At 48.2% G+C, this 133602-nt stretch overlaps 2 protein-coding genes across 3 annotated transcripts; one reads left to right on the top strand and one right to left on the bottom strand.

The window, feature by feature from the left end:
- Positions 1-15959: 15959 nt before the first annotated feature.
- On the bottom strand, positions 15960-67654 carry UBXN8 (UBX domain protein 8). 2 transcript variants are annotated; one of them, XM_002709537.5, is made up of 9 exons: positions 67485-67654; positions 49201-49537; positions 44266-44388; positions 42988-43058; positions 36041-36163; positions 31392-31520; positions 28258-28299; positions 18900-18974; positions 15960-16659 (listed from the first exon to the last, which is right to left on the bottom strand). In XM_002709537.5, the coding sequence occupies exons 2-9, from the start codon at positions 49286-49288 to the stop codon at positions 16450-16452; spliced, it is 861 nt and encodes a 286-aa protein (XP_002709583.2). In that variant the 5' UTR covers positions 49289-49537; positions 67485-67654; the 3' UTR covers positions 15960-16449. The 2 variants fall into 2 exon arrangements, with proteins under 2 accessions (XP_002709583.2, XP_051698585.2); XM_051842625.2 differs by lacking the exons at positions 44266-44388; positions 67485-67654 and having other exon boundaries at positions 49201-49430.
- An 87-nt stretch (positions 67655-67741) lies between these two features.
- Positions 67742-113380, top strand: GSR (glutathione-disulfide reductase). The gene is made up of 13 exons (XM_008252335.4): positions 67742-68110; positions 83768-83794; positions 87832-87920; positions 88557-88626; positions 93138-93285; positions 97491-97545; positions 98928-99027; positions 101698-101784; positions 103972-104130; positions 107483-107594; positions 109156-109287; positions 110131-110264; positions 112405-113380. The coding sequence occupies exons 1-13, from the start codon at positions 67820-67822 to the stop codon at positions 112552-112554; spliced, it is 1554 nt and encodes a 517-aa protein (XP_008250557.3). The 5' UTR covers positions 67742-67819; the 3' UTR covers positions 112555-113380.
- The last annotated feature ends 20222 nt before the right edge of the window (positions 113381-133602 follow it).

The raw sequence follows: 133602 nt of genomic DNA, 5'->3' as shown, positions 1-133602 counted from the left end.
ATTAGCAGGAGGCTAGACGCTAGGAGTCCAACACAAGCACTGTGATGTCAGACACAGGGATCCTAATCTGTAGGCCTAACACCCAACCCTATTGTCATTTAAATTAGTGTAGGACTTCAGAAGAAGAAATGCAAATATTAGCTGATAATTTGTAGTCTGAAAAACCACTTTGGGGGCAGGCATCTAGCATAGCAGTTAAGGGCACGGCTCGGGATGTCTGCATCCCAAACTGGAGTGCCTCATTGAGTCCTGGCTGCTCTGCTTTCAGTCTAGATTCCTGCCAGGGCACCCTGGGAGGCAGCAGATGATGGCTTCAGTGCTCGCGGCTCTGCCACCCACATGGGAGACCCAGATTGAGTTCTACGGTCCTGGCTATTGTGAGCATTTGGGGAGTGAACCAACAGATGTAAGATGTTTCAAATAAAAATGAAAATAAATTTTTAAATATTTTAATCCATTTTTATTTCTAAATATTAGATATTTATGGTTTTTAATTACAAACTCTGGCTTGAGTGCTAAAAATGTAAAATAAATGGGAAGAAAAAATTTTAAATACATGATTTTATTGCTACCTTTTAATCTAGAAGCAGGAGTCAGCTGATCTGCAGAATAGAGTTTAACAGAGGTATTAATGATGCTACTATACAGATGTATAATATAAATTCCAAATAATGGAAAAAATACTAAGAGTAAGGGTAAGTCTTTTTTTTTTTTTTTTTTTTGACAGAGTGGACAGAGAGAAAGGTCTTCCTTTGCCGTTGGTTCACCCTCCAATGGCCACCATTTCCGGCACGCTGCGGCCGGGGCACCACGCTGATCCAATGGCAGGAGCCAGGTACTTATCCTGGTCTCCCATGGGGTGCAGGGCCCAAGCACTTGGGCCATCCTCCATTGCACTCCCTGGCCACAGCAGAGAGCTGGCCTGGAAGAGGGGCAACTGGGACAGAATCCAGAGCCCCGACCGGGACTAGAACCCGGTGTGCCGGCGCCACAAGGCGGAGGATTAGCTTAGTGAGCTGCGGCACCGGCCAGGGGTAAGTCATTTTAAAAAGAAAATGAGATGGTAGGGGCGAGTGTTGTGGCAAAGTGGGTTAGGCTGCCTCCCATATTGGAACACCAGTTTAGAGCCTGCTACTTCCACTTTTGATCCATCTCCCCACTCTCCTGGGAAAGCAACAGGAAATGGCCACCCATGTGGGAGACCCAGAAGGGATTCCAGACTCTTAGCTTTGGTGTGGCCCAGCCTTGGCCACTGTGGGAGTGATCCAGTGTCTGTCTCTCGCTCTCTAACTCTGCCTTTCAGATAAAAAAAAAAAAAAAAACACAAAAAAAAACTTAAGAGTATACTTAACTTCTGTCCTCTCAAATACTGTCTCCTAAATCACAGTCAATAGAGATAGACTGAATTCTCTAGCTAAAGACTTAGATTGGGGTACTTTTGTAATAAGTGACTTGTGTGAATTAGAACTTCACAGTGTAAAAGAACGAGAAAATACTCAGCAAAAGCAGGCTGCATTTGCTATTTTAGTATTGGAACATCTGAAACAATTTTAAATCCATATGCGCCTACAAAAATCACCTCAGTGTGCTTGCTGTGGCTTCAGTATCTCCCCAGTTCAGCCTGTTGGTCGTGAGAGCTGCTTAGTCATGAATCAGGGACTGGCATTACCAAAAACCTGGCTCATGGTGAGCGAGTTTGTTACAGAACTGTCTGTGCTCCCTTACTCGGCCTTCCACATTGAGGTGACAGTAAAAAGGCCCTTACCAGAAGCCCCTACCACAAGCCTCAGACCGATAAAGGAATCTCTGTTCTTGGGGCTGGCACTGTGGTGTAGTAGGTTAGGCCTCCACCTGCTGCGCCAGCATCCCCTTTTGAGTCCCAGCTGCTCCAACGGACTGAAAACGAGCTAAGCATTTACTACGCAATAGTTAAGAATTTAAAGAAGGGGTGGGCATTTGGTAAGCAGTTAAGACATAGCTTGGGATGCCCACATTCCACCTGGAGCTCCTAGCTCCTAGCTTCAGGCTGGCCCAGCCCTGGCTCTCAAAGGCATTTGGAGAGTGAACCAAAGGATAGAAGATCGTGGTCTCTCCCCATTTCTCTAATAAAATGAAAATATTTTTAAGAGAAAATATCAAAAGAAAGGATCAACGGAACCAAGATTTGTATTTGAAAAGACTACTAAAGTTTAAAATTGCAAAATAATAATCATAAAGCATGAATTTGCAAACTCAAATGATCAAAAAGTTGAGGGTACTATGAATATTTGCCTATAAATTGGAAAAGAAAAATTACAGAAGTAAATTACTATTTAACTTACTAAACTGGTTCATGAAGAAATACTCTAACTTTTCTTGCTATTAAATAAATGGAATTGGGGGTCGGCGTTGTGGCGCAACGGGTTAACACCCTGGCCTGAAGTGCTGGCATCCCATATGGGTGCCGGTTTGAGACCCGGCTGCTCCACTTCCGATCCAGCTCTCTGCTATGGCCTAGGAGCAGTAGAAGATGGCCCAGGTCCTTCAGCCCCTGCACCCATGTGGGAGACCCAGAGGAGGCTCCTGGCTTCGGATCTGCGCAGCTGCGGCTGTTGTGGCCAGTTACAGAGTGAACCATCGGAATTAGCTGAACTAAATGTAGTATATACATACATGGATTATTAGTCACAAAGAGTAAAGAAATTCTGTTACATGCTACCACATGGGTGAACCTTGAAAACATGCCAGATAAAGCAAGCCGAGACACAAAAATAAAATGCTTGTGTGATTCCATGGATATGAGGTACCTAGAAAAGGAAAATCCATAGGCCCAGAAAGTAGAGCAGAGGTTACTAGAGGCAGAGGGAAACAAGATCAGGGACTTTTATTTAATGAGTGTAAAGTGTCTATCTGGGATGATGAAAAAGTTCTGGAAGTGGATAGAGGTGGTAATGCAAATCCTGTGAATGCATTTAGTCCTACTTAATTATATGCTTTAAAATCATTTAAATGTTAAGTTTCTATTTTAACTAACATATTTGAGAGGCAAAGTTAGAGAGAGGCAGAGAGGAGAGGACTTCTCATTCCCTGGTTCACTCCCCAGATGGCCACATGGCCAGAGCTGTGCTGAACCAAAGCCAGGAGCCTGGAGCTTCTTCCAGGTCTCCCACATGGGTGCAGAGGCCCAAGGACTTGGGCCACTTTCCTCTGTTTTCCCAGGCACGTTAGCAAGGAGCTGGAAGTGGAGCAGCCAGGACTCAAACCAGCACCCTATGGGATGCCGGCCCTGCAGGCAGCAGCTTAACCCACTACAACCACAGTGCCAGCCCCTAAATGTTTTATGTCACATACATTTTATCACAATTTTTTTAAATTTAGAATAAGCTTATTACATTGCACACTGGAGATGTGGGGATGAGTAACTCAGATTTTGAACAGGATTGAATTGAGTGTCACCTTGGAAAAAGACTTCTTTAAAACACACACGAGTCTTGCACTCCATGGAGATGGCATAAGCCTCTTTTCACTGATCCTTAATTTCTTCCAACAGTGAATTAAAGTATTTGGTGTTGCTGTCTTACCATCTAGTCATATTATTTTATTTGAAAATGTTGTTCGATGGAATCTATGGTCACAAAAGTCATCCATAGCCCTGGCAGCTCATTTCAAGAGCTTCGGATGATCACTGATGTCATAAAAAAAAGAGTGTTAATTTATATTTATTTAAAAAATGGCAGGTCATAGTCGTTACCTTGAATATAAAAGGTCTCAATTATCCAGTTAATAGATATAGACTGGCTGAATGGATTAAAAAACAAAACCCATCTATTTACTGCCTACAAGAAATACATCCCACCAACAAAGATACCCACAGACTGAAATTGAAAGGATGGAAAAAGATACTCCATGCTAAAAGAAACCAAAAGAGCTGGAGTGGCCTATCAGACAAAATAGATTTTGTCTATCAGACAAAATAGACTTTAACACAAAGACTGTTAAAAGAGACAAAGAAGGGCACTATGTAATGATTAAGTGATCAATTCAACAGGAAGATGTAACTACTATAAATGTATATGCACCTAGTTACAGGGCACCTGGCTATTTAAAAGAAATGTTAATGGATCTAAAGGGAGACAGACTCCAATACAATAGTAATTGGGGATTTCAATACCCCACTTTCAGCAACGGACAGATCAACCAGACAGAAAATCAGCAAGGAAACAGTTAACTGACACTATACACCAAATGGACCTAACAGGTATCTACAGAACTTTTATTCTACAGTCGCAGAATACACATTCTTCTCATCGATGCATGGAATCTTCTCTAGGATAGACCACATGCTGGGCCATAAAGCTAGGCTCAGCAGATTAAAACAAAAATCAACATCATACCATGCATCCTCTCTACCACAATGGAATGAAGCTGGAAATCAACAGCTCAGGAATCTCGAACATAGGCAAACACATGGAGACTGAACAACTTGCTCCTAAATGAACAGAGGGTCATAGAAGAAATCAAAAGAGAAAAACAAGTTCTAGAAACAAATGAAGATAGTAACACAACATATCAAAACTTATGGGATACAGCAAAAGCGGTGTTAACAGGAAAGTTTATAGCAATTGGTGCCTACATCAAAACTGGAAAGGTACCAAATAAAAGTTATCAATGCATCTCAAGGACCTAGGAAAACAGCAAACCTAACCCAAAACTAGGAGGAGGAAGTAAATAACTAAAATTAGAGAAGAAACAAACAAAATTGAACCCAAATACAACACAAAAGATCGGCAAAATGAAGAGCTGGTTTTTTGAAAAAAAAAAACTGACACACCATTGGCCCAACTAAAAAAAAAAAAAAAAAAAAAGAAAGAGAAGACCCAAATGGGTAAAATTAAAGATGAAAAAGGAAATGTAACAGAAATTAAAACAATTATCAGAAATTACTACAAAGAGCTATATGCCAACAAACTGGGAAACTTAGAAGAAATGAATAGATTTCTGGACACATACAACCCACCCAATTTAAGCACTGAAGACATAGAAAACCTAAACAGACCAAAAAACTAAGGAAATTGAATTAGCAATGAAGACCCTCCCAAGGAAGAAAAGCCCATGACCAGATGGCTTTACTGATGAATTCTACCAGATGTTTAAAAATAACTAATTTCAATTCTTCTCAAGCTATTCAAAAATTGGAAAGGCACCAAAATAAATGAGCTATCAATGCATCTCATGGACCTAGAAAAACTACAACAAACCAAACCCAAAACTAGTAGGAGAAAAGAAATAATTAAAATTAGAGAAGAAATCAACAAAACTGAATCAAAAAAAAAAAAAAAACATACTACAAAAGATCAGCAAAACAAAGAGCTGGTTTTCTGAAAAAAACAAACAAAATTGACACACCATTGGCCCACTAACAAAAAAAGGAGAGAGAAGACCCAAGTCAATAAAACTAGAAATGAAAAAGGGAATATAACAGACACCACAGAAATAGAGTCATCAGAAATTACTACAAAGAGTTGTATGCCAACAAACTGGGAAATCTAGCAGAAATAAATATTCCTGGACACATAAAACGTACCTCAATTGAACCATGAAGACACAGAAAACCTGGATCTGGATGGTGTTTTTGGCTTTGGTCTGGTCTGATCCCAGCTGTTGTGGCCATTTGAGGAATGTAAAAGCAGATGGACCACCCCCCTCCCTCCCTCCCTGTCACTCTGCCTTTCAAATAAATCTTTCAAAAAAAAAAGTATATTTAGTATGACTACTGGATGTAAGCACAATATAAAAACTATCAATCTAAAAAGATTAATTAATTAATTTGAAAGGCAGAGCTAGAGAGAGAGATCTTCCATCCCACTGGTTCACTCCCAAATGCCGCAACAGCCAGGGCTGGGCCAGGTGAAAGCCAGGAACTCCATCTGGGTCTCCTAGGTGGAGAGGTGGTAGAGGCCCAAGCACTTGGGCCATCATCTGCTGCTTTCCCTGGCATTTTACCAAGGGGCTGGATCAGAAGTGTAACAGCCAAAACTCGAACCACAGCAGCTGGGATTCAAAGCAGGGCTCAGCTTAGCCCACTATGCCCCAATGCCAGCCCCTTACCACATTTCTTGTACACAATAGATATTGGTTTTTTTTTTTTTTTAATTTAATTTATTTGAAAGAGTTACACAGAGAGGGGAGAGGGAGAGGGGGAGAGAGGCCTTTCATCTGCTGGTTCACCCCCCTAAATGGCCGCAACAGCCAGAGCTGCACCGATCCGAAGCCAGGAGCTTCCTCTGGGTCTTCCTACGTGGGTGCAGGGGTCTGAGGACTTGGGCCATCTTCTACTGCTTTTCCAGGCAGAGAGCTGGATTGGAAGTAGAGCAGCTGGGACTTGAACCAGCGCCCATATGGGATGCTGGCAATGCAGGTGCCGGCTCTGTTGTTTCTTTCAATCTAACATTCTTCTTAACTGGGAATACTTAGACCATTGACATTTAATGTGATCAAAGGTATAGCTTGGTGTAAATGTGTCATCTTGCTATGTGTTTTCTATTTGTCCCATTTCTTCCCTCTTCTGAATTATTTTGGGTTAGTGGTACTTTCACTCTGTTTCCTTTGTGGCTTATTACATAACCTCTTTGTTTTACTTCACTGGGTGCTTTAGCATGTGTGGTATCCATCCTCACCTTAACACGGCTACTTTTGAGTAATTCTACACCACTTCACACACGATCAGACCACTTCCCATGAGTGCTGTCACTTTGGGTGGACATCCATTGTAAGTGTATACATTACTACTGCTTCTGTTTAAACACTAAACTCTCACTTAAAGGGACTTAAATAAGAAAAACCTTTCATGCTTACTCACGTAAAAGTGCTCCGAGTCCACCCAGTCCTCTTTGTTCCTCCGTGTAAATTCACACTGCCGTCTGGTCAAACTCCTCTCTGCCTTAAGGACTTAACTAGTTCTTGTAGCCAGGTCAGCTGGTGATGGCTTCCTGCTGCGTTCCTATGTCTTTAAGACCAGGTCCAAGCACCAACGCTGTGGCCTCGCGGGTTCCTGCAGCGCCCACGTCCCATATGGCTAAGCTGTCACCTGTAACCTGGCGTCCCATAAGAGCACTGCTTCAGCTCCCTGCTGCTCCACTTCCGATGCAGCTCCCTGCTGATGCACCTGGGAAAGCAGGGAAGAGGGCCCAAGTGCCTGGGCCCCTGCCACTGGCGTGGGAGACCCGGGTGAAGCTCCTGGCTTCAGTCTGGCCCAGCCCTGGCTCTTGTGGCCATTTGGGGAGTGAACCAGAAGATGCAAGATCTCCGTCTTTCAAATCAACAAATAAATCTTTAAAAAAATAGCAAAGACTAGGTCCAAACTTCTATCCTTACCCAGAACCAGGAGGCCTCAAACCCCAGTAATGCTGGGCTGCTGTTACCTGGTGCTTGGGACAAGAATTTTCCTCCCTTTTTCCTGGGGCAGAGGGGAGGTGGAAAGGTGGAGGTGGTGGGGAGGGAGCTCCCATCCACCAGCTCTCTCCCACATGCCTGGGACCCCACACCACCCCCAGCCCTGCGAGTGGCAGGAGCCCGATTATGTGAGCCGTCCCCCGGGGTGGCCAGGGGCTGCATTAGCCAGAACTGGAGTCGCCAGAGAAGCCAGGCTGCCCACGCACCACGTGCGCGTTCTAACCTGTGTCATCCCAGCTCCCCTAGGTCTCTTCCCAGGTGGTCTTGCTGGCTTCAGCTTCCGGCTGTCGTCCTCCCTCCCCCCCACCTTGCCTGCTGCAGCGGGGGGCGGTCCTCCCCGCCCCCAGTGGCCGCTGCAGCTGCTGCTCGTTCCTGGGCGCATGCTTGATGCAGGAGGGGGTCCCTGGTGCCTGAGTCCTGCCTCCGTCGGGCTGGCCCTGTGTGCCTCCAGGGCGGCATTGCCCGAGGCAGCCAAGCTCTGCCTGGCACCTGCGGACGGTGCGGCGCGGCACGGGCCGTGTCTGCCCAGCCCGCCCTGGGGCTGACCCTTTGTGCTCCACCCTGCGACACACCTTTGCAGGCTGGTTTTGCTTCTCCGAAAGCCGGGGGTCTCTGCGCCGGGGCCTTGCGACAGAGGCGGAGCGCGGGCGCGCTGGAGCTCCGTGCGGGTCACCCTGGCCACGGTGCGCCTTCCCCGGGACGCCGGGGTGTGGCTGGTGGAGAGGAGCGGTGCGGCGAGCAGGAACCACCGTGTCTGGGGCTCCAGCCTCAGGGCCCCCACACGGAGCAGGGCTCGGCACCTGGCTTCGTGCTCTGCTGTTGCCGTCTTGAAATTCGGCGTTTTTGAGTAGGGGCCTCCATTTGCCTTGTGCGCTAAGGGCCTACCAATGAAGGCCCTAGTGCTGCTCCAAACGGATGCAGAATCCCAGGCCTGCGTTTTAAAGCCAGGACAATCGGGCGCAAGGTGTTAGGCCCCTTATGGACGCCAGAGGAATCCCGGCTGCTGCACTTCTGATCCAGCTGCCTGCTGATGATGGGCCTAGGAAAGCCACGGAGAATGCCCGAGTGCTTGGGCCCCTGGGCCCACGTGGGAGACCCGGGTGGAGTTTCAGGCTCCTGGCTGCGGCCTGGCCATTCGGGGAGGTGGGGGTGTGTCACAGGGGGCTGAGCCGTCGCCTGGGGCTCCAGCATCCTCTATGGGCGCCGGTTGGGGTCCTGGCTGCTCCTCTTCCCATCAGCTCTCTGCCACAGCCTGGGAAAGCAGTGGAAGATGGCCCAAGTGCTTGGGGCTCCGCACCCGCATGTTAGACCCGAGAGAAGCTCTTGGCTTTGGAGAGCATCGGCCTCTGCCTTTGCAGCCATTGGCTCCAGCCGTTTTGCGGTCATTTGGGGAATGAACCGTGGAAGCCCTTTACATCTCGCCCTCTCTCTGTAGCTCTACCTCTCAAATAAAATATTTTTAAAATAACAATAAAAACATATATGCTCTCAACCTAGTGTAGGGGTTAATCTTATGAGTATAAAAATTAACTGAAAATTAATCGGTAAAAATTAAGATTGGGAAAGGGAGAGGGAGGAGGAAGAAAGGCGGGTGTATGGGTGGGAGGGAGGTGGCCGGGGAAGAATCACCAAGTTCCCAAATCTGTACATACTAAATGCATGACGCTGTATTCCTTAAACAGAATAAGCAAAAACATATATGAAAATCTTAGCTTACAGAACAGCTCCCACGCTTTGCCAGAGGGAAGATGGCTCTGTGGTCTCGCCTCACACAGGAATACGGTCCTTGGAACTCAGCTTGCAGGGTTTGCATTGCAGGCTCCACGGGCTGAGGGTTCAGCCCGGTTAGGAATTTGCGCCTCACCCAGCTGTTCCCTGCTGCCAGGATGGCCCCAAGACTCTGCAGCTTCCTGTGTCCCACGTGGAGATCCTGAAAGGCTGTGTGTGATTGCGAACCTGGTATTTTTAGGCTCTTGATTGCAGCTGGCAGAGCAATGAACACATTAAAGCTGGTTCCTCCTCTGAAAGGAGGATTTCAGGATTCTTTTCAACATTCTCCTTCACAAAAATATAGCCCTGTTTCTTTTCTCCCCACAACAAAATACCCTTCAGTGCCCCCTGCTAACATGCTTTCATAATACTCTTTTGAAAGTAAGTTTGTTTTATTTATTTGAGAGGCAGAGGCAGAGAGAGAAGTCTTCCATTAGGCGGTTCACTCCCCAAATGGCTGCAATGGCCAGAGCTAGGCTGATCCAAAGCCAGGAGCTTCTTCTGGGTCTCTCCCAGGTGGGTGCAGGGGCCCGGGCACTTGAGCCGTCTTCTACTGCTTTCCCAGGCCATAGCAGAGAGCTGGATCGGAAGTGGAGCAGCCAGGACTTGACCCAGTGCCCATATGGGATGCCGGTGCTACAGGTGGCAGTTTCACCAGCTACTCCACAGCACCGGCCCCCATAATATTCTTTTTTTTTTTTTTTTTTTTTTTTGACGGGCAGTGGACAGTGAGAGAGAGACATAGAGAAAGGTCTTCCTTTGCCATTGGTTCACCCTCCAATGGCCGCCAAGGCTGGCACGCTGCGGCCGGCGCACCGCGCTGATCCGATGGCAGGATCCAGGTACTTATCCTGGTCTCCCACGGGGTGTAGGGCCCAAGCACTTGGGCCATCCTCCACTGCACTCCCTGGCCACAGCAGAGAGCTGGCCTGGAAGAGAGGCAACCAGGACAGAATCTGGCGCCCCGACCGGGACTAGAACCTGGTGTGCCGACGCCGCAAGGCGGAGGATTAGCCTAGTGAGCCGCGGCGCCGGCCCCATAATATTCTTTTAATAGCAGCCAGCTGTTGGATTATTCCCTTCAGATGAGTAGATGGCCCAGGCCCCAAGTCAAGCAGAGTTTGCAAAGCAAAACACGGACAGACAGGAGGACTAAGAGGATGAGGGCAAACTGTCCATCAGGACCCCCGGCTCGGGCCAGGGATGCCCATGAAGTCATCAAATGCTGGAGGCTCCCCTGCCCCTGGGAGCACCAGCGGCTCCGGTCCTTAGCATCGAGTGGAAAGCCCTCAGAAGCAAACTCTTCAGTAGATGCAGGTGTGTGTCTTTTACATTTTCAGTTTCACTGCACCACTGAAGGGCAACACTAAAAACATCAGCACAAGGCTACAATAGGATGCACGTTCATTTTCGCTGGGGCCTTCTGCTGAAACTCAAGTTTCTTAAGGCAGAGCCTCTCCTGTATCAGACGCACCACTCGGCCTCCTTTATTGCAAGCCTGTTGGTGTCTCTGAGCAGCAGCACCCCCAAGGACCCACCGCTTAGCCTTAATATTTATTGTTTTATCCCTAACTACTGCCCCTACCCCAGATTATTAAGTAGCATGCTACATGGTAGCCATCACCCATATATTGTAGTATACTTGGGAACCTCAGAGTCTGTGGAAAATTTAATTAAAAGTTTATTTTGGCCGGCGCCACGGCTCACTAGGCTAATCCTCTGCCTTGTGGTGCCAGCACACAGGGTTCTAGTCCCGGTCGGGGTGCCGGATTCTGTCCCGGTTGCTCCTCTTCCAGTCCAGCTCTCTGCTGTGGCCCGGGAGTGCAGTGTAGGATGGCTCAAGTCCTTGGGCCCTGCACCCTCATGGGAGACCAGGAGAAGCACCTGGCTCCTGCCATCGGATCAGCGTGGTGCGCGGCCGCGGCGGCCATTGGAGGGTGAACCAACGGCGAAGGAAGACCTTTCTCTCTGTCTCTCTCTCTCACTGTCCACTCTGCCTGTCAAAAAATAAAAAAAAATAAAAAATAAATAGTTTATTTTGGTGCATAAAGCTTAATATTCATGTATACGAGGGGTCTTTTAAAACAAGATCTCGAGGTGCAGGTGTTTAGTGATTAAGATGCTGGTTGAGATAACAACTCCCATATCAGAGTAGCTCACTGGATACCTGCCTCCAACTTCCTTGTAATGAACACTCTGGGAGACAAAGGTTACGGCTCAAGTTATTAAGTTCCTGCCACCCACATGGAAGACCTGAATTAAGTTCCTAGCTCCTGGCTTCGGCCCCAGGCCAGTGCTGGCCCTTGCAGGCACCTGGGAGTAACCCAGCAGATGAGCGACTTCCTTCTCTGTTCTCTGCTGTCAGCATACAGTTCAAGTGTTTGCTTTTTTTTTTAATAAAAAATATAAAAATTTTTTGAGAAATAGCACCACCTGCTGGTTCACTCCCAGACTTGCAATAGCTGGGCCTGGCCAGGAGCTGGGAATGCAATCCAGGTCACCTGTGTGGCTGTCAGGGACCCAACTGCTTGAGCCATGATCACTGCCTCCCAGAGCCTGCACTGACCAGAAGCTGGAAGCCTGAGCTCCGTTGGGATTCGAACACAGGCACTCCAATGTAGGACACAGGCATCTTCTTAAAGATGTGCTTCAAACGCAGAGAGAGACCTTCCACCTGCCGGTTCACTCCCCCAAGTGCTGCTAACAGCCAGGAACTCCATCTGGGTCTCCCAGAGGTCGTTGCTAAGGTCCCCTTCATGTTGGCAGGGAAAGCGCCCTGAGTTTCTCCTGTGGACAGCTGTGCGTCAGGAATCCCGGAGCAGCGCGGCTGAGCCGCTCAGCAGTGTGGACGTTGGCCGGCCTGGCCGGGGCTGCGGGGCTCGCCACATGCTCATGCACGGCCCTCCAGGCAGGAGGCTTCATGCAGATCCATGGCACATGGTCGTCTAACAGTTAACACCATGGTTCCCACTAGAGCACGTGGTGAGACAGGGAGGTGGAGACACAGAGATACAGAGAACCAGGACGGACATGCAGTCCTTCTGGTCAGTTCCATTGGTCACACATGCACCATCACTGTGGGGCAGGGCACACAGGTGTGGACACCGGGTGGGCACTGGCTGCCGGAGTGCTCTCTACCCTTACATGAAAACACACCCGCTCCCTCCCGCGAGACACCAAAGCTTCCTATCATGCCGCATCAGCACCACGTGAGGTCTGGGGACAGACGAGGGCGCAGCAAACACAGCACCCAGTGGTGTGGTGTGGTGTGGTGTGGTGTGGTGTGGTGTGGTGTGGTGGGCGCCACCATCCTAGACTGATGCTGGTTCGAGTCCCGGTAATGTGCTTGAGAAAGCAGTAGAGGATGGCCCAAGTCCCTGGGTCCCTGCACCCACATGGGAGACCAGGAGGAAGCTCCTGGCTCCGGATCCGCCCAGCTCCCACCGTTGTGGTCATTTGGGGAGTGAATCAGCAGATGGAAGATCTCTCTCTCTCTCTCTCTCTGCAACTCTGCTTTTCAAATACAATAATCTTTAAAAAGAAAACAAAACAGCACCTCTGATCTGCAGACCTGGAAACCTGAGACTGGTCAGTACCCCTCCCCGTGGCCAGCGCGCTTCAGTGGGACACGAGATGGCTCCCTAGGTACTCAAGGTCAGGTCCAGCGCAGTTCTGAAACCCAGGCACGCAGCCGCTGGAAGGATGGCCCCTAGGTCAGACCTGCTGCCAGGCACCGCCTTTCCACAGCTCTCACCGACCAGGAGGCGTGGGCTTCACCTTCGGCACACGTGGAATCTAAGGCCTCTATTATTTATTTATTTAATTTTGACAGGCAGAGTGGACAGTGAGAGAAAGAGAGAGAAAGGTCTTCCTTTTCCGTTGGTTCACCCTCCAATGGCTGCTGCGGCCGGCGCTCCAAAGCCAGGAGCCAGGTGCTTCTCCTGGTCTCTCATGCAGGTGCAGGGCCCAAGCACTTGGGCCATCCTCCACTGCACTCCCGGGCCACAGCAGAGAGCTGGCCTGGAAGAGGGGCAACCGGGACAGAATCTGGAGCCCCAACCGGGACTAGAACCCGGGGTGCCAGCGCCGCAGGCAGAGGATTAGCCTCATGAGCCACAGCGCTGGCCGGAAGCGGCCTTTTCAGTACTTAGATCATTTAGGTCGTTGGCTGCGTCTTCCACCTTCCGAATGCCAGTGGCTGACAGTGATGGCAAACTCCCGGCAGCTACACAACCAGGACTCCTTCCTCCAGCTCCCAGTCTTACTGACCTCCATTTCCTGCAAGTGCACACCGGCAGGCTGATCAGAAACAACGGGGTGGTCATCCACAACTTCAGACACTCCGGGCTTCCACTCGCACGCTCCTCAAAGCCGCTCCCACAAGGGAGGCTCCGTCGTGGAAGCACTTTGCTCACAGCGCCCAGACCCGCGTTACACATTGCTCCCTTGGCCATGAGCTCAAAACTTGGCAAGTAAAAATTTACTTGATTTTTAAAAAGATTTATTTGAATGTGTTACAGAGAGAGAACAGACAGAGAAAGAAACAGAGAAAGAGCAATCTTCCATCCACTGGTTCACCCCTCAAGTAGCTGCAACGGCTGGGGCTGGGCCAGGCTGAAGCCAGAAGCTTCTTCCTGGTCTCCCACGTGGGTGCAGGGGCCCAAGCACTTGGGCCATCCTTCGCTGCTTTCCCAGGCACATTAGCAGGGAGCTGGACAGAAGTGGAGCAGCCGGGTCTTGAACTTGCACTCATATGGGATGTTGGCATTCCAGAAGGCGACTTTACCTGCTACGCCACAATGCAAATCTAATCTCTTGATTTTCTTAACAATCTACAATTAAATTTTTTTTTTTTTTTTTTTGCATTTGAGAGAAACAGAGTGAGCTCCCACAACTGATGGAGCTGCAGTGGCCCAAGGGTGAGAACTCAACCCAGGTCTCCCATGAAGGTAGCAGGATTCCAGCCTCAGCTCCCAGGTACACATCACAGCAGGAAGCTGGAGGCAGGAGCTGGAGCCAGAATCAATCCAGGCACTCGAATGTGGTATGCTGATTTCTTAACTGGCCTTTCAACCACCAGGCAAAACACCTGTCCCAGCACCGCCACACAAGTCCTGCGGGTCAGCAAGCTTGGAGAATCGTAGCTGGGTGGTGCTGGTTCGAGGCTCCCTGAAGTCGCACTCACACTGTTGGCCACAGCTGCAGTCCTTGGAGTTACTCACACTTATTTCTGGGTATTGAGGCTATTAAATATCAAAATATTTAATTTTATTTTTGCAAACTTGTAAAATCTTGAAACTCTTTTATAATTTTTTTTTAAAGATTTATTTATTTATTTGAAAGTCAGAATTAGAGAGAGAGAGAAGGAGAGGCAGAAATCTTCCACCCCACGTGGCCGCAACGGCCAGAGCTGTGCCGATCCGAAGCCAGGAGCCAGGAGTGTCTTCCAAGTCTCCCACACAGGTGCAGGGGCCCAAGGACTTGGGCCATCCTCCACTGCTTTCCCAGGCCATAGCAGAGGGCTGGATAGGAAGTGAAGCAGCCAGGACTCGAACCGGCACCCATATGGGATGCGGGTACTGCCGGCAGCAGCTTTACCCACTGCGCCACAGCACTGGTCCCAATTAATTTGTAATCAGAAAAAAATTTTGTTTTCCCCGGTTGCCCCTCTTCCAGGCCAGAATCCTGCGCCCCGACCGGGACTAGAACCCGGTGTGCTGGCGCTGCAAGGCGGAGGATTAGCCTACTGAGCCGCGGCGCCGGCCCGTCCTATTGATTTTCAAAGATATATTAAGCATCTATTATGTAGCAAGTATTTCTGGTATGAAGAAAAGACCACAGCCACTGTCTTTAAGGAATTATGGATTTGTGAACACAAAAACATAGCTAATAACACAACGCGAAACACATGTGGGGGCTGGCGCTGTGGTACAGCGGATAAAGCTGCTGCCTGCAACACCGGCATCCCATGTGGGTGCCGGTTCATGTCCCAGCTGTTCCATTTCTGATCCAGCTCCTTGCTATGGCCTGGGGAAAGCAGTCAGTGGAACATGTCCCAAGTGTTTGGGCCCCTGCCACCCACTTGGGAGACCCAGATGAGGCTCTTAGCTTTGGCTTGGCCCAGCGCTAGCCATTGGAACCAACTGGACTGAAGATCTCTTGTGTCTCTCCTCTCTAACTCTTTCAAAATGATTAAGTTTTTTAAAAAATTAAAAGATAAATGTTGCTCAAGTGGTATTTATAACACTAAAGGACGGGCAGGTCAGGGGTCAGCATTGTGGTGCAGTGGTGTAAACTGCTGCCTACAGAGCCAGCATCCAGTATCAGAGCACGGGTTCAAGTCCTGGCTGCTCTGCTTCTGATCCAGCTCCCTGTTAATACACCTGGGAAGCAGCAGAGGATGGCCCAAGCACTTGGGCCCATCAGAAGACCCAGATGGAGTGCCTGGCTCCTGGTTTTGGCCTGGCCCAGCCCTGGCTGTTGCAGATGTTTGGGGAGTGAACCAGCATTTCTCCCTCTCTCTCTCTCTCTCTCTCTCTCTCTCTGTGTTTCTCTGCCTTTCAAATGAATAAACAAATAAATCTTTGAAAAAAAAAAAAAAAGATAGGAGTCAGATGAGCAGAGTGAAGACAGACCCCGAGAAAAGGAGAGAGTAGCTGGAGTCAAGCGAATAGCCTCTCATACCACACTCGGATTCTGAACTTGCGCACGGTCTACCGTTACGGTCTGTAAGCAGGAAAACGCAATGACCAGATATATTAAAATATATGTGTTTTAAGGCTTGCATGGTTTTATTCTTAAAAATATCGATCCACCTGGAACTCCTCAAATGTTACAATTTCCTACCAGGCAAAAGTACACAAACTGCAGACATCGGTACAGAAAACAGTAATGCATACTTACCAAGAAAGTTAAAACCAGAGAGCTTTGAATCCTCTTTAGGGTTTTAATTGCTAGAAAAGCAGCAGGAATGGACATTCCTATTCAAGAGGCTGAAGGTTCCTGTGAATTGGCAAATAGTCCCTGTGTGCTGAACTGGGCTGCACACTCCGAACGTGGTTCCTAGCACTCTGTGTTTCGGTACCCTGGGAAACGTCAGCTGGGGAAGTGTCAGTGAGGAAGGGCCTCGCTAGACACTGCAGGCTGGCACAACCACAAATGACCGGAGGCAGAGAGCGGGCCTTTTCTAATCCTTTATGTTGGCCAATCCCCACAGGTGGCAACAGTAAAGCGGCCACCGCCTTGCGCTCAGTCAAGGTGTAGCCGGGTTTTAATCCCTTGATTGTCCTGGACGGTGCTCTGCTCTTTCTCTTCCACGTTGAGCACGGTGTCCACGGTTATCCCCACGTCCTCCAGGGACCAGCCTCCTGCCACTTCCAGAGGCTTTCTGGGAAAGGAGGTGGAGAGGCTGTAGAGAGCCGTGTGGTAGCCGACGTTCATCATCCAGTCCAGTAAGACCTGGAAGACAAGCGCTCAGTCACCACCACACACGGGGCACGCGGGTGCCTGTGGCTCGCGGGATCTGTCACGGCCGTCACGTGGGATCCTGTGTGCAGGAGCCGCGGGACAGAATGTCCACCCCTCAGAGACACTGGTGGGCGGCTAACGGGAAGGAGCGAGCTGCGAGTCTTGTCTCAGCCAAGGCACTACTGCCCCTTACAGGTGGTACCTACAAGAGCCCCACCCACTCGTGAGCAACAGCCAGTTTTCAGCCAGTAAGTGGAGAACGAAAGGCTAGCGTTTAGGAAATAATTACTCAGATCAGAATCTCTCAGGAGCTCTGTCACAACAGACATGTCTACGCTCTAAAGACTGCCTGAGGATGGCCTCATTTCCTTTTTTCAACTTTACTTATTTGAGAGGCAGAAAGACAGACAAGGGAGCTCTCATCTGTGGGTTCACTCGCCAAATGCTTGAGACAGCTGGGATTGGGCTGAGGTGGAAGCCAGAAGCCAGGAACCCAATCCAGGTCTCCCATGTGGATGGCAAGAGCCCAATCACTTGTGCCATCACTGTCTTCCGGGGTTCGAGTTAGCAGGAGGCTGCAGCGAGGAGCTGGAGGCAGGTATCACATGCAGACCCTCAGGGCCAGCACTGTGGCACAGCGGGTTAAAGCCCTGGCCTGAAGCACCAGCATCCCATATGGGCGCCGGTTCTCGTCCCGGCTGCTCCTCTTCCAGTCCAGCTCTCTGCTATGGCCTGGGACAGCAGCAGAAGATGGCCCAAGACCTTGGGCCCCTGCACCCACGTGGGAGACCTGGAAGAAGAAGCTCCTGGCTCCTGGCTTTGGATTGGCTCAGCTCTGGCCATTGTGGCCATCTGGGGAGTGAACCAGTAGACGGAAGACCTCTCTCTCTGTCTCTACCTCTGTAACTCTTTCAAATAAATAAAAATAATCTAAAAAAAAAAAAAATGCAGACCCTCCAACATGAGAAAGATGGCACCTTAACCCCACCTTAACTGGTGGGATGACCTGACTCTCAAGTCCACACTTCCTGTCGTGAGGAGTCCCACAGCGATGATGAAAGCGTCCACTTACTATTCCTAGTAATGACGCCTGCCTCAAAACATACAATGCTTATTTCAAACAAAGGATGGTTTGTGGCATTGGGAAGAAAGGTGGATGACAGAATGTTCTAGAAGGAAGCTGTAGTTTCAAATATAGATAGCCCAAGAAACTACTGACACTCCATGTCATAGATGTGTACCTGTGTCAGGGTTTCTAGAACTCCGTGATGTTCAGCATATGGTATGCCTTAATTTAACCAATGCTTACATAAACACTTATAACTTTGAACATTGGTTTTATTTCTACAGAATAGATTCTTATAAATGAAATGACTCAAAGATTTTATCTAAAAAATATGATGGTAAATTCTCCCATAAGAACAGGGGTCCAACTGGCATTATTAACAAGTTGTTGGAACCCCGGTGTGTTCCCCAAATACTTGATCCTCACTGATTCGAAATGAGGCCAGTTTTTGCCTTCATACTTTGATCTGCTTAGAAAATCCTACTCAAGCTTTTTATCTGCCATCCTACTGAGGTGATTATCTTTTTGTAGATTTGTATAAGTTCCTTACAAAAATGACCAGCAAACATAAAGATTAAATTTTTTTTCCAAATCAGCTTTTAACTTTATGAACATTTTCTTTGTAAATTAGTTTTTATGTGGTCAAATCCACCAGTAATGCAACAATCAGGACAGAAAATTTATCATATTTTTAATGCACAAATAATTAAATGATGAAAATATACCAAACTCAGTGTGGCAACAGATCAAGTTCTTTCCCCTCTGCTCTTCTGTTTTCCAAATTATCTCTAACACACACAGTATTGTTTTTAAAAGAAAAAACAAAAATCGACTAAGACTGTTCTGGACACAAGCAATGGGGCATGGGTTAATAATCCACCAGCAACAAGGGGAGTAAAGTTAATGCTGGCTGCTTCCCAAGGGCGTAATAGCTTCTTACCACCCAACCGTGACAACGTACTCACACCAACACAACCAACAAAAGGAAGAACCAGAACCCGACAACACTGGGATGCAGAGATCACAGTCCAAAGCTGCCCAGCCAGTCCCACACACAGGCCAGCGCCCCGTGTCCTTGTGGATGGGTAGGCCTGGGGGCAACCATAGGTCAACCACTGCCACAGTCAGCAACCAGAATTCTCACAGCAGGGACGGCCTCACTCACCTGTGCCCTGCAAGACTTAAAGAACCTTCTCCTCAGGACACTCCCCGTTGGACATCGGAGCGCGACAGTGACCACCTGGGGCACAAAGATGTTCACATTAGAATTCCGAGCCACTGCTCCCGCAACTCCAGAAGCACACACGGAGAGCGGCAGGCACTCCGCTCTGAACAGGGGTCCGGATGAAGTTCACCCTCAACGCCGAAATAATTCTTCCAGAATGAAGGCGAGCGTCCTCCTCCAGCCTGCGGAGGGCAGCAGGGACTGCAGGTGTCTCTGCCCAGACGGCAGCAGGCCTTCCGAGGGACCGCAACAGGAAAACACAGCGTGGGGGAGCAAGTCCTGCATATTATAACATCTACAAATTTCAAACATTCACTACAATAAATTTATATTTTTAAATAATTTTTTTTTTTAATTTGAGAGAGAGTAGACAAAAGCATATATACAGAGAGAACTTCTATCTGCTAGTTCACTCCTCAAATGCCTGCAACGACCTGGACTGGGCTGGGCTGAAGCTGGGAGCCAGGAGCACAGTCCAAGTCTCCCATGCGGGTGGCAGGGACTGAACTGCCTGAGCCACCGTCCCTGCTCCCAGGACCTGCGTTAGCAGGAAAGGGGCCGAGAGCCAGGGTCGAGCACTAAAGGCAGGCACTCTGCTGCTGGATTGCAGGCATCTTGACTACTACACACCTGCCCTTTAAACTGAATTCCATTTTTCCACAAGCTTTTTGAAGTACCTTCAGAGAGAGAGAGAGAGAGAGAGAGAGAGAGAGAGAGAGAGAGAGAGAGAGAGAGAGAGAGAAGAGAGAAGGAAAGGGAGAGAGCGATCTTCCATCCAGCGGTTCACTTCCTAAATGCTTGCAACAGCCAGGGCTGGGCCAAGCTAAAGTCAGGGGCCAGGAACTCTATCCTGGCCTCCTGCATGGGTGACAGGAACCCACATACTGGAGCCATCAATTGCTGCCACCCAAGATCATCAACAGGAAGCTAGATAGAAGCAGAGGAACCCGAACTCAAAGCAGCACTATGATATGCAGGCATCCCGTGCGGTACCTTAACCCACTGCACCCAAAACGCCTACTCTGATACAAGACATTTCTACTTCATCGCTATTACTTCTACTAAACAAAAGGTTTATAATAAATTATAAAATAAATCACAGGATTAAAAGCAAATTTTGCTGATTTTTTTTTATTTTTATTTTTATTTATTTATTTATTTTTTTTTTTGACAGGCAGAGTGGACAGTGAGAGAGAGAGACAGAGAGAAAGGTCTTCCTTTGCCGTTGGTTCACCCTCCAATGGCCGCCGCGGCCGGTGCGCTGCGGCCGGCGCACCGCGCTGATCCGATGGCAGGAGCCAGGAGCCAGGTGCTTTTCCTGGTCTCCCATGGGGTGCAGGGCCCAAGCACCTGGGCCATCCTCCACTGCACTCCCTGGCCACAGCAGAGAGCTGGCCTGGAAGAGGGGCAACCGGGACAGAATCCGGCGCCCTGACCGGGACTAGAACCCGGTGTGCCGGCGCCGCAAGGCGGAGGATTAGCCTAGTGAGCCGCAGCGCCGGCCAAATTTTGCTGATTTTTTTAAAAACAATATTTAGCTTTTTCATTCAGGTTTTGTTTAAGCTGCAATGATCTAGTAGAATTTAAAGCCAACTGCTGGGACCAGTGTGTGGCACAGTGGGTTACGCCACTGCTTTCGATGCCTGCATCCCATATGAGTGCCTGTTCAAGTCCCAGCTGCTCTGCTTCTAATCTAGCTCCCTGCTAATGTGCCTTGGAAAGCAGCAGAGGATGGCCCCAAGCACCTGGGCCCCGCCACCCAGGTGGGAGACCCAGATGGTGTTCCAGGTTCCTGGCTTCAGCCTGGCCCAGCCCTGGCTGTTGTGAATTTTTGGGAAGTAAACCAGCAGATGGAAGATCTCTCTGTCACTCTGCCTTTTCAAATAAATAAATATTTTATAAACAGAAAAGGCCAACTGTGTTATGAGGAACCAGGGTTAAAATATAGTAAATTACAGGCGGGTATTATGGCCCAATAGGTACACATCCACATTCTACAATGAAGTGCCTGGGATCAAATTCCACTTCTGCTCCCAATCCAGCTTCCTGCTAACAAGCCCAGGAGGCAGCAGAAGACAGCCCAAGAACTTGGGTTCCAACCACCCATGTGGGAAACCTGGATGGAGTTCTTGGCTTTGGCTTGGCCCAACCCCGGTTGTTGTGGGCATTTGGGGAGTAAACCAGAGGACGGAAGATCTCTCCCTCTGTCTCTCTGACACCCTGCTTTTCAAATAAATAAATCTTTTTTTTTTTAAAAATATAGTGAATGAATATTTTTAATTATGATAAGACAAATACTTGTGGGAAATGAACTATCACTATTTGAAATGTGGCAACTTTCTATTATATTTACTCTGAGGGTTGGCTATGCAATTTCTCCTAATATTATTAGCAGTGCAGAGGGCTGATGTATGAATAGATAAAAATGCATGGGCCACAAACCAAACTGGGAAGTAAGTCAGGCTCCCAAACAGTCTGCTAAATGAAATTTAACTCAAAAGTAGAAGCCACAATTAAAATTTGTTTTCCCAGTACTCTTGAAATAAGATAACATACAATGAAAATAATTGCCATGGAAATATATGATGATTTATAAAATTATTTCCAAATTATCTTACAATCTATGGCTACTGAATTTTCAAGTTAACGGTGGAACTGTGGAGTAAGTCTTGTGGTACGGTGGGTTAAGTCACTGCTTGGGACATCTGTGATACATAGTAGAGTGCCTGGGGTTGAATCCTGCCTCTGCTTCCAATTCAGCTTCCTGCTAACACACAACCTGTTAGGCAGCAGACGACGGCTCAGGTACCTCGTCTCTGCCACATGCGAGACCTGGATGAAGTTTCTGACTCCTAACTTTGGCCTGGCCCAGATCCAGCTATTGTGGGTATCTAGGAAGTGAGCCAGCAGATGGAAGATCTCTCTCTCTTGTTGCTATGCCTTTCCAATAAATAAAAATAAGTAAACTTTAAAAAATAAAAGTGAAACAGTAACATAAGGTGAATATTCTATTGAGAATGGATTTCCATGAATTATTATCTTCTCCCATTGAAAAATTTAAACATCATTGGTATTTTAATTCTGTAGATAGCTATAATACTAAACACGTAACAGGCCCTGAATAAGTCAAAGTGTACTATGCAAGTAAGAACTGTATTATTTTTCAGATCCCTCCTTCTGCTATTAGAAATCCATGTAGGGGGCCGGCGCCGCGGCTCACTAGGCTAATCCTCCGCCTTGCGGCGCCGGCACACCGGGTTCTAGTCCCGGTCGGGGCACCGGATTCTGTCCCGGTTGCCCCTCTTCCAGGCCAGCTCTCTGCTGTGGCCAGGGAGTGCAGTGGAGGATGGCCCAGGTGCTTTGGGCCCTGCACCCCATGGGAGACCAGGAAAAGCACCTGGCTCCTGGCTCCTGCCATCGGATCAGCGCGGTGCGCCGGCCGCAGCGGCCATTGGAGGGTGAACCAACGGCAAAAAGGAAGACCTTTCTCTCTGTCTCTCTCACTGTCCACTCTACCTGTTAAAAAAAAAAAAAAAATCCATGTAGGTCCCTCATCCATTAATCTGCTCTTAAATCCAAGCAGGCTTGCAGTATATCAAGAATTTTCTCATCTGGTTCAATATTATAACAGAGTCACAGGTACTACCCATACAGAAATGTACAAGGAGATGTCAGTAAATTCATCAAAAATGGAATCACGTTTATTTTGGGGGTGGGCGTCCTGGCGCACTGGGTTACCAGCACTTGGGAGGCTCACACCACATCCCAGAGTGCTGGTGGAGGCCCAGCTCCTCCACCCGGGATCCAGCTTCCTGTTACTGCATCTGGGGAAGCAGCAGATGAGAGCCCAAGTACTTGGGAGACTCAGATGGAGTTCCTGGCTCTTTTCTCTCTCTTACTCCTTCTCCATCTCCCTCTGTATGCTGCCTTTTAAATAAATTATTCTTTAAAAACATGTTGGGGGCCCAGCATGTGACTTCCTAACAGCAGGTTAAGCTACTGCCTACAACACTAGAATCCCAACTGCTCAGCTTCTGATCCAGCTCCCTGCTAATGACCCTGAGAAAGCAGCAGAGGATGGCCCAAGTGCTTGGACTCCTGCTACCCACATGGGAGACCTGGAAGAAGCTCCTGGCTTCAGCCTGGCCCAGCCCTGACCATAGCAAGGATTTGGGAAATGACCCAGCATACTAAAGATCTCTGTTTTTCTGTCTCTCCCTCAACCGCTATTACCCTGCCTTTCAAATTAAAAAAAAAAAAAAAATTATAGACTTATTTATTTATTTGAAAGAGTTACAGGGGGAATGTGGGGGAGAGAGAGAGAGAGAGATCTCCTATAAACTGGTTCATGCCCCAGATGGACATAAATGGCCAGGCTGAAGCCAGGAGCTTCATCTGGGTCTTCCACATGGGTGGCAGGGGGCCCAAACATGTAGGCCATCTTCCCCTGCTTTTCCCAGGCCATTAGCAGGGGACTTGATCAGAAATGGAGCAGCCAGGATACAAATTGGCACCCATATGGGATGCTGGTGTTGCAGGTGGCAGCCTAACCTGCTATGCCATAGTGCCAGCCCCAATAAACTTATCTTTTAATTCTATTTTCTACAAATTGTTTGAAGTACTCTTGTACATGTATATGAAAGCTTCATCTAGTTCTTATCTTTTTTAAAAAGATTTATTTATTTTAAAGGCAGAGTTACACGAGAGAGAGAGAGAGAGAGAGAAAGAAAGAGAAAGAGAAAGAGAAAGAGAAAGAGAAAGAAAGAGAAAGAGAGAGAGAGAGAGAGAGAGAGAGAGAGAAAGAGAGAAAGAGAGAGAGAGAGAGAGACCGACCTTCCATCTGCTGGTTCATTCCCCAAATGGCCACAATGGCCAGGGCTGAGACAAGCCAAAGCCAGGAGCCCAAAACGCCATCTGGGTCTCCCACGTGGGTGCAGGAGCTGAAGCATTTGAGCCATCCTGCACTGCTTTCCCAGGCCATTAGCAGGGAGCTGGATTCAAAGCCGGGTCTTGAACTGGTGCTCATATTAAATGCTGGCATGAGAGACAGTGGCTTTACCCACTGCATAACAACACCTCCCTGGAAGTACTTTGCTAGGGTCATAAGGTGGGAGCTGGCTGGAAAGGTTACAGTCCCCAAATAGAATGCTTACCCCCCCCCTTTTTTTTTTCTTTTTTCTTTTTTTTTTGTTTGGCTTTAAACTTTTTTTTTTTTAAGATTTATTTTATTTATTCAAAAGACAGTTACAGAGAGAGAGGTAGAGACAGAGAGAGAGGTCTTCCATCCGATGGTTCACTCCCCAGATGGCGGCAACGGCTGGAGCTGCACCAATCTGAAGCCAGGAGCCACAAGCTTCTTCCAGGCCTCCCACGTGGGTGCAGGGGCCCAAGGACTTGGGCCTTCTTGTACTGCTTTCCCAGGCCATAGCAGAGAGCTGGATTGGAAGTGGAGCAGCTGGACTCGAACCATCCCATATGGGATGCTGGCACTTCAGGCCAGGTATTTAACCTGTGCACCACAGCACCGGTCCTCTTAACTTTCTTTTTTTAAAGATTTATTTATTTATTTAAAAGATTTACACAGAGAGAGGGGGAGAGGCAGAGAGAGACAGGTCTTCCATTCACTGGTTCACTCCCCAGTTGACTGCATCGGCTGGAGCTGAGGCAATCTAAAGCCAGGAGCCAGGAGCTTCTTCTGGGTCTCCCATGTGGGTGCAGGGGCCCAAGGACTTGGACCATCCTCTACTGCTTTCCCAGGCCATAGCAGAGAGCTGGGTAAGAAGTGGAGCAGCCAGGACTCAAACCGGCGCCCATATGGGATACTGGCATTGCAGGCAGCAGCTTTACCGCCCATGCCACAGCGCCAGCCCCCAGCTTTTAACTTTCTTGATGATAACATGTCAAGCTTAAAGACTGTTGACACATTATTGTGGAAAAGCGTTGAGCGGAGGCAGACATGTCTAGAGGAACCAGGCCTGGGAACAGGTGAGCAGATCAGGGGGAAGAGAACAAGACAGAGTGAGAAAATCACTGAAAGATGGAATGGGATGTGTGAAGCCATCCGAGACCATGAATGGCTAGCAGGCAATAAAGAACTTTTTCAGTGAATTCTTCAAAATCCATGCGCACTGGTAACTGTACAGATAGAAAAAGCCCGACCCCCAAGGATGATCCTGTTAGGATCACAATGTTTCATTGTTATTGTCTCTTGATTAGTACAAAGTAGAATGTTCTATAAAAGTATCAAATAGCATCAATTACACATTCATAGTGTCCACTACAAGACCTCATTATAAAATATAAACATTGCTTGTACCAATTAATTCAGTGTCTAGAAATCATATGTTGTATATATATTTTTAAAGACTTATTTATTTATTTGAAAGTCAGAGTTACAGAGAGAGAGGAGAGGCAGAGAGAGAGAGATCTTCCATCCACTGGTTCACTCCCCAACTGGCTGCAATGGTCAGAGCTGGGTCCATCCGAAGCCAGGAGCCAGGAGCTTCTTCCAGGTCTCCCATGCGAGTGCAAGGGCCCAAACACTTGGGCCATCTTCTACTGCTTTCCCAGGCCATAGCAGAGAGCTGGATCAGAAGTGGAGCAGTCGGGACTCGAATTGGCACCCATATGGGATGCTGGCACTGCAGGCAGCAGCTTTACCCACTACGCCACAGTGCCAGCCCCATGTTGTATATATTTGTATATATATATTTGTATATATTTGACATGTGCATTTTTCAAGTAATAATTATTTACTATAATTCTGTTGACCAAAAAGGAAGCAGACAGAAGCAATAAGCAGAGAAGGGAGAAGCAAATGGAACCAGGACTGCTTATACAGTGACTGAGAGGAGAGTACCAGGGAGAGGCGGGACCCCTGGCTTTAATCCTGGTCCCGGCAGCAGGCACTGGGACCCTCCATCTCCCGTGGTGTCAGCCTCAGCTGAGATGGAATGAGACTGTTCCGAAGTCTGCTCTAGCTCCAGAATGCCACCGCTGTCACATTTCCGTAAAGGAGTGTAACACAGAAAGCCATCTGCCAAATATGGGGAGAAGGTGGCCAGGCAGCAAAATGCAGCGCTGATCAGTCACACAAGGAGAGCAGCGCCGCCCGCCAGCGCCGGCGCCGGCCTCTGCACCTGCTTCTCAGCCCATGAGGGTCACAGACCCAAACTTCGGCAGGAACATACAGCCGTCTCCCATCATCACAGAGAGGCGCAGCTCCCAGGGATTCGCTGAGCCCTGATGTTCGCGATCCACAAACCTCAGTCCCGAGCTGTGCTTCTGCAGGAATCCCCTCATGTACTGCAAAGCCAGGGTTCATTCATAAAAGTCTCTTCCTGCCGGGCCTACGCTAGACCTAATTACTCCTGTGTCACACAATGGCTGTGCTGGATACCAACCCAGGGCCTGATGAGAAGTGAGGATCGGGACAGGACACGGACAGGGAATCAGGAGTCTTTAAAAAAGCTGTTTTTCGGCCAGCGCCGTGGCTCACTAGGCTAATCCTCAGCCTTGCGGCGCCGGCACACTGGGTTCTAGTCCCAGTCAGGGCGCCGGATTCTGTCCCGGTTGCCCCTCTTCCAGGCCAGCTCTCTGCTGTGGCCAGGGAGTGCAGTGGAGGATGGCCCAAGTGCTTGGGCCCTGCACCCCATGGGAGACCAGGAGAAGTACCTGGCTCCTGCCATCGGATCAGTGCGGTGCGCCGGCCGCAGTGTGCTGGCCGCAGCGGCCATTGGAGGGTGAACCAACGGCAAAGGAAGACCTTTCTCTCTGTCTCTCTCACTGTCCATTCTGCCTGTCAAAAAAAAAAAAAAGCTGTTTTTCTCCCACGGGTCATGAGTCAGCACTGTACACCTGCACTGTCTCTATCTCTGTGGGACTTGCAGGTTTTCCTCAGCTATCCAAAGTACTCATCTCAAATTTTATGAATGTGGTAACAAAAATGTGGCCCTTCCAGGGCAGGCATTTGGAGGACTGGTTAAGCTACTGGTTGGGATGCCTGCATACTGTATCAGAGTTTCTGGGTTCAAGTCCCATCTCCCCTTCTGACTGTAGCATCCTGGGAGGCAGCAGGTAATGGCTCAAGGACTTGGGCACCTGCCACCTACGTGGGAGACCAAGACTGAGTTCCAACTTCTGGCTTTGGCCTGGCCCAGCCCTGGCTATCGTGGGCACTTGGGGAGTGAACCAGCACGTAGAAGATGTCTACCTGTCTCTGTCTTTCAAATAAATAAAGATAAATAAGATTTTTAGGCTAAAAAAAAAGAAACAAGAAAAATAAGACCCTCCCGATCGCTTTCATGGCTGCTGCAAAAATGGTTCTGTGTTGAACAGCACAGTAGGTGGAGAGCCCCGGGAAGGTGAAGGCCAGGTGGTGGCTCCTGAGCAGCGCTCAGATGCCTTCCTGGCTGTAAAGGCGTGTGCTCTCCGCCCATCACAGGTGTGTGACCTCAGTGGCCGGGAAAGGAGGGCAGCACAGATTGACAAAGCGGCTGGGAGGAAGCAGCTCAGTGCACAGTGGGGACGAGCCCACCCCCAGGCCCCCAACAGCAAGCCGTCCTCAAATTACAACATCCATAAGACCGTGTGCAACCTTCACTGCGTATTCAATTTGGAGTCATCTTCCAATTTTCATTTTGTTGAAGTAGGTACCTTGTTTGCTGACCCGAAGGTCTGGAAAAGCCCGTATGTACATTGGCCTGAGGCAATAAGTGAGTGAAGTGGCTCTAAAAGAGAGCAGGCTGGGGCCAGCACTATGGCATAGTGGTTAAGCCTCCGCCTGCAGCACTGGCATCTCACATGGACACTGGTTTGAGTCCTGGCTGCTCTATTTCCTATCCAGCTCTCTGCTATGGCCTGGAAAGGCAGTAGAAGATGGCCCAAGAGCTTGGGCCCCTGCACCCACGTGGGAGACCCAGAAGAAGCTCCTGGCTCCTGGCTTTAGATTGGCTCAGCTCCAGCCATTGCAGCCATTTGGGGAGTGAAGCAGCAGATGGAAGACCTTTCTCTCTATATCTCTCTCTCTCTGTCTGTAACTCTGTCTCTCAAATAAATAAATAAAATCTTAAAAAAAAAAAAAAAAAAAAAAAAAAAAAAAGACAGCAGGCATCCAAAGCAGGACTCAACCAAGGGCTGAAGGGATGACACCAACATTCAGGACAAAACCCACCTACAGTGCAATCCTGTGAGCACTGTTGCTCTTTCTTTCTTCACCCAAGTTCAGATAAGACATACTTGATGTTAAACAAGAAAACAGAAGACACATTTAAACTCTCAAAGAAAGAAATAAGCTTACTTCTCTAGCTGTTGGAGAAGGCTCTTCAGGTAGATCAACAACCTAAAGAAAAACAAACACTGGTGAGAGGAATGTCAATGTTTCAAGATGAGAAGGAGGACTGCTCAATGAAAAGGATTCCTTTCAGTATAGAGTTTAGATGCAGCTAAGCTTAATGTAACCTTTTATTTCAATATATTTGTAAAGTATTTACAATGGGGCTGGTGCTATGGCACATCAGGTTAGGCCACTGCCTCCAATGCCAGCACCCCATATGGGTGCTTGGTTCAAGTCCCAGCTGCTCCACTTCCAATCCAACTCCAGGCTAATGCGCCTGAGAAAGCAGGGGAAGATGGCCCAAGTACATAGGTCTCTGCCGCTCACATGGGAGACCCGGATGGAGTTCCAGGCTCCTGGCTTTGGCCTGGCCCAGCCTGGACTATTATGGCCATTTGGGGAGTGAACCAGTGGATAGAAGACTGAATCTCTCTCTCTCCTCCCCCGCCTCTCTATGCACATCTGCCTTTCAAATAATAAATAAATAAATATTTTTAAAAAAGAGTTTATAATGAAAATAGGAGCTCAATTAATAAACACTACTGAGTAAGCAACTTTGTGTTAACAACAATTCATGAAAATAAAATTTAAGATGGCAACTACACAATTAAAAATTTTTGATTTTATGATATCCAAAGATAGTATATGAGAATGCTTCAAGTTTGTGGGAAATGGAATAAAAAGATAAAGTTAGGGGAGGGCATTTGGCCTAGCAGTTAAGACCCTGATCAGAATGCCTGAGTCCCACCCTAGACTGGTGTTGTGGCACAGTGGCTTAAACTCATTGCCTGCACACCAGCATCCCAAGTAATATTGATTCAAGTCCTGGCTGCTCTAATTCTGATCCAGCTCCCCACTAACGCACCTTGGAAAGCAGTGGAAAATGGTCCAAGTGCTTGGGCCTGGGTTGCCCATGTGGGAGACCCAGAGGCAGTTCCAGGTTCCTGGTTTCAACCTGGCCCAGCCCCGGCTATTGCTCCCTCTCCCTCAGTAACTCTGCCTTTCAAATATATAAGTATTAAAAACAAAAAGAAAGAAAGAAAAAAGAATTCCTGAGTCTCATACTGGAGTCCCTGGCTTCCATAACAACCTGACTCCCTGTAATAGCATCGTGCTAATGCGCACCCTAGAGGCAGCAGGCGATGGGCCAAACTAACTGGGTTCCTGCCTCATATGTGGGAGACCCAGATGGGGTTACTAGCTCCCAATTTTGGCCTCAAGGCCATTATGAACTTTAAAATATATATATATATATAATTTTTTTTTTTCATTTGAAAGACAGAGACAGAAAGAGACAGATCTTTCACCCACTGGTTCACTCCCCAAATGTCTGCAACAGGCAGGGCTGGGCCAGGCTGAAGCCAGGAGCTGGGAACTCCATCCAGGTCTCCCACGTAGCTGGCAGGGACCCAGGTAATCACCACCTGCTGCCTCCCAGAGTGTTCACTGGCAAGACACCAGACTGGCCATGTGGGATGTGGGCGTCCCAAGTGGAGACTTAACTGCTATGCCACACATCTACCACAGGTCTCACTGCAGGCATTTGAGGAGCGAACCAGGGGATGCAAGCTCTCTCCTATCCATGTCTCTCTCTGCCTCTCCAATAAATAAATAAATAAATAATTTACTGTAAAAAAGATAAATTTGTTGTGGTACAAAGAAATTTTTAAAAATCCATCATTTTTTAATAGCATGCATTTTCCATGAACTTAAAGTATCCACATATAAATTACTGTTTTAAAGAAACAGATAAATGTTAACATGAATTAAGCCTTAATAAGACCCTCAAAGTATTAAAGTTCACACACACACACACACACACCCCACACACGCACATCTTAATAGGAATACAGTATTTCTCTTCATTGGTGCTCCTGGGGACTGGGCAGCAACCATCCACTTTGATTGCTTTTGTCCTTTTATTCACATTTCCCTCTCTCTGTTAATCTATTAGAAACCAGAAGTTCAGATCATTTTCTCTCACTAAAACCACTGTTGGGGCCAGAGCTGTGGCATAGCGGGCTAAGCCACCACTTGCAGCATCAACATATCACAGTGACAGTTCAAGTTCCAGTTACTCTGTTTCTGATCTAGCTCCCTGCTAAAGCCCCTGTGAAGGGAGTGGAAGATGGCCCAAGTGCTTGGGCCCCCGCACCCATGTGGGAGACCCAGAAGCAGCTCTGGCTCCTGGCTTTGGGTCAGCTCAGCTCTGGCCACTGTGGCCCATCTAGGGAGTGAACCAGCGGATGGAAGACCTTTCTCCCTGTCTCTCCCCCTCTGTCTATAACTCCACCTCTCAAGTAAATAAATAAAACCCACATGTGACTGTCAAACAAAATTTCCCATCAGCAGGGGATAATGTTACCAACAAAGAGCAAAGCAAGTTTAATGACTCCATGGAGCTGACGACAGGTGTGTGAAATGTTAACAGACCAATAACCTCATTCGCCCTCTCACACTCTGCTACGGCCCCAGGAAATCTCCACCTTGAAGGGCAAGGTAATGCACACTACCCTCAGGGACGAGGCAGCCCCCAGCTCTCGCCAGGAGTCAGAAAAACAGCTCTCTCTGCTCCAACCTTTGCCAACTGCAAATTAAAATCGACTCAGGGATTAAAGATGTGAAAGCAGCAAAGGACTAATAAACCTGGGCCCTATTCCAAAGTGACTGATGGCTGGCCGCGAAGGGTGAGTGAGGAAAATCACACACTCACGCTGACTGCAGGAATCAGCCTCTCACGAAACACAGCTTAATAACAGGTTAAGCTGCCTAACAGGAATGGCTCCCTTAGTAAACACTGTATTTTCTGTTTCTACATAATATTATTTCCTCAGTAAGAATGATTTTCTGAATGTGCTATCATTTATCGCTATAGCTTTCCTCTACATTAATATCAAACACTCTATTACTCTTAAAGATTAACATGAAAACATGAAAATCTTACCCCTCACCCTCAGGGAAGCTGATCACTTTGGAAGGTGGTGGGATTGAGTCCCAGATTAAAAGCCAGCTGCCCCCTTCACCCAGTCTGCCTGCCACAAGACAGTACTCCCACTGTGCACGGCTACAGTTCAAGGAGCAGGGATTAAGCAACGAACCTCCTGCTGCACGGGCTGGACGGCAGGTGGCAGAGCTTCCCGTGGAGGCTTGCGTCTCCTTGCTGCATCTTGGCAAGAGGTTTCCGAAGACGTGGGATTTGCATCTTCAGGCACCAAATCTTCATCGCCCTGGTCAGAAACAGACAATTTCTGAAACAGACGGTCTCGGTCCATTTCATCCTACTGACATTGGCGCCCTCTCTGATCCTGAAGGCATTTCAGTAGAAAACAGGAGTCTAAGTCAGCCATCATTAGACCCAGGCAATTAAAGCATCACCTCCTTGACAAGAAAACTGCAGGCTTAGAGTGGTCCAGAAACCACCCTCAGCCAGCTCTGGGACCCCAGCTCAGAGGCAAGGCTGGAAAAGGCCCTTCCCTCTGCGACTAACCCCCGGTCTCTCAGCAGTACGGAAAGGGAAAAAGCCCAAATGACACCGTTTCCTGCTGTCAGCAAAGGAAGCAAGGGGGTGCACGGGGCGATGGCTTCAGAGACCAGGAACACAGGACACCTATGTAAAAGCCTACGGCTGGACTCAGGAGTGTGTTACACAGAAACACATTTTAGGTTTCAAACTTTCACCTTCCTTTTTTTTTCTTTTTTAAGAATTATTTATTGGGGCCAGCACTGTGGTACAGTGGGTTAAAGCCTGGCCTGCAGCGCCAGCATCCACGTGGGCGCTAGTTCCAGTCCCAGCTGCTCCTCTTCCGATCAAGCTCTCTGCTATGGCCTGGGAAAGCGGTAGAAGATGACCCAAGTCCTTGGGCCCCTGCATCCACGTGGGAGACCCGGAAGAAGCTCCTGGCTCCTGGCTTCAGATCAGCACAGCTCCTGCCGTTGCGGCCATCTGGGGAATGAACCAGTGGATGGAGGACCTTTCTCTCTCTCTCTACCTCTCTCTCTACCTCTCTCTGTAACTCTTTCAAATACACAAAATAAACCTTCAAAAAAATATTTATTTATTTATTTGAAAGTCAGAGTTACACAGAGAGAGAAGGAGAAACAGAGAGTTCTTCCATCTGCTGGTTCACTCCCCAATCGGCTGCAACGGCTGGAGCTGCGCCCATCCAAAGCTAGGAGCTTGCTCTGGGTCTCCCAGGTGGGTGCATGGGCCTAAGCAGTTGGGCCATCTTCTACTGCTTTCCCAGGCCATAGCAGAGAGCTGGATTGGAAGCGGAGCAGCCAGGACTAGAACCGGTGCACAAACGAGATGCCGGCACTGCAGGTGATGGCTTTATCCACTACACCACAGCGCTGGGCCCTTACCTTCCATTTTAATCACTTCAGGAGGCAAAGGCTTTTATTCAAGGTTATCATATAGATTACCAGGGTAATCACATTAATATTAGTTATTAAAACTTTCACCTTAGCAAAATAATTTACCCAAATGTCAACTCTTGAACAGATGGCCCTCTATACCCATGGGTCTGACATCCACAAAGTCAACCCACTGCATATTGAAAATACTTTTCAAAACAAGAGTGTGTACTGAACATGTACAGACTTCATTTCCTTGTCATTAGTCCCTGTCCTGCACAGTGTAACATTTACAAAGCATTTACATTGTGACAGGTATCATAAGTAATATAGAGATAATTTAAATATACGAGAGGATGAGTATAAGAAATTTTACTCAAATACTACAGCACTTTACAGAAGGGAGAGGCATAGATTTTGGTATGGTGGAGGGCCCCGGAACCAGTACGGGGACCCTGAGGGAGGACAGTATATGCCTACTTGGTTCAATAACTCCTTCCTTCCACAGCCACTAGCCTTGGAGAAGAGAAAGTTCTCCTCGTCATACCACAAAAGGTCTGGCTCTTTTCCTTCAGAGTAAGAAAACCAGTGGCAGAAGCATGGGAAAGGGGAACCCCAAGATCTTAATGCCAGTACCAGCCAAGCCCAGGCTGACTCACCACCAACCCCAGCACTGGAACTGAGGGATGTACTTTCTTATCTTCATGGTCTCTATTTTTTTTTTTTTAAGGTTTATTTATTTATTTGAAAGGTAGAGTCAGAGAAAGAGATAAAGACAGAGGTCTTCCATCCAGTGGTTCACGCTCCAAATGGCTGCAACAGCTGGATCTGGACTGATCTGAAGCCAGGAGGCAAGAGTTTCTACTGGGTCTCCCACATGGGTGCAGGGGCCCAAGTACTTGGGTCATCTTCCACTGCTTTCCCAGGCACATGAGCAGGGAGCTGGATCAGAAGTGGAGCAGCCAGGACTTGAACCGGTGGCCATATGGGATGCTGGCACTGCAGGCAGGTGCCCCTATCTTCATGTTCTTTAATAGTCCTAATGGCCTTAAGTCATAAGGACACCAACAGCCTACCCTGTCTACCTGACATTTTGTTGTGCCCATTAATCGAGTTAAAAATAGAAACTATTTTTAACTAGACCTAGCCCCTAGCTTAACAGCAACAGGCTAATGACTATTTTTGAAAGAGAACTTGCCACAGTAGAAAAAAACCAATAAACCCACCATTGTCAACCCCAAAATGGAACAGAAGACAAACTCAACCCTGAAGCGAAACCACAGAGCAGGTGTTCAGCCCAGTGGTTAAGCTGGAACTTGGGATACCCACATCCCTTAACAGGATGCCAGTTTTGGAGTCTTGGCTCTGTTACCCCTTCTGGCTTCCTGTGAATGCACACTCTGTTGGCACCAGGTGATACTTATGTGAGTATCTGGGTTGCTATCACCCATGTGGGAGAACTGTATTAAAGTTCCTGCCTTCTGGCTGGCGCCGCGGCTCAATAGGCTAATCCTCCGCCTTGCGGCGGCGCCGGCACACCGGGTTCTAGTCCGGGTCGGGGTGCCAGATTCTGTCCCGGTTGCCCCTTCTCCAGTCCAGCTCTCTGCTGTGGCCTGGGAGCACAGTGCAGGATGGCCCAGGTCCTTGGGCCCTGCACCCGCATGGGAGACCAGGAGGAAGCACCTGGCTCCTGCCTTCGGATCAGCACGGTGCGGCAATTGGGGGGTGAACCAATGGCAAAAGGAGACCTTTCTCTCTGTCTCTCTCTCTCCCTGTCCACTCTGCCTGTTAAAAAAAAAAAAAAAAAAAAAAGTTCCTGGCTTCTGGCTTCCACCTGGCTCAGCCCTGCCTATTGCAGGCACTTGGGGACTGAACCAGGAGACCGGCAATTTCTCTCTCTTCTCCTTCTCCCTGCCTCTCCACCTCTTGAATAAAACTAAGTAAATTTCTAAAAATCTATAAAAATAAGAGAAATCACGACTTAAAAGTTGCATTTTATGTTGCCTATCTTTCACGCTAACTTTATGATCTACTCTTGATTATGACATTTTTATCACTATGAATGAATACGGTAAAAACTGACATGGTTAGAGGTCAGCACTGTGGCATATTAGGCTAGGCCAATCTGCCTATGGTGCTGGCATCCTATATGGGCACCTGTTGCTCCTCTCTGATCCAGCACCCATGAGGGAGACCCGGAAGAAGCTCCTGGCTCCTGGCTTTGGATCAACAAGCTCCAGCCATTGCAGCCATTTGGGGAGTAAACCAGCGGATGGAAGACCTTTCTCTCTGTCTCTCCCTCTCTCTCTGTAAGTCTACTTCTCAAATAAATAAATAAAATCACTTAAAAAAATGATATGGTTCACTATAAAAATCCTGTTTACCTTTACTGGATCGTTTTCTTTACAAGGTGGTTAAGAGATAAAATATAAATAGAGGGGCCGGCGCAATGGCGCAGTAGGTTAATCCTCCGCCTGCAGCGCCAGCATCCCATATGGGCACTGGTTCTAGTCCCGGCTGCTCCTCTTCCAGTCCAGCTCTCTGCTATAGCCTGGGAAAAGCTTCTGGCTTCTGGCTTTGGATCAGCGCAGCTCAGGCCGTTGCAGCTATTTGGAGACTGAATCAACGAAAGGAAGACCCTTCTCTCTGTCTCTCTCTCTCTCACTGTCTGTAACTCTACCTCTCAAATAAATAAACAATATATATATATATATATGTATATAAAATAGAAAGGAAACATCAAAAATTCAGGAACATCTTTGGCACAGGAATGGCCCAAATCTGTGCTGAGTTACCCTAAGGCTTCATGTCTTTATGAATATCCAAACTCTGTAAGAAAACTTAAATTATAAACTGCTATTAGGAAATTTAAAACTTCATACACAATACTAAAGGAAAAAAATAGCCGAAGGCTAACTGCACTCTAAAGTAACAGCCAAATGGGGTGGGTATCGCAGCTCAGCAGCTCAAGCTGCCACTTGGGACACTTACATCCTACATCAGAGTTCAGTTCAACTACTACCCTGCTTCTAACCCAGCTTCCTGCTAATGCGTCAGGGAAGGCATCGGATGATGGCGCAAGGACTTGGGCTGCCCGTAAGGGAGACCCAGACGCAGCTTCAGGTTCCTGGCACTGGCCTTGTCCGCTCCTTGCTGTTGGGCAGAGAAAGAGCAGATGGAAAGGCTCTGTCTCTCCCTCCCTGTCACTCTGCCTTTCAAATGTATAAAAAATCTAAAACAAACAAGCAAACAAACAAAAACCACCAAACAGAATGAATAGAATGTGAGTTTAAACCTTGGAGATGTCACTTAAGGAAAGATTAATACTACCCCACAGAGAAAGCAGTGATTTTTAGTGACAGGATTCAAAATACACAATGAGAATATTTCTAACCCCAAGTTTATGTCCACTGCTTAACTTCCAGGTTTCCCCCGTCATTTGATAAAAACGCTCTTCTAGTTTTTTCAACTTCATTTCTTGTTGAGGCTTTAAAACATTCTCCACGTATCTGCTAGCCTGTTTAAAAAAAAATCAGGTGTTAATATATACATTAATGTTTACAAATTTACACTCCCTATAAGACTGTAAATAAGAACCATACAAAAAATTTTTATACTAATTTTTTTTTTGACAGGCAGAGTGGACAGTGAGAGAGAGAGACAGAGAGAAAGGTCTTCCTTTGCCGTTGGTTCACCCACCAATGGCCACTGATCCGAAGCCAGGAGCCAGGTGCTTCTCCTGGTCTCCCATGGGGTGCAGGGCCCAAGCACTTGGGCCATCCTCCACTGCCCTCCCGGGCCACAGCAGAGAGCTGGCCTGGAAGAAGGGCAATCAGGACAGAATCTGGTGCCCAGACCGGAACTACAACCCGGTGTGTTGGCGCCGCAGGCGGAGGATTAGCCTATTGAGCCACGGCGCCGGCCTACACTAATTCAATTTTGCCAGAAATGTAGCTTCTTCCAATTCTGCATCACTTTCTAAAAAGTCACTTTTGTATGTAATACAAACAAAACTGAATGTTTTATACTTAATGCTTGTACGGCAATGTGCTTATGTATGTGTGTGTTTGTGTATTCTTTATGTGCATTTTGTATTTTATTATTTTAATTATATTTATGAGATACAGTGTAATAACTCAATGTACACATTGTAGAATAATCAAGTTAGTCAGCATGTCAACTCCTTAAACATTTAAAAACATTTTTTGATTGGCACTTAATAACTGTACATATTTATGAAGTACACTATGCTTTTTCAATAAATGTATACAATATATACTGATCAAATCAGGGTAATTAATGGTTCCATTTTTTCTTTTTTTTTAAAGATGTATTTATTTATGTATTTGAAAGGCAGAGTTACAGAGAGGCAGAGGCAGAGAAAGAGAGAGATCTTCCATCCGCTGGTGCACTCCCCAGTCCATCTCCTTTTCTCTACTTTATGTCTACCTAGAGCCTTCCCTCTTCTGTTTCTTCCTAGAATATATAACGGGTTATTGTGGACCACAGTGCCCCTGCCCACTGTGCAGCGGAACACTAGGACTTATTCCCCTCATCACACGGTGTTTGGAATCTGTTATCCAACCTCCCTGACCACAGCCAATCCCTACCCTTCCCAGCATCTAGGACTCACTACTCCACATTCAGATCAACTTATGTTTTCAGCTCCCACATATGAGAGAGAATATGCAGTTTTTGTCTTCTGGGTCTTATTTTACTTAACATGTCCTTTAGGTATATCCACATTGCCACAAATGATGTTTGTTTGTTTTTTTGTTTTTTTTTTTTTAAGATTTTGAAAGGCAGATAGAGAGAGGGAAACAAAGAGAGAGAGGTCTTCCACTTGCTGGTTCACTCCCCAAATGGCCACAATGGCCAGAGCTGGGCCAGGGAGTCAGGAGTTTCATCTGGGTCTGTGGATGCAGGGGCCCAAGTATTTGGGCCATCTTCTGCTGCTTTCCCAGGCACATCGTCAGGGAGCTGGATCCGAAGTGGAGCAGCTAGGACTTGAACTGACATCCATATGGGATGCCAGCACTGTAGGCGGAAGCATAACCCTCTATACCCCTCTGAATGCATTCTCTGTGTTTTCACTGTAATACTAGGGACCACAGATATAGAGAAGCACATGATATGGCCCCAACATAGAAAAGTCTGAGCAGTTTGTTCAAAGCATGACTGCCTTCTCTGGGCAGCGGATCCTAGAAAGCATGGACTTGTCGGGAAGAATGCTAGATGTACAGTCCAATCATGCTAAAGTAGAAAATATTCTTGGAGTGAAAAGAACCACAGACTTCTGACTTTATTTAAAAAAAGAAAAAATATTTGTTTTAAAATTAGAATTAGACAGAAAGAGGGAGAAAGAGAGAGACAGAGAGGCCATCCATCTGCTGATTCATTTCCCAAGTGGCCGCAATGGCTGGGGCTGAGTCAGGCTGAAGCCAGGAGCTTCATCTGGGTCTTCCACATGGGCCACAGGGCTCAAGCACTTGGGCCATCTTCTACTGCCTTTCCAGGAGCACTAGCAGGGAGTTAGATCAGAAATGGAGAAGCTGGGACTCTAACTCCTGCCCATAAGGTATGCTCGCATGGCAGGTGGCTATGCCAGAACGCTGGCCCACCTACCAAATCTTTACAGAAGGATTAACACTGATCCTTCCAAACCCTTCCAGCTCATTTTACAAGGCTAGGATTATTCTGGTACCAAAGCTAAAGATATCATAAAAAACTAAAGACTGTGTAAAAATCTTCAACGCTGGCCAGCACCGTGGCTCACTAGGCTAATCCTCCGCCTGCAGCACCGGCACCCCGGGGTTCTAGTCCCGGTTGGGGTGCTGGATTCTGTCCCGGCTGCTTCTCTTCCAGGCCAGCTCTCTGCTGTGGCCTAGGAGTGCAGTGGAGGATGGCCCAGGTGCTTGGGCCCTGCACCCCATGGGAGACCAGGAGGAAGCACCTGGCTCCTGGCTTCAGATCGGCGAGGTGTGCCAGCCGCAATACACCAGCCGTAGCAGCCACTTGGGTGGTGTACCAACAGAAAAAGGAAGACCTTTCTCTCTCTGTCTCTCTCTCTCTCACTGTCTAACTCTGCCTGTCAAAAATAAAAAAAATAATAATAAATTTTAAAAAAATCTTCAACGCTAACACTGGCAAACTCAACCTAACACTATGTTAAAAGAATTATATATAAATACAAGTAGGATTTATCACAAGAATTGCAAGGTAGATCAAAATAATAAAACCTAGCATTATAACACATTGATAGAAGGAAGGGATAGGTGCTGGTGCTGTATCACAGCAGGTTAACTCCCTGGCCTGAAGCACCAGCATCCCATATGGGTCCTGGTTTGAGACCCCAACTGCTCCACTTCTGATCCAGCTTTCTGCTATGGCCTGGGAAAGCAACAGAAGATGGCCCAAGTCTTTGGGCCTCTGCACCCGCGTGGGAGACCCAGAAGAAGCTCCTGGCTCCTGGATTCAGATTGGCGCAGGTCCAGCTATTGCAGCCATCTGGGGAGCAAACCATCAGATGGAAGACCTCTCTCTCTCTCTCTCTGCCTCTCCTCTCTCAATAGGATAATACTCTGCCTGCAGTGCCAGCATCCCATATGGGCGCGGGTTTTAGTCCTGGCTGCTCCACTTCCGATCCAGCTCTCTGCTGTGGCCTAGGAAAGCAGTGGAAGATGACCCAAGTCCTTGGGCCCCTGCGCCCATGTGGGAGACTGGGAAGAAACACCTGGCTCCTAGCTTCGGATTGGCGCAGCTCCGACCATTGTGGCCATCTGAGGAATAAACCAACAAAAGGAAAATCTTTCTCTCTGTCTCTCCCTCTCACTGTCTGTAACTCTACCTCTCAGATAAATAAATAAAATCTTAAAATAAATAAATACATAAATCTTTTTTTAAAAAAAAAAGGAAGGAGGAAAAAACATGATCAAAAAACTCTGACAAAATCCTATAACCCACTTCATGATAAAAACACTTAACTATAAAGAGGGGGCCAAGCACTATGGCGTCGTAGTGAGTAAAGCCACCACCTGAAGTGCCAGGATCCCAAGTGGGTGCTGGTTTCAGTCCTGGCTGCACTACTTTCAATCCAGCTCTCTGCTGTGGCCTGGGAAAGCAGCAGAAGATGGCCCAAATGCTCGGGCTCCTACACCCGTGTAGAAGACCTAGAAGAAGTTCCTGGTTCCTGGCTAGAGATCAGCCCAGCTCCGGCCACTGGCGCCATTTGGGGAGTGAACCAGTGGATGGAAGACTTCTCTTTCTGCCTCTTTGTGACTTACCTTTCAAATAAATAAATAAATCTTTAAAAAAATTATAAAGAGAAAAGAATTTGCCCAAATGATAAAAACCACCTACAAAAACCTACAGTTAACATCAGCTCCAAACTATACAATTTAAAAATGAGCAAAAGAATAGATATTTCACCAAAAAGATACATAAACAGCAAATAAGCATATGAAAAGATGTGTAACATCATTAGTCATTAGAGAAATGCAAGCCAGGGCTGGTGCTGTGGCCTAGCAGGTAAAGCCACCGCCTGCACTGCCAGCATCCCATATGAGTGCTGGTTGAAGTCCTGGCTGCTCCACTTCCCATCCAGCTCTCTGCTATGGCCTGGGAAAGCAGTGGAAGATGGCCCAAGTCCTTGGGCCCCTGCACCCGAGTGGGAAGACCTGGAGAAAGCTCCAGCCGTTGTGGCCAACTCTCTCTCTCTGCTTCTCCTTCTCTCTCTATGCAACTCTTTCAAATAAATAAAATAAATCTTGAAAAAAAAAAGAAAGCAAGCAAAAAGAAATGCAAGTCAAAACCATGAGATACCATTTCACATGCACTAAACACTACAATGGGTATCTTAAACAAAGGAGGGGGAGCTGGGGCTGGCACCGTGGCATAGCAGGTAAGGCTACCACCTGCAGTGCCGGCATCCCATATGGGCACCAGTTTGAGACCCAGCTGCTCTACTTCCAATGCAGCTCTCTGCTATAGCCTGGGTAAAAGGTAGAGGATGGCCCAAGTGCTTGGGCCCCTACACCCGTGTGGGAGACCTGGAAGAAGCTCCCAGGTCCTGGCTCCTGGCTTCGGATCAGCAAAGCTATGGCCGTTGCAACCATCTGGGGAGTGAGCAAGCAGGTGGAAGATCTCTGTCTCTCTCTCTCTCTCTCTCCCTCTGCCTCTCTGTAACTCTGCCTTTCAAATAAGTAAATAAATCTATTAAAAAAAAAAAAAAAAAAAAGGAGGGGAGTCAGCGTAGTGGTGCAGTGGGAGAAGTTGCTGCCTGCAACACCACCATCCCATGGGTGCAGGTTCCAGTCCCCACCGCTCCACTTCCAGCTCGCTGCTAATGTACCTGGGAAAGCAGCAGAGGATGATCCAAGTCCTTGGGCCCCTGCCACCCACGTGGGAGACCTGGATGGAGTTCCAAGGTCCTGGCTCCAGCCTGGCTCAGCACTAGCACCAGCCCCAGCAGCACCAGCACCAGCACCAGCAGCCATTTGGAGAGTGAATCAGCAGGTGGAAGATCTCTCTCTCTCTCCCCTTTTCTCTCTGTAACTGTGTGTTTCAAATAAATAAATATTGAACAATAAAAATAAAAAGGAACCAAGACTAACGTGGGGGAGAGAAACTGGGGTCCCTGAAAACTGCTACCGGGAATTTAAAATGGTGGGGCCAGCACTGCAGGGCAGCTGGTTTAGCTGACGTTTGTGATGCTGGCATCCCACATGAGAACACCAGGTCAAGTCCCAGCTGCTCTGCTTCTAATCTGGTTCCCTGCTAATGCTCCTGGGAAGATGGCCCAAGGACTTGCGCCCCTGCCACCCACACAGGAGACCCAGGTGGAGTTCCTGGCTCCTGGCCATGCCTGGCCTACCCCAGGTGTTGCAACCATTTGGGGAGGGAACCAGCAGATGGAAGATATAAATCTTTCTCTCTTGTGTCTTGCATCCTCCCGCGTCACTTTGGTTTTCAAACAAATAAAACAAATCTTTAACATAAAATAGTTAAGGATGTGAAATGGTACACAACAGTGTAGAAATCATTTTGGCAGTTCCTCAAAAAGTTAACCACAGAATTATCATGACTCATCAATTCCATTGATACCTAAAGAACTAGAAACTGTACTCAGAGGGTAGCATTTGAGCCTACTGGTTAAGACATGTGTGGGAGGTGGCATCCCATACTGAAGTGACTGGGACCCTGGTTCCTGATTCCAGAGGCAGCAGGTAATGGTTCCTTGTCACCCATGTAGGAGACCTGCCTTGAGTTTCTGGTTTCAGCTCCACTCAACGCCAACCACTGCAGGCACCTGGGGAGTAAGCCAGTGGATGGGAGCTCTCTTCTCTGTCTCTCCAGTAATGAAATAATTCAAATAAAAAATAGGCACTTGGGGGCGGCGCTGTGGCGCAGTGGGTTAAAGCCTAAAGCACCAGCATCCCATTTGGGCGCCGGTTCTATCCAGCTGCTCCTCTTCTGATCCAGCTCTCTGCTTATGGCCTGGGAAAGCAGTAGAAGATGTCCAAGTCCTTGGGCCCCTGCACCTGCATGGGAGACCCGGAAGAAGCTCCTGGCTCCTGGCTTCAGATCAGCGCAGCTCCAGCCGTTGCAGCCATCTGGGGAGTGTACCAGTGGATGGAAGATCTCTCTCTACCTCTCTCTGTAACTCTACCTTTCAAATAAATAAAATTTTTTAATCTTAAAAAAAAAAAAAAACCAGGTACTTAATACTTGCATACAAACGTTCAGAGCTATTTTGGCCATTCGTAATAGACATTTGGTTTGATTATTCACAGTAACCAAAAGGTAGATACAACTGAAATATCTGTCAACAAATGAACAGATAGACAAATTGTGGTATATTCATACAACAGACTATTATTCAGCCATGAAGCACTGATACAGGCTACAGCATGGATGAACCTGGAAAACACTGAGCTAAGTCAAAGAAGTTGGACTTTGACAAAAGGTCGTGCTTGTGCAATCCCATGTAAAGGAAATATCCAGACGAGGTAAATCCACGCCAACAGAAAGCAGATTGGTGACTGCCACAGGATGGGCAGAAGGGTGAGTGGGGAGTGACCATTCAACGGATAAGGGATTTTCTTTCGGGGTGACAAAAAATGTTTTGGAACTGGGTAGTGGTGATAACTGTGTAAGAGTGTGTGTGTGTGCTAATGCCACTGAACTGTAGACTCTAAAATGGTCCATTTGATGTCACATGTATGTTACTGCAATCCTAAATTTAAGTCATTTCAGCACCAACACAGAAAGCCTCAGACTGAAGTTTAAGTGCCCAGCAAACTGAATTCTCTCCCTATATTCACTCTAAAAATCACGCTTTACCTTCTCACCCTGGGCCTCTTGTTGTTTTTTCCTCACGAGTCTCTGTCTTTTCTCATTCTCTTCTTCTTCTTCTAAGACATGAAAACACATAAAAGCATATTTTAATTCCCAAGTATCAGTAAGTCAAAAGGAATGTTCTCTGAAAATAGCCTACATTTTAACATTTTGGGAAAGATTAGAAACCTTCAAAAGAGAGATTATTTTTTCAAGTAATGCAAATCAGATCCATGCAGACAGCAGAGACAAGAGAACACGCAAGTGAAATCTATTACAAAACCTCTGTTCTGAAACTAGAATCCTCTGACATATGTTGTAAGTAAGTAACAATTTTGCTACGGAGGCTTCAGAAGGGCTGGTGAGTTTTCCTTTATGGGCCTGCCAGGGCTGCAGCAGCTCCAAGGCACAACACGGAAGCCCACTGCTGCGCAGGAAGTGTGGACTGCTACACTGCAGGCTTGAGGGGAGCTATCCCATCTCCGGACAGGACAATAAAAGCAACATGCCTACTCCCCAAATGTACTTAGCAGCTCCTAGACTGACTGACACACTGCCAGGCTGTTACCCAATGAACAACAGAAAGGGTTTCTGCTGTTGTATGGAACTGGTTTTACTCTTGGTATAATAAATATCATTTACGTAACTGGCTCTGTCCTTCAAACATCATTTAAAGATTGGATTTTGTAATACTGCAATGTGCACAAAATGGCTCACACACAGTAACAACAAACCAGAAACCATTCCCTTTGGAATGACCCATCCTTAAGAAAATACATAAACCCTTTGAACTTTGACAGCAACATTCACTTCTACTGATAACTTCAGCTCTTTGGCAGTACATTTTTGTATTTCCTCAAATTACAAAACAAAGATTAGGGCAATAAAGCCCAGCAAAAAATTGGACGCTACTAACTTGCTATTAGACAGATCAGGCTCAGTGGTCTTAAGACACTTTCTAAACTCTGAATCCAAGAATATACATTTTTCATGACACGGGAAACTTGGATTGAGTTCTTGGCTCCTGGCTTTGGCACTGGCACAGCTCCAGTGATTGTGGGCATTTGGGGAGTTAACCAGTGGCTGGGAGCTGGCTCGCTCTCTCTCTCTGCCTCTCAAGTAATAAAAATAAACAATCATGACTAAAGTTGTAATGATTACTCCTCCTTAAAATTAAACATCACAAGTTAATGGTAAAATAGTTCTTACGAGGCAAAGTTATAGAATAAAGGAAAGAAAGTTGAGTAGAAAAATATAAAAGAATAGCATAAATAATCAACTTACCTTTCAGATAAACTTGGGAAGACTTAAATGAGTTAAGCCATGAGGTAGTCACAGAAATAATTAAAGTAAGAAGAGCAAGTGCTAAGAAAATCCGGCCACACAGCAAAAAGAGATCTTTAAGTCCTTAAAAAAAATTAATTAAAGTTAAAATTCAAAACATTTTTTGTTGATACTATGTTGATACTACTAATAATAACAATAAAAACACATTAAAAGGTTATCTTTACTAGAAAAGTAATAGACGGTATGAGCCTGGGGCCAGCATTGTGGCCCCAAGTAAAGCTGCCACCTGCAATGCCAGCATCCCATACGTATGCCAGTTTGAGTCCCAGCTGCTCCACTTTCAATACTGCTCCCTGCTAATGCACCTGCGAAAGCAGCAGCAGATGACGCATGTGCTTGGGCCCTTGCATCCAATGTGGGAGACCTGGAGGAAGCTCCCGGCTTTAGCCTGGCTCATCCTGGCTGTTGTGACTATCTGAGGAGTGAACCAGCAGACAGAAGCTCTCTTTCTCTGTCTCCCCCTCCCCGAAACTCTGCCTCTCAAATAAATTATATATATTTTTAAAGATTTTTTATTTATTTATTTATTTGACAGGTAGAGTTAAAGAGAGAGAGAGAGAGAGAGACAGAGAGAAAGGTCTTCCTTCCATTGGTTCACCCCCCAAATGGCCGCTACCGCCGGCGTGCTGCACTGATCTGAAGCCAGGAGCCAGGTGCTTCTCCTGGTCTCCCATGGGGTGCAGGGCCCAAGCACTTGGGCCATCCTCCACTGCACTCCCGGGCCTCAGCAGAGAGCTGGCCTGGAAGAGAAGCGACCAGGACCAGAACCTGGTGCCCATATGGGATGCCAATGCCGCAGGCGGAGGATCAACCAAGCAAGCCACGGCGCCGGGCCCTAAAATAAATATTTTTTAAAAAGAAGTTATTAACCGTCATGATTATTTCATGCATTCTGCTTTGGGAACTGTAATTCATCCTGGCTGTCACAAGTTTTCAGAAACCAAAATGACTTTTCAGAAAATAATTCTAGAATAAACACCTCTGTCTTAAAAATATAAGTATAATTAGAGTGGTAGGCTGCATTACAAAAATATGGCTATCTATGAAGCCTAAGTTCTAGATTCCCCTCCTGCCTAGGGAAGGCAAATGAACTACATAATTGGGAATCAGACTGTGAGAGTACCGTCTTGGTCAAATACGAATTCTACTCAAAACAGTCATTCCCACTGCAATCCCACATTCTGACTTGTCACAACTAGACATGCAAACTGTGAGCTTCTCTACTTCTCCGTATTCATCCATTCATTTGCAAATAAAATTACTCTTTGTCTGTCTAGAAAAAAAGCAAAACGTCAGTAGTTGGTTTTACAATATTTTAAGCACCAAAGTGAAAATTAAGTCAGCAAAAACTGTAATGAGCGCCTACTTTGTGGGATACAATTTGCTAAACAGCGAAGGGGACAGGGGACATAAAGCTGGGTTGCATATGACTTCTCTCCCCCAGGAGTTTTTACTATCATTTTGTTTTGTGATTTTCAAAAGTTACTTGGCAGACAGAAAGGAAGCATCACACAAATGGAATCTGCACTGATTGTTAATTAACCAAAGATGAAAGAAGTCATAAACACTTATACATACGAATTTAAAAGTTCTTTTAAACTGAAAAGATGCATCCTTAAAAAAGAAACAGCAACAGTAAGTTGTTTAGAAAAGCAATATGATTTTTTATACAATTTTTTAAATGGGTGCCATCAACTTATTATTTTTTTTTTTTTAAGATTTATTGATTTGGGGAAGGGGGAGAGAGGGAGATCTCCCATCTGCTAGTTCACTCTGCAGGTAGCTGCAACAGCCAGGGCCGGGCCAGGCTGAAACCAGGAGCCAGGAGCTTCTTCCAGTTCTCTCACAACGTGGGCCCCTCTTTTCTTGCATCACAGCTCTTCCAGCTCTCAATAGCAGTAACTACTGATTCACATGTTGTTCATTATAGATGTAATTCAATCTAGGGTATCTCTGGCCATGGCAGAAATAATTTTTTAGAAGATTTATTATTTATTTGAAAGGTAGAGTTATAGAGAGAGGGAGGGAGATTTTCCAACCAGTGGTTCACTCCCCAAATGGCCACAATGTCTGGGGCTGGGCCAGACTGAAGCCAGGAGCCAGGAGCTTTTTCCAGGTCTCCCTCATGGGTGTAGGGGACCAAGAACTTGGGCCATCCTCTGCTGCTTTCCCAGGAGCATTAGCAGGGAGCTGGATGGGAAGTGGAGCAGCTGGAACTCAAACCAAATGGGAACTCATCCCCAAATAGGATGCTGGTATTGCAGGCAGTGGCTTTACCTGATATGGCACAACACTGGCCCCACAAAAGTAATTTAATATATACATTACTGGTACAGCGATATCTCAAGAAGTTCACAGAGGAGCTGGCAACATGGTACAGTGGGTTAGGATACTACTTTGTGACACCTGCATCCGCTATCAGAGTGCCCATTAGAATCCTGGCTGCTCTGCTTCTAATCAAGCTTCCTGCTAATCCACCTGAGAGAGCAGTGGAGGGGGCCAAGTGCTTAAGACTCTGCCACCCACATGGGAGACTAGCTCCTGGCTCCTGGCTTCCACCTGGCCCAGCCCTAGCTGTTAGACCATTTGGGGAGTAAATCAGCATATGGAAGACCTCTCTCTATCACTCTGCCTTTCAAATAAATAAACAAGCAAATAAATCTGTTTTTAGCAGTTCATAGAAAATGGAATGAAAACAATGAAAGTAGCTGTTGCATTATAAGGTGTGGTTTGTAAAACAGGCGTAAACACTGTTAGCAGATACTTGGAAGCCCACCATCAAGAAATCAAAGAAAACCACCATGAGTTTACAAGAGAAGGTTCCAGGAGAAAGGTTAAGTGAAAAGTTCAGGAACTAGATGGAGATGCTGCCAGGCGTCAAGTTGCCTTTTCTAGAATTCGTGGCCTGGTTTTATAAAAATCAGACATTGTGATAAGTGCCTGGAATACAAAAACGAATCACATGTGATCTCCGCCCTGGAGGGGTGTTTTCCTGGGGTCGGGGCTGACTGGGAGAGCAGCTCCCCTACAAGTTTCAGGAAGGATCCTCTCACTGACTAGTAACTGGAACGTTATGCAAAGCACATTCTGGAAAAGCAGAGCAGGAGTGCATGCTGGGAAAGCAAGGCAGCACGTGGACTCTGGAACCGGGGAGTGTGAATTTCACACTTCTGTGTAACACCTGGACACAGATCTTGTTATAGTTCAGTACAGCTTGACTAAGCATTCGGCTTCGGGAGGACCTTCATAGATTGTGTAAAAGCATTTTACTTCATTTCTCCTTTCAAGCAACATTTCTGGGCACCCAACTTCCTGTGGCAGAGGGAGAAGAGAACAGATACACTACGCTTTCATCCCGGTCTCTAACTTCAAAACTGAGTTTAAGGAGGGAGACAGACAAGTAAACTGATCACTAATACACCAAAAAATCAACACCAAAAAAACAACATCTGCAGATTTCCCTTTCCCAGTGGCACTGTATGTAGGAGTAATCACGCCTGCAACAAAGTCTACAGATTCTAGCTCATTAATATCCAAACCTGTCCACACTTCATATCCTTTGTTACCATCCTACTCCAGGCCCTTGTCACCACCTGCCTACTTCAAAAGCTTCCCTTGCCTCACCGCTCCCATTAAACATAGCTTCCTCTCAAAATCATTGTGCAGGGGCCGGCGCTGTGGCATAGCGGGTTGAGGTCGCTGCAGTGCCATCATCCCATATGGGCGCTGGTTTGAGCCCCAGCTGCTCCACTTCCGATCCAGCTCTCTGCTACGGCCTGGGAAAGCAGTAGAAGATGGCCCAAGTCCTTGGGCCCCTGCACCCATGTGGGAGACCCAGAAGAAGCTCCTGGCTCCTAATCAGCCCAGCTCTGGCCGTTGCAGCCAGTTGAGGAGTGAACCAGCGAATGGAAGACCTCTCTCTCTCTGCCTCTCCTTATTTCTCTAACTCCAACTTTCAAATAAATAAATAAATCTTTAAAAAAAATCATTCTCCATCCTTCATCCAAAGTGGCCTTTTAAAATCTCAGGAAGGGGCAGGAATCGTCGCTCTGGGAGTTAAACCGCAGTTTGGCACTACCACATCCCATATCACAGTCCATCCTCTGCTTCCGATCCAACTTCCTGCCAACGTGCATCCTGAGAGGCTGTGGCAATGGCTCAAGTGCTTGGGCCTCGGACACCAGGCTGAGCGACCTGGATGGGGGTCCTGGTTCCTGGCTTCAGCATGGCCTATTCCTGGCTGTTGTGGGCACTTGAGGAGTGAATCGGAGGATTCACTCTGCCTTTCAAATACGTGAATAAACTTGAAAACCTTTAGGGAAGTCACTTCACTGCCCTAGCTCTGTAAAATGCGGATTGTAACAATGCCTACCATTGGCTGTAGTGCAAATTAAATAAGACAATCAACAGCGCTGGGTGTCTGGTTTAAAACAGGTGTTCAATAAACCAAATTATCCCTGGCTCTCCTCGGTCCAGCCACTTGGCCTTCATTATATCACAACTCTGCCTGGAATATTCTTCCCCTCCCCGTCCCTTGCCCACCCAAAGTCTCTTCCCTTTTTCGTGTAACTCTAAATCCAAATTCCTCAGAAGGCCTTTATCCTATCAGCCTCTTAATTTTGTTCTGAGCACTAACCAGGATTTGGAAATACTGGCCATGGCAGTCACTACGGCGCTGGCTCCCGACCCCCTAACACCGGCACAACGTGCCGGATCTGCAGAGAACCGTCTTCCGGAAGAGGCGGGCAGGCGCGTTGCAGTCTGGGAATTGTAGTCAGAGCCACCGGGAAGAGAGGCGGCAAGGCAAGTCCGCGCAACACTCTTCAGAAAACTATCCAGCTGTGCGCATCAACGGGAGGAGGTCACACTTACCTAGGTCGGGGATCCCACGCCGGAACTCCAGACACAAGATGGGAAGAGCAGAGAGGATAAAAATGCCAACAACACCACGAGAAGCCATGGCGGCTTAAGGCCCCCGAGTGTGGGCGGAAATCCCGCCCCTTCCGGTCGCGCCTTCCTGGGAGGGCGGAGTGGAACCCTTCCTGAGGCGGGATGTCCGGGAGGAGTTAGACCCTAAGAGGGTCGTTGGTCGTGCAGAAATCAGTCACTCTGCTCGTGCACTCAGTCTGTAGCCTTGTTTCAGGAGTGCAAGTCACCTCCCCACGTCACATAATGTCCAGGGCAGCGCAGGTTCTAGGGAGGTGACTCCCTGGAGGGCAGGGGACATAGGACACCTTATGTCTTTAGTTGTTCCTGGCCCCTTAGGCAGTATCTGGTTCCTGTGGGAAGGCAACTCCAAAGTGGGGCTTGGCACCAAATACCTGCCCCCTTCCCTCCCCCACACACCCTAAAGACTGAAGACCCCTATCCCTAGCTCCGCCCCTTTATCTGTGTGGCCGGCACGTGTTACTGTTAATGACAACCTCTGCCTCACCGTTCTGTGACCTCATTGCCATCCCGTGACCCTTCCGCACGTTGCATTTCCCAACCTGCAGTTCTGTTAAGCTTCTGAGGTCCTTGTGACTTGAAAGATTTCAAAGTTTAAAATTCTCCTTTCTGACCCATCCATCAGTCCATCTACTTTATTCTTAAATTTAATTCAACCAGGGAGGAAGACAAAAAAATACCTAAAGGAGGAGATCGTATCAAATATGGTAGGAACTGAAGAAGTCCCTTTCTGTCCTCATGTGTGATGGACGTCAGGTTTCTATACAGACATCAGTGGGAACCTGTGACTGAGTCAAGCCCTCAGCGCGGCTCTGTAGCACGCTGTGCGTACCCCTCTCACAGCACCTGGGCAGTGTGCTCATATTACATTTACCTGTTTACAGGGTAAACAGTAAGCTGAGTTTTCCAGTAAGCTGAGTTTCCTGAGCACAAATCCAAACTTACACACAACTGAATCTCCGTGAGTTCTACAATTCCAGACAAATGGGTGAGCTCACAACTCCCATTGATGTCTGTGTAGATACCTGACGTCCTGGAGGATAAAATAGAGGATCCCAACTACTCTAGATTTGCTTTGAGTGTTGATACATAGGAAAGGTACCCTTTCGTGACCTTTGTGGATTGTGAACTCTGTTAACTGCAATTGTCAGGTGCCACAAAAGACCACCGGAACATCCTGTTCATTAAGTAAAGCCGATTTTCTTACTGCGTTAAAGGAGAATACTAGAGTAGATGTCAAGGGTAATTTTTATAAGGTTCTGTAGTCTGGGTTGGACTGTTTTAAATTTTTTTTTCATTATGACTGGACAGAGTTTCTGGTACAACAGTTTGGGACTTATACATTAAACAAGATGAGGGAATTGAAGGCAGATTTTTTTTTTAACCTAGAAACCTTTTATTTAAAATATATAAATTTCGCCGGCGGCGTGGCTCACTTCACTTAGTTAATCCTCTGCCTGCGGCACCGGCATCCCATATGGGAGCTGGATTCTAGTCCAGTTGCTCCTCTACCAGGCCAGCTCTCTGCTGTGGCCCGGGAGGGCAGTGGAGGATGGCCCAAGTGCTTGGGCCCCTTCACCCACATGGGAGACCAGGAGAAAGCACCTGGCTCCTGGCTTTGGATTGGCGTAGCTCTGGTCATGGCGGCCATTTGTGGGGTGAACCAAGGGAAGGAAGACCTCTCTCTGGTCTCTCTCTCTCACTATCTGTAAAAAAAATTAATTAAAAAAATAAAGTACACAAATTTCATACATTTCATATATACAGATTTAGGAACATAGTTATTCTTCCCACTTTACCCTCCTGCATGGACTCCCATCCTTCTTCCTCTTCCCTCTCCTTTTCCCATTCTTATTTTTCACAAAGATCTATTTTCAATTAACACATACGATTAACCCTACACTAAATAAAGAGTTCAATAAATAGTTAAAAAAGAACACAAAACACTGTTCCTCAGGCCCACGCCCCGCCTCACTAGGCTAATCCTCCACCTTGCGGCGCCAGCACACCGGGTTCTAGTCCCGGTTGGGGCGCCGGATTCTGTCCTGGTTGCCCCTCTTCCAGGCCAGCTCTCTGCTGTGGCCAGGGAGTGCAGTGGAGGATGGCCCAAGTCCTTGGGCCCTGCACCCCATGGGAGACCAGGAGAAGCACCTGGCTCCTGCCTTCGGATCAGCGCGGTGCACCAGCTGCAGCGCGCCAGCCGCAGCGCGCCAGCCATGGCAGCCATTGGAGGGTGAACCAATGGCAAAGGAAGACCTTTCTCTGTCTCTCTCTCTCACTATCCACTCTGCCTGTCAAAATAAATAAACAAACAAACAAACACTGTTCCTCAACAGTTGAGACAAGGGCTGATCAAAATCATTGCATCGCAAAGTGTCAATTTCACAATAGATTTCCCTTTAGGTACTCTATTAGTTACCACAGATCAGGGAGAATTTATGCTATTAGTCTTTTTGGGCTTGAAGGCAGATTTGGCTGTTCATAGAAGGAAGGAGATTTGCCCAACTGATCAGTGCAAATTCTGAATGCGTGAGAAGCAGACATGTAGCCAGATAAGAAACTCTTTATTTGGATAAACAGATTTTAGGAAGCTTCTAAACCTGACAATGAAGTTATGTGTTGATTCACAGCCTATCTTCATGGGAAAGAATTTTTTGGAATAGTAAAATCCTATTGATTGAAAAGATTTAGTTCTTGGTGGTGATAATTAAGCTATGGGTTGTAGGATTCTCTGTTTTCTCAATCAAATCTTTTGAACACCTCCTGAGTATGAGATGTGAGATTTTTAAATCTAGATAGTTTATTTTAAACCATTCTCTCTTTTTTTAAGATTTATTTATTTATTTGAAAGGCACAGTTACAGAGAGAGAGAGTGTGAGAGAGAGAGTGAGAGAGAGAGAGAGTCTTTTCATCCGCTGTTTCACTCCCAAAATGGCTGCAATTGCTGTAACTGGGAGGACCCGAAGCCAGGAGCCAGGAGCTTCCTCCGGGTCTCCTACACGGGTACAGAAGGACTTGGGCCACCTTCTGCTGCTTTCGCAGGCCTTAGCAGAAAGCTGGATCAGAAGTGGAGCAGGCAAGAGCTGGTACCCATATGGGATGCCTCCACAGCAAGGGGTGGCTTTACCTACTACAACACAGCACCAGCCCCTTAAAGCATTCTCTTAACACAAACATGTTTTTATTACTTAACAAGTGATGCAACCTGCTTTATGTATAAAAGGGTAGGGTTCCCTTTTATGTTAAGTATTTATTTGAGGGGCCAGCGCTGTGCCACAGCTGGTTAAAGCCCCAGCCTACAGCGCTAACATCCCTTATGGGCACCGGTTCTAGTCCCAGCTGCTCCTCTTCTGATCCAGCTCTCTGCTATGGCCTGGGATAGCAGTGGAAAATAACCCAAGTCCTTGAGCCCCTGCACCCACGTGGGAGACCCAGAAGAAGCTCCTGGCTCCTGGCTTTGGATTGGTGCAGCTCCAGCCATTGTGGCCATCTGGGAAGTGAACCAGCGGATGGAAGACTTCTCTCTGTTTCTATCTCTGTAACTCCGTCTTTCAAATAAATAAAACAAATCTTAAAAAAAAAAAAAGTACTTGTTTGAGAGGCAGAGATAGAATGATAGGATGAGAATTCTTCCAATCCACTGATCCCTCTCCAAATGCCCATAACAGCTGGGTCAAGCCAAAGCTGGGAGCCAGAAATGCAATCCAGGTCTTTCCCGTGGGTGACAGGGACCCAATTATTTGAGCTGTAAGAACTGCTTTCCAGAATCTGCATAATCAGGGAGCTGGGATTGAGAGTGGAGCCGGGACTTTAACCCAGGCACTCTGATATGGGATGTGGCCACAAACACTGCCTTATGCTACCTTTTTATAGCTATAGGAACCTTCCTTTCTGTCCCTCACCACCAACCTCCAGGCAGCCACTTATCTGTTCTCCACCTCTCTTCCCCTCCAATTTTATTGAGGTATAATTGAAAAAATCCATCTTTTTAATTTTGTCATTTCAAGACTCTTCATAAGTGGAATCGTACAGCAAACAATTGTTTAGGTTTGAATTTTTCACTTGGCATAAAAGTTCTTGTGTAATCAACATTCATTCCTTTTTATTGCTGAATGGCATCCTTGTAATGATTAACCATTCACCTGTGAAGGACATGTGGGCTGTTTTCAGTACAAGCTATCACAAAATAAAGCTGCTATGAATATTTGTGCACAAGTTTTTCTTTGAATATAGGCTTTCATTTCTTTAGAATAAATGCCCAAGAATGAATTTTTTGTATCACAGTAAGCAGGTGTTTAGTTTTGTAAGAAATTGTGATACTTCTTCAAAGTAGCTATACCATCTCACATTTCCACCAGCAACATAGGAATGATCTGGTCTCTGTATCCTTGCTATCATTTGGCGTTGTCACTATATTTTATTTTAACCATTCTGGTGAGTGTTTTAACTTGTGTTTTCCTGGTGACTAATGATAGTGAGGTCTTGTTTATGTGTTTTTCAGTCATTCATTTACCTTCCTTTTTGAAATGTCTTCTCAAATCTTTCTAATTGTGTTCTTTTTCTTTCACATTGAGCTGTAGGAGTCCTTTAACAGCCTAGCTAACTGTCAGACATATGTTTTGTGAATGTTTATCCGAGTCTCTGGCTTACCTGTTTATTTTCTTGATGACTTTTTGCTGAACTGAGGTTTTGCATTTTGTTGCAGACAAATATATATTCTCTCTAAAAAACCTTTGCCTATCATGAGGTTAAGAAAAAAATCTCTGCCATTTTCTTTCCAAAAGGTTTATGTCCAGCTTTTACATTTAAGTTTATAAAAATAATTTATTTTTGTAGTTTTTTCCCTCCCTGTAAATATTGTAAGATGGCTACTTTTTAAAAATTGAGATTTAAAAATCTCTGCTATTTTCTTTCCAAAAGGTTTATGTCCAGCTTTTACATTTAAGTTTATAAAAATAATTTATTTTTGTAGTTTTTTCCCTCCCCGTAAATATTGTAAGATGGCTACTTTTTAAAAATTGTTTGGGGGAAAGACAGGGAGGAAGAGAGAGGAAGCACAGACCTCCATCTGTTGGTTCACTTCCCCAAATGCCTACAATGATTGGGATGGGAGAAAGGAAATTGCAACTCATTCTGGGTCTCCCACATGAGTGGCAGAGTCCCAAGTACTTGAGCCATCACCTATTGTCTCCAGGCGCATGCATTAGCAGGAAGCTGGAATCAGAATCCATGCCAAGACTTGAACCCTGGTCCTTTAATATGGGATGTGGGCATCCCAAGTGGCAGTGCATTGATGCACCCAATGCCCACCCCCTATAAGAATTTTAACCAGATGTATGCAACTTTGTGATCTGGTAGGAAAGTTTTGTGAATTTATGGATTAATATTTTCATGTCCTCTAATAATTTTTATTTACATATCAATGTTCTTTGGCTTCCTATCCTTACCCAGTGCTCTATTCTACATATAAATTAAGTATATGACCAAGAATATAAACTATTCACAACTGTAAACTGATCAAAGACGTCACAGAGGTTTCATTGTTCATCAATCCCAGTGACTTTTTCTTTCTCTAACCTCACAGCACTCACTGCATTTTCCATTTATTGTAATTTTCATAATCTCACATTGTTATTTGGTTAGTGTATTAGATATTTTAAATTCTCTTTAGAAGGAGTAAACACATACTACAGGAGACTGTTACAATAATATATACAGCATAGTATATAAATGCATGGCACATACATTTTTATGGAATTCTTTGTATATGGACTTGTTGTCCAGAGTTTCTGATTTAGGAGCTATTAGTCAAAGCTGTACAGGTAAATTAGATAAGCCACATGTGGATGACAGTAAGGAGAAAAGGGAGAGACAATTTCATCAAGGCATGATATGTTTGGGGGAACCAAAGTTACAGTCTTAGAGACTTGATTCATCTAATCAATACTAAATACAATGCACCTACCATGTGTCAGGTGTTGTCACTGATGCAAGAGATATAGCCACACATGAGGTAAGATTCCTGCTCAGTGGCCGGCGCCGCAGCTCACTAGGCTAATCCTCCACCTTGCGGCGCCAGCACACCGGGTTCTAGTCCCGGTCGGGGCGCCGGATTCTGTCCCGGTTGCCCCTCTTCCAGGTCAGCTCTCTGCTGTGGCCAGGGAGTGCAGTGGAGGATGGCCAAGTGCTTGGGCCCTGCACCTCATGGGAGACCAGGAGAAGCACCTGGCTCCTGCCATCGGATCAGCGCAGTGCGCCGGCCACAGCGCGCTGGCCGTGGCGGCCATTGGAGGGTGAACCAACGGCAAAGGAAGACCTTTCTCTCTGTCTCTCTCTCTCACTGTCCACTCTGCCTGTCAAAAAAAGAAAAAAAAAAAGATTCCTGCTCAGTATGGAATTTGTACTCTAGTATGTAGTGGTGATTTTTATGTCAGCTTGGGAGTGTTTTGGAAGAGCTTTACATTTAAATCAGTAAAAGTTTTTTAAAATTGTATGTATTTGAGAGAGAGACTCCATCTGCTGGTTCACCCCCCAAATGCCCACAATGGGGGGCTGTGCCAAAGCCAGGAACCAGAAACTCCATCTAGGTCTCACACAGGGGCAGCTGAGACCCAATTACTTGAGCCATCACCACTGCCTTCTATGGTGTGCATTAGCATGAAGCTGGAATTGGGATCAGAGCTGAGGCTTGAACCCAGGCACTTCAATATGGGATACAGGCATCCCATATACATCTTAACTTCTATGCCAAATATTCACCCCTAAATCACTGAACTTTGAGTAAGCAGATTGCTGTCCATAATGCAGGCGGTTCTCACCAAACCAACTGAGGGCCTGAACAGAATGAAAAGATCAGCCTCCTAGAACAAGAGTGAATTCTCCAACAGACCACCTTTGGACGGGATCTGCACCATCAGCTCTCCTGGCTCTTCAGCCTACTGACCCACACTACAGATTTCAGACTTGTCATTCTCCGTGGTTTGCAGGAGCCAATCACTTAAAATAAATCTCTCACGACATTCTCTCTCTCTCAACCTTGAGTAAGAGGGAGACCGAGAAGGAAACCAACATAATATTTTCAGGAAATGACACAAGCTATGAAGACATTATGGTTATGTAATAGATAATGTAGACAGACAGGGACATTTGAGGTTATTTTAGGTATTCCTTCCATTGGTTCACCCCCCCAAATGGCTTCTATAGCTCCAAAGTCAGGATCCAGGTGCTTCTCCCTGGTCTCCCATGTGGGTGCAGGGCCCAAGCACTTAGGCCATCCTCCACTGCCTTCCCGGGTCACAGCAGAGAGCTGGACCGGAAGAGGAGCAACCGGGACAAAATCCAGCCCCCGACCGGGACTAGAACCCAGGGTACTGGCACCACAGCTGGAGGATTAGCCTAGTGAGCTGCGGTGCCGGCCAGATCAGTGGTTCTTAAAATAGTGTCCTAACTATGGATGAAGCCAACCTCCTTACCCCTAATGCCTTTGATGTTCACTTTATTGGGCCCACATATCTATGTCATCCTTAGCTTGCAGTTCCTCTGCAAAGATAAACCCATTAAATTAGAGGAGTGACACAAGCACAAGAGACCCGGCCTTGCAGTTAACATCTCAATGGTAGCCTCTATTCTGAGAACTTTTACAGGAACTCATGGCCCTGATCAAAGAAATTCTTTTTAAAAATGTATTTATTTATTTGAAAGGCAGAGTTATAGAGAGGCAGAGGGAGAGAGGTCTTCCCATCTGCTGGTTCACTCCCCAAGTGGCTGCAATGGATGGAGCTGGGCCTATCTGAAGCCAGGAGACAGGAGCCTCTTCTGGGTCTCCCACACGGGTGCAGGAGCCCAAGCACTTGGGCCATCTTCTGCTGCTTTCCCAGGCACATTAGCAGGGAGCTGGATTGGAAGAGGAGCAGCTAGGAATCGAACCAGTGCCCATATGAAATGCCAGCATTGCAGGAGGTGGCTTTACCTGCTATGCCACAGCACTGGCTCCTGATCAATAAATTAATATCCAGTACCTTCAACCCCACACAGATGGGGCTCACCTTTGCCATTCCAAAGGAAGCATGCTGGCCCAGTCACTGACCAATCAGAGAGAGAGAGAGATCTTCCATCTGCTGGTTCACTCCGCAAATGGCTGCAACAGCCAGAGCTGGGCTAATCCAAAGCCAGGACCTGGAGCTTCTAATGGCTTTCCCATGTGGGTGCAGGGGCCCAAGGACTTGGGCTATCTTCTACTGCTTTCCCAGGCCATAGCAGAGAGCTAGATTGGAAGTGGGGCAGCTGGGTCTTGAACTGACACTCAGATACGGGATACCAATGGTGTAAGTGGCGGGTCAAACTGCTGTGCCACAACACTGGCCCCTTACCCAATTTATTTTTAACAATTATACTTAGGTTACTTAAGAAACTAAAATATTAAACAAACATGGTTGTCTTTTTTTTTTCTTTTTTTGACAGGCAGGGTGGACAGTGAGAGAGAGAGACAGAGAGAAAGGTCTTCCTTTTGCCGTTGGTTCACCCTCCAATGGCCGCCGCGGCCGGCGCACTGCGGCCAGTGCACCGCGCTGATCCGAAGGCAGGAGCCAGGTGCTTCTCCTGGTCTCCCATGGGGTGCAGGGCCCAAGCACCTGGGCCATCCTCCACTGCACTTCCTGACCACAGCAGAGAGCTGGCCTGGAAGAGGGGCAACCGGGACAGAATCCGGCGCCCCGACCGGGACTAGAACCCGGTGTGCGGGCGCCGCAAGGCGGAGGATTAGCCAAGTGAGCTGTGGCACCAGCAACATGGTTGTCTTCTTGTCAAAGACAAACTCTGAAAACTAAATTGTACCTTATTCATATACACAGGAAACAATGAACATTGTACCATATCTTCACCTGAGTTATTTGTTAGGCCAAAGTTATAATTTCATGATTTAAAAGTATCTAAACAAAATAAGTATCACTTTTGCTTGGCCAGCACATTCAGGTTCAAAATATGTTAACAATTCTGATAACCTCATTACTTTGTTCTTTTTTTAAAAGATTTATTTATTTATTTGAAAGGCAGAGTTACACAGAGGCAGAGGCAGAGAGGTCTTCCAACTGCTGGTTCACTTCCCAGATGGCTAAAACGGCCAGAGCTATGCTTATTGAAGCCAGGAGCCAGGAGCATCTTCTGGGTCTCCCATGCAGGTGCAGGGGCCCAAGGACTTGGACCATTATCCACTGCTTTCCCAGGCCACAGCAGAGAGCTGGATCAGAAGAGGAGCAGCCAGGACTGGAACTAGAGCCCTTATGGGATGCCAGCACTGCAGGCGGCGGCTTTACCTGCTAAGCCACAGCGCTGGTCCCCCATTACTTTGTTCTTACCAACAACTTTAGAACAACCTATTAACCAGAGATTTACTTGTCACATAAGCTAAAAGACATTTGGGTTAATTTCAGTTTAATTTATGCAGAGTACTCATTTTCTGTATGCCAATTGGAAATAAATAATAGGGAACATTTACCATATAGACACGACAAGTAACAGACAAATGCGAAACACACATAACAGTTCTCTACAAAAATCACAACCGCAATGTGAACAGCACAAATAAGAAGACAGATAAAAACACCAGGGTGCACCAGGGTGGACGGCAGGCTTCTACCTCGGTTTCTTGGGAGCACCTCTTCAATCAAGGTCAGCCCTGCCTCTGTTGGAGGCCTGTTTCCCCTCGTCAGGGCCCAAAAGGCCAGCTTTCCCAAATCCACAAAGGGCGGCTACTCCAGAACACACGAGCCGCTAGCCAACGTCTATAAAAGGGGCAGGCACTGTGCACAGCAGGTTAAGCTACCACCTGTGATGCCCGCATCCCACATGGACACCAGTTTTGAAACCGTATTGCTTATCAATATTTCTGCCATGAATAAGCTGTGTGGGTTCTTGCCACAGATTCAGAGAAGTCTGAATACTGGCTCAAATAGACCAGGCAGCATGGTAAGCTTTTTAAGTTTTTTATTTAGTGAGAGAAATGTATAGAGGAGTGAAGGCTCTATCTAATGGAGAAAGAGAAGTCTAGAGTCGAAGTTGGGATCCACACCGAGCAGAGAGCAGGCCAGGAGCCACGTGCAGCGAGCGTTTGGTTATGAACAGCCTCAAGTAGCTTAGCACAAGTAGCGAAATGAAGGCAGAGAGAGCGGGCAGCCCAAAGGCTTGATGCAACACAGGCAACAAAGGGCAATAAGGGCGAAAAAGGAAAAAAGAGCCAGGCCCACTGTGTTCCAGGCTTTTTATCCACTTGCAAAGGGGCGTGGTTATGTAGCCTGATTGGCAGGTGGACACAGATGAGATCCCGCAGCGGGGCGTGCTGAAGGTGTGGTCGTCCAGCTCACAAATCTAATCAATCGTAGCCTCTCTACCTGCCTACATCAGTTCGTGTCCCAGCTGCTTCACGTCCAGCTTCCTGCTAATGCACCTTGGAGGGCAGCAGAGGATGGCCAAGTGCTTGGGTGCCTGTCACTCACCTGGGGGACCTGGATAGAGCCGCAGGCTATTGGCTTCGGCTTGGCCCACCCCTGGCTGTTGCAGCCATTTTGGGAGTGAGCTAGCAAATTGGTTTCTCTGTTTCTCCCTCTCTGTAACTCTATCTTTCAAACAAATAAAAAAAAATCTTTAAAAAAAAAAAATGAAAAGAACCTGTGGCCAGAGCTATGGCACAGCTGGTTAAGCTGCTGCCTGAGATGCCTGCACCCCAGATGGGCCCCGGTTTGAGTCTTGGCTGCTCCACTTCTGATCCAGCTCCCTGCTAATGGCCTGGGCAAGTAGCAGAAGATGGCCCAAGTCCTTGGGCCCCTGCACACCATGCGGGAGACCTGAGTGAAGCTCCTGGCTCTTGGCTTCAGCCTGTTCCAGTCCTGGCTGATGTGGCCATTTCAGGTGTGCAGCAGTGGATGGAATATCTCTCTCTCTGTCTTGCCCTCTCTGTCTGTAACTCTACCTTCAAACAAATAAATAAATCTTTAAAAAAAAATCTATGAAAAGGCCTACCAGAGAGGCAGGAAGGAAATAAACTTGCTTTTGAGGTCACTCACCCAGAACCAAGTTACTAAAACCAGTTTGTCAAGTTGCAAAGCAATTTCTTAAAGGTAGGATTCTCTTTTCAGCTGCAAAATGGAAGGTCCAAATTAGCACACCTCACACCGTCATGCATAGATTGCTACCAAAGAACAAAGACAGCTCCAAATTCCAGGCCAAATTTAAGCCTAGTTTTCTCCACCCAAGAAGTGCTTTAGGCCAACAACACCCATTCAGCAGCCAGCAAGTAGGAGGCTGACTCTGAATTTAAAAGCACCCAAGGAGCCACAGGACAGCTCCCCAGGGTGCCTTCTGGCCAGGGGTCAGTGCACTAAGGGCAAGACATCTTCTAGGACTGTGGTTCCTTTGTGGTCCGTGCTGCCTGCAGTGTGGGATCCCACAGGGGCACCGGTTCAAGTCCCAGCTGCTCCACTTCCAATCCAGCTCTCTTGCTATGGCCTAGGAAGGCAGTGGAAGATGGCCCAAGTCCTTAGGCCCCTGTGGCGACATGGGAGACCCGGAAGAAGCTCCTGGCTGCTGGCTTCAGATCAGCGCAGCTCCAGCCTTTCCACTTATTTGGGGAGTGAACCAGCAGATGGAAGACCTCTCTTTCTCTCTCTGCTTCTGCCTCTCTGCAACTCTGCCTTTCAAATAAATAAATAAATCTTAAAAAAAAAAAAAAAAAAAAAAAAAAAACTTGGGTAAGTGTAGAAGACTATTGTTTATTTTCCAGCCACTTTCTGAACTGCAGCTTCTTCTGTACGTAATTTCTGTTTAATTGGTGACTTTTCCTCATCTCCCTAGACTTGCAGTGATGGGGAAAATCTGGCCCATGGGATGGATAAGGCTGGTGAAATCATTGGTCTGGCCCTGCCAAAGCAACTGTAGGTGGGACTCAAAATCCAATGAAACTACGGCAGGCTAATTTTTTTAAGTTGATAATTTTATATAGCCTGTGGGTGGCAGGGGCCCAAACACTTGGGCCATCTTATGCTGCCTTCTCAGGCACATTAGCAAGGAGCTAGGTCAGAAGTGGAGCAGCTGGGACTTGAACCAATGCTCATAAAAGATGTTGGCTTCACAGGCAGCGGCTCAAGCCACTGTGCTACAACAACATCAGCTCCAGATGGAATACCTTTGTGAAAATCTGCTGTGCTTTTTTTTTTTTTTTTTTTTTAATTTGACAGGTTAGACAGTAAGAGAGAGAGAGACAGAGAGAAAGATCTTCCTTTCATTGGTTCACCCCCCAAATGGCCGCTACGGCCGGAGCTACACCGATCCGAAGCCAGGAGCCAGGTGCTTCCTCCCGGTCTCCCATGCGGGTGCAGGGCTCAAGGACTTGGGCCATCCTCCACTGCCCTCCCGGGCCACAGCAGAGAGCTGGACTGGAAGAGGAGCAACCGGGACTAGAACCTGGCGCCCATATGGGATGCAGGCGCCACAGGCAGAGGATTAACCAAGTGAGCCACTGCGCTGGCCCTGTTATGCTTGTTAATTGCTGCATCAAATCTCCTTCCCAATTGCTAAACTGTTATCAAAATTTTAATCATGGTAATTTTAGTCTTTTGTCATCCACAGTTCTTGTTCTTCCCTGGAAACATGTACAATCAGAAAATATGCTAAAAAAATTTGTAAATACAGATTTCTGACAAAGATCAGTAGACTAATGAAAAATTTCTATAACTCTGTGAAAAAAAAATAACAGATTCATGGAGATTAGATAAGACAAGAATTACACAATAAACTGGTAAAATCTGTGAGTTTCCTTGTATTTTACTTAAAATATTATTAATTAGTTTAAAAAAATTTTTAATGTATTTGAAAGCAGAGCTACAGGGGTTGGGGGTCTCCTGACTTCTTTCTTGACTGAGAGAGAGAGAGAGAGAGAGAGAGAGAGAGAGAGAGAGATATCTTCCATCAGCTGCTTCTCTCCTCAAATGGCCCCAACGGCCAGGGCTGGGCCAGACCAAAACCAGGAGTCTCCCATACAAGTGCAGGGGCCCAAGCACTTGGGCCACATTTTGCTGCCTTCCCAGGCATATTAGCAAGGAGCTGGATTGGAAATAGAGCAGCCAGCCTTGAACCGGTGCCCATATAGGATGCCGGCATTGCAGGAGGTGACTTAACCTACTATGCCACAATGCATAAGTATAGTTGTTAATTCTATACTTAAGTGTTCTGTCTTCTAGACTTCAAGAAATTTTTTCTTATGTTTACTAGGGTTTGCAGCATTTCGGTAAAGTATGCTTTTGTGAACAAATATAAAACATTTACCTTATTTTCCTCACAAAATATCAAGTAGTATTTTTGGTGGCTATTTTTGGGGGGTTGGCAATGTGATTAATTGCATGAATTCATATAGAATCTTTTCTCATCATAATAGAATACAATTTGAAAAATTTGGCGTATTGGGCCGGCTCCGTGGCTCACTTGGTTAATCCTCTGCCTGCGGCTCCGGCATCCCATTTGGGCACTGGTTCTAGTCCCAGCTGCTCCTCTTCCAGTTCAGCTCTCTGCTGTGGCCCGGGAGGACAGTGGAGGATGGATCAAGTGCTTGGGGCCCTGCACTGGCATGGGAGACCAAGAAGAAGCACCTGGCTCCTGGCTTCGGATCGGTGTAGCTCCGGCCATAGCGGCCATTTGGGGGGTGAACCAATGGAAGGAAGACCTTTCTCTCTGTCTCTCTTTCTCACTGTCTAATTCTATCTGTCAAATAAATTTTAAAAAATTGGATATCAAAAAATATCCACAGAATGCCTGAATTCGAGGGCTTCCAGCCTTGCAGTGACAAATTGCCAATTCTTGGCAGATCTTAACATTTAATAGATTTGGTACTATACTTAAAAAATAAGTCTATGTTGGTTAGGCTTCCTAACTTTGGGAGCTTTCTAAATCTGAGATGACAACATGGTTAATCAACTTTTCTTGCTGTACTTATGCAAACAGTCAACGATGATATGCCTGCTATTAGTGCATGACTCTGTTCATTGTTTTTTAAGACACAAACCTGGATTACTGTTCTCTTGTTGGTTTTGGACTTTATGCCTGTTGCCTGACAGAATTCTACAGAAGTACAACGCCCAGCAAGATAATGCTAGCCCCGCATTTTGAAATGATGACTTTTGCCCACACAGCTGATAAAGCTAAATTTAACAATGAATTCCAGGAAAAGTTAGCCTAAGAATCCCTCCTTCCAAAACTCCTTTGTTGCTCAAGTGTGGTTAAAAGTTGTGTGTGTGTGTGTGTTTAACAATTAAACCCAACATATCTTTTTTAATTAATTAATTTGAAAGGCAGAATTACAGAGAAAGAAGGAGAAACTGAAAGAGATCTTCCAACCACTTGTTCACTCCCAGATGGTCTTGATGGCCGGAGCTAGGCCAATCTGAAGCCTGAAGCCAGGAGCTCCTTCTGGGTCGCCCACGTGGGTACAGGGGCCCAGAGACTTCAGCCATCCTCTGCTGCTTTCCCAGGCACATCAGCAGAGAGTCAGATGGGAAGTAAGTGGAGTAGCTGAGCCTCAAACTGGTGCCCATACGGGATGTGGCAGCTTACCCCACTGGGCCACAGCGCTGGCCTCATAAAAGGATTTTTGACACTAACCCTTGGTTGTCAGTTATTTCCTCTCCAGTATGGGACAAGATCAGGCCAACAACCACAAATCAATCCTAGCAATAAGGGGCAAATATAATCTAAACACAGGGAGACTGATCAGCAATGTTTTCGAAATAAGATGACAAAGGGGGAATGTAAAAGTTAAGATGGAGTCACTGGTGTCAATCCTAAGCTAAAATACATAAAGCTGAAAGGTTATAAAGAAGGGGTTCTCATCTCAAAAGACTACCAAGGGGCCAGCCCTGTGGTCTAGCAGGTGGGCCCACTGCCTGAGGCTCTGGCAACCCATATGGGCGCCGGTGCAAGTCCTGGCTACTCCACTTGCGATCCAGCTCTCTGCTATGACCTGGAAAAGCAGTAGAAGATGGCCCAGGTGCTTGGGCTCCTGCACCCGCATGGGAGACCCGGAAGAAGCTCCTGGCTCCTGGCTTCAGATTGGCCCAGTTCTAGCCATTGCAGTCATTTGGGGAGTGAACCAGTAGACAGAGGATCTCTCTTCTCTCTCTCTGACTTTTCTTTTTTTAACTCTTTCAAATAAACAAATGAATATTAAATAAAAATAAAATGACTCTACCAGAGCTACAGAGGGCCATAATTTCAAGAGAATGAAGCCTGCTAGATATGACTGGTATCCTCACACCTCACCCCAGGATCTATATAAAGCACCCACACTGGGATTGCCACACTGAGAAAGAGCCCTTTGACTACTGCGCTCCTTTGTACACATGAGGTAAGGATTAAGACCCAGAGTATGGACTCAAAATCTGAGAAAAAGGAAATGCCAGATGGCATATTTTTCAGAGAATCTGGATATTAGCATCCAAGGCTGCCTGCCTTGTCTGAGGATAGTCGTGGCCACTTGTGATGTGTTTGTTGCAAGAGGCAAAGCAGTTCACTTGGGCAGCTTACCTCACCGTATGCAGCCTCTCGGAACAACAGGGAGATCGGGGCCCCTTCCAGCCACCCGGGGAAATCCCACACCGAAACATTTGACAACCTAAATATTACTGTAAAAACCATCAGCTTTAAACCCAGCCACCATGCTTCTGAGCCCCTCTGGAGAACCCACATGTGACTGCTTATGGGTTGTTGAACGCTATATTCCCGCAGGTTGAACCTGACCAATGTCTCCTTGGAGACTCCAGTTCTGAGATATTCTTTGTGGATGGAAACAGTAGGAAAAGAAAAGGCTGAATATGTAGTAGCAACCTTCCAGGAAACTTTGAAAGGAAAAGCATTGCCACCAGGGACCTTGGCCCAAAAGGCTAAAGTCATAACCCTCATCATTGCTTTGTACCTTAGAAGAGGTAGGAGAGTGAGCATTCATACTAAGTATGCTTTTTCTGTATTATGTGCCTAGAGGGTTATTTAGAAGCAAAGAGGATTGTTCTTGTTAAATAATAAAGTTTATGTACTGAGGAAGGCAGTCCTCCAAACCACATGACTGCAACTTCAAACATCCTCACGGTCACCCAAGGGAGGATGTGTGCCCTCTTCACACAGGATGTTTTAATCACTCTGGGAACATCTGTCTAGCTCTCCAAGATATGCCCACCCACATCAGTGCTGTCTGACTCCACACTGAGCCTTAACCAATAGCTCTACACTTGGTTTGAGAATCAAAGTCCCTGGAGACAAACTACTGATCTTTCTGGTTTGCATTCTGGGTGTAGGAATATTAATACGTTGTTGCTTGAAATGATGAAAGACCTGCAAATCATGCAGACACTACCTCAGCCAAACCTCATCACGATGCAGACTCTCCTGAGTTGAACCTAATTTGAAAAGGGTTTTCCCAACTTCCTCTCTTCCAGAGAGGATGAGAGAGAGAGAGAGAGAGAGAGAGAGGGAGAGAGATTGATTTTCCATCTGCTTGTTCACTCCTCAAATAGCTGTAACCACCAGGGCTAGGCCAGGCTGAAAGCCAGGAACAGGCACTTATCCAGGTCTCCCATGTGGGTAGCAAACAAGAGCCCAAGCACTGGGCCATCTGCTGCTGCCTTCCCAGGTGCATCAGCAGGGAGCTGGATTGGAAGCAGAGCATCTGGGACTTGGTGCCTACACGGGATGCCAGCATGGCAGGAACCAGCTCAACCCACTGCGCCACAGTGCCAGGCCCCTCTCCTCCAGTCTTGAAACCTCCTACCATGCTCCATTTCAGCAAGAAGCAGCTAGAATGATCCATATACACCTCAAGATTGAGGAGAGAAAAGGAAAAGAGGGGACTGAAGTGGAGCTTCTTATCCGTAATGCCCCTGATGCTCACTTTATCAGGCCCTAGGTTTCATTCTTCTAAAGATAAACCCATTAAACTACAAAGTGGCAAAAGGGTAAGAGACCCTCCAGTTAACATCTCAATGGTAGTCTCAATTCTGAGAGCTTTTGCAAGAACACCTAGGCCCTGATCAATGAAACCAGTACCCAGTCTACCCCTAGCCCCACACAGGTTGGAGCCCACCTTTGTTATTTCAAAGGCAGCTTGCTGGTCTCTATCACTGACCAAAAGATGGCCACACACACTGGGGACCAACAGAAGGCCCACAGATGAACTGACCACACACCACTCACCCCTAACCTTGAACTCTGAGATTCACCACCTGTACTCCCCTGGGGAGTCTGGGATTTGCACATCATCTGCCTATGTCCTTGCCCTGCACTTGGCAACGAACACTGGGTGTCAGTGGGTCTTGCCAGAAGATCCAGTTTTGAAGTTCTATAGCAACTCCTCCCACCAGTTTCCAGGATGTTCAATAGCAGGGAGCCACGGGCTTCCATTCCCTGCGTTGGGCCTAGCTGTTCTCTGACCTCGACCTTCATTTCTTTGCCTCTAGGCATCTAAGCCTCACCCCTCCAGGTGCTTAGTCATGGTGAGCCTGGTGCTTGGTCATGATGAGGCTGTGCCAGCCTGGGCTAGACACTCATGTCCTTGTGGGCAATGGGCAAGGGATTGAGGCCTGTCAAGACACAAATTCAAGGCACCTAGGCTTTTTTTTGTGTGTAATTGGTAGTTCTAGATATTGCAAAGCTCACATCTTGGGGGATAACAATTCTTTAAAAATTCATTTATTTATTTGAAAGGCAGAGCGACAAGCAGAGAGAAAGATCTTCCAGCTGCTGATTCACTCCCCAAATCCTGGCCAAGGGCAGGGGCTGGGCCAGGCCAGCCTGGAACCAGGAATTCTATCCGGGTGTCCCCCGTGGGCGGCACACGTACCAGCACTTGGGCTATTTTCCCCTGCCTTCCCAGGTGCGTTAGCAGGCTGCAGCTGGGCTTCCAGCCTGGCAATCCGATATGAGAGGCCCCTGTCCCGCGACTGTAACCGGCCCAGGACAACACGTTTGTGTCTCCACCTTTACTCTCTATACTTCTTTGGTGGACCACAAAAATCGTGCTTTTGATTCAACCCATTATGTCAATGCTTCTCACGCTACATGCTTTTATTAGAATCAGCAGAAGGCGGGAAAGTGTCCTTTAAAACGACACTTCCTGGGGGCGCGCCTCCCCCCCCCCCCCCCCCGGTTGGGGCCCAGGAATCAGCACCGCAGGCGCTCACCACACAGCCGTGCAGAAGCACCAACCCCGAAAATAACAGGGTGGGACGAACTTCTCTTCCCAGAGGCCACCACGCGCCTTCGGGGACCTCCGGGTGCCGGCGGCGTCCAGGTGCCCGGGGCGGAGAAAGCACGGGGCCCTGCAGCCGGGGCAGGTGCAGCCGGCCGAGCTGGCGGCAGGCGGACCGGGCAGCGCCCCGCCTCCCGGGGAGCCCCAGCCCCCAGCGCGCGCTCCCCCGCCCCCGCCGCGGGTGCTTAGTCACGGTGAGGCTGCGCCGGCCCGGGGTCCGCGGCCCCCGCCGCCGGGGACCCGCCCCCGGCCGCCACTTCCGCGTGCATGGCCCTGCTGCCCCGGGCCGTGAGCGCGCGCGCGGGACCCGGCCGGCTGTGTGTGGCGCGCGCCGCCTCCCTCCTCCCGCCGCCTTTAAGCGGCCCCGCCGGGGCCCTGCGCGCCCTCAGCCGCGCCATGGCGTGCGCACGGGAGCAGCGCCCGCCGCCGGCCGGCGTGACCGCATACGACTACCTGGTGATCGGGGGCGGCTCGGGCGGGCTGGCGAGCGCCCGGAGGGCGGCCGAGCTCGGCGCCAGGGCCGCCGTGGTGGAGAGCCACAAGCTGGGCGGCACTTGCGTAAGTACCAGGTCCTTCCAGGCTCGCGTCCCGCAGCCCTGCAGGCGCCCGGCCTCTCCGGGGACGGCTGGGGACTTCCCCACCGCGATCCTGCCCAGCTGGGTGGGCGGCCCCCGCGCCGTGCCCTCCGCCTTCCCAGCCGGCCCCTGAGGTCCGAAGGACCCCGAGCAGATGGGACAAGTGTGGGGGGGGGGTGGGGGCCTCTGTGCGGCCCGGCGCAGGTGCGACGTGCACGAAAGCCCTAGCTCGCTAAATGCCCAGCAGCATCCTCGTGGCTCCAGGTAGGAGGAAAGCATTGCATTCCATGCTTGACCTTGTGTAGGTGTATTTGGGAAAGCTGTGTAGGGGCGAGAGTGGCGGTGAGGGATGTGGAGCCTGGTCTCTCCTTCCAGAAGTGCACGAAGACTGATGGCCGTGGCTCGCAACCTGGGCTGCGCGTTCAGAACCACCCCAGGGGATAAGCTCTGCTGCGTGGGTTCAGCCCCCAGGGCGTCTGACTTACCTTGGTCTATGGTGTAGCCTGGGCTCGGGTTCAGAAGCTCCTGCAATCCTGTGAATTGCAGCCCTGCAGGGCTCACCATTGAGTGATTTCTCAGGCCTGTTGTTTCGCTTGCCTTTGGTGTTTTTTTTTTTTTAAATTTTTTTTAATTTAATTTAATTCTTTGAAAGGAAGAGTTAGAGAAAGAGAGGTGAAAGGAGGGAGAGAGAGAGGGAGCTTCAGTTGGTTCACTCCCCAAATGGCTGCAAGGAAGCCAGGAGCCTGGAACTCCATCCAGGGCTGCCACGTGGGGGGGCAGGGACTTGGCACTTGGGCCGTTTTCTTGGAAGCCCAGCAGCCGCCACGGTGTTGGTGGGACACAGCTGGCACTCACATGGGATGCTGGCACAACAGGTGGCTGCTTAACCTATGTGCCAGAACACTGGCCCAAAATAAGGTGTGTAAGTCTTGAGGCTGAAAAACTATAATCTTTTTTTTTTATTTAAGATTTATTTACTTATTTGAAAGTCAGAGTTACACAGAGAGAGAAGGAGAGGCAGAGAGAGAGAGGTCTCCCATCCGCTGGTTCACTCCCCAATTGGCTGCAACCGTCAGAGCTGCGCCAATCTGAAGCCAGGAGCCAGGAGTTTCTTCCGGGTCTCCCATGCGGATGCAGGGGCCCAAGGACTTGGGCCATCTTCTACTGCTTTCCCAGGCCACAGCAAAGAGCTGGATAGGAAGTGGGGCAGCCGGGACTTGAACCACTGCAGGCAGCTGCTTTACCCACTATGCCACAGTGCTGGCCCTGAAAAACTATAATCTTTACAAATAAGTTTTGTTCCCATGGATTAAAAATATATATTATATTATTTATTTGAAAGAGAGAGGTGTTCCATCTGTTGGTTCATTCCCAAATGCCTACCACAACAGGGGCTAGGTCAGGTCAAAACCAGGAGATAGGGCCGGCGCCGTGGCTCACTAGGCTAATCCTGCGCCTTGCGGCGCCGGCACACCGGGTCCTACTCCCGGTCGGGGCGCCGGATTCTGTCCCGGTTGCCCCTCTTCCAGGCCAGCTCTCTGCTGTGGCCAGGGAGTACAGTGGAGGATGGCCCCAGTGCTTGGGCCCTGCACCCCATGGGAGACCAGGAGAAGCACCTGGCTCCTGCCTTCGGATCAGCGCGATGCACCGCGGCGGCCATTGGAGGGTGAACCAACGGCAAAGGAAGATCTTTCTCTCTGTCTCTCTCACACTATCCACTCTGCCTGTCCAAAAAAAAAAAAGAAAAAAAAAAAACAAAACCAGGAGATAGAAACTCATCAGGACCTCCCACATGGATGGTAGGAACTCAACTACTTGAGCCATGGCCACAGCCTCCCAGGGAGCTGGAGAGAAGAGCAGCAGGCCAGGGGTCTAACCCACACACTCTGATGTGGGGCACAAGTGCCTTAACTGGGCAGCTTAACGCCTAACTCCAGTGCTTTCTCCCCTCTACTTAACGTTGTAATGATGTTACATTAGGGCTGTTTTCCACCCGACTTTTGATTTTTCACTTACAGCTAAGGTTGTACAGTAAGCATTGAATATCAGAGAAGGGGTAAGACACAGTTTAGATGTGTTCAAGGATTCCAGTTACATGGGCTATCCAGCTATCCACAGATGAAGTAATAAACTTACCATATACAGTGATATCCAAGCAAGTGTAGGGAAAATGGAAAATTTCTGAAGAACATCATTTCATTTGTTCATTTTTCATTTCCGGGGCAGGCAGAAAAGCACAGTAAGATTAAAGTTCCGGGGCCGGTGCTGTGGCTTAACGGGTAAAGCCTCTGCCTGCAGTGCCGGCATCCCATGTGGGGGCCGGTTCTAGTCCCAGCTGCTCCACTTAACATCCAGCTCTCTGCTATGGCCTGGGAAAGTAATTGAAGATGGCCCAAGTCCTTGGGCCCCTGCACCTGCATGGAGGACCCAGAGAAAGCTCCTGGCTCCTGGCTAAGGATAGGCACAGCTCTGGCCCTTGTGGCCAATTAGGGAGTGAACCAGCAGATAGAAGACCCTTCTCTCTCTCTCTCTCTCTTCTCTCTCTGTGTAACTGACTTTCAAGTAAATAAATAAATCTTAAAAAAAAAAAAAAATTAAAGTCCCAGGGCCAGCACTATGGTGTGGTGGGTAAGGCTGCTGCCTGCAGTGCCAGTTTGAGTCCTGGCCGCTCCACCTCTGATCCAGCTCTCTGCTGTGGCCTGGGAAAGCAGTAGAAGATGGCCCAAGTCCTTGGGCCCCTGCACTCACATGGGAGACCCAGAAGAAGCTCCTGGCTTTGGATAGGCCTAGCTCCTGCCATGGCAGCCATCTGGGGAGTGAACCAGCGGGTAGAAGACCTCTTTCTCTCTGCCTCTGTATCTCTGTAACTCTTTACCTTTCGGATAAATAAACAAATCTTTTTTAAAAATGTGCAATATTATTGCTTTCTCAGGCCATTGCAGAGAGCTGGATCAGAAGTGGAGCAGCTGGGTGCCCATAAGGGATGCTGGCACTGCAGGTGGCAGCTTTACCTGCTACAGCCCAGCAACAGCCCCAGTATTCTCATTTTTAAAAAAGCTAGCCAGGGGCAGGTGTTTGGTGCAGTGACTTCGACACTACTGAGGATGCCCACATTCCTTATCAGAGTACCTGGGGTCATGTACCACTTCTTCCTGTTCCAGCTGCCTGCTGATGTGCGCCCCGGGAGGCCGCAGGTGATGGCTCAAGTACTTGGGTTCCTGCCATCCGTGTTCCAAACTCTTCAGCTATTGTAGGCATTTGGGGAGTGAACCAGCACTTGGAAGATCTCTGTCCATCTGTCATTACATTTCCCAGGTTTTTTTTTTTTTTTTTTTTTTTTTTTTTTAAGATTTTATTTATTTATTTGAAAGAGCTACAGAGAAGAGAGAGCTCTTCCATCTGCTGGTTTACTCCCCGGTTGGCCCGGCCTGGGCCAAGCCTAAGCCAGGAGCTTCATCTGGGTCTCCCACAAGGGTGCAGGGTCCCAAGCACTTGGACCATTTTCTGCTGTTTTCCCAGGCACAGTAGTAGGGAGCTGGATCAGATGTGGAGCAGCTGGGACTCAAACGGGCGCCCATATGGGATGCCGGCATTGCAGATAGTGGCTTAACTCGCTGTGCCACAGCACCGGCCTTCCAAGGCTGTCTGTGTGGTGTGACCGCTTGCCTTGACTTTCTGATTCCTTGTTGGTTTTCCTTTTCCAGGGCGTTCCCCCTGTTCCCTCCTGTGATATGATAGTGTAGGCTCTTCTCTAGAAGGCAAGCCTGAGTAGTTTCAAGATGAGTGACAGGTGTTGGTGCCGTGGACTGAATGATCTGTCCCCTCCAATGTGAGGGTAATTGGAGGTGGGGCCATTGGGAGGTGAGAGGTCTAGATGAGGTCACCGTAGTGGGCCTCATGCTGGGTTTCCATCAGAAGAGGAAGGGCCATCAGAGCTCCCTCTGTCCTGTGAAGACATAGGGGAGGGGGGGAGCCCTTGCAGGGGTACAGTCTCCCAGTCCCCAGACTATGAGAAATAAATGTCTGCTGGGTAAGCCCCCTGGTGTGCGGTATTTTGCAAGACAGAGTTCATTTTTCTTTGACAGAATTCATAGCTTTGAGGCCGGCGCCACGGCTCACTAGGCTAATCCTCCACCTTGCGGCACCGGCACCCCGGGTTCTAGTCCCGGTCGGGGCGCCGGATTCTGTCCCGGTTGCCCCTCTTCCAGGCCAGCTCTCTGCTGTGGCCAGGGAGTGCAGTGGAGGATGGCCCAAGTGCTTGGGCCCTGCACCCCATGGGAGACCAGGAGAAGCACCTGGCTCCTGCCATCAGATCAGCGTGGTGGGCCGGCCGCGGCAGCCATTGCCAGGTGAACCAACGGCAAAGGAAGACTTTTCTCTCATTTCTCTCTCTCACTGTCCACTCTGCCTGTCAAAAAAAAAAAAAAAAAAAAAAAAAAAGAATTCATAGCTTTGAGACCCACAGTGGAGGCCAGGAGTTTTGAAGGTCAGATATACGATGATCTTGCCCCAGGGCTCTGTGTGTGTGTGTGTGTGTGTGTGTGTGTGTGTTCAAAGCAGCAGAGGCAGGAGCTAGTTCCAGAGTCTGTGTACAACACAGGAAGGAGCATGTGCAGGTGGAGTGTCTTGATCCCACTTTTTTTTTTTTTAAGAAAAGAGTTTATTGGGGCCGGCGCTGTGGCGTAGTGGGTAAAGCCTCTGCCTGCAGTGCCGGCATCCTATGTGGGCACTGGTTTGAGTCCCGGCTGCTCCACATCCAATCCAGCTCTCTGCTATGGCCTGGGGAAGCAATGGAGGATGACACAAATCCTTGGGCTCCTGCACCCGCGTGGGAGATCCGGAAGAAACTCCCGGCTCCTGGCTTTGGATCAGCTCGGCTCTGGCCATCGTGGCCATTTGAGGAGTGAACTAGCAGATGGAAGACCTCTCCCTCTCTCTCTCTGCAACTCTGCCTTTCAAATAAATAAATAAATATTAAAAAAAGAAAATGCAGGTACACGAGATGACTTATTTTTAAAGACTTATTTATTTATTTGAAAGGAAGAGTTAGAGAGAGGCAGAAGCAGAGAGAGAGAAGTATTCCATCCACTGGTTCACCCCCCCTCCCCCCGCCCAAATAGCCACAATGGCCAGAGCTGGGCTGATCTGAAGCCGGGAGCCAGGAGCTTCTTCTGGGTCTCCCGTGTAGGTGCAGGGGTCCAAGGACTTGGACCATCTTTTGTTATTTTCCCAAGGCATAACGGAGAGCTGAATCAGAAGTGGAGCGGCAGGAACTCCAACCATTGCCCATATGGGATGCTGACCCTGCAGGTGGAGGCTTTACCTGCTACACCACAGCACCAGCCCCATGAGATGATCTTTGAATTTTCTTTGAAGTCTCCAAAAAGCCAAATACAGTGCCTCTCTTTAAGATTACATGTAGGGGCGGTGCTATGGCACAGTTGGTTAATCCTCCACCTGTGGTGCTGGCATCCCATAAGGGCGCCAGTTCTAGTCCTGGCTGCTCCTCTTCCAATCCAGCTCTCTGCTGTGGCCCGGGAGTGCAGTGGAGGATGGCCCAGGTGCTTGGGCCCTGCACCTGCATGGGAGACCAGGAGGAAGCACCTGGCTCCTGGCTTCGGATCGGCGCAGTGCACTGGCCGTGGCGGCCATTTGGGGAGTGAACCAACGGAAGGAAGACCTTTCTGTCTCTCTCTCACTGTCTATAACTCTACCTCAAAAAAAAAAAAAAAAAAAAGATTACGTGTAGATGGAAGAGAACTTCGAAGCTTGCCCAAAGCCAGGGTGGGTCCAGCCTCTGGGAGCTTTGTCAGCTGTGCAGATTGAGTTGTCCCAGGCTGACCTTGGGCGGGTCAGCTTGAGGAGTTGCCCTTTCTGCCCTGGGGCCTGAGAGAACACGTGTTCAGCTGAGTGTTCTGACTCTGAGATGATCACCGGCTGCGTGGCGGTGGGTGAGCAGTCCTCGCCGAGGAGGGGTTCAGTAGTGGGAGTTGGCAGGTGGCCGAACCCTCTGCACCTACTTGGTGCCAGCGGGACAGCCCCACGGGACAGGGAAGAAGGGCTTTGAGAGAAGCCTGGGAGCCAGGCTGCTTGCTGGATTATCACTCATCTGAGCTGCACACAGTTACTCAGCAATATGTAAATCATAGCCTAGCAGGGAGGCTGTAGCGTGTACTTGGATATTACAATGTTTGCATCCCAAGAAGGCTGAACAAGCTTTTTAAAGTGGGGTTTACTGAAAGGAGCTCAATTTAAAGGAACTCTGTTATCAGTTTCTTCAGTGTTGATAGTATCACCAAAACCAGAAAATTGTCTTAATTTGATTGGTGGGTTTACAATTTCATAAAACGGGGTCCACCTATATTCATTATTATGAAATAAAGGGTGGGGTTAGGTGGAGTAGGCAGATACTACTGTTGAACTTTACCTTTTGATTTGCATAGTTGACTGTTTTGGTTTTTTTTTTTTTTTTTTTTGCACTGGTCTTAGTGTAATACTGCCTTATTTATTTATTTACTGGAAAGAGTTACAGAGACAGAGGAAGAGAGATTTTTCATCCACTGCTTCACTCAGTGGCTGCAACCGCTGGGCTGGCACAGACCGAAGCCAGGAGCATCATCCGGGTCTCCCACATGGGTACAGGGACCCAAGCACTTGGACCATCTTTTGCTGCTTTCCCAGGCCATTAGCAGGGAGCTAGAGTGGAGTGGAGCAACTGGAACATGAACCGACGCCCATTTGGGATGCTGGTATCACAGGTGGCAGCTTTACCCGCTCAGCCATAACACCAGCCCCTATAATACTGCTTTTTAATCTGTCTCAAAAACCCGCTAAATCTGAGTGTCGAGAAAAAGGAAAACTGCCACTGGATCCCTTAAGATTTTCTGTGTTTTTGTTTTTTTTTGTAAAATGTACTTGGGAAAACCATGGAGAATTTTTCTTGTAGAGTGAAATTGAAGGAATGGTATGTTAATACTAACAAACTTTGTCGTTGTGAGTGGATTCCAATCAGTCATAATTAATAACCATTGATTCACTGGGTATTCCAACATTGGGTAAATAGTAGAAGGGAACTTCAATCCGCTGGTTCACTCCCCAAATGACCGCGATGGCCAGAGCTGAGCTGATCTGAAGCCAGGAGCCAGGAGCTTCTTCCAGGACTCCCACGCAGGTGCAGGGGCCCAAGGACTTGGGCCATCTTCTACTGCTTTCCCAGGCCATAGAGAGCTGGATCGGAAGTGGAGCAGCCAGGGTTCAAACCAATGTCCACATGGGATGCCAGCACTGCAGGCCGGGGCTTTAACCTGCTGCACCACAGCGCCAGCCCCGCCCCGTATGAGTTTTAAATATGCAGCACTAGAATAAGCTTTTCTTCTTCTTCTTCTTCTTCTTCTTCTTCTTCTTCTTCTTCTTCTTCTTCCTCTTCCTCTTCCTCTTCCTCTTCTTCTTCTTCTTCTTTCTTTTTTTTTTTTTTTGATAGGCAGAGTGGACAGTGAGAGAGAGAGAGACAGAGAGAAAGGTCTTCCTTTGCCATTGGTTCACCCTCCAATGGCCGCCACAGCCGGTGCACCGCTCTGATCCGATGGCAGGAGCCAGGTGCTTCTCCTGGTCTCCCATGGGGTGCAGGGCCCAAGCACCTGGGCCATCCTCCACTGCACTCCCTGGCCACAGCAGAGAGCTGGCCTGGAAGAGGGGCAACCAGGACAGAATCCGGCGCCCCGACCGGGACTAGGACCCGGTGTGCCAGTGCTGCAAGGCAGAGGATTAGCCTAGTGAGCCGCGGCGCCGGCCAAGCTTATCTTCTAATTCTATTTTTCCATGAACATTTTTAAATACCCTTGTATCTGGGATTCTAAATTCTTTTCTTTCTGAGGGGGCAGGATATTGGGGAGTACATATTAACTGTAGAGGGGGCATCAGACATTTTACAAGTTTTGCCTCAAAATCTCTTTCTGGATCCCCCAGATTCTCCATAATAATAATTCTTTCAATTTAATGATTCCTGGGATGGAGCAAAAACAATTTTAGTTCCAACATTTGTTAATACAGCTTGCAAATGTATCAGTTCATCTTCTTGCTTTAGATTCTGCTGTATGGAGTTTCTCTCTCTTTCTGTCTTTGCTTTTGTCTTTCTTTCTCAAGCTTGATGCCTCCTGGACTGGTCTTTTTGGAAAGGAAAAGGCTTTGAAGGTGGAGACTTAGACATGGAACAGTCACTGTGTGCCAGGGACCAGAATTAACTGATGCCCATAGCATCTAATGTTTATTTGGTCATTGTTGGTGCAAAGCTGATGAAATGCTACAGAGATGGGGATCTTTACCTGTTTTGATCACCAGTATATCCCAAGCCCTTAGAAGAGGGTCTTGCACATAGCAGGTGCTCAGTATTTAGTAGCTAAAAGAGTGAGTTGGTGAATTGATGGTGCTTTGCTTTGTAAACAGAGACTGGCTCATTTTCTAAGTGTTCCTTCCTCATGATGGTTTTGAACTAGACTTTAGAAGAAGAGGGAGGAAACTATAGGCAGCTTTGCTATCGCTATAGCTTTGTAAAGAAGAGGGTGGACACTGTTGGCAGTTCTGGAGGTGGTGGAGGGGGACCAGAGGAAGGAAGTCCAAGCACGGTGACATGCTTGGCAGGTGCAACTGTCAGTTAAGCAAGTTCTCATCTTCCTGCCTGCACAGGCATTGCGAGGTTTCCACCTGTCCAGGCAGGATTGAAGGTAAGGAGGTCAGCCTTGGGAAAAGGAGTGGAACCCTGAAATTTGCCACCTATGTCACCAGAACTGGCATGTGTTCTGTCCCTGCTTGGAGAGGTTCCTGTTCTGTGAGCCAGTGCTGCCCGGCCCACTGAACAGAAGGAGTTGAAACCCCGGTTTGGTTGGAAGAAGAAGCTGTCAGAGATGGAGTTTGGTTTGGAAAAAGAGAACAAGTTCAAGGCCAAGTCTCACTGACCATGAGCATGCGGGAGAGGGCAAGAAACTTGAGGCCCGGACCCTTCCCATGGCATACTGGTCAGTGCCCACTTGTGCCAGAGAGTTTGCCAGGTGGAAGTGCTATGTGCACCTGTGGGAAGCAGGAGGGCTGATACAATAGGAAACTGAGCTTGGAGAGACTGAGAAATGCATGCTGGATGGCCTAAGCCCAGGCCAGGAGAAGGGGGCCGCGGAGGGGCTTCCGGCCCTAATGTGCTGAGCTCTTTGCCCTGGGCCCCTAACTTTGTAGGTAACTAAGGGTGCCTCTACTCCCTGCCAAGAGGTGTCTCATGTCAGGCTGAGCTGTAGTGTAACTTGGTTTCTAAAACCAGCAGAAACCCCTGGAGGCCTGTTCCCAGGAGCTGCCCGAATAGGTGGAGGAGGAGTTCAGGGTCACAAGCTCCCCTCCAACCGTTGCCCCAGGCCCCAGGGTGCAGCACCCTTTGCAGTGTAGCAGCTCTGGTCCTACAAGGCCACAGTATTCCCCCACCCTCTTCTGCTTTCTGGCCCAGGGCTCCCCACTTTAGAGAGTGCAGGGATTCTGTTGCTGATGCACGAGTGGCCCTCTTGCATGGCTCCGAGCCTCCCTCTGGCTCATCAAGGGTGGGAACTAACTACACAGTGCTTTACCTCGCAGGATGCCTGGCACAAGTGGGTGCTCAGTGCTCCCGAGTGAACGGGAGGCTGGTTAGAAAAAGGTTAAAGCCAAGATGGCAGAAACTTTGAAACATGGAGCTAATGTGGCACAGCGGATTAAGCTGCCACCTGGGACGCTGGCATCCCATGTGGGCACTGGTTCAGGTCCCAACTGCTCCACTTCTGATCCAGCTCCCTGCTAAGAATAAAAAAACAAATACCACACGTTCTTCTCCATTAGCACATGGAACAACCTCTATAGTGTATTGGCTTTGGTGCTGTGGTATAGTGGGCTAAGCTTCTGTTTGTGATATCAGAATGTTCGGTTCATGTCCTGGCTGCTCTGCTTACAATCCAGCTCCCTGCTAATGCACCTGGAGAAGCAGAGGAAGATGGCCCAAGTAGTTGGGCCCCTGACATCCACCTGAGAGACCCGGACTCCTGGCTTCAGCCTGGCCCAGCGCTGGCTGTTGCAGCCATTTGGGGAATGAACCAGCAGATGGAAGATACCCTTTTCCCCTCTTTCTAACTCAGCCTTTCAGATAAATAAATCAATCTTCCAAAAAGTAAATAAACCCATTAGTCATACCCTTGGTACCAGTACATGTTAGGCCATCTTGGCCTTTAGGAAAAGCATCTTCCAAACTGTTTTTTTTTTTTTTTTTTTTTTGACAGGCAGAGTGGACAGTGAGAGAGAGAGAGACAGAGAGAAAGGTCTTCCTTTGCCGTTGGTTCACCCTCCAATGGCTGCTGCGGCTGGTGCGCTGCAGCCGGCGCACCGCGCTGATCTGAAGGCAGGAGCCAGGTGCTTCTCCTGGTCTCCCATGGGGTGCAGGGCCCAAGCACCTGGGCCATCCTCCACTGCACTCCCTGGCCACAGCAGAGAGCTGGCCTGGAAGAGGGGCAACCGGGACAGAATCCGGCGCCCCAACCGGGACTAGAACCTGCTGTGCTGGCGCCGCAGGCAGAGGATTAACCTATTGAGTCACGGCGTCGGCCCCAAACTGTTTATTAAGATTCATTTACTTTTGTGGGGCTGGTGCTGTGGCATAGAGGGTTAAGCCTCTGCCTGCACTGCTGGCATCCCATATGGGTGCCAGTTCAAGTCCCATCTAGCTCCGTGCTAATGAGCCTGGGAAAGCAACAGAAGATGGCCCAAGTGCTTGGGCCCCTGCACCCACATAGGAATCCTGGAAGAAGCTTCTGGCTCCTGGCTTTGGTCTGGCCCAGCTCTGGCTATTGCGGCCATTTGGAGAGTGAACCAGTAGACGGAAGACTTCTCTCTGTGCCTCTCCTTCTGCCTCTCTGTAACTCTGCCTTTCAAATGAATGAATAAATATTTAAAAAATTTTAGGGGCCGGTGCTGTGGCTCACTTGTTAATCCTCTGCCTGCGGCACCGGCATCCCATATGGGTGCCAGTTCTAGTCCCGGTTGCTCCTTTTCCAGTCCAGCTCTCTGCTGTGGCCTGGGAGGGCAGTGGAGGATGGCCCAGGTGCTTGGGTCCTGCACCCGCATGGGAGACCAGGGGGAAGCACCTGGCTCCTGGCTCCTGGCTCCTGGCTTTGGATCGGTGTAGCTCTGGCCGTAGCGGCAATTTGGGGAGTGAACCAACAGAAGGAAGACCTTTCTCTCTGTCTCTCACTGTCTATCTGTCAAATAAATAAAAAAAATTTTTTAAAATATTAATTTATTTGAAAGGCAGAATTATAACACTGGCCCCCACAAACTTGTTTTTTAAGATTTTATTTATTTATTTGAGAGACAGAGTTACAGTGAGAGGGAGAAAGAAAGAGAGAGAGAGAGAGAGAGAGGTCTTCCACCCGCTGGTTCACTCCCCAGGTGATCACAATGGCTGGTGCTGAGCCAATCCGAAGCCAGGAACCAGGAGCTTCTTCCAGGTCTCCCATGTGGGCGCAGGGGCCCAAGCATATGGATCATCTTCTACTGCTTTCCCAGGCCATAGCAGAGAGCTGGATTGTAAGTGGAGCCGCCAGGACTTGAACCGGCACCCATATGAGATGTCAGTGCCACAGGCAGAAGATTAACCTATTGTACCACAGCAAAGGCACCCCTTTTTAAATTTAATTTAATTTATTTTTTTTAAACCGTCCTCTACAACTTTAAAATTGCTTCAAGTGCACAGGAGGAGTGAACTGGCTATCAGCGAGAGAGGTTCCGAGCCTGCCGTGCCTCGGGACAGCTTGAACCTTGGAAGCCCGAGGTGACTGGGGACAGCCAGTATGCTCATGTGGCACGCTGAAATCTTCGCTACCAGTGTCCTTGGGGAACTTGAATCTGGAGTCTGTCCTAGCTGAAGCCTGTCCGTGACCCTGAGCTGCTGCCAAAGGCGTGTGTTGAAGGCCCTGGAAGCCCTTCGCTTGCCCGTGCTCTGCAGGGGCGGGGTTTGCTGGGAAGGCTCTTCCCGCAGGCTGTCAGCTGCTTTCCCTTGCTTTTGCCAGCTAAGGAACTCCTGCCATCTTCCTTGCTTGCAAGTGGCTCCATCCAACTTTTCCCATGACTTTGTGAAGGCCGTGGGGGCTGGGGAATAGCACGGTCAGGTGGGAGGGCGGTCACACAGCGCGGTGACTGCTCCTACGAAGTACCCTGTGAATTGCGTGCCTGTAATGCTGCTGCAGCTGTCCATCACTTTATTGGGCTTGAGTTCTGCACCCTTCTCTGGGCACCTGGAGCTGCTGCTGCTGTGCCTCCAGAATCCTTAGTGTAGCACCATCTCACTGAAAAGTGCAACTCCGAAACTAGATAGATACGACCCATCTCTTTCTAGGGAAAAACAGATTCCCAAAATAAGTACATAGAAACACAACGCATTCCTTTGTAGATCCTCAGTAGAGCAACAGTAAGTAATAGGATTAGAATGAAATTGTAGCAGTGTGCTGTTCACAGATAGAATTTGAAACAAATATAGGAATGGAAGATTACTATGCAATGAGATCATCATTCAGACGAGAGATTTGGCCTGCTTTCTTTGAACCTAGCAGTTCATATCAAGTACCTTGGCAGGCACATTTGTGGTTTTGGTTTCACCCTTGAAGGATACCTAGAAAACATTCTAGTAGCTAGGTTTGGGTTCTTCTGGCTCGACAAAACCAAGCCAGGTCCTTATGGTCATTAGTAGCAGTGCTTATGTAAGCATTGGATGTAAATTATGTCTAGAAGGTATCTGTGTTCACATAAAAGAAAAATCATATCAGACAAGAGAAGTTGAATCACTCATCTAAATTCCACTTCAAAAATAAGATCATTTTATTTGTCTAAAATAGTTATGTCAGGGGCCGGTACTGTGGTACATTGGGTAAAGCTGCTGCCTAAGATGCCAGCATCCCATATCGGAGTGTACGGATGGAATCTGGCTTCAGCTTGGCCCAGCTCTGGCTGTTATGGCCATTTGGGGAGTAAGCCAATGATGGAATATGTCTTTCTCTGTCTTTCCTTCTGTCACTCTGCCTTTCAAATCAGTAAGATAAGTCTTTAAAAAGTAAATTTAAATGTTATGTAAGTAATAAATGAATCTATATCCATTATAAGAAGTATGGTGTAAATATGAATTTTCCTCTCTCAGAGACAATACTTGACTATGCAGAGTCCAGCCATACAATGCCCGTATGTAAATGCAAAGCTGCTGATGGAGAGCTATTGCTTTGCAACTTTCTTTTTCTCTAATGGTACTTGTTGTGTCTCAGAACGCATTCTGTCACAGTACATAAAAACCCGCCTTCTCCTTTCAAATGGGTATAGACTCATTCTACAGTAATTTATTTAATACTTCACCTCCTGGGGGATACTCAGTGCTGCCAGTGATTTATTGTGACAGAGATTCGGGGCGCCTCCTTGTGCTCTCACAAGAGCAGCACATGTGACTTTCTGTAGGTTACATCCCTGAAAGTAAAATCCCTGCACCAAACGGGGTGTGCTTGCTAACACTGGTTATCGTCAGTCTGCGGACTTGTCACCTGTCTGATCATCTGATAGACGCAAGATAGATGTTTTATGACTTAGATGATCTTTTATCTTTAAGATGTGGCTGGCTACTGAGGTTTCTTTTTGCTTTGGTTTTGTTTTGTTTCAGAGGTGGAAAGAGGGAATCTCCCTTCCCCGGGTTCACCCCCTAAATCCCCACAACAGCTGGGACTGGACGAGGCCAAAGCTAGGAGCCCAGAACTCAATCCAGGTCTCCTGTGTGGGTGACAGGGACCCCGGTGCCTACACCATCATCTACTGCTTCCAAGGGAGCACATTTAGCAGGAAGCTGGATGGGAACTCAGACCAGGCACTCTGGTATGGGATGCGGGCATCCCAGACAGTGACTTAACTGCTGTGCCGAACGCCTGCCCCATAAAGCAGCTCTTTTTTTTTTTTTTTTAATATTTATTTATTTATTTATTTGAAAGGCAGAGTTATAGAGAGAAGGAGAGACAGAGAGAGAGAGAGATTCTACCCACTGGTTCACTCTCCGGATAGCCGCAGTGGCAGGAGCTGGGCTGATCTGAAGCCAAGAACCAGGAGCTTCTTCCAAGTCTCCCACACGGGCGCAGGGGCCCAAGCACTTGGCCATCTGCTGCTTTCTCAGGCTGTAAGCAGAGAGCTAGATTGGAAGAGGAGTAGCCAGGACCAACACCCATACAGGATGCTAGCGCCGCAGGCAGAGGCTTAGCCCGCTACGCCACAACGCCGGCCCTGTAAAGCAGCTCTTTTTTTTTTTTTTTTTTTTTTTTTTGACAAGGCAGAGTGGACAGTGAGAGAGAGAAACAGAGAGAAAGGTCTTCCTTTTGCCGTTGGTTCACCCTCCAATGGCCGCTGCAGCCGGCACACTGCGGCCGGCGGATTGCGCTGATCTGAAGCCAGGAGCCAGGTGCTTTTCCTGGTTTCCCATGCGGGTGCAGGGCCCAAGTACTTGGGCCATCCTCCACTGCACTCCCTGGCCACAGCAGAGAGCTGGCCTGGAAGAGGGGCAACCGGGACAGAATCCAATGCCCCAACCGGGACTAGAACCCGGTGTGCCGGTGCCGTAAGGCAGAGGATTAGACTATTGAGCCACAGCGCCGGCCAAAGCAGCTCTTTTTTAAAAGAAATTTTAGGAAGGGGTCAATATCAACAGATGTACAAAAAATTGCTTGAGTAAAGGTGTGCATTGCAACTTATTAAGTTCGCAAGGGCCCTTGGGTAGCATTTCTCTCTAACTTTACCATTGTGAAGAGTTATTTTCCTAAGTATCTGGTGAGTTTTTATTTGATGTTATTTGATAAAATCTTACAACAACCCATGCTTTCTGTGTGTAGTGACTGAAAAGGCTGAGAGTCATGTTTGTGACCTGTCTTGGGGACTGCCTGAGACTGCATAGCATGGATGACTCCCACCGCTTTGGCCCTGTCGCATGATGTAGGTTTCCAGTAGTTTTGTCAAAGGGGACACCTCAGGTATTTCACTCACATGCTCCGTAGTAAATCTCACAGAAATTCTTGATGAGCTAGCAGCTTAAAAGATCTGATTGCCTTTCTCTACCTCATCATGTAAGGAAAATAGTGTTCTGATTTTTTGCAACCTGTAATAGAAGTAACTGGGTGACTTAGAACTCAAGAAAATCTCCGGGGCCGGCGCCATGGCTCACTAGGTTAATCCTCCGCTTGCGGCGCCGGCACCCCATATGGGTGCCAGTTCTAGTCCCGGTTGCTCCTCTTCCAGTCCAGCTCTCTGCTGTGGCCTGGGAGGGCAGTTGGAGGATGGCCCAAGTGCTTGGGCCCTGCACCCCATGGGAGACCAGGAGGAAGCACCCGGCTCCTGGCTTCGGATCGGCGCAGCGCTGGCCGTGGCGGCCATTAGGGGGTGAACCAATGGAAGGAAGACCTTTCCATCTCTCTCTCTTTCACTGTTGGTAACTCTATCGTCAAATAAAATAAAGAAAAAGAAAGAAAATCTCCTTTCTTGGTGCAGCGGGTTTATTTCCTGCAAGTTTGCTTGATGATTTGAGTGTTACATTCTTAACATATGGTTTTTTTCTGTTTTTCTCCCCCAGGTGAATGTCGGATGTGTACCCAAAAAGGTAGAATTTTTATTTTTCTTTCCTTCCACATTCCTTTTTCTTATTTGGTAAACTGTTCAGAATAAGAATGTTTACAAATGTATTAGTTAAAGTTCTGCACAAAATAGCCGAGAATCCATCTAATAGTGGCTTACGCAATAGGGTTGGTTTTCTTTGTGGTTTTTAATGTCACCTGCTAAGAATCTTGAAGACAGGCAGTTCCTGAGAAAGGCGTAGCTCCCAAGGATATCTGAAAGGGCCCTGGCCTTGTGCTGCTCTCCATCCTGCTGTCCCTGGTGTATAATTAACAGTAAAGCCACCACATGGCCACCGATGGCCCCAGGAGCTCCAGGTAGGATGGTCTCACCCTGCAGTGGCCGCAGAGGGCTTTAGATCCTCCTGGCTCGGATTGAGCTGTTCCGGCAGGAGAGACTGGATACATGAGCGGGTGACATTTTCAGCCAGGAAGAAGGGGAAGGCGGGGTTGCTGGGGCAATAAGCACAGTGACGTTAGCTCCTGGGCATTCACTGCATCCCACGTGCCAAAGAAATTCATCCTGCACATTCACTATGCAGTGAGTTCTCCCATTAGGCACTATGCAGAGGTCAACCAGGTATGGAACGCTGTGGTCTGAAGCTGCTGATGGCCTAGCAGGAGCAGAGACCACAGAATGCCCATTCCTGGCGTGAGAGAGGAGCACCATCCATCTACTCAGGCAGGGCCAGCAGCAAGTAAAGTTTCTAGCCCAGGCCCAGCAAGTGAATGATGCAGTGGGTGGATGCTCCTCCCTCGGGTGGCTCTGGTTAAAGGTGGGCAGCTTGGGTGACTTTGCAGCTGTCGTGTGTGCGTGTGTGTGTGTGTGTGTGCGGGGGGTGTGAGTGTGATGGTGTCTGCTTCTTTACCTGCGTATGTGTGTGATGCTATCTGCTCCTTCACCTGCGTGTGGGTGTTTGTGGGGGGTGTGTGTGTGTGCATGTGGGTGTGTGATGCTATCCATTCCTTCACCTGCGTGTGTGTGAGTGTGTGGGTGCATGTGTATGTGATGCTATCTGCTCCTTCACTTGAGTGTGGGTTTGTGTGTGTGTGTGCATGGGGGGGTATGAGTGTGATGGTGTCTGCTTCTTTACCTGCGTATGTGTGTGATGCTATCTCCTTCACCTGCGTGTGGGTGTGTGTGGGGTGTGTGGGTATGTGGGTGTGTGTGTGTGCATGTGCGTGTGTGTGATGCTATCCATTCCTTCACCTGCGTGTGAGTGTGTGTGATGCTATCTGCTCCTTCAGCTGCGGGCGTGTGTGCATGTGTGTGGGTGCGTGTGCTGCTATCTGCTCCTTCACCTGCTTGTGGGTGCGTGTGTGGGGTGTGTGTGTGTGTGCTGCTCTCTGCTCCTTCACCTGTGCGTGTGTGTGTGCGCGTGTGTGTGTGCTTGCGTGTGTGTGCTGCTCTCTGCTCCTTCACCTGTGCGTGTGTGTGTGTGTGATGCTATCTGCTCCTTCACCTGCTCCGGTGGAGTTCTGAGTTTTCCCAAGGACACTGGAACTGCTAGAACTATCTTTGCTGGAAGGAGGCGTCAGGATTGTGGTGGGTTCCTTGTTTTATTTGTTAGTGGTAGTTCTTGGTTTGAAACACAGAGGTGTATTCCCCTAGAAATCGCTCATTTAGCGCCGTGTGTTGTGTGGCTTTAGGTGCCTTGTGGGCGTGCTACAGCCGTGTTTCTCAGGTTGCTTGGATGGCATTTCTAGGCATAGTGTCTGGGGACTTTGGTGGAAATAGTGCCCATCTTTGCTGTTCCAGCAGGCGCGGTTTCTGGGGTGACCTGACACCGCAGTGAATCGTATGTCAGACTGGCCCGTCCATTCGCTAGTGTGCAGAGTGAAGTTACGTCTGTACTTCACTCAGATTGGTCGTTTATATCACAACAGTGAGACCCAGCCAGAAAACCAAGTTATTGAATGGGCTCTTCTAAAGTATTCCCCCCTAGGTCCTGTAGTTTCATGGATTCTCCTTACCCCGTTAGTGGTTTTGTTGGTCCTAATGTCAGTGATGAGTGCCACATTGAATGAACTCCTGTACCCTTTACAAAGAGGGAGAACAGCAGCTCTCATTTCTTCCATTTTTTTTTATATATTTTAAAGATTTGTTTATTTATTTGAAAGGCAGAGTTACACAGAGAGGCCTTGCATCCACTAGTTCACACCCCAGATGGCCACAATGACTGGAGCTGTGCCGATCTGAGGCCGGGAACCAGGAGCTTTTTCCTGGTCTCCCACGCGGGTGCAGGGGCCCAAAGACTTGGGCCATCTTCCACTGCTTTCCCAGGCCATAGCAGAAAGCTGGATCAGAAGTAGAGCAGCCGGGAGTCAAACTGGTGCCTGTATGGGATGCTCCTGCTGCAGGCGGCGACTTTATCCACTAAGTCACAGTGCCGGCCCTGTCAGCTCTCATTTCTAACGCTGCCTCTTGCTTACAGTTGCAAATCATTTTATGCTTCATGCGAATGTATTTTCAAATGTGTGATCCCAAGTTCACAGCCTTTTGCTACTGAGATGACATTTTATATTGGCAAGCTCAACAGTGACCTACACTAATTTCAGAAAGGTTTTCTGAAATCTGTTTCCTGCTTTAGGTAGATTTTTTTTTTCCTGTTTTAGGAAACTTTTTCTTTGGGAAGTTTTTCTTCAATTATCGGCTTTCCTTTTAGTCCTAAGTTTTGGAATCTGTTTTCCTTGGGGTCATGCAGTAGCGAATATATGACATAAATTAGTTATAAGGTGGTTATGTTGTTTAAACCAATAATGCTAGTCAATTCAATGTTGGTTGGTACTGCCTCGTTTTTAAAAACTCCACAGGGAAAAGAGTGGGCTGAAACTTGAGTCTGTGATATTTTTGTTCCCATACGTAGAAGGAAAACATGTAGTGTGGAAATGCTCTGCATAGGTTTCAGAATTTTTCCTCGAACTCTTTGCAGTCCCCTTGTATTGCATTTCACCCACGCCTTCTGGTCACAGGTGCAGACATTTATCCCACGTTATGCTGGGGCTCTCCTGGCTTCAAAGTGCTTCTGCATTGCTGAGGACGGGTTGGTAACTGCCTCTTGTTGTGTAGAGTAGACTGAAGCCCAGAGTAACACCCCTGGCAGAGGACTGGAGTGAAGGAAGCAGAGGGTGGAACTGCGTGGCCCCTTCCACCTGGATTGAGTCCGAGCTTAAAAACCCCGTGAAGTTCATGTTAGAGGCACCCCCTCCACAGGGTGTGTGTCACACGTGATAGGAATTAGGAATAAGTAAACGTGGGGCTCCAGGGTGATGTGTCTGTTCATGTGACAGTCTGTGGTATTGGTGAATCTTTCATATGCATTATGGTAGAGAATTTAGCAAGTGGAGTGGTTGATTGTATGGTACATGAGTTTCATCTTGAATGAATTGAAATCCAACAAGAGAGCCATCAGTTTATACACCGAGGCATAAAGAGGGAAAAGAGCAAAGAAGCCATCTAAGCCTTGTCCAAAACAGAGTCTAAAGCTTGTTTGACAAAGAAAAGCGGGGCTTTGTCATTGGGAGTTCTAGATGGTGATTTGAATGCAATTGTCTTGATCGGTTGGCACAGCAGGCTTGGGGGCGGGGGGTAGGCTATGTTCCACAAGAGAAGCATCAACTCTCTGAGTTCCACATGACTAATTACATACACCCTTAGAAAGGCCTGTTCGTAGTGACCAAACACACAGTAGGAGTTTATTCTGTTAACGTTTTTGGTCCAACTTTATCTAATAGCTTCCTTCTAAGAAACCTGGCTGTAAAGTGGCCAGTGCAATTCCATTTCCTGAGCTTAAAGAAATCTAAAACTTAAAGAATGAGATGCAGTGATGATAGGAGTCATTTCCTGCAGCATTTTGGAAGCCCTGTTGTAATGTCTGCTTGGTCATGTTTCTGGTCGTCTGTGAATGTGTTTGGTTTGGGCTTTCCATTCAAGGTCCGTCTTGTAGTCCACAGTTGTATGTAATCAGTGGTGTCTGTCTTCACTCGGGGTCATGCGCCGCTGTTTTGGCTGCTTTTCCTGCAGGTGATGTGGAACACGGCCATGCACTCTGAGTTCATGCATGATCACGTTGACTATGGCTTTCAGAGCTGTGAGGGTAAATTCAACTGGCGGTAAGTGTTGATGCAAATGTAAATCTTCTTCTTTGATAAGTAAGTAAGCCGTATGCTTTTCTGGGAGAGAGGAGGAGGTGTATTAGTGTTTAAAATGTTATCTGTTACCTGGGTGCCTTCCACCTCTTTAACTGTTGTGAATAGGGCTGCTTTGAACATCCGCACACATGGGTGCCTGCGTCTGGTTCTGGATCTGTACTTGGGGTTGGGATTGCTTCACATGACAGACAGCTGTGCATTTAACTTTTTAGGGAGCTGCCATAAGCTTTTTGAAGCTTTCAGTTTTTCAAAATATTATAGAAAATTCCTTCATTTATTCCACAAGTATTTGTTGAGTAGACACTGTGTACTAAACATTATGCCAAAGCAGCTCTCCTGTTTCCTGTGCCGAATGAGTTTTATGTGCCACGGCTATCATCTGAGAGCTCTCCCCGAGTGCACTAAGGGTTTGCAGCACGTGGAATGGCAGGTGGATACCAGGGACAGGATGATGGTCTTCGGAGACAGGCCCTTGGCTTGCTCCGTTCCCGCGGGCAGTCTGTGATGCTCAGCTCAGTGGTGTTCGGGATCAGATGCCCTCGTTACTAACTGAAAGAGGAAAACTGTTTCTGGGTACTGACTCCGGTTTCCTTGCAGTGTTATAAAGGAAAAGCGGGATGCCTACGTGAGTCGCCTGAATACCATCTATCAGAACAACCTGACCAAGGTACGTGGGTGCTGGGATTTGAACTTTGAGAAGGCGCCGTTGACTGCTGGAATACACAACTACAGAACTGTAGCCTTTGGATATACCTCTTGTTGCTTTCTGTTGTTTTGATTGTGGTTAATGATTATGCAGAAGCCTCTGCTGTCATAGGCCAGTCTCATTTTCTGCAGAGTAAGCCGTGTGCATCAAAGTCCACAGGCCAGGTCTTACCTGACAGCTGCTGCTTCTGGCAACACTGAAAACTGGACTATGCACCTGAGTGCCAGTTTGTTGTTTAAAATCAGGAGCCCGGGGAGAGGACGTTTGGCCTAACAGTTAAGACACCCACGTCCCACCTTGGAGTGCCTGGTTTGATACCCAGCCTTGCTACCTGATGCCAGCTTCCTGCTAAGGGGCACCCCGGGAGACAGTGACGAGGGCTCAAGTAATGGCGTTCCTGCTTCTCACATGGGAGACCCAGATTGAGTTCCTGGCTCGGCATTCATTTGCTCAGAACAGCCTCATGCCTGGTGGCCAGATCTGTTCAGGGAGAGCAAATCATGATACAGAAGGTTGTTGCTGTGAATGAAATCCAGCCAAGAACAGCGCCGGTTTGAGTCCCGGCTGCCCCTCTTCCGATCCAGCTCTCTGCTATGGCCTGGGAAAGCAGTAGAAGATGGCCCAGGTCCTTGGGCCCCTGCACCCGCGTGGGAGACTCAAAAGAAGCTCCTGGCTCCTGGCTTCGGATTAGCGTAGCTCCGACGATTGCAGGCATCTGGGGAGTGAACCAACAGATGGAAGACCTCTCTCTCTCTGTGTAATTCTGACTTTCAAATAAATAAATTAATGGTTTTTAAGATTTATTTATTTTATTTGAAAGAGTTACAGAGAGAAAGAGACAGAGACAGAGAGACAGAGAGAGAGAGAGATCTTGCAACCACTAGTTCATTCTCCACATTAAATTGCCGCAAAGGCCAGAGCTGGGCCAGGCCAAAGCCAGGAGCCAGGAGCTTCCTTCAGATCTCCCATGTGGGTGCAGGGGCCCAAACACTCAGGCTGTCTTTCACTAATTCCCAGGCACATAGCAGGGAGCTGGATTGGAAGTGGAGTAGCCAGGACTCAAATTGGTGCCATATGGGATGCCAGCACTGCAAACAGTGGCTTAACCCGCTAAACCCCACAGCGCGGGCCCCATGTACTTGTATCTTGATTCTCACCATTCATTGGATTGGTGTTGGGAGGTTGTTTTCTGATTCTAAACCTCTATTTAGGAGGAAAACTTTAGGGGTCTATAATGCTGCGTGTACTGAGGATAAGAGAGTTTAAGGCTTCCACACATGCCTGTAAGATATACCACCCAGTGGGGGCTGGCGCTGCAGCGTAGCAGGTAAAGCCGCCACCTGGGACACTGGCATCCCATATGGGCGCTGATTTGAGTCCCAGTCGCTCCCCTTCTGATCCTGCTCCCTGTAATGTGCCTGGAAGAGCACTGCAAGTTAGCCCAAGTGCTTGGGCCTTTGCCCCTACACATTGAGACCTGGGTGAAGCTCCTGGCCTCAGCCTGACCCAGTGCTGGCCATTGCAGCCATCTGGGGAGTGAACCAGCAGATGGAAGACCTCTCTCTCTCTCTCTCTCTCTCTCTGCCTCTCTGTAACTCTGCCTTTCAAATAAGTAAATAAATCTTTTTTTTTCTAAATCTTAAAAAGAGATAGCACTCAGTATACTAAAGTTCCCACATCAGTTTTCTTCTTAATGGAGTTGCCAGCTAAAATACTTTTGTAAAAGAAAATTACTCAGGATTGGCTTTTTTTTTTTCCCAAAAGATTTATTTGAAAGGCAGAGTTGGAGAGAGAGAGAGAGAGAGAGAGATCGTCCATCTGCTGGTCTGTTCCCCAAATGACTGCGATGGCCAGTGTTCATGCAGGCCAAAGCCGGTAGCCTAGGACTCCATCTGGGTCTCCCCTGTGGGTGCAGGGGCCCAAGCACTTGCGCCATCCTCCACTGCTTTCCAGGCACAGTAGCAGGGAGCTGGATTGGAAGTGGAGCAGCTGCGACCCGCCGGCACTGCAGGTGGCGGCTTTACCTGCTACTCTACAGCACCGGCCCCAGAGAGGTCTTCCATCCACTGGTTCATTCCCAGGTGGCTGCAACAGCTGCAGCTGGGCCAGGAGCTTCTTCCAGGCCTCCACCGTGGATGCAGGGGCCCAAAGACTTGGGCCATCTTCTGCTGCTTTCCCAGGCCATTAGCAGGGAGCTGGATCGGAAGTGGAGCAGCCAGGACTTGAACCAGCGCCCATATGGGATGATGGCATTTCAGGCAGAGGCTTTTAACCTCCTATGCCACAGCGCCGGTCCTGGAAGGGAACTTTTGTACCTGCTGTTCTGAGAACTAAAAATAAAAATTCCATCATTTTCCCCTCCTGTCTTCTGTCCCGTCAGCACTCTGCGCACAACTCCTTTCATGTAGCAGCGCACAGGAAACTGTGACCTCCTGAAGCAAGGTTGTTGCAGAGGCTTGCGGCATTGATCCTGACTCAGCTCGATTAAGCCGGGCACCTGCAGGAACAGGCCCAAGGGGTGGTTGGGAAGGAGAGAGAACTCAATTTAGAATCAAGCATGTTCTGAGACGTTAAAACATTCTATCCTGCAGTGCTGCTCACGTGGTTCCATTATCCTGGTACGCTCTCTGTGTTGGCGTGCCAGTGCGTGTGTCTGGGCTGGCAGGCACCTGCCAGCAGGCTCCCAAGCTGAGGTCCTGGTACAGAGGATGCTGGTTAGAGCAGACCAAAATCTGAGTTCTTCATCTATCAGAATTCAATGTCATGTAATCTCGTGATACTCTTCCCATTGTGGCTATGAGAACACAAGCCAGGCATCTTCCTCCCTCAGCCTGAGTATCTCTCTTTTGCCTCAATGTTTTTAGTTAAAAAAATAATTTTTAGGGCCAGTGCTGTGGTGCAACAGGTTAAAGCCCCGGCCTGTAGCACCAGCATCCCATATGGGTGCTGGTTCGAGTCCCAGCTGCTCCATTTCTGATCCAACTCCCCGCTAATGTGCCTGGGAAAGCAGTGGAGGATGGCCCAATCCCTTGGGTCCCTGTACCTACTTGGGAGACCCAGAAGAAGCCCCTGGCTCCTGGCTTCGGATTGGCTCAGCTCCAGCTGTTGAGGCCATTTGGGAAGTTAAAGAGCAGATGGAAGACCTCTTTTTATCTCTCTATGTCTCTACCTCTCTCTGTAACTCTGTCTTTCAAATAAATAAAACGAATTTTTTTAAAAAAGTATTTTTTCCAGAGATTTATTTGAATGGCAGAGTTACAGAGACAGAGAGGGAAAGAGAGAGAAAGAGATCCTCCATCCGCTGGTTAGCTCCCCAAATAGCCACAGCAGCCAGGGCTTTACTAGGCCAAAGCCAGGAGTCTTTAACTCCATCTGAGTCTCCCACATGGATATCAGGGACCCAAGAACTCAGGTTGTCTCCACTTCTTTCCCAGGCACATTAGCAGGGAGCTGGATCAGCAGTGGAGAAGCCGGGACTCGAACCAGCACTCCTCTGGGATTCCTGTGTTTCAGACAGTGATTAACCTGCTAGGCCATGATGCCAGCCCCTGTTTATTTATTTGAGAGGCAGACAGCTTGTTTCCATCTGCTGCTTCACTTTCTATATGCCTGTAACGGTCCCCAGGGTCCCAAGCCAGGGTCTGCGCACTCACTCCAGGTCTTCCATGTCCACAACGGGAACCCAGTCACTGGGGCCGTCCCTGCTGTTTCCTAGGGTCTGAATGAGCAGGAAGCGGGAATGAGGAGTGGAGTCGGGGCACTGTGAGATGCATGCATCTTCGCTGGTGTCTTCCCCTCCAGAGCCACGCTGTCGTGTCTGTCTCAGCCTTGGGCCCCTCCTCCAGATGCGTCGTTCTCCAAGCTGCTGTCACTGCAGGTGTGGAAAACTCCTTCCCTCACCTCTTGTGTCAACGATGTCATCTTTTTCTCCTTGTCCTAGTGACTTGCATATATATTTTTGGTCTCACTTTTGTCCCAAAGTAGCACCTTGATCTCTCACCGTGTACATCCAGCATCTTATAGTAACCCCAAGCTGAGTATCAGTTACCAGTCAAGAGTTCTGCAGGAGCTCAGACCACAGAACCTACCAATCAGAAGTCAGTAGAGGTGTTGAGGACCGGCGTTGTGGCACAGTGGGTTAGCACACTGGCTGTTCTGCTTCTGATCCAGCTCCCTGCTGATGCACCGGGGAAGGCAGCCAAGGGTGGTCCCAGTACTTGTCCACGCCATCGCTGTGGGAGACCTGGAGAGTGTTCTAGGCTCCTGGCTTCTGTTTGACCCAGCCTTGGCCATTGCAGCCACTTGGGGATGGACCAGAGGATGGAAGGTCTCTTTCTGTGTCTTTCCCTCTCTGTCTCTTTGCTTTTCAAATAAATAAAAAAAAATTTTTTAATCGCTGCTGGAGAAATGTGTGCTGAGTTGCTGCAGGTGTCTTTAAGAACAAGCTAATGCTGTCCTGGTTCCTTCTCCAGTCCCATATAGATATCATCCATGGCTACGCAGCCTTCACCAGTGATCCAGAACCCACGGTAGAGGTCAATGGAAACAAATACACTGCTCCTCACATCCTGATTGCCACGGGCGGTGTGCCCTCACGTCCTCACGAGAGCCAGATCCCTGGTGAGTCCCCCAAAGGCAGCAGAATGCTTGTCAGTGGCTGTCAGGAAGTTCACTGATGCTTTCAATCATGTGATGACGTCTGCCTGCTCCGCTTCTCCCTCGTGAGAAAGGCCACGGCAGAAGGGCTCCGTGGAGCCTCGCTGTGGGTGGCCAGTGCTGGCTGGTGATGGGGCGAGAAAGGTGTTCCCGCCAGCCCCAGGCTCAGACGTAGTGCGGGTACTGGGGAGAAAAAGCAGTTAGGTCCTCCAGCCTTCCTCAGCCTGCTAGAGATGGTTTCTGGCTTCAGGTCACAGGTGGATGGTTTTTTGAAAGAATTATACTATGTTTACTGTTTGTTTAAGGAAAAGAAATTTGGTAAGTATGTAGCTTCATTAGCTGGGCTGGTAAGCCTTCCTTATATGCATTTTTTATAAAGAATTTTAATATATTTTTGATATTCCACAAGGGTATTATACATTTTATTTATTTATTTTTTAATTTTTGACAGTCAGAGTGGACAGTGAGAGAGAGAGAGACAGAGAGAAAGGTCTTCCTTTTGCCGTTGGTTCACCCTCCAATGGCCGCCGGGGCTAGCACGCTGCGGCCGGCGCACCGCACTGATCCGAAGGCAGGAGCCAGGTGCTTCTCCTGGTCTCCCATGCGGGTGCAGGGCCCAAGCACTTGGGCCATCCTCCACTGCACTCCCGGGCCACAGCAGAGAGCTGGCCTGGAAGAGGGGCAACCAGGACAGAATCTGGCGCCCCAACCGGAACTAGAACCCGGTGTGCCGGCGCTGCAAGGCGGAGGATTAGCCTATTGAGCCACGGCGCCGGCTATATATGCATTTTTTTATATAGAAAAAGATGAAAGATTAAAGCAGCAAAGAGTCTCAGACATGATCATACCTGCCTTTGTGTTTTTCGATCCATGCATGGGCTAAGCCCTGGGGGTGAATCATGAACCCGTGACCTTATTCTCTCAGAGGAAACACCCGTCCGTGTTTTCCTCCCCAGCTAGAAGATAAGGGCTCTGAGGGTGGTGAACATAGTTCATGCATCCTTTGTATTCCGCGGGTTGACTTCTGAAGACCCCGGACCAACCTGAATTCATATGGGAAACGTTGCAGGCGTTTCTCTCTCTGGAGAGAGACTCAGCATCCGTGGATTTTTACCAGCTTTAAAAAGGGGTCTTGAGCCACGGGGTAGAAAGCAACTGCTGTATAAGTCCCGAAGTCTCCATTCTCAAGTCACTTACATTTTAGTTGAGGGTTAATATGTACAATTTTTATATTTCACTTAGAAAATGTAGTAGGGGAGATTGGAGATAAGCATCCCAGTAAGAAAAAGGCAGGAAGACCATGCTACACACTAGAATATTTCTGGAAGAATACCCAAAACTCTGTAAGGAGGACCTTGGTGACGGGTGAGGCGCGACCTGCTTTTCACTTTGTTACTTGCTTCACCATATGTTTTACTGTATACTCCATTGCACCTGTTGAAAATTTTTAAAAAAAATTTATTTATTTATTTGAAAGAGTTACACAGAGAGAGGAGAAGCAGAGAGAGAGAGAGAGGTCTTCCATCTGCTGGTTCATTCCCCAGTTAGCCTCAACAGCCAGAGCTATGCTGATCCGAAGCCAGGAGCCAGGAGCTTCTTTTAGGTTTCCCACGTGGATGCAGGAGCCCAAGGACTTGGGCCATCTTCTACTGCTTTCCCAGGCCACAGCAGAGTGCTGGATCGGAAGAGGAAAAGCTGGGACTAGAACCAGCGCCCATATGGGATGCTGGCACTTCAGGCTAGGGTGTTAATCCACTGTGCCACAGTGCCGGCCCCCACCTGTTGAAATTTTTAACATACACAATTTTTTTTAAAGATTTATTTATTTATTTGAAAGGCAGAGTTACACACAAAGAGAGAAAGGTCTTTCATCTGCTGAGTCACTCCCCAAATGGCTGCAGCAGCCAGAGCTGGGCTGATCCAAAGCCAGGAGCCAGGAGCTTATTCTGGGTCTCCCACATGGGTGCAGGGGCCCAAGGACTTGGGCCATCTTCCATTGCTTTCCCAGGCCATAGCAGGGAGCTGGATCGGAAGAGGAGCAGCAGGGATTTGAACTGGTGCCCATATGGGATGCTGGCACTGCAGGCAGCAGCTTTACCTGCTACGCCACAGCACCAGCCTCATACACAATTATTTTTAAGACAAATGGAAAAATTCTAAATGTCCTATAGCAATCATTTCACAGAGTTGAGAGTCTGAGAGGTGGACGAATGGCTGGGGGCTGGTTTGATTCAGAAAGACTTGCCTTGAAAGGGCTCAGAAATTGAGCATGGTGTGTGGAGGAGAGCCGGACGTGGGAGCCAGCGGGCGTTAAAGCTGTCCTGGAAGGACCTCCGGTCAGTCCAGCTGGCTTCCTAGCACTGACGTTCTTGAGGTAAATACTTTGACCTGAGACTGGTCCTGTGTCAGGGCCCAATTGTGGAGCCCAAAGAATCTCTAAACTCAGGGCAACTGTGCCAAGTAAGTCTTGGTTTATAAATAGAGCAGTGACAAGATCTAAGGGATAATTTTAGGACCTAGTTTGACAGTGACTGCAAAGGGAAGAACACAGAAGTTGGAGCCCTGTTGGAAAGCTGCCACGGTTGTCTGTGCATGCAGTCGTGAGATGGTTCTGAGTTCAGATTTGCACCGGAAATGTGATGGACAAATCTCAGTTCAGTTCTGCAGCAGCCGCTGAGCCCCTGCTGCAATGCCGGGCACTGCACGCCAGGCCCAAAACACAGATCAGACTCATCACTGATGCCAAGACACATGGGATCAGTTTATTTATTAGATTTATTCATTTGAAAGAGTACTAGAGGGAGAGAGAGAGATCTTCCATCCACTGATTCACTCTAAATGGCTGCAACAACCATGGCTGGGCCAGGCCGAAAGTGGGAGCCTGGAGCTGCAGCTGGGTCTCCCACGTGGGTAGCAGGGACCGAACTACTCGAAGAATTACCTGCTGCCTCCCAGGGTGCACAGTAGTAGGAAGCTGGAATTGGGAGCCAGAATCTGAACCTCGACACTCTGACAAATGATCCTGGCATCCCAAGTGGCTTCTTAGCCTCTCTGCCAAGTGCGTATTCCACAGGCAGGCTGGGAGTCAAGATGCTGCATCCCGTGTCAGAGTGCATGGGTTTGGTGCCTAACTCCAGCTTCCTGCTGCTTCGAACTCTGAGGGGCAGGGGTGATGGACGGCTCAAGTGATTGGGTCCCTGCCACCCACGGGGGAGACCTGGATTAAGCTCTTGGTAGCCTCACCCATTGTTGGCATTTGGGGAGTGAACCAGAGACTGGGTGCTTGCTCTGTGCTGTCCCCCTCTGTCTAGTAATTTCCTGTGGTTTTTGTTTTGTTTTGGATTCATTTATTTGAAAGGCAGAGACACAGAAAGAGCAGGGAGAGACAGAAAGAGATCCTGTGTGTGCTGGTTCACTTCCCAAATGGTCACAATGGCCTGGGTTAGCCCAGGCTGAAGCCAGGAACCAGGAGTTTCATCTGGGTCTCCCACATGGGTGCAGGGGCCAAAGCACTTGGGCCACCTTCCATTGCTTTCCCAGGCGCATTAGCAGGGAACTGGATCAGAAGTGGAGCAGCCAGGACTTGAACTGGTGCCTATATTGTTTACTGTCGTCACAGGCAACAGTTTAACCTGCTATGCCACAATGCCAGCCCCTTAAGTAATTTTCCAAAAATTGTACAAAATTATCTTCAGACTATCTATATAAAGTATATACAAAATATAAATGAATTTCATATTTAGCCTTGGGTATCATCCTTAAAATATATCATATGCAGATATTCCAAAACCCAGGAAAAAATTCAAGCCACTTCTGGTCCCAGCCATTTCAGATAGGGATGCACAGGCTGCCCCGAGTTTGAGACAAAGTACAGTTGCACAGTACAACAGTTAGAGACACAGCCCTGGGACTTGGCGGGGCAGAAGGTCAGACTGGAGCTCTGTATCCAGCAGTCTTCCACAAGGAGGCAAAAGCCTGGGGGGAAAAGCAGAGAGGGCAGGGCCCAGGCTGCACCTAGGGGTTCCCTCTCCGGTTGGACACGGCTGGCAGCCTCCCACGTGGAGACTTCGACAAAGCTCATCCAAACAGAGCGCGTATTGGCTGAGGGAATGAGCGTTTTACGGGAGAAAGAGCGGGCTTGTGTGATCTGTTTGTGTTTCTCTACACAGGCGCCAGTCTCGGAATAACCAGTGATGGGTTTTTCGAGTTGGAAGAGCTGCCCAGGTGAGCCGACGTGACCTGCGGGTCCCTCCTGCTGCAGCCCCCTGAGCCTGTTCCCCCTCCACGCAAGCCCCTCCTGAATTCACTTCTCCCAGCTCTTCTCTTTCTTACGGCCCTGGGCATATCTCTCAGGCTTTGGCTCAGAGGCCACTGCAAACTTTTTTGAACCAAAATCCAGTCCTGGGGCAGTTTAGAAGAACTGAGAGGTGAAGCCCAAAACCGCCTTGGTTCTCAGAGCAGCGAGCGCAGAGGCTAGCAAAGGCCCCGTCAGTATTGCAAAAGTGCCTGCTCCCTCACTGTGCGTGTCATCTGCAGGCGCCCTCTGGCGTGGGTTGGGATTCGAGGAGGGAAAAGAGAATGAGGACGGTGGATTCTCTGATGGAAGGTGCTGCGGTTGCAGGCCTTCCAGGCTGGAGGGTCCTCCCCTCCGCTGTCCAAAGAGAGGACCTCACCCCTAGGGACAGGAAGAGGACCCCGTGGCCTGGAGCTGGCCTGTATCTCGCTCAACTCTGTTGCTCCCCGTCCAGTGTGAGGTCCTCATCCTGGCCTTTAGCAGAGGCCTTCAGGGCTGCTGACTCGTGACGTGCACTCGCCGCACCCCTGGAGGCACGGGGGGGAAGGGCGGCCTCGCACAGCCATACCACCGGTGGAGTTGTCCCATGAAGACAGAGCCAGGGTCCTCTGACTTGGGTGACGTTCACACAAAGCACGCAGTGTTTCTAGGCTTGCTGTCAGGATACGACAGCCTCCCGTCCCTCGGGATTGCGTGGTTGTAGGGTTGATTGAGGTGACACGTGTAGGCTTGCGTCCAGAAACGGGATCCTGGGTCTTCATGTTTAGCTGACGTAACACAGCCTAGACTCGCCCTCAGAGGACGTTCCTTATAGATTTCTGCCCATTAGAGATCTTAAATCATTTATTAAACTTTGGCCAGCGGCTGGTGTTGTGGTGTAGTGGATAAAGTGCTGGCATCTCATATGGGTCTCATGGGTGTCGGTTCAAGTCCCAGCTGCTCCACGTCCGATCCAGCTCTCTGCTGTGGCCTGGGAAAGCAGTAGAGGATGGCGCAAGTCTTTGGGCCCCAGCATCCGCATGGGAGACCTGGAAGAAGCTCCTGGCTCCGGATAGGCGCAGCTCTGGCCATTGTGGCCAATTGGGGAGTGAACCCGTGATGGAAGACCTCTTTCTCTCTCTCTCTCTCTCTCTCTCCTCGCTCTGTGTAACTCTGACTTTCAAATAAATAAATAAATCTTTAGAAAAAGAAAAAGCTACCACGAGGGAGCAAAGGGCTGAAGGGGGGTATCTGCATTGTCTCTGCGACTTCGGTTACGTCTGAGGTTCCAAGCTGGGCTTACGTAAGAATATGAATCTGTGCGCTTCTCCAGGCGGAGCGTCGTCGTTGGAGCAGGCTACATCGCTGTGGAGATAGCGGGGATCTTCTCGGCCCTGGGTTCTAAGACGTCGCTGATGATACGGCATGATAAGGTAAGCTCTGTGCTTTTCCCTTCTCTTTCCTTGAAGTTAATTTCTGAGTGGTGATCTCTTCTTACATCACCATTGCATGCCAAGGTGCGGAGCGGTCGGAGGCCAGGTGGGGTGTTCTCCACAGGCTGCGTCTGAGTTCCCTGGATGAGGGCCTGCCTCCCCTCCCAGCTGCTGAATAATGATGGTTTTGAGGTGCTCAAACTGGCTGGTGTTTTCATAGATGGTTTGCCAGCCACGCTAATAAAGAAGGAGCCACGCAGGCCTACATACAAATGTTAAACAGACTGTCGGGTTAATTTCTTAATGGTGGAGCTCAGTGCCATGTGATCAGGTAGTATTGGATTGTTAACACTCAGTCAAAACATTTCACTAATTCTTTGCATTAAAAGGAATTTTAGAGGTTAACCAGTTGAATTTTATCTTTTTAAGGTTTTTTGTTTTTGTTTTTGTTTTTTTTTTTAATTTGAGAGGCAGAGAGAGAGAAAGACAAGAGAGAACTTCCACCTGCTGGTTCCCTCCCAAATGCCCACAGCAGCTGGGCGCTGGGCCAGGCTGAATCTGGGAACCAGAAACTCAGTCCAGGTCTCTCACGTGGGTAACAGGAACCTCATTACTTGAGCCTTCATCTGCAGCCACACAGGACACACACTGGCAGGAAGCTGAAATCGAAAGTGGAGCCAGGGCTGTGTCCTAGGAACTCCAGCATGTGATGTGGTTGTCCCAAGCAGCATCCTTACCGCTCCCCAAATGCCCACATGGCAGGGCAGGCCATACCAGAGCCAAGAGTCAGGTGCTCCATCCAGGTCTCCCATGTAGGTGACAGGGACCCAAGTGCTTGAGCCATCATCTGCTGCCTCCAAGGGTGCACATTAGCAGAAAGCTGCATGAGCAGAGCTGGGACTTGAACCCAGGCACTCTGATACGGGGTTGGGTGTCTCCACTAAACACCAGCCCCCAGGCTTACCTTGAATTCCATTTGCACCAACTTTTTGAAGTTCCCTGCTGTGTGTGTGGTTGATCAGGCCTCACAGGCACCATACCAGGGCTCTCAGAATCGTGGTGTGGAGCAGTACTGAGCGTGCTGGCCTGTGGATCTGGGCCTGCTGCTGCCTGTCTCCAAGGAACCTGTGACTTGAGCAGGTCATTTAATGCCCGCTACAGGGACAGGGTATATCAGACCTCTGCCCACTCAAATGCTGTGGCTCTTAATTCTTTTTTTTTTTTTTTAAGATTTATTTATTTATTTATTTGAAAGGTAGAGTTACAGAGAGGCAGAGGCAGAGAGAGAGGTCTTCTATCTGCTGGTTCACTCTTCAGTTGGCCACAGTTCCTCCAGGTCTCCCATGTGGGTGCAGGGGCCCAAGCACTTGGGCCATCTTCTACTGCTTTCCCAGGCCACAGCAGAGAGCTGGATTGGAAGTGGAGCAACCGGGACTCGAACCGGTGCCCATATGGGATGCCGGCACTGCAGGCTGGGACTTTACCCGCTATGCCACAGCACCGGCCCCAGTGGCTCTTAATTCTTACTTGAGTGGACAAAGGGAGACGAGAGATGCTGACAGTCCTAGTCGGTGTGCACTCCCAGGAACTTTCTCCTGGGCTTTGAAACTTGTCCTGTCATTGATGCCCGGGACATTTACATTCTGAATAGAGTTTCTTCATAGAAAAATCCAACTTTGCATTGCTGGAATATCTCCAGCAAATGGGAAGGAAGCGAAAGGCAGCGGGCTAGCCTGCTCGAACTTAAAGTAAGGAAGTCTGATTCGTGTGTCCATACAGTGGCCAATTCCTGTAGTTGGATGGGGTGCGTCAGACTCAGCCTCCCTCTCCATGTCCGTTCTAGACCCACTCAGTGAATAACGCACAACCTCCCACCTCCCACTTTCATTCTGTCCGGGGGTGGAGGAGAGGGTGTGTTCCCTGTGGGCTGTCCAAGACTTCGAGGCCAAACTGTTATTTCTGGCTCCATAAAGGGATGTTGCTATGGCACCTTCCCTTACGAAGCTGGCCCTTGGGTCCTAAAAGTGGGAAGCTGGCTTTTCACGTAGAGTTACAGAAAAGAGAAGCAAGCTTGGGAGAAGAGGCGCGCGAAGAGATGACAGTGGAGGCCCAGGGGGAGGTGACTGTCCCTTTGACCCTAAAACAGGAGTTGGTGAAGTCAGATGTGAATAGGGGATTTCTCAAAACTCTACTCCCAATAATAAACCCTAGAGGAGGAGGTAGGAGGGCAGGTGATTCCATACTGGCATGGCCCTCCCAAACATGTGGCGAGTCTTTTATTTTTTTAAACATTTTATTTATTTATTTATTTGAAAGAGTTACAGAGGTAGAGAGAGAGAGAGGTCTTCCATCTGCTGGTTCACACTCCCCAAATGGCTGCAATGGCCAGAGCTGAGCTAGGAGCCAGGAGCTTCTTCCAAGTCTCCCACGTGGGTGCAGGGGCCCGAGTACATGGGCCATCTCTCACTGCTTTCCCAGGTGCATTAGCAGGGAGCTGCATTGCAAGTGGAGCAGCCTAAGACTTGAACTGGCACCCATATGGGAATGCTGGTGCTGCAGGCTGGGGCTTTAACCCACTGTGCCACAGCACCGGCCCCAGTGTGGCGAGTCTTTAATCAACGCTCCTTCCTTTCCCACCATCGACCTCTTGCTGCCTTTGTTTGTGCACAGGTGCTTAGAAACTTTGACTCACTGATCAGTTCCAACTGCACGGAGGAGCTGGAGAACTCGGGCGTAGAGGTGCTGAAGCACTCCCAGGTACGTGCGCCACACCCGGGCTGCTCCCGCCCTGGTCCGCCCCACTTGGCCTTACCCCATAGTTTTGGAAGCAGAGTCTTACCTACCCCAGGCAGCGCCTCCCACTTGTAAGTACCTCCACTCTCTCTTACGAAGCTGTATTTCACATTAATGTGGAAATGAAGCCAAGGGGTACAAGATTAGAAACCTGGCAGTGAGTTTAGAATGAAAACTTTGAGTTCTGTGCTCAGATGCCTTGTTGCATGACCTTATTGTTCACTTTTTTATTTATTTTAAGGAAATATAGACTCTCAAATCGGTTTTTACTTTTTCGTTTTAAATTGAATTGAGAGAGCTTCCGTCTGCTAGTGCACTCTTCAAATGCCTGCAGTGGCCGGGACTGAGCCAGGCCGAAGCCAGGAGGAACATGATCCACGTCTCCAGCATGGGTGGCAGGGACCCAACCACTTGCGCCCGCCATAGCCACTACCCCTTGGGATCTGCATTAGCAGGAAGCTGGAGTCAGGAGCCGGAGCCAGGACTTGAACTATGCATGCCAATGTGGGATTCTGGCATTCTTACCACTAGGCTGAATGTGCACTCCAGATTCTATTCTTTTTTTTTTTTTTTTTTTTAAAGATTTATTTGTGTATTTGAAAGGCAGAGTTACAGAGAGTCAGAGAGAGTCTTCATCCACTGGTTCACTCCCCAAATGGCTACATCGGCCAGAGCTGAGCTGATCCAAAGCCAGGAGCCAGGAGCTTCTTCCGGGTCTCCCACAAGGACTTGGGCCATCCTCCATTGCTTTCCCAGGCCATAGCAGAGAGCTGGATCAGAAGTGGAGCAGCCGGGACTTGAACCGGCACCCATATGGGATGCCGGCACTGCAGGCAGTGGCTGTTACTTGCTACGCCACAGCGCCGGCCCCCAGAATCTATTCTGAAAGCACGCCCTGTTGAGTGTTGTGGGTGGAAAGAATTTCAGAGTATCTGACTCCTCAGGGAATGACTTGAATTTCGTAAGAATTAGTCTCCGGAAATACCTTTCTCCCTACAACTTTGTTCATGTAAAATTAGAAATGCGAGCATGCGCTGGGAGTGCAGAGTGCTAGAGTGGTGGTGGGGGTCAAGTCAGAATCACTGTGCAACCTTCACTGAACTGCACCGTCTGCACGCTGCACGCTGCGCTCCTCACCCTGCCCCCACTCCACCTCACTTCCACCTGGAATGTCCAGGGAGGAGCAGTGCCTGCAGTTTGGAAAAGTTTCCTGCTGATGCTGCTACTGTGCTTACATTGATGGCAAATTTTTATCGCAGCTTTTAAGAAGTACCCTTTAAAAACACTTTGTTTTTTTTTAATTTTAACTTTTATTTTTTTATTATTTTTTCTGAATTTGGAAGGAGAGAGACAGACGGACAGATCTGCTATTTACTGGTTCACTCTCCAAATGCCTGCAATAGCCAGGGTGGGGCCAGGCTGAAGCCGGGGACGTAGAACTTAATCTATGTCTTCCAGCTGGGTGGCAGGGGCCCAGTTATTAGAGCCATCAGCACTGCCATCTAGGGTTTGTATTGGCAGGAAGCTGGAGTTGGAAGGAAAGCCAGGACTCAGACCCAGGCACTCTGAAAATACTTTTTTTTTTTTTTTTTTGATAGGCAGAGTGGACAGTGAGAGAGAGACACACAGAGAAAGGTCTTCCTTTGCCGTTGGTTCACCCTCCAATGGCCACCGCGGCCAGTGCACCACGCTGATCTGATGGCAGGAGCCAGGTACTTATCCTGGTCTCCCATGGGGTGCAGGGCCCAAGCCCTTGGGCCATCCTCCACTGCACTCCTGGCCACAGCAGAGAGCTGGCCTGGAAGAGGGGCAACCGGGACAGAATCCGGCGCCCCAACCAGGACTAGAACCCGGGGTGCCGGCACCGCAAGGCGGAGGATTAGCCTAGTGAGCCGCGGCAACGGCCAAAACTTTGTTTTTAAGAGGAAGCATTAGGATGGTGACGTGAGCTGACACTGCTGGCCATCAGCAGGACGGAAGATTTGGGGCAACCCAGGAAGCAGGAACCTAGTGTCAGCCGAATATGGGCCAAAGTGTGAAGGTGTATTTCAACATACAGGATTCAGTGGGAATTTTTTTCAGTGTTTTAAGTTCAATTTTCCTATGCACTCCTTACCCAACACACATTTACAACAGTTTATTTACCAACAGGTTAAGGAAGTTAAACAGACTTCATCGGGCTTGGAAGTCTGCATGGTCACTGCGGCTCCTGGTAGGAAACCCACCTTCACCACAATTCCAAATGTTGACTGCCTGCTCTGGGCCATCGGGCGGGACCCAAATTCCAGCGGCCTGAATTTGAACAATGTGGTAAGCTGACCAAAACCTTCTTGAATCTGTCTGCCCTGTGATCACCCAAAACTTGGATGGGTTCTGTTGGATTCTTTCTTTTTTTAAAAAATTTATTTATTTACTTATTTGAAAGAGTTACACAGAGAGAGGAGAGGCGGGGGGTGGGGGTGGGGGTGGGGGAGTCCTCCTTCCGCTGGTTCACTCCCCAATTGATAGCAATAGCCGGAGCTGTGCTGATCTGAAGCCAGGAGCCAGGAGCTTCTTCCAGGTCTCCCACGAGGGTGCAGGGACTCAAGGACTTGGGTCATCTTCTACTGCTTTCCCAGGCCATAGCAGGGAGCTGAATTAGAAGTGGAGCAGTCAGGACTCGAACCGGCACCCATCTGGAATGCCGGCACCGCAGGAGGTGGCTTTACCCGCTACGTCACAGCGCCGGCCACTCTGTTGGATCCTTTTTCTCCTTATTCCCTGTGTCCAGTTTGTCACCAAATCCCGTCACCTCTTCCTTTAAAATTAAAAAACAGATCCTTTGCCCTTTCTGGCGCCCTCGTCCTGGATCAGATCCCTGCCACGTCTGATCTACTTAGCAGTGGTTTCCTGCCTGGCTCCTTCTCTCAGACTTCCCTTTTGCTCTATGGATGTCTCTTTGAAGTCCTGCACTGATTCCGTCTTGTTCAGGTGTCCAGTCCAGGTTGCTGTGTGTGTGACTGGTTCTGGACAAGGTGATGCTGGAGACACTCGGAGAGCTGCCCCTCCCTCGGCTGCACCTGTCTTGCACATGCAGACGGTTATCATTCTTTTTGTTCAGTCTTGAAATGCAGTCCATTATGGCAGCCTGGGCCGTGGTTCCCAGAGTTTGACCCAAGTATGAACCTTACTTCCATTACCTGCCAGATGGAATGGCATTGAGCAAGCAACTTCATTTCTTTACGTTTCCATTGCTTCATAGATGAGAAAATAAAAATAATAAATGAGAAAGTGAATGCAAAGTAATTAGCGTAGACCTTGGCTTATAGTATGGGCACAAAAAATATTAACTCAGTGCTGATGGTGATGACAATGGTTTCTCTGATACAAATCTTTTCTGTGAGTAATAATGGGATATTTTATGTTGGTGGTTGATATATTTGATGGAGTGTGCAGCTGTTCAGTTTATGTCCTCGTAATTTCTGTTGTAATGTGGATACTTTTTTCATTTTTATAACAGATGGTTTTTCATCATTTTAAAGAGTAAAATACCTAGGGAGGTATTTGGCTTTTTTTAATCTTATGGTTCAATGAAAGTTATTAAAACCAGGTGTCTATTTTCATGTTCACCAGTCATTCAGCTTCTCGGCTTTCAGTACCTGTTTTGCCGTTGTGCACATACAGACATTGGTAGGTCTAGACTTTAACTGTACATGCTGCATTGTTAAAGAATGAGGCAAAAGGTGTTCCCAGCCTCATTCAATGCATAACGGAGACTGAATGATTGCCACGTGCTTGGCCTGCCGACATGTCACTGATGTTGTTTAACATTGCCAATGACTCCGTGAGGCTTAGGATGGGGAAACCAAGAGCACGAGGACCTCAGGGCCTTCAGCAGGCCGGAAACCGTGGGTAGGGAGGACGTGTGTCCATCTTCCCGCTGTGTTGCAGTGATTAAATTAAGCTTTGTGATAGAAGCTCAGATACTTGTTGATAAATAGTAGTTATACAAGGTCTCATAGCCAGTATATGGCAGAGCTGGGGTTTGAACTCTGATCTCTTTGGCTCCAAAGGTTGTACTCTTTTCTTCTTTAAAGTTAATTCATTAATTTTCATTTATGTGCAAGGCAGAGAAAGAGTGAAAAAGATCTATTTGGGGCCAGCGCTGTGGCGCACTTGGTTAATCCTCCACCTGCAGCACCGACATCCCATAAGGGCACCGGATTCTAGTCCCGGTTGCTCCTCTTCCAGGCCAGCTCTCTGCTGTGGCCTGGGAAGGCAGTGGAGGATGGCACAAGTGCTTGGGCTCCTGCACCCCATGGGAGACCAGGAGGAGGCACCTGGCTCCTGGCTTCGGATCAGCGCAGCTCCAGCTGTTGTGGTCATTTGTGGGGGTGAACCAACGGAAAAAGGAAGACCTTTCTCTCTGTCTCTCTTTCACTGTCTGTAACTCTACCTGTCAAATAAATAAATAAAAATCTTTAAAAAAAAAAAAAGATCTTCTGTCCACTGATTCACTCCCCAAATGCCCAGAATAGCCAGAGCTGGGCCAGGTTGGCCAGGAGCTTGGAACTCCCTCCAAATGCCTCATGTGGGTAACAGGGACTGAGCACCAAGCCGTCACCTGCTGCCCCTCAGGAGGCTGGACCAGAAGCAGGAGCCAGGACTCAAAGCAGGGATGCAGGTATCCGAGTGGTAACTTACCCGCTGTGCCAGATGCCTGCCTCCAAAAGTTGTGCCCTTACCAGTATGCCATCCACTTCCTCCCTCTGCTCTGCCTCTACTTCTCACACTGCAGTATGGCTGCTTGGGCTCTGCAAAGCCACAAATTGAAAACGACACAGCTGAGCACAATTTGATTAAATGTATAAAAACAAACATTGGTGAAGTGGTAAACAGTATGTTTTAGAGTTGGGTGCACAATTTGCTTGAAATTTTTTTTTTTTTTTTGACAGGCAGAGTGGACAGTGAGAGAGAGAGACAGAGAGAAAGGTCTTCCTTTGCCGTTGGTTCACCCTCCAATGGCCGCCATCGCTGGCGCACTGTGGCCGGCGCACCGCGCTGATCCTCAGGCAGGAGTCAGGTGCTTCTCCTGGTCTCCCATGGGGTGCAGGGCCCAAGCACTTGGGCCATCCTCCACTGCACTCCCTGGCCACAGCAGAGAGCTGGCCTGGAAGAGGGACAACTGGGACAGAATCCGGTGCCCTGACCGGGACTAGAACCCAGTGTGCCGGCACCGCAAGGCGGAGGATTAGCCTAGTGAGCCGCGGCGCCGGCCAATTTGCTTGAATTTTTTAAGATAAAAGGGCAAGCTTCCAAAGCCCATGCTTTTGGTGACTGTGTCAGGAGAGTCTCTAGGGGCAACAGTTGGGAAGCCCTGTCTTAGCTGGGTTCCACGGGGAGAGCAAGCAGCACACTGGATAGTCGGGTGATACCTGGCCAGGTGAGTTGTACACTGCAGTGTTAAATCCTGCTAAAGCACCTCCGGGTTGGCTGTGTATTCACCTTTTCCGTCATCAACAGGTAGGAAACTTGCCAGCTTGAACATTTCTCGTGTTGGGGTTGAGTCTTGGGTATTCAGGCTGAGTGGGTGCTGGTGTAAACAGAGACAGGCCTAGAAGTCTGCTCTGCCATTTTTAGTTGACGGGCTAAGGATTTGTGTGGCTTCGTTCTGCATTTTCAGGGAATCAAAACTGATGACAAAGGGCACGTTGTAGTCGATGAGTTCCAGAATACCAACGTAAAAGGCATCTATGCAGTCGGGGATGTGTGTGGGAAAGCTCTTCTTACGCCAGGTAACGTGTCCCCACTTTCTTGGTTAAGAGGGGTCCTGTGTGCTCCCTAGAGCTGGGGGGCTCTTCACGGTCGGATCACCTGGGCAAAGCTCTAAGGATGTGAGCTGGAGGTCGTCAGAATGGTAGAACTGCCGCAGAGGAGATGCAGGTTAGATACCTGCCACTCCGCAGTAACACCTGAAATGCTTTCCAAAGACTTAACATTTGCATCCCGGTGACATGAGCCCCCTCTGACCACGCTCTAAGTTAGTACCAGGGTTGTGTGTGGTGACAGTGGAAGGGAGGTAAGGAGGTTTTGGACAGGGCAGCTTAGATCGGCATTGGGTGACAGCTTGGTTTTGATGCCGCCAGCATTGGCTCTGCATCCCCCCATCCCATGCTGCGGCCCACTTCCTGAGTTAACCACACCACTGCCACTCTGTGTCCCACCTCCATCCTTTAGTGATGTCATATCAACTGCTCTCCCAGAGTCTTTTAGCTCCTCTAGGAAGCTCTCGCTATAAATATTTTAAAATGTATTTATTTGTTTTTAAAAGCTTTACTTATTTATTTGAAAGGCAGACTTACAGAGTAGGAGAGGGAGAGACAGAAGGAAATCTTGCATCCATTGGTTCACTCCCCAAATGGCCACAGTGGCTGGAGCTGGGCCAGGCTGAAGCCAGGAGCTTCTCCTGGGTCTTCCATGTGGGTGCAGAGGCCCAAGAACTTGGGTCATCCTCTTCCTGGTGCTTTCCCTGGCACATGAGCAGGGAGCTGGATCAAAAGTGGAGTAGCAGTAACTCGAACAAGCACCCATGTGGTGCTATGCCACAATGGCAGTTCCAAGGGTAATTTTTTTTTTTTAAGATTTATTTATCTTAAAGGCAGAGTTACACAGAGACAGGTATAGACAAGAAAGACCATCTTCCATCTTCTGGTTCATTCTCCAAATGGCTGCAGAGGTCAGGGCTGGGCCAGGCCAAAGCCCTGACTCCCTCTGGGACACCCACATGGGTGCAGGGGCCCAAGCACTTGAGCCATCTTCCGTTGCTTTCCCCAGGCACAATAGCAGGGAGCTGGAGTGGAACTGGAGCAGGCAGGACTTTAATCAGTGCTCCCATATGGGATACTGGCATTGCCGGCAATGACTTAACCCACTGTGCCACAATGCTGGGTCCAGAAGAATAAATTTTTGAGTAAAAAAAAAAGTAATGGAAAAATGAATAGGGTTATAAAGTAGAACTGAAGATGTTTGAAGCTGTTATAGTTTGTTCCATAAAAGTGGTATCCAAATGCTAGTATCCTCATTAAGTAGATTAACTGTCAAATGACTAAGCACCTGTGAATGTATGTCTTTTTTTTTCCTTTCCTTTTTTTGAGTCATACTGCAATGTTATAGAATTCACATCAGCCAATAGTTTCAAATTGTTCGCTAATGCATTGTTATCTCTCTTCATTATGTTGTATTTAACACTATCATGAGAATGAACATAAAACTTGATCAGAATTAGTTTTTATGTCAGGACAACTCTGCGCCGAAATGAACTTTAAGATAAACACTGATTGTGCAATCTCTTTGTAGTTGCAATAGCTGCTGGCCGCAAACTTGCCCACAGACTTTTTGAATGTAAAAAAGATTCCAAGTTAGACTATGACAACATCCCCACCGTGGTCTTCAGCCACCCTCCTATTGGGACAGTGGGACTCACGGAAGGTAGGTATTTAAAACTGAAAGTTGTTTAAAATTTTTCCATGTATGTATTTGAAGGGCAGAGAAAGATCTTCCATTCACTGGTTCACTCCCTGAATGCCCACAACTGCCGGGCTGAAGCCAAGAGCCCAGAACTCCATGTGAGTTTCCCATGTAGGCAGCAGGGACCCGAGCACCTGAGCCATCATCTGCTGCCCCCTAGGGTGTGCTTCTGCAGGCTGAGTGGGAAGCAGAGGAGCTGGGACCCGACCCAGGCACTCTGATCCGGGTGCTGGCATCCCCGGCAGCATCGTAACCACTGTGCCAGACACTCAACCCTGAAGGTCATTTTTAAAAAGTTTCAAAAATACTACAACAGACCCCTGGATACCCTTACCATTTTTCTTTTATGATTTGCTCACTGCACAAGCAAACTCACCCCTACATAGCCACTCCTTACTATGTATTTCCTAAGAGCAGAGTTAATCTCTTACAGAAACACAGGATGGTTTTCAAAATGAAAACACTTCAACTGTTACAGCATTGTCTAAACCTTATGCAAACTTTGCCAAATGTCTCAAATAATGGGATTTTTTTTTTAACATTTCCCTGCAAATCCAGAATGGAATCCAGGATAATGTATTACATTTAGTTCTCATACCTCTTTGGTGTCCTTTAATCTAAAGACAGAATTCCTTGGCCTTTCTTTGTCTTCAGTGACATAGACATTTATTTGATAGAATGGCCCTCATTTGAGTATTGTTTGATATTTCCTTGTGATTTGAGTCTGGTCATCTCTTCTTTTTGATGGCTTGGTGTTGTTTTGATGTGTTTTGTTTTTGTTTTTGTTTTTAATGTACATTATAGATGAGGCCATTTATAAATATGGAAAAGAAAACGTGAAGACCTACTCAACCTCCTTTACCCCGATGTATCATGCGGTTACCACCAGGAAAACAAAATGCGTGATGAAGATGGTGTGTGCCAACCGAGAGGAGAAGGTAAGGAGACGCTTCCCAGGGTGTGTGTTAGCAGGAAGCTGGAACCAAGAGTGAAGTCAGAATATTAACCCAGGCCCTGCGGTATGGGAGCCACTTATCCCCCCAGTGTCTTAACCGCTACACCAAAGGTGTGCCTCTCTCTTATTTTTTAAAACCAATCTATTCAGCTTTATTTTTGATTCTAGAATCAGTGCTTTATTCAATAAAATAGAGTGGTCCCCACAGGCTGAGGAGAGAGGGTTTATTTATACAGAGAACAACTGAAGAAAGCAGAGATAAAAGAAAAAGAAGTGTGGTTGCTTCTTGTAAGGTGGGAGACCGACCAATTGGAAAATAACTGATTAGTTAATATCAGGTGATTTTCGATTACTTCTATGTATAAGGATTAAACCAGAGGGGATTTGTTATTATGCCAATTGAACCTGGCCTGGAACCTTGAGAGGCAGAGAGATACAAGAGACAGTGAGAGCAGCTCCCATCTTCTGGTTCACTCCCTAAATGCTCAGGATAGCTGAGGCTGGGCCAAAGCCAAGAGCCAGGAATTCAATCCATATCTCCCACATAGGTGGCAAGAGCTCCGTGGCTTGAGCCATCATTCCTGCTTTCTGGGGCCTGCATTAGCAGGAAGCCAGTCAGGAGCCAGAGTTCAAGCCTCAAGTCAAATCAGACACCCCAGGATGGCATGTGGGTGTCTTAACCACAAGACCAAATGCCCACTCCTTGACCATTGCTAAATTAACTATTTTTAAACAAATAATTTTTCTGACTTTGTTTTATATATCTTACAAATCTTCATCTTATCTCCCCACGGGTGGCTGGCAAAAGGGGCTGACCAGCATCCACAGCTGTATTCTCTAACTTTGCTTCTCACTGGTATATCTACCCTAACTGTGTTTGTGGAAGGCACACATCAGCAGTTGTAAGGTTTGTTGCAAAGCCTTGCTGAAGAATGTGACTTGAAACAAACGCCTCTTGACCATCGTTCGTGTAGGCAGCCAGCATGCGTGCCTGCTGAGTGCTGGTCTTTGTGCTTGGCCATGGGAGTAGGGTAAGGAGGAGAGGCAGAACTGGTGCTCCGTGTAAAAGAGGGACCCCTGGGGCCGGTGCTGTGGCATAGCAGGTAAAGCTGCCGCCGGCATTGCCAGCATCCCATATGAGCACCAGTTCCCGTCCTGGCTGCTCCTCTTCTGATTCAGCTCTCTGCTGTGGCCTGGGAAAGCAGTGGAAGATGGCCCAAGTCCTTGGGCTCCTGCATCCACATGGAAGACCTGGAGGAGACCTGGCTTCAGGTTGGCACAGCTCCAGATGTTGCGGCCACTGGGGAATGAACCAGTAGATGGAAGACCTCTGTCTCTCTCTGCCTCTGCCTCTCTGTAACTCTGCCTTTCAAATGAATAAATAAAAAAAAATAAAAAAAAAAAAGAGGGGTCCCTCCCAGAGATGTAACAGTACAGTTCTAATGGAATGGTAGACCGATGAAGGAGAAATAAATACCAATACCGAGGCATCACGTGATGGAGGATTTAACTTGGTCGGGAAAGCACAGCTGTGTGAGCATATGAATAATGAACAGGCTTCAGAGGGAGAGGGGGAGAGTGGGTGGGAGGGCTTCTGAGCCAGGAGAGCCGGAGGGGGGCCATCCAGGCCAGATTCTGTGCTGGGCTGTGTAGCTATGTTAGGCCATATTTTGGATTCACAACATAAGGTCTTTTTAGGGGCTTTTTAAAAATATTTACTTATTTATTTGAAAGTCAGAGTTACACAGAGAGAGAAGGAGAGGCAGAGAGAGAGAGGTCTTCCATCTGCTGGTTCACTCCCCAGTTGGCCACAACGGCTGGAGCTACGCCGATCAGGAGCCAGGAGCCAGGAGCTTCCTCTGGGTCTCCCACATGGGTGCAGGGGCCCAAGGACATGGGCCATCTTCTGCTGCTTTCCCAGGCCACAGCAGAGAGCTGGATCAGAAATGGAGCAGCCAGGACTCTAACCAGCGCCCATATAGGATGCCGGCACTGCAGGCGGCGGCTTTACCTGCTACGACACAGCGCCGGTCCCTTTAGGGGCTTTTAAAATGTCACATATTGCTCATCACTGTCTATGTAATTAAACATTTCACATTTCAAATTGTTCTCTTTTTGCCCAGGTGGTTGGGATCCACATGCAGGGAATCGGGTGTGATGAAATGCTGCAGGGCTTTGCCGTTGCGGTCAAAATGGGAGCAACAAAGGCGGACTTTGACAACACGGTGGCCATTCACCCTACCTCTGCAGAAGAGCTGGTCACCCTGCGCTGAGCAGCCAGAGACGGGGGTGGCCAGTGGCCAGACCCGTGGGCCTTCCGCAAGGAACCAAATCATCACGTTTACTGACTCTTCCCGTTTGGTGTATGTCTTTGTTTTTAATCAGCATCCTCTGATAGTGGATTTTTTTTTTTTTTTTTTTTTTTTTTTTTTTTTTTGGTAAGCAGTAGAATCTATTTATGTAATCAGAAATGTATTGTGTTATCCAGGATTGGTTTTCATGTGATCATATCTCACAGTCATTAACAGTTTCACGTTTTTATTGATAGCCCTGTGCTGGATTGTTGTTTTGTTTTGTTTTGTTTCAGCCTCTTCCCAGGTTTAAAAACTATATGAAGTACAATCAATTGAATGTTCTTGAATGAATATAACTTGCTAATTTTCTAGGGGGAGATGATTCCACTTCCTGTGTAAGTAATGCAAGCGCACAGAATCTTTGTATAATTTTGAAGCCAGTACTGTGTTCTGCATATTGCAAGGCTGCTTCCGGGGTGTGACCTCTCTAAAAGCACATAACACGAGGGCTACCACCCTTATTTTATTCTTCCTTTTGTTTTACGTGATTAAAATGGTGTGTATTCTTTTTAGGAGATGAAGTGCATCAAACCTGGGAAAGATTTAAGGAGCTGGTTATACATATGGGGGGTGTTTTAGAAGTGGTTCTTGTTCTCAGAAGGTGGTGGATTCAAAAATCCTTTTCTCTGCTAAGAGTTCAGAATGAGTAATTGCAGTATTTTTATGTATCCTTGTTGTTCTATTCTTCTCTGAAAATGATTCCAAACATTTGCAAATAAAATCACAGCCTTTTCTTCCTATAAAATTTGTATGAACTTAATTGGTACCAGTATATTTTCTAAGAATATTTCACAAGGATCAGATGCCAACACATATGGGCAAAGAAAGAGGCTTCTCTTTTAAAAATAGAGACAGAACTGGAAAAGAAACATTTAGCAGATTTGTCACAGAGCTGAGAGAACAGACCAGAATTCTCTTAGCTTTTTAGCATTGTATTTCCAATAGCCTTTACCACTGAGGTAAGCTGGTTAGGGGATTTTTCCATGATTTTCATTAGTGATACAGTGTTACTGGATTCTTTCATTAAGCTTTAAAAAAAAAAAAGATTTATTTATTTATTTGAAAGTCAGAGTTACACAGAGAGAAGGAAATGCAGACAGAGAGAGGTCTTCCATCCGCTGGTTCACTCCCCAAATGGCCACAATGTCTGGAGCTGTGCCTATCTGAAGCCAGGAGCCAGGAGCTTCTTCCGGGTCTCCCACGCGGGTGCAGGGGCCCAAGGACATGGGCCGTCTTCTGTTGCTTTCTCAGGCCATAGCAGAGAGCTGGATCGAAAGTGGAGTAGCCGGGTCTCAAACTGGTGCCCATATGGGATGCCGACACTGCAGGCGGCGGCTTTACCTGCTACAGCCCAGTGCAGGCCCCTTTCATTAAGCTTTTACAGAATTTCCGACTGGTCGTGGGCAGTTGTTTCACTGGCTTCAAAGTAGGCGCAATGCCAATGAAAGAAAAATATCAAGTTAGTAACCAGGAAATGGGATCCCCAAACCTGGATATAGACTGAGCGAGCCATTCCCTTCTTTCCCCATGAGCCCAAAAGTCAGTGGAGCGAGGTTTCGGGGTCCACTGTCCTGCTCAGTGGAGAAGCCGGGATTCGAACCAGCGCCCATATGGGATGCCGGCGCCTCAGGCCAGGGCATCACAGCACCGGCCCCATATTTTTCCGTAATTTGAATGAAATTTTAATTCCAAGATACTAATAAAAATGTTTTTTAACCATGTGAGAAAAAAATTAAAAAGTTAACAGGGTCAGGTGGTTTAAGCCTAGCTAGTAAAATGCTAGTGAAGATGTCCACTTCTCATGTTGAGTGCCTAGGTTCAATAACCAACTCCAACTCCTAACTCCAAATTCCTGCGAGTGCAGACCCTGGGAGGCAGTGGTGATGGCTCAAGTGTGTGGGTTCGTGCCATCCACATGCAAGACCTGGGTTAAGTTCCCAACTCCCAGCTTCAGTCCTGCCTGGTCTTGGCTGTTGTGGACATTTGGGGAGTAAATCAGCCATTGGGAACAATCTCAATATCTCTTTCTCTCCCCCCCACAAATAAATAAATAAGATTTTTAAAGTATTATACTCACATCCATTAGGGTGACTGATATAGAGAAAGGAAAATATAAATGTTGGCAGATGTGGAGAAAGTTTGAAGCCCTTGAATACTGCCAATGAGAAAGTAAGACGGAGCAGTCGCTGTGGAAAGTAGCTTGATGAAACATAGATTTACCACACGATCCAGAATCCACTTCTCAGTACGGACCCCCAAAGAGCAGGAAGCAGGGATTCAAATGACCCTTGTACACCAGCGTTCGCACTATCATCATTTGCAACAGCCAAAAGGCAGACACAACCCAAATTTCATCCTCAGGTGAAGAGAGAAACAAAACATTGGAACATTGTTCAGCCCTAAAAGGAAATGAAATTCTGATACACTCTACAACATGGTGGAACCTTACAGATGCAGGAGATAGAAAGGACTAAAATGACAGGATGCCCTGTGTGTGAGCTGCCCACAGTAGGCAGATTCATGGAGACAGGAGCTAGAGCAGAGCTTCCCAGGGTCTAAGGGCGGGGGAAGGCAAATTTATTGTTTAATGGGCACGGCGTTTTATTCTGAGGTGTCCTTCCATCAACGAGTGGATAAACAAACTGTGGTATCTCCTAGGATGGGGTATTACTCAGAGCTATCAAGCCATGAAAAGCCATGGAAACATTCTTCATGTCTATTGCTAAGTCAGAGAAGCCCATCTCAAAAGCCTGGAAGCTGCTGCGATTCCAACCATGTTACTTTCTGCAAAATGCAAAACTGTGGTGACAGAGGAAAGATGAGGGATCAGGGCTGGAGGGAGGGTGACAAGTAGGTGGAGACAGGACTGTGAAGCTATTCTTCGTGATATAATAGCGGACACATTTGTCTAAATTCATAGAATAGTTGTGCTACCAAGAGTGAACATGGACTGGGAGAGATCATGTCAATGTAGGCTCGTCATTGTGACAAGTGCCACTCTGGTAGGGGATGTTGATCGTGGAGGAGGCTGTGCATGTTGGAGGAAGGGAGGATTATGGGACATCTTTGTGATTTCCACTCAATTTTCCTGTGAATTAAAACACTTTAAAGAAAGCTACCTATGGGGCCAGTGTTGTGGGTTGCAGTGCAATGCCGGCATCTCATGTGGATGCCAGTTCGAGTTCTGGCTGCTCTGCTTCCAATCCAGCTCCCTGCTAATGGCCTGGGAAAGTAGTGGAAGACAGCGCAAGTGTTTGGGTCTCTGCACCCATGTGGGAGACCCAGATGAAGCACCTGGCTCCTGGCTTCAGCCTGGCCCAGCCCTAGCTGTTGCAGCCATCTGGGGAGTGAACCAGCAGATGGAAGACCTCTCTGGGTTTTTCCCTCTCTCTCTGTAACTCTGACTCTCAAATAAATTAATAAATGAATAAGTCTTTTTTCAAGAGAAATGTTACCTATATTATGAATAAAGTAAGGAATGGGGGTAAAGTGTGTGCCGATGCGGGGAAGATATGCCAAGAGCAGAACAGATTTAGGGTAGGAGGACAATAGTTTTGGGCAAAAGTGCATTCAGTGCAGCTAGATTTCCCATGTGTCAGCCTTTGTGCTCTGTGGGATACCTCTTTCCTTGAGGAAAAATGAGTGTTTTCTGGGACACGGGAGGAACAGATTAAGGAGATATTTTGGAAGTAGAAATGACAGATTTGTTGACAAATGGGCTGGCGCCGCAACTCACTAGGCTAATCCTCCGCCTTGCGGCGCCGGCACACCGGGTTCTAGTCCCAGTCGGGGCACCGGATTCTGTCCCGGTTGCCCCTCTTCCAGACCAGCTCTCTGCTGTGGCCAGGGAGTGCAGTGGAGGATGGCCTAAGTGCTTGGGCCCTGCACCCCATGGGAGACCAGGAGAAGCACCTGGCTCCTGCCATCGGATCAGCGCGGTGTGCCAGCCCCAGTGCGCCGGCCGCGGCAGCCATTGGAGGGTGAACCAACGGCAAAGGAAGACCTTTCTCTCATTTCTCTCTCTCACTGTCCACTCTGCCTGTCAAAAAAAAAAAAAAAAAAAAAAAAAAAAAATTTGTTGACAAACGACTATGGTGATTGAGAAGCTGAACCAAAAGAGAGGGAAAGAGAGATCCCATCCACTGGTTCACTCCCCAATACCCTGCAACAGCCAGAGCTGGGCCAGGCCAAAGCCAGGAGCTGGCAGCTCAATCCAGGTGCCCATGTGCGATGTAATGACTCAAATACTTGGCACCTCCCAAGGTGCACATTAGCAGGAAGACGGAATTGGGGGCAGAACCAGGACTCAAGCCAGGCTCTCTAACATGGAACATGGGCATCCCCGGCAGTAACTTAAACCGCTGTACCTACCAGCCACTTCCCAGCACACCACTGGGGAGCCCCATATTTTTGACCTGGAAACCAGCTGGATGGTGCCACTTCTCACTTAATCAAGGGAACATACAAGGAAGATGTGTGCTAAGTTATGGATATGTTGAATTTGAAGGGTTGTGGCATATCCAAAAGAGGGTTGGAATTCAGCAACTATATTAGCTGAACACAGAGGTTAGAACTGTTGTGCAGGAAACAGGAAATAGTTGGAGGCAAATTCATCTGATGACATATCCTTCTAGTGAGATTTTTAATGACTGCTTTCTAAATGAAATCTATTGCCTTATTCGAAGCAAATTTAATAACAGTTGTAAAAATATGTTCATCTTTATTAAGTCTATATAAACCTCAACTTCATGTTTTTACATTTCATCACTTTATGCAATATTGAATTAACTCTCATAACTACAGTAACAAGTAGTACAACTCCCGCGAACCGGTTGGGTAACATAGCTGAGTCTTAGTAAGGACACAATTCAATTTCTGGGTCAAAAGTTCAAGAGTTTTCTAGTAAATGGCTCCATAGTCACCAGAGTTCGCTGTGCAATGAGCATGAGTCACGGGGAGATGGTCAGTTAGGAGAGCTTCTTCTCCAACAGGAGCAGTAGTTAGAGATATCTGGCACCGTGCTTCCGTGGCTTGAGTCTTTTATTTTCCAAGATACTGCACAATGCTAAACCAAAGGTGAAGCAAAGCATGAAAATATTTTGTTTTGAACAACACCACATCTTATATTGTAAAATGAAAATGTCTCATTGGAATTTTATAATTTATTGCCTGATCTCTTAGATCATTGCTTTGAAAACCTACTTGAGCTGGCACTGTGGCAGTTCGAGTCCTGGCTGCTCCACTTCCAATCCAGCTCTCTGCTGTGGCCTGGGAAAGCAGTAGAAGATGGCTCAAGTCCTTGGGCCCCTGCACCTGCATGGGAGACCCGGAAGAAGCTCTCAGCTCCTGGCTTCGGATCAGCTCAGCTCTGGTCATTGCAGTCATTTGGGAAGTGAACCAGTGGATGGAAGTCCTCTCTCTCTCTCTCTCTCTCTCTCTCTCTCTCTCTCTCTCTGCCTCTCTGTAACTCTGCCTTTCAAATAAATAAAATTGATTTTTTTAAAAAAAGAAAATCTACTATTGGGTTACCATATTAATATCAACCATATTAAAACTTTTAAAAGTATTTATTTATTTGAGGCCGGCGCCGTGGCTCAATAGGCTAATCCTCCACCTTGCGGCGCCGGCACACTGGGTTCTAGTCCCGGTCGGGGCGCCGGATTCTGTCCCGGTTGCCCCTCTTCCAGGCCAGCTCTCTGCTATGGCCAGGGAGTGCAGTGGAGGATGGCCCAGGTGCTTGGGCCCTGCACCCCATGGGAGACCAGGAAAAGCACCTGGCTCCTGGCTCCTGCCATCGGATCAGCGCGGTGCGCCGGCTGCAGCGGCGGCCATTGGAGGGTGAACCAACGGCAAAGGAAGACCTTTCTCTCTCTCTCTCTCTCTCTCACTGTCCACTCTGCCTGTCAAAAAAAAAAAAAAAAAAAAAAAGTATTTATTTATTTGAAAAGCAGAGTGGGGCTGGCACTGTGGTGTAGCAGGTAAAGCTACCACGTGCAGTGCCGGCATCCCATATGGGCACCAGTTCAAGTCCCAGCTGCTCCACTTCCGATCCAGCTCTCTGCTATGGCCTGGGAAAGCAGTGGAAGATGGCCCAAGTGCTTGGGCCCCTGCACCCACGTGGGAGACCCAGAAGAAGCTCCTGGCTCCTGGCTTTGGATCAGCACAGCTCCAACCATGAGGCCATCAGGGGAATGAACCAGCAGATGGAAGACCTCTGTCTCTTTCTCTGCCTCTGCCTCTCTGTAACTCTGCCTTTCAAATAAATAAATAAATATTTAAGAAAGAAAAAGGAAAACAGTGGGGAAACTGTCTAAAAGAAAAGAAAAGAAGAGCAATTGTGAAGGAGGGAGAGGGAGAGGCAGATACAGAGAGAGAGACAAAGAGAAATCTGTCTGCTGGTTCACTCCCCAAATGACCGCAACAGCTGGGTCTGGGCCAGGCCAAAGTCAAGAGCCAAGAAATCCATCTGGGTGTCCCACATGAGTGGCAAGGTTCAGACCCAGACTTGAGCCATCTGGTGCTGCTTTTCCAGGTGTGTTGGGAGGATTAGCAGGAAGTTGGATCAGAAGTAGAGCAGCTGGGACTTGAACTAGCACTCAGATATGGGAGGCTGGTGTCACAGGTTGTGGCTTAACCCCCGGTGCCACAATACCGGCCCCCTGAATGAGGATTCGCTAATGTGCATTTCCTTCATAAGGCACACTGCGCCTTCTTGCGCTTAGGAACACTAGACAACATTCAGCTCTCCATTTGGGGGCCATGTTACATGGCGAAATAACCAAGAAAAGGCACAGAAATTGGAAAAAATGCACTAGGTAGGCCATGAAAGGGATGCTGACAGAATGAGACTGAAACGAGAAAGCAGAAGGACACACAGAGGGCCTCAAGCTTTTTACCCCGCTGCCCTTGCCTGCAAACAACTGAGCAGGTGCTGCAGGTCCTGATCTGGAGGTTACAAGTCAACTTTAGCAGGTAGGTGACTTGGCAAACATGCACTCTGCAAACAAGGACAACAGATTGTACAAGTATTTGATACACTGAAAGAGGGCTTCCGGGGCCAGAGTTGGGGCACAGTGGGTTAAGGTGCTGCCTGTGACACGAGCATCCCATATGGGCGCTGGGTCAAGTCCTGGTTGCTCCACTTCTGATCCAGCTCCCTGCTAATGTACCTGGAGAAGTAGTGGAAGATGACCCAAGTCCTTGGGTCCCTGCTACCCACGTGGGAGACCTGGAAGAAGCTCCTGGTTCCTGGCTTCAGATCGGCCCAGCTCCGGCCATTGGAGCCACCTGGGGAGTGAACCAGCAGTTGGAAGACCTCTTTCTCTCTCTCTCTCTGCCTCTGCCTCTCTGTAACTATGCTTTCAAATAAATATATCTTTTTTAAAAAATTGGATTATAAAAATATTAAAGTTTTTCTATAGGAGTAACAATAAAATTAAAGACAAACATTTTGTAATATGTGTGCATCTGACAGACAAAACTAACTTCTCTGTATAAAGTCTTTACAAATCATTAACTAAAATGCTGTCTTCCCCATAGGAAGGGAAATAAACAAGGTAGCAACCAGTGATTCACAGAAAAAATAGCTCAAACTCACTGATAATGAAAAAGGCAAATTAAAACCACAAGGTTCTATTTTTATGTATCAAGTTTGCTAAGATTATATTTGATGAAATAATAAAGACAATTATTTTATTAGTAGTAAAAATTTAAGCAACAGTAAAGAGCAGGTAGAGAATGGTGAATTGAGAAGTTAAGAAAACACCACCTGGGAAGTAGCTGTAAGGTCAGCATTATGATGTCATAGAAGTCTGTTTTAAAAGTGCATTATTTTAGCCGGCGCCGCGGCTCACTAGGCTAATCCTCCGCCTTGCGGCGCCGTCACCCCGGGTTCTAGTCCCGGTCGGGGCACCGGATTCTGTCCGGGTTGCCCCTCTTCCAGGCCAGCTCTCTGCTGTGGCCAGGGAGTGCAGTGGAGGATGGCCCAAGTGCTTGGGCCCTGCACCCCATGGGAGACCAGGAGAAGCACCTGGCTCCTGCCATCGGATCGGCGCGGTACGCTGGTTGCAGCACGCCGGCCGCAGTGGCCATTGGAGGGTGAACCAACGGCAAAGGAACACCTTTCTCTCTGTCTCTCTCTCTCTCACTGTCCACTCCTGCCTGTCAAAAAAAAAAAAAAAAAGTGCATTATTTCAGGAGAAGGTTGGTGTTACCACTTTCAGACATAAAGAGGGAAAGTCAGTTATGAGCCAGAAATGTATTAATGGGAATAAGGGACTGCTGGGGAGATTGTTGATGACTTTGAAGATCGCTGTTTAGGTAAAGTAATACGGTAGAAATGAAGGTAATCATTGAGGGAGTGCAGATGAACTAGATAAGAGCACATGTGAGCCTAGTCAGTTCTATTTATTTTTAAATGATCAACTTTGAGGCTGTTTACTGCTATTGGGAAGAAGACAGAGAAGCACAGAAGTGATGAAATTCAGAATATACTAAGGAGACGATTGAGACAATGGCCAGTGTAGGAGAAAGAGCCCTGAAGTGGAAGTGGTGAGACCCAGGTTTCATTCATGCCAACTCTTTTTTTTTTTTTTTTTTTATAGGCAGAGTGGACAGTGAGAGAGAGAGACAAAGACAAAGGTCTTCCTTTGCTGTTGGTTCACCCTCCAATGGCACTGCGGCTGGCGCACTGTGGCCGGTGCACCGCGCTGATCCGATGGCAGGAGCCAGGTACTTCTCCTGGTCTCCCATGGGGTGCAGGGCCCAAGGACTTGGGCCATCCTCCACTGCACTCCCTGGCCACAGCAGAGAGCTGGCCTGGAAGAGAGGCAACCAGGACACAATCTGGTGCCCCGACCGGGACTAGAACCCGGTGTGCCGGCGCCGCAAGGCGGAAGATTAGCCTAGTGAGCCGCAGCGCCGGCCCATGCCAGCTCTTTAAGTTGCTTCACCATGACAGGGTTGGCAGTTCCTTGGAGGAGAAGCCGCTCTCCAGGAAAGTGGCCCAAAAGATACCGTGACCCGAAGAGAGAAAAGGGGAGGGGCTGAGCAGCGATGCCAACCGCCATCCTCCAGGCAGACCTGGGGTTGCTGGCAGTTCCCCACCTGGAAGAGCCGAGGTGTTTTCCCCACTCTCTCCTCCTGGGAGAAACCCTGCTCCCTGCTCTCGGGTCCTCCCATACAAGCCTGCACTGCCGACGCAAGAAGCCAGATAGCCCAGTGTTTGTCCCGGCAAAGACGAATGCTCTGAGAAATGCGTTCTTTGTTCTACCAATCAGATCTCACTGTCCTGGATGTAGATTAGAGTGCATGTGTGGAGGGGCAATGTCGCTAGGTCTCTCAGCAGGCAAACCTTCTTCTTGCAGGGGGCTTTTTCCATCAACCTGGTACCATGAGTTTAAAATGACTGCTGTGTCCCCCTTGCCTGGAAGGAAGATGAGGCAAATGTGACACAGCCTTGCTCAAAGCCCTGCTATTTTTCAGTGTCCCTGATGCCTGAGGAGTAGAAAATCTCATTGGAGATAGAGTTACATTTTACTTATTTATGTATAAGATAGAAAGAAAAAGACAGAAAAAGGCAGGGAGCTGTCATCTGCTGGCTCACTCCCCAGCGCCCAGGGCTGGAACAGGCTGAGTCGGGGAGCTAGGAACTCAAGTGGGTGGCGGGGACCCACACCTTTGAGCCAGCACCTGCTGTCTCCCAGGGTTGCACATTAGCAGGAAGCTGGATTGGAAAGCAGAACCAGAACTCCAACCCAGGCACTTGCGATGGGACAGAGGCATCTGAGCTACTAGGCTAAAGGCCCACCCGCTCCTTTATTTTCTAAACAGAAAGGTTTTTATTATTATTATTATTATTATTGCTTCCAAAGAGATCCTGGAGATGAAGAACGTTTGCTACAGCTGCTGTTACAAGGCAAAAGACCAAGCAGGGAAGGGCAGAAATCTTACCAGCAGTCTAATCTGGCTGTGCAGCTGAGACCAAACCCTGGGGATGAGGGACCGTGATGTCACCGCCATTGAGCAGAGAAGGGAACCCCGAGCTGCGACTTCCGGCTGAGCCTGCAAGTGGAAAGCAGGGCTGGCTTAGCGAGCAGCCGTGTGCAGGGGGAGCTGCGTTGTCAGCGACGGTGAAGCCGAGCTACTGCTGAGCACCACTGCTTGGTCAGGCCAGGTCAGCCAGGATCAGAAGGAAACGCTGGGAACAGGTGAAGCTGTAGGTAAGTAGGATGTAAGAGGAGTCATTTTTTAAAAAAGATTTTATTTATTTATTTGACAGGTAGTTACAGACAGTGAGAGAGAGAGAGAGAGAGAAAGGTCTTCCTTCCATTGGTTCACTCCCCAAATGGCCACAATGTCCGGAGCTGCGTGGATCCCAAGCCAGGAGCCAGGTGCTTCCTCCTGGTCTCCCACGCGGGTGCAGGACTCAAGGACTTGGGCCATCCTCCACTGCCCTCCCGGGCCACAGCAGAGAGCTGGACTGGAAGAGCAGCAGCCGGGACTAGAACCCAGCGCCCATATGAGATGCCGGCACCGCAGGCGGAGGATTAACCTGCTGTGCATGGCACAGGCCCCAAGAAGTGTCATTTGTGAGTGTGTCAGACTGCATCCAAGGGAAGCCCAATGATGATGGCTATGCTTTTTACCTCGGGAGCAGTATGGAGGAAGCAGCTCCATCTCCTTTCACCTGTCCAGTTTACTGTCCTCCGAAGGCAGCAGCTCACACTTGTGCTTGTCACCTCGTAGCTGCAAAACAGCTGCTTCATCTCCAGCTTCGCATCTGTGCTCCAAACAGGATGCAGAAGGAAGGAATGGCCCCTGCATCAGGAAACCAAAGCTTTCTGAGAAATCCCCAGTGGATTTCTGCTTCTGCAGAATCCGGGCTCCTTGGCCAGAAAGTAGGGGAACGCTTAGGAGGGAACCCAGCAGAGTCTGACAAATGTTTTAAAATATAGGCTTTCATTATTACTTGGCATGGCAAGGCCAACAGACAACTCCCACGGAAGATACATTTGTTACACTCTGAGATCCTGAGTGTGGCAGGCATGCTGGGCCATGATGGGGGGAGGGCTCGTCGGGAAGTTCTGAGGTCACTTAGGAGGCAAACAAAGCAGGAGGAAAATGTGGGCAAGGGACTTTATGGGGGTGTCCACGGGCAAATAAGATTAGGGCCTGGAGTATCTGAATAATTTCTGGGGCATAGGCTCTGTGCCTCTTGCCCTGATACCTGGCTGCCCTGGAGGGGCCAAGGTGGGCGGAGAGTGTGACAGCTCAGCACAGGAAGTGGTTGGGGATGGGGGTCCCCCTTGGTTGATTGGCATGTGAGAGGTGAGCTCACCCAGTCGCTAGCATTGGCTAGCCCTGGCAGGGGCTATGTCTGTAGGGTCGGCAAGGCCTCGGGATGTCTAAGTGTCAGAATGCAGGACATAGAAGATGTGGTTAGTGGTGGGTGTTGTTCTCTAGAGCAGGAACAAAAGCCACCACATGCAAGTACAAGTAAAGATGTTTCACATGAGACCAGCATTGTGATTCTGAAGTGTGCCTTGATAATAAGATGGGAGGCTCCTTGTTTGAGTGACATTTAAGAGAGGAGATTAATTTATTTGAAAGGCAGAGGGGAGAGAAGGAGAGAGAGAGATTAGTCTTCCATATGCTGGTTCAGTCCCCAAATGCCCAGAGCTAGGCCAGGCTGAGCCAGGAGCCAGGAATGCCATCTTGCGTCTCTCACGTGGGTGGCAAGGACTCAAGGACCTGAGACACCATCGGCAGCCTCCCAGGCGTGGAGCAGGAATTCGGACTGGAAACAGAGTAGCTAGGACTCAAACCAGCATTTCTGACATGGAATGCAGTTATCCCAAAAAGTGGCTTAACCTGCTGTGCCACGTGCCCACCCCTGAGTGTACATTTTATTCACAGAAAATCGAAGCAAATCCTAATTGTTGTGTGCCACACTTCTTTAATAAATACATCAAGCTTTAAAGAATATTAATTTAAAAATACTAAATTAGAAGATACGGCAATTGCTTGTCCTTGTGCTTGGTTTTGGTCTTTGATTTGTGGTTAGCAGATTCTTTTAGTAACCTAGCGCCATCTTGTGGACAGCATTGGAAACAAGATGCATGACTGTCCTTTACAGTCATCCTTAAGAAAGTCTACTGCACATGACCAAAGCCATATCAGCTGGTCAGAATGGAATCGAGGGGCTGTGTTTGACATAGCATATAAGATGCCCACGTCTGATGTCAGAGTGCCTCGTTTCAGTTCCCAAGTACTGCTCCTATTTCCAGCTTCCTAGCAGTGAGCACCCTGGGAGGCAGCACCTTATAGCCTAAGCTGCTGGGTCCCTGCCACCCATGGGGAAGCTCCGGAATGAACTGCAGGCTCCTAGCTTTGGCCTGGCCCAGCCCTGGCTATTGAAGGCATTTGGAAAGTGAACCAGATCTCTCTCTCTCTCTCTGTCTCTCTGTCTCTATCTGTCTCTGCCTCTCTGTCTTTCCAATAAAGCAAAAATAACAATTGAGGAAAGGAATATAGAATTTAATAAATGGGGGCCTGCGCTGTGGCTCACTTGACTAATCCTCTGCCCGTGGCGCCGGCATCTCATATGGGCGCCAGGTTCTAGTCCCAGTTGCTCCTCTTCCAGTCCAGCTCTCTGCTGTGGCCCAGGAGGGCAGTGGAGGATGGCCCAAGTGCTTGGGCCCCTGCACCCACGTGGGAGACCAGGAAGAAGCACCTGCTCCTGGCTTAGGATTGGCACAGCGCTGGCTGTAGCGGCCATTTAGGGAGTGAACCAATGGAAGGAAGGCCTTTCTCTGTCTCTCTCTCTCTCACTGTCTACAACTCTACCTGTCAAATAAATTTTAAAAAAGAATATAATAAATGAAACATTGAGGGATAAATGGCCAACTCTTTGATGAGGAAAGACCCTATTTCATACTTTATGCCAGAATCAATTCCAGGTGAATTCATATTTGAAACAAGAAATATGGAGCTAATTCAAGAAAAATCTTTCTAAACAGGCCATGACAGAAGACATAAATAAAGGGTTATGGGTTTGACAGCATGGAAACTTGTGAATTTTTATTTGCTTGGAACGCAGAGACATAGAAACACAGAGAGATCTTCCATCTGCTGTCATTCCCTAGGTGCTGGCAACAGGGCTGGTGCAGGCCAAGGCCAGGAGTCTGGAATCAATCTGGGTCTCCCACATGGGTAGCAGGAACCCAAGAACTTGAGTTATCACCTGCCGCCTCCTGGGGTGTGCGTTAGCAGGAAGCTGGAATTGGAAGCGGAGCCAGGATGGAACCAGGCACTTTGATGGGGCATCCCAAGCAGCAACTTTGCAGCTGTGCCAAATGGCTACCCTGAGGGCACCTGTATAAACCAGATGGGTAAGCAAGCTACGAGGGTTTGTTCTTTGGGTCAACTTAGCTAACACAGGGTACCCAGGTGTTTAAGCAAGCATCAGCTTAGATGTTGCTGCGAAGGTATTTTTCAGATGTGGCTAACATTTAAATAGTAGATTTGAGTGAAGCAGATTACCCTCCATCATGTGTGTAGGCTTCATGCAATCAGTTGAAGCCCTTAAGAGGCAGGAATTGTCTGTCTTCATACTCAAGATTGCTGCTTTTGGAATTTCCAGCCTCTGGCCTGCCCTGCTAATTTCAGACATGCCAGCTTCCACAATTGCATTAGCCTTTCCTTAAAACACCTCTCTGTCATACATAGTCGCTTGTTCTCTTTCTCTAAAACAGTGCTTGGGCCATCTTCTGCTGCTTTCCCTGGCCATAGCAGAGAGCTGGACTGCAAGTGGAGCCGCCGGGACCCACAGCAGCACCCTTATGGTGTGTTGGCATCACAGGCGGCAGCTTTACTTGTTGGTCCACAGTGCAGTCTCCCTCCCCCCAGAATTTTTTTAAAGTTTGTGTAGGGGCTTGCATTGTGGCATAGCCAGTTAAGCCACTACCTGTGACACTAGCATCCCATATAGGTGCTGATTCAAGTCCCTGCTGCTCCACTTCCAATCCAGCTCCCTGCTCACACTTGGGACCCTGTACCCACGTGGAAGACCCAGATGAAGCTTCTGGCTCCTGGCTTCAGCCTGACTCAGCCCTGTCTCAAGCCTGGCTGTTGCTGCCACATTGGGTAGTGAACCAGCAGATGGAAGATCTTTCTCTGTCTTTCCCTAACTCTGACTTTCAAATAAATAAATAAATCTTTTTTAAAAGTTTGCATAAAAATGGAATTAAAAGAAATTTATTTTGGTGGCCCAGCGCTGTTACATAGTGGGCTAAGCCTCCGTCTGCAGCACCACTGGCATCCCATATGGGCACCACTTCAAGTCCCGACTGCTGCTCTTCCAGTCCAGTTCTCTGTTATGGCCTGGGAAAGCAGTAGAAGATGGCCCAAGTCCTAAGGCCCCTGCACCCACATGGGAAACCAGGAGAAACTCCTGTCTCCGGGCTTTGGATTGGTTTAGCTCTGGCCATTACAGCCATTTGGGGAGTGAAACCAGCAGATGGAATTAGCTTCTCTCTGTCTCTCCCTCGCTCTGTCTGTAACTTTACCTCTCAAATAAATACATGAAAAATCTAAAAAAAAAAATTACTAAATAAATAAAGTGACTTCTTAGTTGAAGGGTGAATCAGAGCGTGGGCTGGGGCGGGGGGGACCCAGTGGGATGATGAGCACGATGGTCAGAGCCCTGCATGCTAGGGGTTGGACATGACCTTGGAAAGTAGGCCAGGTCAGGACTTGGGACCCTGGAGCAGATAGAACTCTATAATAGAGGTAGAGGTCTGAGCCAAGCATGATTCTTATTAGAGGAATGTTATCTGGAGAGAGCGATGCTTCAACACCCACTTTTGTGGATGGGGTTAAAGGAGACCAGCCTGAATCCCAGCTGGAGAGGAAGGAACTGGACGAAAGCCCATAGTGTGGGGTTTGTGAGTGGCTTCAGCCCAAAGGGAAGGAGGAGGCTCCTTCCCTAAGGCAGAAGTGGGAGGGGTTAGCCAAGAGTCAGAGGTCAAGTTGAAGTGTGAGACCTAGGGCTGGGCCAGGAGCCAGGAACTCCATCCAAGTGGCTGGGCCCAAGCTCTCGAGCCGTCTTAGGCTGCCTTCATGTGCATTGGCAGGGAGCTGGAGCAGAAGAGGAACAGCCGGGATTTGAACTGGTGTTGACCCCACAAGTTAGTTCTTAAATGAAAGCTACTTGGTGGGTGTTTGGCTCAGTGGCTCAGGCTGACACTTGGAGTGCCCACATCCCGTATTGGAGGGTTTGAGTCTGCCTGGCTCCTCTGTTTCTGATCCAGGTTCCCTGGCACACATTCTGGGAGGAGGTGATGGATCAAGTACTTGGGTCCATGCCACCTATGTGGGAGACCTGGCTGTGGTCTGGAGCCACATTTCAGGAGTGAGCCAGTGGATAGCCAGTGGATCTCTCTCCATTGCTCTCTGACTTCCAAATAAAGTGAAAATAAATAAAAGTTTTTTAAAGTTAATAAAACTTGGGGCCGGCGCCATGGCTCAATAGGCTAATCCTCTGCCTTGCGGTGCCAGCACACCGGGTTCTAGTCCCTGTCAGGGCACCGGATTCTTTCCGGGTTGCCCCTCTTCCAGGCCAGCTCTCTGCTGTGGCCCGGGAAGGCAGTGGAGGATGGCCCAAGTGCTTGGGCCCTGCACCCCATGGGAGACCAGGAGAAGCACCTGGCTCCTGCCATCAGATCAGCGTGGTGCGCCAGCTGCGGCGGCCATTGGAGGGTGAACCAACGGCAAAGGAAGACTTTTCTCTCTGTCTCTCTCTCTCACTGTCCACTCTGCCTGTCAAAAAAAAGTTAATAAAACTACTCCTTGAATGTCACATGTCATTCTGTTCACTTTTTTCTTTTTTTTAATACTTTTAAAAATTATTTATTTTTCCCCTCAAAGAAACCTTTTATTTAAGGAATACATACGTCATGCATTTCATAAGTACAACTTTAGGAATATAATGATTCTTCCCACAATGATTCCGTTCACTTTTCATCAGTCAAAGCAAGTCATATGCCACTCCTGTGTTCAACAGGGTGTTCTTGAAGAAGTGAATAATTATGGCAATTATACAATCTACCACAGGGGCTGTTGGATTCGGCAGTTGGGAAATCAATGGTGCCATTTGAGAGAGTTTGACAGGATAGTTGGGTTCCAATGATTCTTGCAGGATTTATAATTTGCTGACCATAGTCCATAGTCCCTGCGCGGTGCTTGCTGCGTGCTCTGCATTCATTTTCTCACTGAATCCTTTCCATGGCTCATAAGGAAACTCAGGTTTAGAAAGATATTTTTAAAAACTATTATTTACTTACTTGAGAGAGACAGAGAAAGGCAGAGAGAGAGAGAGAAGAGAGAGGGAGATTTTCTATCTACTGGATACTCCCCAAATGCCTGCAATGGCTGGGACTGAGCTAGGGTTAAGCCAGGAGCTGGGAACTCCATGTGGGTCTCCCACATGGGAGGCAGGGACCCAAGCACTTAAGCCATCAGGCGTTGCTTCCCAGGGTAAGCACTAGCAGGAAGTTGGAATCAGGAGCTGGCTCAGGACTGGAGCCCAGGCCCTTGGATGTGGGAGGTGAGTGTCCCAACCACCATCTTAACTGCCAAACACCTGCCCCAGGTTTAAGAAGATTAAACACTATATGACTAGTTATTGCTGTGGATTCGTTCTGAGAGGAGGAGCGCAGTGGGGGCAAGAAGCACGGAGTCACCACACAGACCCCGGGAGTCAGGTGAAAGCAGACCAGAGGCGAGCAGCCTGCAGATGTTTATTTCAGTTGGTACAGCAGCTTAAATAGCCAAAGCAGCCAATCCAGTCAAGGGGCGGTTTATGCCCTAACCAATCACAACCTGTTGCCAGGCAGACTCCGTTGCCATGTGATTTCCTAAGCCATCCAATCACAGCCTGTTGCCAGGCAGGCTCCGTTGCCAGGTGGGTTTGGAAGCCATTCCTGAGTAACTGATGCTGGCTTGCCAGTGGCCATCTTAGCATGGCCTTCTCATTCCACCACAACTAGTAAGTGGCAGAACAGAGGTTCAGGTCAGTATTCTCTTTCTCCAAGGGCAGCATTTTAACCTCTGAATAGTGAAAATCACTACGTGGAGGCAAAAACAGAGACTGACTCTTCAGAGAAAATTTGATGAGGGATGGATGGCTCAGAAGGAAGTAGGGTGCTGGGAATGTATTTTCCAGATTGAGCAGGATGAATCAGAAGGCAGGGGGAAAGTTGTCAAAGGAGGATAGACTGTTCTTTCAAAAAGAATCCAGGCAGGTGAAGAGTGAAATACTGAAGCTCTTGATTTGCATGGGTGTGGGCAATGTGCTCTGTTGGTTATTCTGAGAATTTAGGCTCCTTATTACTAGAGATGATTAACAGGTGAGGAGAGTTGAAGGGCAGTTATTAGCTGATGACAGAACAAGGTGAATTTATTTGCTGTGTCCACTTTTTTTCTTACAAATAATGGATATAAGGTAAAAAACTAAAATGAGGCCAGTGTTGTGGCACAGTGGGCTAAGCCACCAGTTGCAATGCCAGCATATCATATTGTGGTGCTGGTTAGAGTTCTGGCTACTCGGTTTCAGATCCAGATTCCTGCTAATGTGCCTGGGAAGGCAGCAGATGATGGCTGGAGAACTTGGATCCCTGCCACCCATGTGGGAGACTCGATGGAATTCTAGGTTTCTGGCTTCTACCTGGCTCAGCCCCTTCTGGCTATGTGGGGAGTGAATCAGCAGATGGAAGATCTCTTTCTCTCCCTCTCTCTCTCTCACTCTGCCTTTCAAATAAATAAAACAAAAAAATATTTTTTTTTGGACAGGCAGAGTGGACAGTGAGAGAGAGAGACAGAGAGAAAGGTCTTCCTTTACTGTTGGTTCACCCTCCAATGGCCACTACGGCCGGCACTGCGCTGATCCGAAGCCAGGAGCCAGGTGCTTCCTCCTGGTCTCCCATGCAGGTGCAGGGCCCAAGCACTTGGGCCATCCTCCACTGCACTCCTGGGCCACAGCAGAGAGCTGGCCTGGAAGAGGAGCAACCGGGACAGAATCTAGTGCCCTGACCAGGACTAGAACCTGGGGTGTCGGTGCCACAGGCGGAGGATTAGCCTATTGAGCTGCGGTGCCGGCCTAAAACAAATCTTAAAACAAATAAATCTTAATGGAAAAACAATCTTAATAAAAATAATAAACAAAATTAAAAAATAAAGAGCAATTAATTAAAAAAGCAAAATGTTGCTTAATGGGTACAGAATTTCTGGGGGCAATGAGAAAAATTTTGGATACATAGTGGTGATAGTTGCAGTATGTAATTAACACTACTGAGTTGCATGTTTGGTTAAAATGACAAATGTTTTTATATATACATGAAGGTACTTTAAAAAGTTCATGAAAAAATGCAATTAAAGACATATGCTGTGGCCAGCATGAAGTGTAGTGGGTTAAGCTGATGCTTGTAGCACTGGCATCCCATAAGGGCACCTGTTGGGGTCCCGGCTGCTCCTCTTCCAATCCAGCTTCCTGCTAATATGCCTGGGAAAGCAGTGGAGGATGGCCTGGGTGCTTGGGCCCCTGCACCCACATGTGGGACCAGGAGGAAACTCTTGGCTTACGTTTGGCACAGACGTGACTGTTGCAGGCATTTAGGAAGTGAACCAGCAGATGGAAGACCTCTCTTTCTGTCTCTCCCTCTCTTTGTAACTCTGCCTTTCAAATAAATAAAATAATTTTTTTTGACAGGCAGAGTGGATAGTGAGAGAGAGAGAGAGACAGAGAGAAAGGTCTTCCTTACCATTGGTTCACCCCAGTGGCCGGCACACCGCGCTGATCCAAAGCCAGGAGCCAGGTGCTTCTCCTGGTCTCCCATGGGGTGCAGGGCCCAAGGACTTGGGCCATCCTCCACTGCACTCCTGGGCCACAGCAGAGAGCTGGCCTGGAAGAGGGGCAACCGGGACAGAATCTGGCGCCCCGACTGGGACTAGAACCCTGTGTGCCAGCGCTGCAGGTGGAGGATTAGCCTATTGAGCCGCGGTGCTGGCCTAAAATAATTTTGAAAGAAGACACTACACTTATTTTGGTGTAAAAATTTTTGAAATTTTTTCATAATATGCATTTCCATGAACTTTTTGAATATTCCTCATATTTTCTCACGATTAAATAAAATAGTAAAAATCAATCCACTAAGCAGAGTATTTTTGAGCAGTGAGAGGATTTTGACAGATAAGGGCAGAAGAATGCTTTACAAAATATGCAGATTGGGGGGCCAGCGTTGTGGCATAGCAGGGTAAAGCCACCGCCTGCAGTGCCGGCATTCCATACGGGCACCAGTTTGAGACCTGGCTGCTCCATTTCCAATCCAACTCTCTGCTATGGCCTGGGCCCCTGCACCCACATGGGAGACCCAGAAGAAGCTCCTGCCTCCTGGCTTCAGATCGGTGCAGCTCCGGCCATTGTGGCCATTTGGAGAGTGAACCAGTGGATAGAAGACCTCTCTCTCTCTCTCTTTGCCTCTCCCTCTCTCTGTGTAACTCTGACTTTCAAAATAAATAAATAAATCTTTTTAAAAAATAAAATACACAGATTATCAATTCTCAGCCTTTTGACTAAGATCAAGTGTAAAATATGTAGATTATGTTTCCCAGAGAAGTCACCACACTTCCTACCAAAGCCGATGAGAATACACTAAGCATTCACTAGGTAAGATGTAAATTGCTTAATTGGGGCTGGTGTTGTGGGTTAAGCCAACACCTGTAACACCAGCATCCCATATGGGAGCCAGTTTGAGTTCCAACTGTTCCACCTCCAATCTAGCTCTCTGCTAATGGCCTGGGAAAGCAGTGGAGGATGGCCCAAGAGCATGTTGGAGACTTAGAAAAAGCTCCTGGCTCCTGGTGTCATCTCTGTCCAGCTGCAGCCATTGTGGTCATTTGGAGAGAGACCCAGCGGATGGAAGATCTCTTCCCTCCTTCTTTTTCTGTTAAATCTGCCTTTCAAATAAATAAATGAAAAAAAAATTTTTTTTAAATTTTTGACAGGCAGAGTGGACAGTGAGAGAGAGAGACAGAGAGAAAGGTCTTCCTTTTGCCGTTGGTTCACCCTCCAATGGCTGCCGCGGCTGGCGCGCTGCGGCCGGCGCACCGCGCTGATCTGATGGCAGGAGCCAGGAGCCAGGTGCTTTTCCTGGTCTCCCATGGGGTGCAGGGCCCAAGCACCTGGGCCATCCTCTACTGCACTCCCTGGCCACAGCAGAGGGCTGGCCTGGAAGAGGGGCAACCGGGACAGAATCCGGCGCCCCGACCGGGACTAGAACCCGGTGTGCCGGCGCCGCTAGGCGGAGGATTAGCCTAGTGAGCCGCGGCGCCGGCCCAAATGAAATCTTTTAAAAAGACATAAATTACTGTTGCATTAGTTGCTTGGCTAGTTCTTCATATAATTTGACATTAACCACACCCTTCTGACCTGGAACAAAGGAGACTGCCAACATGCAGGTGGTTCTAATTATTACAGAAGTGGATGCTATGTCTATAAAAGACTTACAATAGCCACAGAGCTCCCCTCAGAGTGGACGATTTATCCTATGCTATGTGCTTTTTAGTTTTTAAAAATTTATTTATTTGCAAGGCAGAAAGGCAGAGCTAGAGAGAGACAGGGAGAGGGATCTTCTATCCATTGGTTCACTCCTCAAATGGCTGCAACAGCTAGCGCTGGGACAGGCTGAAGCTGGGGACCTGGATTCATCTGCACCTCCCACATGGGTGCAGGGGCCCAAGCACTTGGGCTACTCTTCATTGCTTTCTCAGGTGCATTAGCAGAGAGCTGGATTGGAAGTGGAGCACGAGTCATTGCCCATATGGGATGCTGGTGTCTCAGTCTGTGGCTTAACCTACTGCTTCATGATGCCAGCCCTCTATGTGCTTGTTAAACCTTGGTAATGACTGCCC

The sequence above is a fragment of the Oryctolagus cuniculus genome, chromosome 2 (assembly GCF_964237555.1).
Source record: "Oryctolagus cuniculus chromosome 2, mOryCun1.1, whole genome shotgun sequence".
NCBI lineage: Eukaryota > Metazoa > Chordata > Mammalia > Lagomorpha > Leporidae > Oryctolagus > Oryctolagus cuniculus.
The sequence above is the reverse complement of the archived record's forward strand: the minus strand, read 5'-3'. Positions and strand labels throughout refer to the sequence as shown.

Coding starts and splice junctions, on each gene's coding strand:
- UBXN8 (XM_002709537.5), bottom strand. CDS start 49,288: ATGGCTTCTCGTGGTGTTGTTGGCATTTTTATCCTCTCTGCTCTTCCC. Junction 43,059..44,265: donor TTCCCAAGTTTATCTGAAAG/GTAAGTTGATTA, acceptor TTCATGTCTTAG/AAGAAGAAGAAGAGAATGAG. Junction 36,164..42,987: donor AAGAGGCCCAGGGTGAGAAG/GTAAAGCGTGAT, acceptor TTTTTTAAACAG/GCTAGCAGATACGTGGAGAA.
- GSR (XM_008252335.4), top strand. CDS start 67,820: ATGGCCCTGCTGCCCCGGGCCGTGAGCGCGCGCGCGGGACCCGGCCGG. Junction 88,627..93,137: donor ATCAGAACAACCTGACCAAG/GTACGTGGGTGC, acceptor TTCCTTCTCCAG/TCCCATATAGATATCATCCA. Junction 110,265..112,404: donor GTGCCAACCGAGAGGAGAAG/GTAAGGAGACGC, acceptor CTTTTTGCCCAG/GTGGTTGGGATCCACATGCA.